Source organism: Rhineura floridana, chromosome 3, assembly GCF_030035675.1.
Source record: "Rhineura floridana isolate rRhiFlo1 chromosome 3, rRhiFlo1.hap2, whole genome shotgun sequence".
Classification (NCBI taxonomy): Eukaryota; Metazoa; Chordata; class Lepidosauria; order Squamata; family Rhineuridae; genus Rhineura; species Rhineura floridana.
Genome location: NC_084482.1, coordinates 126,280,847 through 126,425,025, shown reverse-complemented (window position 1 = coordinate 126,425,025; position 144,179 = coordinate 126,280,847). Strand labels below are relative to the sequence as shown.

Here is a 144,179-nt window from a genome sequence, read left to right as displayed (position 1 = left end):
CCATCCTCTGGGTTCCAGTCTCTGGAGACCTAGCCGTTCCTCCATACTGGCCATCCTGAAGTAAAAGCCTCAACTCTTCACTGACTAAAACTCTGAAGGTTTCTAATTTTAGCTTCCTTGATTCAAACACAATAGCTCCTTTAATTGGTCAAATCTCCATTTGCATGGCTGGGCCCATAACCTGTCGGAATTTCTCTCTATTGAGATGCATAGCAGAGTTGTGTAGCGCCGCGGAACGGAGAGTATTGAGCGAGCTGTGTGTGTGTTTGAATCTTTGCTAAGATTCTACCTTCCCTGCAAATTAGTCAGACAGAGACTTTAAGCTTTAAAATAAGAAACAACTACTTTATTCTGGAAGTACATGCTTGATAGGAAATAGTTCTATAACTAGCTACCTAGCTATGCTGGAGCAATGAGCACTGGTCCCAGTACTCACCCTCATCCTGGTTGAGAGGAGAGACAAAAAAAAAAAGATGTCTGCTCCCCTCTCGAGAGAAAGAGAACACAGAGAAAGGCGAGAAGGACCTGAAATCAACATTCCTTTGCTTATCAGCCTAGCAGGAAGGGAAGAGATGGCAGGATCAAAGGGATAAGTATAGCCTCAACCAGCAAGAGGTCTAGATCTCTAGCTACCCTTATTAACCCCATGCAGCCTCAACTGACCAAGTTGGAGTTGAACCTCATACATTCCAACACCTTATCCTGGCATCACTACACAGGTTCCCACTCTCTTAACCCCAGAGGAGAGGGGAGATTAATTTCCTAGATACATTTTATCAAGAGGGAACAGCCAGGTTCTGAAGGTCTAATCTTGCTCGAGTCCTGTTTGGAAACCAAAGGAAAAATCAACATTTTTGTGGCTTCTTCCAGCTGCATCCCCTATACAGTCTGTCTGTTTGAAGAGCTCAGTGCTTGTAGGGATGAGGAGATAGAAGTCTTCGGTTCACACACACACACACACACACGAGAGAGAGAGAGAGAGAGAGAGAGAGAGAGAGGAGTGACAAATTCAGAATTGCAGGGTCACACCACACCCTCTCACATCCATGCCACCTTTTCCACTTTCCATCATTTCCCTTGCTCTCCCTATCTTGCGAGTCCACACTCCACTATAAAAGATGTCCCTAGGAGCCAATGAAAGGGGAGGCTGTGTGTTAGCTACTGGGGAGAGGCTTCTCAGTGACTGACTCACCTCCTTTCACTCTGATTGGCTACAATCCGCATGAAAGGATGAGGACTTTTTCCAGTGGCTAACATGCTCCATTGTGACTCACACACAGGGACCTGGCTGGGACCCTGATCCCCAAAAAGTCCTGGATCTATGACACTCCCCTGCAGCCCTGGATGGCTACATCCCTGCACACACACATACACAGAAGAATGGAAGTGATGTTACAATGATATTATCCTACCAAGTGCTGCTGGTGGCTTCATGTCAGTGGGGCAGTGGAATCTGCTCCAGGTTTTTGTCCAGACTTTCAAGGGGCTGTCCAAGATGCTTGTGGCCCCCCCAAGATAGTACCTTAGACAGCTCCTTGAAAGTTTGGACTAAAACCTGGAGCGGATTCCACTGCCCGACTGACATGGAGCCACCACTGATCCTACCCCAGCTCCCTGGAAGTAACAGAGCATCCAGGTAAGGAAGCATCAAGCCAGCAAGGGTTTTAGGAATCAGTAGGAGATGAACCAATCAGGAGAGATCAATGGGCCTTTTCCTAGAAAGCCCTGCTTGATGTGTGGTGTTGCTGTTCTGTGCTCCACCTTTTTCTTTCCCTCAGAAACATTGTCAAGAAATCGTAACAGATGGAAGCGGGTTTGATGTTTCCCCTCCTTCATCCTGCTCGGCTGTCAGCTCCAATTTCTGGCTAAGTACAGGTGCCAGCCATGCTCTGCCACTAATTACAGTCCTGGCTCTCTTTACCAGCTTTGTGTTCTGGGGTCTTTTTGTTCTGACATCCAGAAAGGCAGGAGTGCATTTGGAGGGACTCCCTGTGGATCTCGACTGCTTGCAGACTACTGCCCTTTTCTGTGTATATCTTTGTCATTCACAATCTTTTTTTTCTGTTTTTGAAAAATGAGAACCTCCTGTTCCCCTCCCCCTCCATTTGCATTCTCCCATCTTGGCCTCTCTGAGCTTATGTAACTACCTCACTCAGTTTTGTAAGACGCCATGAATGGCTATGTTGTGAGTATCCATCTAGTCTGCGCTGTGTCAAGGAGGCAGAGCAAACTGGTCTGTTTCATTATTCTTCCTCTTCATGTGACAGGTTATTTGAAGCACCGCATGACAGAGCTTGGTCCCCTGGAAAGAAAAGGAGTGCAAAGCTGACACGGTGAGGGACATTTTATTAGGTTAAGGTTCCTTCAATACAACACACACACCCCTACTCACACATACACACATACCCTAGCAGCCTATAGTTGTTTTATGCTGAGTCAGACCACTGGTCTGTCTAGTTCAGTATTGTCTACACTGACTGGCAGCAGTCCTACAGGGCTTCAGATGGGAGTTTCTGCCAGCCCTATATGGGGACACCAGGGATTGAACCTGGATCCTTTTGCATGCAAAACAGATGTTCTACCCCTGAGCCACGACCCTTCCCAGCTATGGCCCTTTCCATCTTGAAGTCTTCCTTAGACCCAGGAGCACACATGCAAGATTGGAGTGACAGCAGTGCTCTCCGGATAATGGTAGCATTGCTGCAGGCCAGCTTTGGGATGAGGTGATTGAGGGTGAAGTCAAGGGAGCTCCCGGTTGGCAGCAGCCTCACAGCTGCACACATACATGCGAGCTGCTGCCATCAAGTCAAAGCTCTCATGACCTTGCCCCCACCTTGCCCATCCTTGTCCTGCCAAATGCAGTGCCACCACTGGGAAGGCACTGTGCCACTCCACTCCCTCACATGCCACTGGCCAGAGCGGGCTTCCCTTTGCTTCTGCTGTTGGAGAGCAAACTGCAGCTGTTTGACAGGGACAGTGTGTGTGTGGGGGGGGCAAGATCCCTGCAGCTTTTCCTTCTCTGACCAATGGGGGCCAGGCTGAACTTCTCCTTGCTATGATGTTCTCCCTCAAAGGCAAAGGGTGTAGTCTCCCAATGGCCCTCAGTCCCCTGACCAGTAAATGGGCCCATGGTGAGCTCCCCTTCAGCTCGGCAGGTTCAGGGCAACTGGCCGTTCGAGCCAAACTCCAGCAGGTAGTACAGCCCTATGAGGAGAGACTGAAAGAACTGGACATGTTTAGCCTAGAGAAGAGAAGAGAAGACTGAGGGGAGATATGACAGCCACTCTTCAAGTACATGAAAGGTTGCCACACAGAGGAGGGCCAGGATCTCTTCTCGATCGTCCCAGAGTGCAGGGCACAGAATAATGGGCTTAAGCTGCAGGAAGTCAGATTTCGGCTGAACAGCAGGAAAAACTTCCTAACTGTTAGAGCAGTATGGCAATGGAAGCAATTACCTAGGGAGGTGGTGGGCTCTCAAACACTGGAAGCCTTCAGAGGGCAGCTGGAGAGCCACCTGTCAGGTATACTTTAAGTTGGATTCCTGCATTGAGCAGTGGGTTGGACTTGATGGTCTTATAGGTCCCTTCCAACTCCACTATTCTCTGATTCTACAGGAGTGAGCTTCCTGCAGCTGCTGCTTCTTCGGTTAGTGAATGGGGCCGGGCTCGACTTCCCATTTGCTGTGGTTTCTCCCTAAAACCCAGCCTTTGGCTCTTGTCTGAGTGAAGGCAAACTTTATTGTACCAATCCAGGTTTAGCCCTCTTGCCTTTACGTCTGTGTTAGCCACATGATTATTATAGATCCCTTTCACCGGGTTTCTGTTCAGGATCATTTCCTAGGGCCCAGTGACTCCTGACCTTAACACTTCCCTTGGGCAAATGTGGTAAGGGCCATGGGTTTTCAAAGTAGAGATTCTATTAGCCGGCCCCATAGCTTGTCTGGGGAGGTCTGCTTTCTGCTGCACATTGCCATCACGTAGGTAGTCAGAGGGTGGCATTGCAGTTGCCAGGTCCATATGGGTCAGCTGATACAAGGAGCCAAAAGGTTTAGGGTTTCATTTGGTCGTATAAAGCTGCTGGCTCTCAGTGATGGGTTGCTCAGGAACAGGCTAAGCTACTTGGTCAGACAGCCTGTCACTGGTACCTGTTAGATTCAGGACCACTAGATACAGAAAACCATATAGTACACAGGCATCACTTAAAATTGCCCTGTGGTAACCTCAAAAAAAATTATAACCCCCCCCCATGCTAATTGTAATTTTAGTCTCTGTTAATTGAAAAAAAAAGATGCATGGCAAAATCATATCTCCAAATATCCCTTTCCATTAAAAGCTCCCTGCAGACAGGGAGGTGTTGCTTTCTTTTCTTAATGCAAAGGTTCATCATATTGGTATCCCCCCCCATAATCTGAAGATGTACAGTCCTGTCTCTCAACAACAGTGGATTACAGCCATGAAGCACCCTGGGTGAACTTGGACCAGACATAGTCTCTCAGCCTGATTACCTCGCAGGGTTGGTATAAGGATAAAATGGAAAGGTGGGGAATCATGTGCTCCACCTTCAGCAACTTGGAGGAAAGGTGGGATATAAATGCAATAATAATTAAATAAATAAATGCATTTCTGCTGCAATACCAGGATCCCAGCCAGCCAACCTGCTGAGCTTTTAAAATAATAATAATAATAATAACAATAATAATAATAAAGAAGCAGCAATGTGGTGGTGATGGGGATGCTAGATTGTGCACTGCAGACAACAAGGTAGATATACTGAGGAAGGAAGTTAGTGCTTTTAGGCCTTGGGATGATCATCAGAACTGATGACTTGGTTAGCGTGCACTTGGGGAATGAGAGTGGAGCAGAAGACAGATCAGCGCATGCACATACACCTGCCCCTCCTGCAAGCATCTGCAGGCATGCATGCATTTTGTCATGTGGGAGGCAGGAAACCCTCAACTGCTGCAGCATCTTGGAGAAAGAGATAGGGGGGTGGAGTGTAGGTGGAAGAAACGAAGGACACTGACAAACTTAGCCCCAGAAATGGGAGGCAAGAAAGTCCTGAGCTTCCTCACTGCTTCTTGGCTCTGCATGGGCCAAAGGCGAGATCTGAGCAGCCTCGCAAATAAAGTAATTTTTAAAAGGAGGTGGCAGTGAAGCAGGAGCCAAGAAAGGCAGGCAGGCTAGCTGCCAGGAAGGAAGGGGGAAAGCAGCCTTTCCTTGCAGCCTTGCTTCTTTTTACTTCAAAAAAGCCCTCTCCTCTCATTCTGAGCAAGGGTGTCAGCAGCAGCGGCAGTGAGAGGAGACGGGAGTCGGTGATAGTAATTCCCTCTTCTTCCTGGTAGCTCCACCCTCAGCCTCCTTCAGCGTCTGCCACATGTTTTATATGCAGATGCCTGCCCTCGGCGCACCTGAAAGATGCTCTGGCGTTCCAGCAAAAATCCTCTCCTCTTGTTTGGAGCAAGGGGGAGGTGTTGTCTACAGTGGCAGTGGGGAGCAGATAGTGTCCAGGAAGTGAAGATTGTTTTTAAATAATAATAATAAATCATTCATTTCTTTACTGTTTGCACCCCCCCTGGGGGTCACGGTCCCCAGGTTGGGAACCACCTAAATTTCCCTAAACACAACCAGCATGTAGTTAGAGCTGCCCCTGTTCTAGTCCCTTTGTCAGTGACCAGCATGCGGCTAAGTAATTTTCTGAACTAATCTTTTAACAGTGGTTATAAGAAGGGTGAGGGGAGAAGAGGGGTATATTTCCCGCCCCCCATCCTTTCAGTGGATGTGAATGTGTGGATACTTAACTGGAATAAACAGCTGGGGCATCAGCTGTTATGTTGGATTATTTAAATCAGTTGCATGAAAGCTCCAGCTGGTCTCCTCCCTGCAACTGGTGCTGGAGTGGGGGCAATGCTATCCCACACCCTACAGCAGCAGATACCTGAGACACCTGCCCTGCCGCCCCATGGAATCACCTCAGCTGGTGTGATGAGATGCAGGTTCAGTAAAGTGACTGCATCTCAGCAAATATTTGGCCCTGGGATGCGCTTCTGGGGCTAAATTGCAGAGCTTGAAAGATTACTTTTTAAAAGTAATAAATTACAGTTACAGTTACATGGCCCAAAAAAGTAGTAATTACCGTTACAATTACAATTGCTCTGAAAGTAACTTATTACTTTACTTTTCCTCCAAAGTAATCACTACAGTTACATTTCAGTTACTTTTAAAAAAAGCCTACAAGGTGCTGGCCTTGGCTGATGCACATCTACGTAGACTAAAACAAAATTAAAAATAAACACACACATACAGAGGTAATAGAATAATTATTTTTATTCATAAGATAGCAATGGTGGTCTCTCTGCTGGTAAGGGTGGTGGGGAGGGAGGCTGAGGCCACTACTCAGCTCTTTGCCTGTCAAACCAAGTGCAACCCCCCCTCAGCCAGCCAGCATAACGTCTCTCACTTAACCACCTCCCAGACCCTGCCCTGCCACCAACTAAGGGACACTCACTCAAGCAAACATTTTCCCCTGAGATGCAAAAAGTTAAAATACTGCAAATGCAGCACAGTAGCCAGAGAGGGTGGTGGAGGCCACTTTGTGTGCCAAGTGCAAACACAGTATTCTCACACATACACACTCTCTCTCACTCTCTCACTCACACACACACACACACACACACACACACACACACACACACACACACACACACACACACACACACAGAGTCATCTTTCACCTCCACAGTTATTTATCTCCATTCTGCTGCTGCCTCCTTCTCCTCCTTTATTTATTTATTGCACTTGTATACTGCCCCATAGCTGAAGCTCTCTGGGCAGTTTACAGCAATGTTCTTGACCTCCGGATCCTTTTCCCCTCCACTCCATTCTTCACTACTACTACCCATTTTTTAAAATAATTGTTTTCTCCACTCCACCCCGTCTCACTCTCCGCCTCCTCCCTTGTCACCTCCTACCCATCCACAGAGCATGAGGAAAGAGCGACACTGCACAGAAGCCCAGTTTGAGGCACATGATTTTCATCCACAAATCAGAGGAGCAGAAGAATCCCCCTGCTCCCCCCCAAGTAATGCCCAAAAGTAATTCTGGAACCATTACAATTACTCCACAAAAGTAGTAAAATTACTCCTAGTTCTATTACAATCAAAATGTAAAGGAATTACCCACTCGTTTCTCAAAAAAGTAATGAATTACAAGTAATTCGTTACTTGTAGCTAGTTACTTCCAAGCTCTGCTAAATTGATAAGCAAGGGCAGTCTAAGCAAGAACTGTGGTTGAACGGGTCCACTGCTGTGTGAGTGAATAAATCAGAGAAAAGAGAAAATATGAATCTGGATGTTTTTGCTTCTTCCCTTGCTCAGGCAATTCTGATTTGTTTTGGGAGTGTGTGATCTTCCTGCTTCCAAGGACATTGTGCCTCACATGATCATTGCTATCAAAACACCCACAATGAATGGCAGACAAATTCAGGGAAATTGTTAATTAAGAGCTTTTATCTGGGTGCATATGGAGTTAGTAGTTGGACCAGATATGCTCAAGTTTCAATCGTCAGATGGTGATTCTGGTGGAGCAGAAATAGTTTGTGGTGGGGACCCCTCCCCCCTCATAGTCACAATTTTTAAATCCTGTTACCGTTGGCTCATCATACTTTGCCAGCATTTTCTCCTGGTTGCTTTCTCTTTATTCTTTGTGGATTAGCCACATAGATAGTCCCAGCCAGGAAGGGACATGCAGTGAACCAGATGATATCATTGTGCTGTACAGCCAATCAGATTTGGCTGAGTGATGACATGATTTGCTAGCAAATGATGAAGTCCAGAGAGAGAGAGAGAGAGAGAGCAATGAGGGGCAAGCTAAACAAATGTGGATATTTTTACAAAATGTGAAAGTTAGACTCCAAAAAGGAAGGCATTTTGCTGATGAAAATATTGTGAAAACATGTGAATACTTTAGATTCATCTCTGTAGTGGATATGGTCATTTTTCTTTCAATGAGCAAGGCATTTTGCTGCCTGAGGCAAAGCACAAGATGGCCTTTCTTCTCCATTTCATGAACAGAAGCCAACTGGACTGGCATTGGAATCCTCCTTCAACTGATGATAGAACAACCAGGGATATAGCCATCCAGGGTCTCTGGGTTTTTTAGGCCCCTTACATTTTGGGGAGTTAGGGTCTCAGAAGGGTCCCTATGTCTCCAGCATCCTGTGAGCCAATCAGCATGAAAGAGGAGTGTGTTAGTCACTGAGAAGAGCCTTCTAACATGCTCCCTTGGCCTTTCCTGCTGTTTGGAGCCAATCAGAGTGAAAGGAGATGAGTCAGCCACTGAGAAGACTCTTCTCAGTAGCTAACACTCCTCTTTCATTCTTACTGGCTCCTAGGGATGTCTGTTGTTATGGGAGAAGGCATTAACAAGGATCTCATTCTCAACCCTGCAGCAAAAAAGGGGAAGTGGGCATGGCTGTGACTAACATGAAGAGACCCTGCACGTCTGAATCTGCCACTACACTTATGGGAACAACATTCTCCACTGCACCTGAGGGCAGCAGGCTAACTTAAGGGTTGTAGCACAGGCCATGTGGCACAGCCAGCTCTGTCCTCCAGTAGTGGCAGCAGAGCTGAGGAGGAGCAGTGGCTGCTGCCATTGCCTGTGCACACACTCCAGATTCTGCTGTCTGAGTCATCTGCCTAATGGTGGGGCTGTATCTTTCCATTACTAAAGCTGAGATAAACAGAAATAGCCTTTCTCCAGTGGCTACAATGCTTTGGTTGCCCCTCAGTCCTCTTACCAGAAAGGGGGTGGAATCTGGAAAATTTGAAATAGCAGTGACAGAAAATAGGAACGTATCTGAGTGACAGCATTGGTGAGTGTATTCCTCTTACTCTGACCTGTAGGTGTGCATCCTCAAACCATTATTTCCAGTATTGTGGAATATACCCCCGAAGAATGGATACACTGCAAAGCTTTCCTAAGGGCTTTTCCAGACAGTGTAGGTTCAATAAATGCACAGTTGTGTTTCCCTGGACAGTTTAGCTGTGTCATGTAGGGATAGGATCCATTGGAAGATGCTAGTTCAAAAGCATTCTGTTGACCTAACAGGCTGATATCAATTTGAGTTCATCCTTTGACTGCTAGTCGCTGCTTTTACTGATCCGTTTTTCCCCTCACAAAAAATATTGATGTTAATATTGATATTTTTTAAGGAATGTTGTTTTTTACAGGAAATATCACTAAAATTATTGTTCTTAACATTGATATTTTAGAGGCAGATTTTTAAAAAACAAAACCCCATTTTTGAAAATAATTGCAGAAAATCACTACATAAAAATCCAATCCTCAAGAATAGACGGTAAGCAAATTAATGGAAAGTTCAGTACCAAATCTGAATTGGGCAGAATTCTAGCACATCCCTAGCATTCTCTCCCTCTCTGTGTCTGTGTGTGTACATCTATGGGCATATGCACAAAGCCAGAATGTTATGAACCCATTTTTGGAACTCATTAGCCTAATGAGTTTCTGTTGTTCCAGTTTGGGGCAAATAAATGCCAAGGTAATCTCTACAATTTTTAACAGGTTTCCTCCAGGATCTAAGATTACCTTTCTCCTTGTTAGTCATTCTTGTGAGGTTCTATATCTGCATGGAGGCTTGGCGATGTACTGCTCAGATAAAGTGAAACCCTTTCAGACTGGTTTGTAGCATTTTGCTTCTGGCTTCTGTGAAACTAATTGATTGAGAACTTCCAGGAACCAATGGATGAAACACACTGTGTTCTGTGTACAAGGATCATGCCTTCTTTTCTGCACCATTACCATTGCAACCCTTGTTTTGAAACATCAAAATGTGGTGGTGATTATTATACACACATCCTCATTACATGGCATTTGGCCACATTTTCAACATTGCAAATGGTGCTCAAGGGCAAATCCAGCATATGCCCAGCTTGAGCACCAACAACTACAGCTCCCCACAGCCAGTCCCTATTTTTCAGACTAGAAAGTAATGGCAGTTTCAGGCAGGCACTCACCATGCCAAATGCCATTTTTGGTATGTGTGACACACCTCATCATGGGTACAGGCGCATGACCAAAGCAATTACTTCTGGTATCATGCTTGAAGAAACATGTCACGGATAACACCTTACTAACGTTGATAATGCATCACTATGTAAGGACTAAACTTTACTTACCGAAGTATTTTAAGTAAACTGTTGATTGAATAATGGGCATTTTCAAACATCAGCCTTCGAACTGATAGTTGTAACTCTACCTATCCCAGCACACAGGATATACAACCATACATTGTGCCGGTTCTGTTTTTCTAAGACAGAGATGAGGAACCTGTGACCCTCCAGATGTTGCGGAACTCCCACTCCCATCACTTTATTTATTTTTTATATTTGTATCCCGCCCTTCCTGCCAGAAGGAGCCATGCTGGCTGAGGCTGATGGGAGTAGGAGTTCCACAATGTCTGGAAGGCCACAGTTTCTCCGTGCCTGGTCTTCGAATATGCTAGCTGTAAAATAAATGATCAAGGACATTTCAGCTTCTACAGTAAATTTTGAAATACAGAGATAGTCTTCACAAAAACTGAGCCCTTCTTGCTGTCCTCCTATGGCCTGCCCAAAATAAAATTTGTGGCATTCTTCTTGATATAGAACTACCCCCCTCCATCTTCTCTTCTTTGCTTTGATGAGAGGTGACAAATACAGACATCTCAAAGATTGTGGCATTTGAGTGATGGAACTAATCAAAGGGTTTACTCCTTGGAGATACTGCTTGAAGCTTGGCATGACATTGACATATCAATTACATTCACTTTTTATTGAGAAAGGATTATCTTTCTGCTCGTTTGACAACTAAAGTGATTTCTAATAGTGCTCAACAGAAAACACTTCTTTCTAATACTGCACACCTGAGTCTCATTTAGTCAGCTAAGATGCATTAGGAAAACCATTCACCAAATCACTGTGCTTGGCTATACTGTTGATCACAACTACTGTAGCTGCTAGGCAATAACAACATTATCTTTGACCAAGAATAAAACTCCTAGAATCCTCATAGCTACCATTTTGCATTGACAAATACAGTATAAAGAGAAGCATGCTAGGGGGAAACACTATAAAGTGTATTTCTATAGATTAGCTTTATAACATGGCTTCCTTCAAAGGATCCTGGGAACTGTGGTTTCGCAAGGTTGGGCTCCTACTGGGAGGAAGGGCGGGATATTAATCAAATAATAAATAAATAAATAAGGTGCAAAGAATTCTCTCTTGGTAGGTACAAGGGCTGGGAATGTCATTTATACCTACCCCTATGTGCTTATGATTTGGAAGGGCATTGTATTCCAAATGGCAAGACTGCAGCTCTTTAGTTTACTTGGGACAAAAACAGCTGCCACTTTCCCTGCTGTCAGACACATGAGCAATTCTACCTAGATAATAGGGGATGGTTTGCTCTGACAACCCATGAGTTAGTGTAGCAGAGGAATCATCTGCCCTCTGGTTATTATTGGCTTAACTGTTCTGACATCACAGAGGAGCTAAACTGGCCCAAGATGTTTTGCTGCCTTAGGTAAAGCAGCATATTGCGTCCCCCTCCTCAAATCAAGGTGCATAGTACAGTGGTTTCCAAACTGTGATCCGTGGACCAGTGTTCTGGGAGCTTCATTCAGGTGGTCCACAGTATATTTGTGGATTTGTGGTTGAAGATGGAAGATAGTGCATCAATTGCATTGAATATTCATATTAATTTTGCATTGTATTTTATTGCTTGTTTTATTTCTTAAGTTGCATTTTATGGTGTTACAGTTTGAATTCTATGGAATAACAATTGCTACAACAGGCAGAAAAATCATTAAGTGGTCCACCAAGACCCTCAGCAATTTTCAGGAGGTTCATTGGGAAGTAAAATATGGCAATATTAAATTAAGTAACTAACATTTTGCTGTCCTTTCATGGCACTCAAAACTGGCTGCTGAGGCAGCTGCATCACACTGCCAAATATACCACACTTCCTTCAATATCCTCAAAAAGGGGTTGGCCATATGTGAGATTGTAAAGCCTGAGGATGTGGACAGGATTCTGGGAGAATCGAGGGCCACTACTTGTTCTCTTGACCCTTGCCCAACCTGGTTAATAAAATCTGCCAGAGTGGGGGTGGTTGACTGGTTGGCATATTTAATTAACACCTCCCTAAGAGAAGGTTCTATGCAAAAATTGTTGAAGGAGGCTGTGATAAGACCTTTGTTAAAAAAAGCCTTCATTACATCCTGCAGATGTTAACAACTTCCGCCCAGTCTCTAATCTCCCCTTTTTGGGCAAGGTGATTGAGAAGGTGGTGGCTACTCAGCTCCAAGTTTTCCTGGATGAATCAAACTACCTATACCCTTTTCAGTAAGGCTTCAGGCCTGGTCATGGGACAGAGACTGCCTTGGTCGCCCTGCTTGATGACTTACGCTGGGCATCAGACAGGAGGAGTGCATCCCTGTTGGTGCTGCTAGACCTCTTGGCAGCCTTCAATACCATTGACCATGGTTTCCTTCTGGGCTGTCTAGCTGACTTGGGTTTGGGAGGCACTGTTTTACAGTGGCTCCGGTCCTGCCTAATGGACAGGACCCAGAAAGTGATGCTGGGAGACTACTGCTCGACCCCCTGGCTGGTGGCCTCCGGGGTACTGCAGGGTTCCATTCTGTCTCCCATGCTCTTTAACATTTATATGAAACTGCTGGGAGAAGTCATCTGGAGATTTGGAGTACAATGTCATCAATATGCTGATGACACTCAGCTCTTATCTCTCCCTACCATCTAATTGCAGGGAGGGAGTGCTCATCCTAAACCGGTGCCTGGGGGCTGTGAAGGGCTAGATCTGGGCTAACAAACTGAAACTTACTCCAGACAAGATAGAAGTGTTGCTGGTGAAGGGGAAAACTGCGCCAGGGATAGGATTGCAACCTATTGTGGATGGGGTTGCACTCCCCTTGAAGGAGCAGGTCCGCAGTTCGGAAGTCCTTCCAGATCCTGCCCTGCTGCTTGAATATCAGGTGGCTGCTGTAGCTAGGAGTGCTTTTGTCCAACTCAAACTAGTCTACCTGCTGTGTCCGTTTCTGGAAGCAGTTGACTTGGCCATAGTGACACATGCATTGGTGACTTCGAGGCTTGACTACTGTAACACACTTTATGTGGGGCTGCCTTTGAAAACGGATCAGAAATTACAGTTGGTTCAAAATGCAGCAGCCAGAATGTCAACTGGAGCACAGCGCAGGGAGCATATCACCCCTGTGCTTTATCAACTCCAATTTGTTTCCGGGCCCAATTTAAAGTCCTGGTTTTGATCTTTAAAGCCCTAAATGGCTTTGGACCAATGTACCTCAGAGACCGCTTACACCCATATGTACCTGCCCGGGATTTAAGATCATCTGGCTCTGGTCTCCCCTATGTGCCTGGAATGAAAGATGTTAGACTGACAGGCACGTGGGAGAGAGCCTTTTCAGCTGTGGTCCCCAAGCTTTGGAATACCCTACCCCAAGAAGCCCACTTTATTCCCTCCTGGAGGGTTTTCTGGAGACTTTTGAAAACTATCTTGTTCCAGAGAGCCTTTGGAAGGGACTGACGGGAGAGCCTAAGACTGTTTTTATGCCTTTTATTTTAATTTTTACCTTTTTAGTCCCTTTGGTACCTGTGTGTGTGTATTATATTTTATGTATTTTAATTGTATTTTATGCATTTTAATTTATTTTAATGTTTTTGTGTTCTTTATTGTGTACAATTTTATTATGAATGTGTGCGATTTTATTGTAAGCTGCCCTGTGTGCCGTATTATAGGGTAGAAGGGTGGGATAGAAATATTTTAAATAAATAAAATATTCAAATATAATTGATCAGTTAATTGCACATTACATAGTACGGCTCCTCAGTGAATTGCATCTATGTTTTACATGGCCTGAATCTATGTATAGCATGCAATTTTATTCCCCACTAGGAAAAATTAGGAATATTTATTGGCTTCTCAGAGTGAACATATCATTAAGGTAGTACCAATATTCACTAACAGGAGAAGAACCCTTGCAGTTTAAGCACATTCCTATAGCCAACAGATATTTCTATCAAACTTTAAAAAGCAGGGAAATTGGGCAGCTATAGTGAATGCACCAGGGGAGCAGGAGATCTGACTTCCTCTCTGAGATATTGGACTGCCCTACAAATTTGAAAAAATGCAAACACCATTTGGGTTGGTCTTCCACAGTCCAATCCACTTCATCTGTAGCTTGGAAGTATTTGGTAACATGTGCGTCTGAGCATATGGGGAGTGTAGGCAACATTGCAATCAGCCCAAATAACAGAAACAAGACATGTACTGTGCTGAACCTGCAAGGGTTTTTTTGCATATTCATCCGGGACATAACCAATTCTAACCAATAGAGATGATTTGGTGGATGAAGTGGCAGTTACGGGAACTCTGGGGGAAAGTGACCACACCATACTTGAATTCTTGATTTTAACAGAAGCAAAAGCTGAGAATAGCCATATGCGCACCGTGGACTTCAGAAAAGCTGATTTTAATAAACTCAGAACAATTGTAAGTACGGTTCCATGGCAAGCGACCCTAATGAGAAAAGGAGTCCAAGACGGGTGGGAGTTTGTAAAAAAGGAAATTCTAAAAGTACAGTGGCAAGCAATTCGAACAAGGAAAAAAGGGGGGAAACAACAGAAGAAGCCAATGTGGCTTCACAAAAAGCTTAGAGATGGCCTGAAAACAAAAAAGGACACATACAGGAAGTGGAAAGAAGGCCAGGCCACAAAGGAAGAGTACAGGCAGGTATCACGGAATTGCAGAGATGGTGTCAGAAAGGCTAAACCTGAGAATGAGCTGAGGTTGGCGAGGGATGCTAAAAGCAACAAAAAAGCTTGCTTCAGGTATGTCCATAGTAAAAGACAGAGAAAAGAAACAGTGGTACAGCTACTCAGTGAGGATGGCAAAATGATAACTGATGACAAAGAAAAGGCAGAAGTGCTCAATTCCTACTTTGGCTCAGTCTTCTCCCAAAAAAGGGTGTGTTACCCTCTCTGGAAACATGAAGTAGAAGGAGCAGGATTGGAGCTTGAGATTGATAGACAAATGGTCAAGGAATACCTAATCACTTTGAATGAGTTCAAACCAGCAGGGCCCGATAAACTGCATCCTAGAGTATTGAAGGAACTGGCTGAAGAACTCTCAGAACCGTTCTATTATCTTTGGGAAATCATGGAGTACTGGTGAAGGGCCAGATGACTGGAGGAGAGCTGATGTTGTCCCTATCTTCAAAAAGGGCAAAAAGGAGGAACTGGGGAACTACAGACCAGTCAGCCTAACATCAATCCCTGGGAAAACTCTGGAGCAGATTATAAAGCAGTCAATCTTTAAGCACCTTGAAAACAAAGCAGTGATTACTAGGAGCCAACATGGATTTATGAAGAACAAATCCTGCCAAACTAATCTTATCTCATTTTTTGATCGGGTAACCTCCCTTGTAGACTGTGGGAATGCTGTAGACATAATATATCTTGACTTCAGCAAAGCTTTTGACAAAGTGCCCCATGATATTCTGATTAGCATGGGCTGGATGGAACAACTATCAGGTGGATCCACAGTTGGCTCCAGAATCGTACTCGAAGAATTCTTATCAATGGTTCCTTCTCAAACTGGCCGTAAGTAATGAGTGGGGTACCACAGGGCTCGGTCCTGGGCCCAGTGCTCTTCAACATTTTTATTAATGACTTGGAGGAGGAGGTACAGAGCATGCTTATCAAATTTGCAGATGATATAAAATTGGGGGGCATAGCTAATACCGTGGAAGACAGAAACAAAGTTCAAAGGGACCTTGATAGGCTGGTGCATTGGGCTGAAAACAACAGAATGAAATTCAACAGGGATAAATGCAAAGTTCTACACTTAGGAAAAAGAAACCAAATGCACAGTTATAAGATGGGGGATAATTGGCTCAGCAGTACAGCATGTGAGAAGGATCTTGGAATTGTCATTGATCACAAGCTGAATATGAGCCAACAGTGTGATGTGGCTGCAAAAAAGGAAATGCTATATTAGGCTGCATTAACAGAAGTATAGTTTCCAGATTGTGTGAAGTATTAGTTCCCCTCTATTCAGCACTGGTTAGGCCTCATCTTGAATACTGCATCAAGTTCTGGTCTCTGCACTTCAAGAAGGATGCAGACAAACTGGAACAGGTTCAGAGGAGGGCAACAAGGATGATCAGGGGACTGGAAACAAAGTCCTATGAGGAGAGACTGAAAGAACTGGGCATGTTTAGCCTGGAGAAGAAAAGAGTGAGGGGAGATATGATAGCACTCTTCAAGTACATGAAAGGTTGTCACATAGAGGATGGCCAGGATCTCTTCTCGATCGTCCCAGAGTGCAGGACACGGGATAATGAGCTCAAGTTGCAGGAAGCCAGATTTTGGCTGGACATCAGGAAAGCCTTCCTAACTGTTAGAGCCATACAACAATGGAACCAATTCCCTAGAGAGGTAGTGGGCTCTCCGACACTGGAGGCATTCAAGAGGCAGCTGGACAGCCATCTGTCAGGACTACTTTGATTTGGATTCCTGCATTGCGCAGGGGGTTGGACTTGATGGCCTTATAGGCCCCTTCCAACTCTGCTATTCTATGATTCTATGAAAAGGGATCATGTGCAAGTTTACTGAGAATGGATTGATCATTTGCATGCTTATTGAGTTCAATGGGACATACTCCCCTGCAATCAGTTCAGTTTGCATCTGTGTTGGAATTGCTTTTTAATATGTTCTCAAACTTCCATTTTTAAAATGTTTTTAATCTTAGATGTTTTAATAGCTTTTTTAAAGTAACATTTTTGAAGATGTTTTGTTTCAATGTGTTTTAAAGTTTGTTTTTATGATGTTTTAATGTTTTTAGTGCTTTTGTTTGCCACTGTGGGCTCCTGCTGGGAGAAAGGGCGGGATATAAATCAAATCATCATCATCACGCTTAGGATAGGTGAAACTGACCACAGGGGGGAGGGGAGGAGAAGGAAGGACAGAGGGGAGGAGGGGGATGAAAGCAGGCTGGTGGGGGAGGGGAGGAGGAGGGCAGGTTTGATCATTTGCATGCTTATTGAGTTCAGCCATGCAATCATGCTTAGGATAGGTGAAACTGACCATGGGGGAGGAGGACAAGGGGGAGGGAGGGACGGCTGATGTGAGCAGGGGAGGAGGAAGAAGAGACGGGAGGAAGGGGAAAGGGGGAGGAGACGGAGAAGAAGAAGGGGAGGGGGAGGGGAAAGGCAGGTCTGATTAATCATGCTTATTGAGTTCAATGGGATTTACCCCTGTGCAATCATGCTTAGAATAGGTAAAACTGGCCATAGAGGAGGAGGGGGAGAGGGAAGGGACAGGAGAAGGAAGGACAGGGGAGGGGATTGGAAGGGGGGAGCAAAAGGGAGGGGATAGGAAGGGGGAGGAGAGGAGGGCAGGTTTGATCATTTGTGTGCTTTTTTTAGTTCAATGGGATTTACTCCTGTACAATCATGCTTAGGACAGGTGAAACTGACCTGGGGGAGAGGCAAGGAGGGGGTAGGGGGGAAGGGGCAGGGGAGGGGAAGAGATTGGGTGGGTGGGCACTGGGCAGAGGGAAAGCCCCTTTCCTTTCCAAAAGGAAAACACTGTGAACAGTATCATTGTTTTTCAGGGTTTCCCCATCTTTTTACTCCACAGCAGGCACATGTAGTCTCCCACCCAAATTTAAACCAAAGCTGTCCCTGGCCACATCCACACCAGGCCTTTATTTCACTTTAGATACTAATGGCTTTCCCCAAAGAATCCTGGGAAATGTAGTTTGTGAATGATGCTGAGAGTTTCTAGGAGAGGCCCTATTTCCCTCACAGATCTACAATCACCAGAAGAGGGGCTGACTGTTAAACCACTTTTCCCACCAGAGCTCTGTTAAACATCTGCTTTTATATAGGCTCACATGTTTCTAATAAGATGTAAAGATTTAATTTTATTTGTGCTAGATTCTAGAACATTCCTATTTTGGTGGTATTTTTACAGTAAGATGTGTGAAATATGTTCCGTTATATTGTCTTCTCGGGGGCGGTTTCCCATTTGTGGAATGCCCTGCCTGGTGAGGTATGTCTATCTTCCTCATTATTAACTTTGAGGGGGAACATTCCTGTTTACCCAGGCATTTAACGGCTGAAAGATACTGGCCATAGCAACCTTGAAATTACTAGCTGTGAGGGTATGTGATTATTTTTTATTTGTTTTTCCACTGTAAAAAATTAAAATGTTTTAAATATGTTTAGTTTTTAATCATTTTAACATTTTGACGTTAAAACAATTAAAAATACATTTGGGAGGAAGGGTGGGATGTAACCATCATAATCATCCCAACCCCCCCCTCAAAATGTTGGCAAGAGGCGTGGAGAGGCACTCATGTCTTACCCTACTGACCAAAATAAGCAAATGCTGGTCCACATCAACACCACAATGTGAGGATGGGCAAAGAAAGTAAAGCATAGGATCATTGGACAATCTTCTGTGAAGCAGAAATGGCAATATTCGCTCCCAAACAAAAGTTGCTGCATACCAAAAGTAAAGACCCAAGGTGTAGAGTTTACAGTAGACTGACAAGGTGATTGCCCGATATGTAGCAGTTGCCATTCCCGATGGCCAATGTCTAGAAAAGCAGGCAAAATATGCTGCAGTTCCTAGAAATAGTAGCAACAAAGTGCACTGGACTGGATGTTGTCAGTACTTGCCTCACCAACCTTTTAGAATTCTCGGACAGTGTCAACAAACATCTAGATAGGGATGATATACATCCCTTGGACTTCGGGAAAGCTTTAGGCAAAGTCCCTTCATCACTGTCAACTCAGGTACACTGCCAGGTTTGAGGGGAGGGGCTGAGCAAGATGCCCTCTGTGAGCTCCCCCCACTGTTGCACCACTTTCCCCCTTTCATCTCCACTTAACTGTCCTGGTAACAAAGGGGCATGAAAATGGGTTCCTTTTTGTAAAATTAGAAAGAAAAAGAGAACAGTTTTTTCTTCCCTTATCCCCCAATGGTCCTGGCATGAAATGGAAGAAGAACGAATCCAATTCACCCCCTGGTAAGATGGAGGGGGCAGAGAGGGAACCGGTCTCTTTTTCTTTCACTCAGTGTACAGTGGCTTGAGCAAAGCAATGAACAGTTGCTCTCACCCCTTTCAGTTCTCAGAGTGTCTCTGCACCCACTAGGCCCACAAGCACTCTGGGGAATTAAAGATGGCAGGCATGATTGTTTGGAGATTGGCTCTTAATCTCTCTAAAAACTTTTTTTTGTAAAACAATTTAGCTGAGGTGACTGCCAGCTGTTGTGGAACCATTGTTGGGGGCCTCCAGGGTCTGTGGGGTCCCAGACTTGTGCCTGATGGTCTAGCCCTAGCGGCACCACCTGCCTAAACGTATAAGACATTTTATTTATTCATTCATTTATTTAAGTGTTTCAGAAAACTATGTCAAGATGGAATACAACATACAAAAGTATAATAATATCAGTAAAAGCATTCATTAAAAACATCATTAAAAATATCAATAAGTAATTGGTTGAAAAGAGAAATTCTTATTATGAAGGCCCATCTGAACAACAAAATTTTCAGAAGGCATCTAAAAGAAAACAGAGACAATTCCTCCCAAAATATATTGGTAGGGAGTTTCCCAGGGCTGGGCCTGCCACACTAAAGTCTCTGGGGTCACCTACACTGTGGTTTACTGTGTTTGGTGCTACTCACATCTCCTTTAAATTTGCATGGCTCACATGACATTACCAGCAAACAGAAGCTATCATGCCGTTTCCCCCCTGTAAATCCGTACTAACCCAATCCACTGATAATATGAAAAGGGAAGAAAAAAGTCTTCACTCCCTTTCTCTAGTGCTTGCAGATGCTTTGCTCCAATGCTTTTGGGTGGATGTGTCAATCTTTCCCCTCTCCACGCCCACTCCCTCCTCCTCCCTTTGTTTATTTTATTTCCTGTGGCTAACAAGCAACTTCTGATTGCTCTCCTCCATTCTGCTGGCCTTTTTTTATGTTGCTGCAAATGAGTGCTTTATTTTCTTTTCCTCCTAACTTGTATGCAAAAGCATAACACTGCTCAAACAAATCATTGTATTTCAGCTGTATCCTACCAGGAAAAACACAGATATTCGCACTTCTGGATTTTTTTTAAAGGAACCTACTGCAACTGGTAGAACAGACTGAGCATGCTTGGTCACCTTAGCTAACAGATGGAATGGAAATGTTTAATTAAAGGGTGGGGCCGCAAGGAAAAAGTGAGATTAATCCTCCCCAGGAGAATGCCTGCTTGTGTGAATGGGAAAAAGCGATTGGCAAGCAACATTGAGCAGGAACTGCAGATGATGAAAATGAAAAGTGAAGATAAAAGAAGTGTATTTCCTACAAAGAAATGCTCCCATGTAGATGAGCCCTCAGTCCCTAGTGAAGGCTAACCGAACCTCAGGGCTGTGGGGAGCTACCAAAAGTGACCCATCATCAGATCTTATGAGTTAAGAATATGGGACTTTTATAGCAGCAGTGGGAAATCTCTAGCCTAATTAATAGGGCTGTGCACAGTTCTCCCTATCTGCCTCATACCCCCAATCTGTTGGCCCTGAGAAGGGCCAATCTGCCGTATCCTAAACATGGGACTACCCACTCTGCCCCAGATCCATCCCTGAATTTATTCAGGGGGCAGGGCTAAGGGTTTTAAAAAAAATTAAATATGGTCAGAAGGGGGGAAGAAGGAGATGCTACATGTTCTTCCTGACTGAGAGAAGGCAGGTGCAGTCAGAGCTGGATGGAATAGTTTTGCTTACCAGCTGGCATAAAACACAATACCATTCTGAACGTTGCTGGTCACTGCTGCTTTGCAAACAGTTTCTCTGCGTGCAAAGAAGCCACCTGCGAATGAGCAGTGACCAGCATCACACAGAATGAATCCTCCCATTATCATCTGATAAGCAAGAGGATTCCCAATTGCGGGGTGCTACTCCTTTGCAAGAGGAGGGTGTAGTGCCAAATATATCTGGAAGACATCTTGACATGAGGGCCAAGGAGATAGTATGGCATGCCCCATTCCCCCGTCCCATAATTCTTGCCTTGGGACCCCTGATTTATGGGGTGCTTATTGCTTTTGCACACGGTCATTGCATAGTATTGGAGTCTGGAGAGCTCAAAGCACAGGCTTTCTGACACTGTCTATAGTAAGCTGAGAAAGAAGGTTTTTCACTCCACCTATGTTCAAAAACAGAGCTTGGGAAAAGTTGTTCAATTAAGCAAAACAATCAAGATGAGGTCATCTCACACTCCCTACTCACCCAGGTGGGCTTGTTTATGGCTTTCCCAAGCTGAGAAGGGACAGTGAGCTTAATTGGTTTGCAAATATTCTCACCCTGCTTATGTAAACTAGAGTCAGAGGGAGCCTCTTGTTAGTCAAAATAAAGCAGCTGTGCCCATGGAGGGAGGGCACGGACAAGAGATGGGAATGAATGTCACAGCGGTATTCCCAGCCCAGATTGTAGCAAATACAGGGTCAGAAGAGATAAACAAAAGTCACCTGTGTGAGAACCCAGCAACCTGGGTGCTGGGAAGACAATGACCTCATAGGTATAAGGTGCCCCCTCCCAGAGGTCTTTTAGGTATAAATACAGCACCCTTGATCTGGGCAGATAAGCCTCAGTACCAGCTTGCAAGGATACGCAGCTTGATGTAAAACTGGGCCAGCAGGGGCATCACTACGCAGGTGTGGGGGTTGTGGACCACACCCAGGTGACACCGAGAGGGGGTGACACCCAGAGCCGCCCCTAGCTCTCCTTTTGCTGGCGGTGCCCACCACCAAGGCTGGTTTTAAAGGACAGCCAGGGCACTGGCCCGAGGGCCCCGGAGCTACAGGAGCCCCTGAGGAGCCCTCTGCTCCCCTTCCATGATCCGTGCACCCCCCTGCACCCCCGCACGGCCCCCCTACCTGTCTACAGTAGTCTTTACCATTGCCCTTAATTAAGATGGTGGCCGCAGTTTCCCTAAGGTACTGAAGCCACTGCCGCCCTTAGTTGATGGCAGAGATGTGCGTGTGTAGCACGCACGTGTGCCATCAACAAAGATGGCGGCGGAGGCTTCATTCCCCTTAGGGAAACTGTGGCCGCCATCTTAATTAAGGGCAATGGTAAAGACTACTGTAGAGAGGTAAGGGGGCCGCGCGGGGGTCACACGTTTGCTCACGCGTGCACACACACACACCCGCCAGGGCAAGCTGATGCCCAAAGGCCCCCGCATGCCTGGAGCCAGCCCTGGGTGACACCATGAGTTTTCACACCGGGTGACACCAACCCTAGTGACGCCACTGTGGGCCAAAGGGATCCCTCTGCCTGCTGCTGCTAATGAAGTTTCCAGCAGGGAGAAACGGAGGCAAAGGTAAGATCAAAGCTGTCATCATCAGCTGCTCAAGTGTAAGAGATTAGAGCCTGGTTATTAGGATTCACAGCTTGTTAGATTGTACAGCTTGCTTCAATAAAATCACTACATTTTCCTTCCTCATCAGTGTGTTTCATGGTCATTCAGATCTCAAACCATTTGCCTCAGGAAAGGGCAAAATCCTTTGGCAAAACAGAGGGGATTGGGTGTATGGGGATTGAGGAGACCTGGAAGAAAGGAGGAGAGACTGGGTGGAAAAGGCAGTGCTCTGTGAAGAGGTGCCTTTCGCCATCCGACCTTCTTGCTGTCTACATCTGCCTCTACTTCCTGCACTATGCCGTCCCCTGAGAGCCCCAGATCACTCTGTACCTGACCCATAGCGATCAGAGGTTACCTTAACCCAACTCAGTTGAGGCCCAAATGCCTCCAAAGAGGCTCGGTTAGGCTTAGGCCTCAGCCGAATATGGATTACAGCCCTACTAATTAGGTTCCCTAAGCCTCCCTAGCGTTGGCCTGCAAGGCTGTTTCAGCCAAGCCATGGCCATCTGTCCTATACCTGACAATATATAAATATCAGGTGTGGAGCAGTTAAAGGCACAGCTGGGTTGAAAGGCAATCTGCAGGCACCACTGATCAGCTAATCTGCAAGTACTGGAAAGCCCTGTGCACCTCTTTCTGCGAGCACCAATGATCAGCTGTAAGTCTTACAGATTAGTAACTGGTAAAATATTAGGAAACTGAAGGTGGGAATAAACCGACTCTTCTCACAGTAGATGAAAGTAAGTCATGGGGTCCTTTCTGGATCTGTATTGTTGAGATCAATGATGATGATGATTGTATGCAGGCCTGCACCATGATTGCAACACAATTCAATTATTTATTGAATTTATATTGTGCCCTTGCCTATCAATTAAATACCACAGGTCTCATCAGTGCGGATCCCTGGAGGACTCCACCACTTACTTGGCTGCACTGTGAGCTTGACACTTTATATACCTAGCAATAAATCTGGTGTAAAGTGATGGTAGCTCCCCTGAGCAAGATTGGTTCACCTGCTCCTACTCTTGTATGTGAAAAGTCACCCGCATACTTGGTCTGCGCTTAGCTGGATTAGTCAAGGGATCTGTGATACAAACATAACCCATTCATTATGTTGAAATTCTCTCAGGTGCAGCCAGTGATGGTTATGTTGTCACATTCAGTATAGTTTATCTATTCAGTGTCCCTGTGTATCAGGCTTCAGAAGGGATGTGTTGATTTCTTTATGCCTGATTAATTCTTCTGCTGCCTTAATAAGAATCAAAGCCTACAGAATCTCCCCTCTCTCCTCATAGTATCCTATATTACACTACATAATTTATCATTAGGAAACTGTTCTTTTCATTGTGGCTTTAGCTATGGTCTCCAAATGGTTAATCTCTCTTCTGGCACCTTTGGTTTACTTAAAACTGTGTCTTGCACAACTGGACACAAGCAAGGTCTGTGACTCAGCTGTTAGCATGCAACCTACCTTGAACTTGCAAAAGGCTTGGACCAGCTTGATATTTAGGTATTCTGGATAGTGCCAGTTTGATTGCTACCACATTATGCTGCTATTAGAAATTAACAGTTGGTGCACATATTTTGCCAAAGACACACAAAACAAGAGCAGGAGTAACACGAGACAGTGCTAGTGTAGGGCAGAGGAGCACAAGGGCAGATCTTGTGACTACAACTTATTGAATATTTAACATCTTAAGTCTGTGGGGTACTATTGCGGAGGTGCTGGTTGTAGCTGTATAGTTTTTTTTTAAGTTAAGTATTTCTTTTGCAGGAGGGGTGCATCTCCAAAGGAAGAAAGGAAAATGTCCTTGCCAAAACTGCAGCACACTCTTTTGAGTACAGAATGGTTTTTTGGAGAATTTACAAAAACACATCGATCTGAAGCAAGTCTGCTGGATTTTAGTGAGACTTAGTTTAAAGTATATAGGAAGTACTGTGATACATCTATTCAGCTAACCAAACACAAATTTAAAATATGGCTTTACATTTTTTTAAAAAAATCATTTACTGTTAGAATTTAGTCACCTCCTGTCATCTCAAGAATCTGCTCTCTAGCAAAACTAAGCAAAGATGTGAACTGTGAGATATTTTGTTATGCCAGGTAGTCTTACGAATCGTATGCAAGATTGCACCATGATTGCAACGCAAATTAATCAGTCCAGAATTTATACTACTTCCTCATGTGTATTTCTTATAATATATGCATTTCCCCCAAATATAATGAATTTTGTATATTATTTGTAATAATATACTTATTTTTGGGCACACATTTAACACACACCTTTTGGTTCGAGAATTGTATCACAAAATTTGGAGAAGTGTGAATTTTGGAATATAGCTGTAATTTGATTCATTTATTAGTTCAGGAAGTGCAAATTAGTACATTTGCATTACAATTTCTCCCCATCTAAACACATTCCCCCTCCCCCTCCCTGGTTGGACTTGGCCAGGGAGGACCCAGGTTCAGATCCTCACTCAGCCATAAAGCCCACTGGGTGATCTTGGGTCAGTTACCACCTCTTAGCCTCACCTATCTCATAGGGCTGTGAGTTAAAAATGTGCATTTGTGGGAGTGTACTTCCCCCCAAACTCTGTGAAAAGTAGGATATTAATGTAATTATAATTGCATACTTTCTTGGGGGTAATACACATTGAAGTCAGTGAGACTTTATTTATTCATTTATTTAAAATGGGTGGGGAACCTGTGGCCCTCCAGACATTGCTGGACTGCAACTCCCACCATGCTGGTTAGGGGCTGATGGGAGTTGAGTTCAATGACATCTGGAGGTTCTCCAGCCTTCATTTAAATATTTTTGTACTGCGGTGCAGCAAAGCTTCTAGGGTAGTAGATATAAAAAAGGTTTTAAAAAATCAGAAACATTTTTATAAAAAAGATACCCCCCCAAAGGTAGCAATGCCCATTCATCAAAAAAAATTGTCCCACCAAATAATGGGACATCTGCACCAGATTTCATATGACTTTAAATTATCTGAGCACAACACTGTACACTGGCAATATATTGAGAACTAAGAACCAGTTCCAGTTGTATATTTGGCACTAAATGCAATGAAGAAGCACCATGTGAAATGGCCATAAAGCATTCTATTTATTTGAATGCCTCATAGACATCTCAGATGTTCAGATAATCCACCAATTGATAAATGGAATTACATTACTCATTAACTACTTAAGTTGCAGGGTCACACTGAGACCTTGAATTTAGATAACACTGATTTTCTGATTAAGGGGAGTTGAGAACCTAGGCTTACCCCATAACATATTGTGTACAATACAAACAACTGTATTTGAATGGCTGATGTAGGAGCTCAGTGAAAAAGATTAAGTTATATAAGACTACTGTTACTTATAATTTCACCACCTGCCCAACAATACTTCAAGACATAGTTTAGCCTCTTCCTGAATTAAAAATTAAAATAAAGCTTTAATTACTGTTTTTCAAAAAGAAAATCAGAATGATAAAGACACTGTGCAAGCAATGTTGTAATTTCCCAGAGTGATTAAATTTGATCAAGCCCCAAACTGTGTTTGTCAGGAATGGGGCCCGTTGTTTTGGCCACATTGCAGATTGCTGCATTCCACTGCCTTATTTGCATTTTTCTTTACAATGAATCTGTAGATTGATCTAGCCTTTTAGGACTTTCTAGACATTCCTCCCATGTGTATAGCAGATGTGTAGATGGGGGAGCAGGACCTGGCCTGCTGAAGCAAGTCTCAACACTGCTGTACCCTGCACTCTCTAACCCCAACGCTCTGCTCTGCATGTTAACCAGAAAGCCTGAAAGGGGCACATACAATTGTACATCATTAGGACACTCCATCTGATTTGTACATGTCAAGATTCCAAATCACACAAAGTGCCTTTTGGAGTCCAAAATTTAGGCTTTCTGGTTAACATAAGGAGGTCTTGGGGCACAGGTGAACATGTGGAAGGAACAATTGAACAGAACTTTCGGCTTGTTATAAGAAGCCTTCCCAGGGCTTGCTCAAGATATTTTGGCAGGCGAAATGCTGATGTGAATGGTAAAAACACATTAACATCAGACCAGAGCTTTCTCATTCCATCTGTCCTGTGAAAGAGTTTATTTCATGAGTGAGAGCTATGTGGTGGAAAGTATGTAGAATTATTGTACTTCTAAATATTAGGAATGGACAGCAGGAAATTTCTTACTGATTTTTTAAGACTTCCTCTGCAGACCAGGACCCTAGCTCAGTAGCAGAGCACAAATAAGTAACAAGTGGAACCATGTTATACACTCTTTTAGCAGAGGGTCCACAGAAATAACAGGGCCTCCTCTATTGTTGCACCAAAGCTATGAAATAACCTCCCAGAGATCCACCTAGCTGCTTCAATTATTTTGAATTTGAAAATTGGGATAACAATGCCAGAAATAAATGCCAGTCTCTACTGCCACCCATTGTTCATTTGAGACTCTGCCATTTCATGCTGGCTGCTTAGTCATGGTGATCATCGATTACCTACAGTATCAGAGGTAGCCTCTCCAGTTGTTGTGGGTCATGAATGGGAGTGTTCTTGCACTCATCTCCTGCTTGTGATGCCCACCAGGGCTGTGGAGTCGGTACACCAAACCTTCGACTCCGACTCCTCTATTTTTCTACTGACTCCGACTCCACCCAAAATTGCTTCCAACTCTTTTTAAGAGTCTTTTTAATGTCTTTTTAAATTGGAAGCTCTCATAGGAGCATTTTTATCGCTGCCTGAATACGCGCTGATCTTGGCATCACAGCATTTGTCTTCATCTGGGTCCTGTGTCATACACTGACACACAAAATGTTTTCCATCTTGAGTTATGGTGAAATGCTCAACTACAGCTGACTTCATGGGAAGCTTCTTTTAACATTTTGAATTTATATTTTAAAAATTTGTCAATCAAAATTTATTTTGAAGCTGGAGTCAGTACATTTATACCGATTCTGACTCCACCCAAAATTGCTTCCGACTCCGACTCTACAACTCCAACTCCACAGCCCTGATGTCCACATAGGCATCTGTAGAACAAAATGCCTTTGGCCTAATCCAGTAAGTCTCTTCTTATTTTCTTACTGTGAAATGCTGTGTGAGTTTCTCTTTAAGATACTATGTCAAAAGCATTAGAAGTTGATGTGCACGTCATGCCCTCCTCTGCTTACTGCCACTTAACTGAAATCATTGTCATTTACTACACAAACATAAAACTGAGTTGAGTTCCCCTTTATTGGTTTTAGCCAATACAAAGCAAGACATAAAACAGAAACCACAATACTACAATCATAATATAAAACCCAATACCAGAGATAGTTTACAATCTACATCATGAACATCATAGTATCATTTGTAGCATTTTGCTGCCAGCATAGCAAAAAAGAAAAAAAAGGGGGGGGGAGCTGCATTCAATGTTACCACTTTACTTCTGTGTCAGGTAAATAATCTAATTTTTGCAAATTGGACTAATAAGTGAATTAGTAACCACAAGCACAGTTCTTAGTATTTGACTCCATGTTGCTTGAGCTCTTTCATCATAATAAATTTCTGGATGGAACTGCAAATTGTGTGGACTGTAAAGAGAGTCCACTGGGAAAGTCTGAGAGATCTGACACAACACACCCAAAGGAGTGCGGTGCCAGAGCCAATCAGAGAGAGCACTACATGGGCTAGTGGGCTGCCTCTCACATTCCCTGCTTGCCTTTTGCTGCCCTCTCCAGCCACAGTTCCCCACCCCATGCAGATTTACCTGATTACCACATGTTATTGCCCTAGCAGGCCTGATTATGCCAAGCCATCAATACAACAGTGCTCAGACAGCTTGTGAGATGTTAAGGCAGTGTCCCTTTGCCCTTGCTAGAGCTCACATGGCCAGAGGAAGGTGGGGATATTACAGACCCTGAATCCTAGTAGGAAGAAAGCCAACTGAGATGAGCAAGGGGGTGGAAGGTATCCGTATCTACTAATCCCCCTTGGCAAAGGCAAAAAACCCTGGCTGTGACAACAAAGTGTTAGCTTTTATTGAATTGCATCGGAGATGGTGTGGGATGTAGAAGCAATCAGATGAGTGGGGCTGCAGTACCAAACCATCTTGCCCAACCATAGGCCCTGTGCTTTTAAGTCGCTTGACTGACAGCAGAGTGGCAGGTGTGATGGGTCTCCCTGCTCCTTCTCCATACTGGGCTTATTGATCAGAAATAACAAAACCTCAGAATATGGGAGATATCTGATTGTCCACTGTAGGAACTTTTGGGCCAATGCAGAAGAGATCCTGTATTTTTTTGTTTTTACCTGATAATGCCCCCCCCCGAATGATTTTGTCTAATTTGGAAAAGATTTCTTTGCTGGATGATGTCCATTCGCCATCCCACCCCATTTTTCAAACAGCCGACATATGAAACTCTTGTAGCACAGATACAGGATTTCCAACCTGAGATTTGCAATAGAATGATGGGTTGTGCCCCAAAAGGTTCTGTTATACACAAGAGCATGACATGTGCACTTAAGTGTATGTAACTATGCAAAGGTTCTGTTATACACAAGAGCATGGAATGTGCACTTAAGTGTATGTAACTATGCAATGGCATGTGGCATTTGTATGTAACATCCTATGTGGACTACTCTCAGAAACAGGATACCTGCATGGATATTCTGATGCAGGAGGGCTGCTTTTAAGGCACAGCAGGCAGCTTTTGTCTGGACAGAGGCAAACTGCTCCACTTTCTGCCTCTGGATTTTCAGCTTCTCCTATTGCCAGTGCCACCTGGAAGCAAGGTGAGAAGCAAGTTCGCAGCACCCAAACTGCAGCTCCCTTCATCCTCCCAGTGCTTGTTGTGCCCTTACCTACTTAACTAGTTATTTAATACTCTTACTTATAATTTGTGTACATTGCACCTAAGCCAACGTACAAAATTAGTGCAAAGCTGGACATAAAAAAAGCAATGTCCAGAAAACAGTGGCACAAGGTTGCAGTTTTGTGCTGCAACATCATCACACAAAGATTACTGCTTCTCTAATGCCATAAATATTTAGGATTTAAAATAACAAAACAAAATAATTCCACGTGGTCTTTAAAATATTCCGTGTGTTTTGTGTCAAATCACACTTCTTTGGGCTAACCTTTTAAAAGTCTTTTTTGCTTTTTCCTGGCTCAAAACAGGTTATTCTCTGCTACCCACACTAACCCCACATATTCCGTGGTCAACTGTTTGGACTAGCAGGGATCAGCACTATTCTTCTATGGCTTATGTAGGCAAAGTATTTGACCAGCACACTTGACATTCAGGAACATCTGCAAGTTCCCACAAGGGCACTTCATACATTGCAGGTACAATCCAGCCAAACCTAAAACATTTTCAGGTCTCACTGATTTCAGTTGGAGATTTAAACCACATACTTAGTCCTTCTATTGAAATCAGTTGGACGTAAAAGTGCTTGTAATTCTAACATGCAATTTTATTATGTATATTTATTTTAATCTGCTGATTTTACATATATGTGGATAAATTTTATGTCAACATGTTTTTGATTTTATTGGTATTTTTAATGAATATTTCATATTTTTATGTAAACCACAAAGAGTTTTTTTTTTAATGAAACTATATAAATCATGTAAAAATTAACTTTGGCTGAATTGTGTATTATATTTTTAGCTTGTGCCAGCATTTATGTGCTAAGTATAAAGATAGTGTGGTGTTTACATTTCTTCCTTTGTATGAGTAAGTGCGGCCATATACAAAAAGCTCATCCTTGTTTTGGCTGAGATAAGTTAAGCGGTGTGTGCGCGCGAAAGAGAGTTTGTGAGTTTGTGACGGTATTTTCTTTTAGGCGCCAGGTTAAGACCTGGCTATACTCCCAGGCATTTTAATGTTTAATGTTCATGTGAATGTTTTAAATTCTCCTGTTATTTGAAATGGATTTTATTGTAACACTGTATTTTAACTCTGTTTTGTACACCGCCCAGAGAGCTACTAGCTATGGGCGGTTTAAAAAATGAAATAAATAAATAAATAAATAAAATGATAAATTCTTCTGTTCTGCCATCTTAAATACACCTTATTAGATGTATTCATACTATTCAAATTATGTCTTAACTTCCGACAACAAGAATAGCACTGCATCCAGGGGAAGCAAATGCCCTTCCCATCTGAGGCTGCAATCCTGTGCATACAATGCCCTGGGATTTCTGAGGAAACATGATACCCTGTTGCACAAGTCTATTTCTGCAAATCCTTGTTTGCTGAGCTAAACATGTTTTCTCAACGGCCCTCCTAGATTCAATGGACTTGCTTCTTAATGTATTTAGGATTGGATGCAGTGTGCACAGGCCACATCCACACCATACACTGAAAGCATGCTGCTGCCCTCCGAAAATCCTTGGAGCTGTAGTTTGTTAAGGGTGCTAGCAATGGTATCTCTGTCAAAAGTAAACTACATTTCCCACAATTCTTTGGAAGCCATGTTTTAAATATATGGTAACAATTCTGTTTGAAGCCTATAGCAGTAGCGCTGCTTCCACGGATCTGATTTCCAGGTAGTTCAACCGCCAAGACCATACTGCTATGCCCAAGGGAATCCAGCTCTGGTTTCTCCCACTAAATTTAGATGGCCAACCAAGATCAGAACATCCAAAATAGGCCTGTGTCATTTTAAACCAGACTCTTTTTCGGGAGGCAAATTGTCGGGTTTAATTAATTGAATACCTTTAATGTCCAGAGGAGAAATGCCTATAAATCGAACGATTTGTGTATTAGAATTAAAGACGCACAACTCGCCACACCGATGATGAGTTTATTCCCGGAGCCTAAGAGAGTTACTCGGAAGGAAAGCCCACGCTTCTCGACGACTCTTCGTAATGCTGCAATCTCTGACACACTCGCTTGGAAGTTACGTGTTAAGAATGGATGTGGCGATGGTAAAAAAGAAGATCTGGACCTACTGTTGTGGGGAAGACCTGAAACGAAAGGATCAGTCTTTGGGTTATCATCCATAACCACGTGCTCCAAGAAAACCTGTAAACTGCCGAGTACCTTTGCAACTCGTCCGGGATGGGCCTGAGGCTATCCAAACAGAGATGTTAAATAAACACACTCGCTTGGAACTCAGTCCCATCCTAACAGCCCCGAGGCGGGGAACTTTCGGCCGAGAAGCGGCACTGGTGCGACCCACTTACTCCAGAGCAGTCGTACAGAGCTCTATTCCTCCGGAGTCAAAGCCTTCAGGATCGCGGTCGAGTTTGCCAGAGTTCCTTCGGGCCTCAGCGCCTGACCGAGAGCAGCACGCGGCCCTCTCCCAAAGGAGCGCCATTGCGCACTGCCCTCCCCTCTCGCCTTGTGCGCCTGTGCCCGACTCCCTCTGATGCGTTGGCTCCGGCGGCATCCCCTCCCTGTCTCCCCCCTCGTGCCCCATCTGGGGTGGAGGGGGGCGCATGACGCTTCTCCGGCAGCCGCGGAGATTGGAGGCTGAGGTGGGGGCGGGCCTGGTTGGCATTAATCTTCTCCTCCATTGGGGATTATTGGCTAACACTGTAATCCGCGAGCCGGAGGGACGGACTGACGGGCCCAGTGAGAGCCGAGGAGGGCGCCGCGGGATTGCCGAGCAAGCGCTGGAGACGGACAAGTTTTGCCAGCGCGGGACAGAGAGTGCAGCCGCCGGGGACGGGGTACAGGGTGAAGAACAGGTACGTAAATTACACCGCCGAGTTTGCGCCTCGGAAGGGACGAGACGGACCGAGCCACAGATGCAACAGCCTGTACATTGCTATTTATAAAGCCGCTATTCGGGGAGGGAGGGCGCCTCGACAGTGCCTGTGCAAAGCGCCCAATGCACATGATCGCCCCAGCTTTATTTTGCCGGTTGCTTTGCGCGTTTCCTTACCGCCAGCCCCTCAAATCTCCTCTGCCAAGCTTTGCAGTAGCGTTTCATCCTCGCTTTATTTTACTACTACTACGGCTAATACTTGCGTGGGTTGGGCTTACCGTGTCTTTAACGTACTTGCAGGGGTTCAGCGATAGAACGAACCGAAAAGTCTTTCTGGACCGGACGGGTGACAAATGAATACGAAGGGGGATAAATCTTGCCATCAACTCACACTTTCTTCCGACCGGTTCAGAAGAATAGGGATTAATTTGTCTCGAAGTTCTCCTAGTTGGGCAGAGGCTGGACTCCCTTGGTAACCTTCTTTTGCTAATTTCCACACCAGTTAATTTTATTTCTCGAGGACTTAAAAATATATGTATGTGTTTGTATACCTCCTTTCATATGGTATCCCAAGGCAGTGTAGGACAAAGGAGGGGGGGAAGTACACTTTATTTCTTCCAAAACTTTTTAGAATTACTTTTACCTCCTCAATCTTGTGTTGTCAGCATGACAGATTTAGGCTAAGAAGTGCCTAACTTCCCTTTCTGAGAAAAAGGGGCAGTGATAACTCTAGCTTCATACCCCCAATTCCATAGTTAACAACGCTGTTAATATATTTCTGAGGAGTCTAATATGTTTCTGAGATGCTAGTTTACAGTAACCTTACAGCATCTTGTCTCTCAAAAACTTAGAAAAGGAAGATGGAAAGAGCTGGGCTTCTTTAATCTCTAGTGATGAAATTTGATAACCTAGATCTGGGACAACTGGCAAGGACCCAAGATTGAAAAGTAACAATGCTTTGTTCTCTGGTAAGGTTTTCCTCTTGCACTGTGGATACTTTATGAATTAGACCAGGGATGTGTGGCCTGGCTTGGGACAATCCTGCACTAACACCATTCCTGACATTGGGCATGATCACATCCATCTGCAGCCAAATCATGTGGGTTGGTAGCATATTAGTGCGCCTCTGATGTGCAGCTTGTTCTGGTTTAACCATTGGCACTGTGTTTTTGTACCAATCCCCCTGATGACTGATACGTTGTTTCCAGTTGTTGTGATGCTCCAGTCTAAAGGAACAGAAGAATGTCTCAGGGTTCCCATTTTTAAATATTACTTCTTGGCCTCAAACGTTTTCAAATCTGTGTAATCTCTAAAAAATATAAAAACAAGCTTGTCCTTTGGGCACAGAGGGCAGAATGGCCAGTGATGGAATTGAGGATATTTTCAGTATGGTTTCTGCTTATGGTGTGAAGCAGTACTGGGCTTTACTAGTATTAAAGTCACTGGGTAGCCTCTGGCATAGGAGACCTGACCCCTTACCTTTTCCGGTATCCACCTTAGCTACTGTTTTTACAAGGCTAAAGGAGGATTTGGCTAAAACTGGAAGGAGTCGGGGTGAATTCATTAAGGACCTCCCTACCTTTCTGTTACCAATATATGTATATGTATATATATGTATATATGCATGCACATTTTCTTTTCATAATGTCCACCAAGGTCTGTAAATCTGTGAATTGTCCTAAATGCAACAGGACATGCTGATCTCATTACTGAGACTGTTTTATCCATATCTGAACACAGTGCACTGCTTACGGCAAAATCTTGGAAAGTATTGTCTACTGAGTGGCTGGATTATTCAGGAAGATAAGAACTTGTCTGGTATTTGCTGTATCCTGTTCATAAAAAAACCCTCCATATTTTCCAGCTTTAATTTTTAATTGGGCAGGGGAGTGACATGTTTCCTAGCTCTGGAAACTGTTGCAGCATAGATCAAGTATCAGGACTTTCTGATATAGGCTTGATCTGGGCTGAGCCATGTGGATCCAACATAGTTTGGTATTTTACATCTCTGTGCAGCTTGTGTGTTTGGATGTAAGATCCACTGGCCCATGCACACTTTGTTTTGTTTGAGAGTATGGAAAGTCTAGGGTTTCAGCTTCATGTCATTTGTGGCACAGTCTTACCACTGGAATGTGAGACCATAGCTCTCACTTTGGCTGTACGCTGTTGGCCATGTGGTCTGTTTCTGTGAAAGGTGTGTGTGAGAGAGAGAGGGGGGGGGAGAGAGAGAAGTCCTGCAGGAGAGAAGGCTGACTAGAGAGATCAGTTGTGGTAAGCAGTAGGACATGCCCATAGGAGAGTATTTATAGAGCTTGGCTTATTGGTGCATTTTTGTCACTGCAGCAAGCACACTGCATTCTCTGGTGGGCTCCTCACTCCCACTCTCGGCTAATTTTGTCATCCATGTACCCAGAATAAAGGTGTATCTAGATCTATGTATGTAGAGTAAACAGTTAGCTACTCTGTGTGGTCAGAGCCAGGGAGGGCAGAGAAGGGCCATAAAAATCACATCCAGAAGAGATTCATCTCTCAAATTGACACACATCGTGGAAACCATGCAGTCTTTTCTCTTGCATTCTGAAGGGCTAGAAACTTACTCTTCAAATTAAAATCTGCCATTTTCTCTCTCTCTCCCTCTCTATGTGTGTGTTATATGTACAGCACTGGGGGAGTAGTGGAGATGATGGTATTCTGACAGCTTTGAGTACAGGGTCAAAATTATTGGCTAAGGCTTTGAATCAGAGCAAAACCATATTTTTAGCAAGTGAGCTGTTGCAAAGCCATTCTAGAAGCTGCCTGTTCTATACATATGTGTATGTGTCCACATTTTAAAGAGGCTTGGAGCAACTCCTCCTCTGCTGAACCAGGTGTAAAGAAGCTGGTTGCTTATGCTATTTCCTGGTGCTGAGACTGGAACAACTAAAATATATGTCTGAAGTGGTCTAGTGAACCTGAGGATGCCCACAAAATAGTGTGAATGGTATGGAACCAAAATAGTGTGCATGATATGGATGTTTTTTTCTGTCTGGGACAGAGTTATTCAAATAATTCGTTTAAAAGTAAATCTAGGTTGTACTGGGTGGAAAGGTCTGGTGTGCACAGGATACAGAGTAAGAAAAACAAGACAGCCGTCATGTATTTCATGGGTTCCTAAACCTTGAGTGTAATGGAAGCTATTAATACCAAGTCTGATGATGATAATGATAATAATTTATTAAAATTATATCCTGCCCTTTTTTCTAAAGGAGTCCAAGGAGGCAATCATGTCAGTTCATTGTGTGACTTCAGACCTAGAGGTTAATGTAAGATGACCATGTTTTTCTTGCAGGGTTTCTGTTCCTTTGATGAATGTATAACAGGCAGAAATTCAGTGGATGCCACTTCTCCTGGGACAGAGATGGTAACCTGTTGAATTTCTGCCTTTCATTCAGCTGTTTAAGTCACAGGAGCCCTATCAAATCTAATGATGGTATTCCCAGAATAAACAGGAATTACATTATTTCAAAAAGAAGCTCCATCTGCTGACCTGGGCTGAAGGTATTGATTTACAACTTCTTTCAAATTACACCAGTAAGCAGTGGATTTGTCCCAGGAAAACAAGCTCCCAGTGCTTCCCCATGCCTCACACTGATGGTCTGAGGATTGCTGTTAACAGGAAGTGCTGCATTAACACTAACATGGGACCAAGGTGCTCTTAATCTTGTCCATACTAGCATGGATATTTGTCTATTCTGTGTCCAAACAAGGGCACAGTTGTTTGTGGTTGGGAACAATCAAAGGCTCGTGCTGGAAGATAGGACAGTTATTAGTAATTTCAAATGGCTCTTCCTGTGGCTGTTGTCATCTGCCCATCTCAAAGAGCCTTGCGCTCACTCATTCACTCTCACGTCATCCCTGCAGGCATTGTTCCACATCCCCATTTCACTGGCAGGTACTGTGGTGTGGTGTGACGGAAACAAGCTAGGCAATGGTACAGGCAGGGCAAGGACCTAGGCATCCTTGCCACTTTAAATGTCGTATTCTCTTAATCACAATGAGAAAAATGAAGGCCTTTGAGACGGGACTTTCTGCACAGTTTAGTTTATGGCAGAATAAATAAACATTTGTTTCTCATTAGTTGCACACAGTTCACATGATTTCCCTCAAGGTTACACATGGGTTGGGGAGAATATGCCACAATATTTTGGACCTCAGAAAATGCAGTGCCCCCCTTCCTGGACGGTACATTGGTTGCTGCTGTGATTCCTTTATCAAGTATGTTTGTGTGAGGATCATGGGCACATATTTTTGTGAACCTGCTCCATTTTGTGAACTTTCTTCTCTTACTATGTTAATTTTTGGAGGCTGTGTGTCCCTTTGTCATATAACCGCAGCACTGGAGCACTTATCCAGTAGCTGTAGCAGCAAACATCACCAACAAGTCTATTCCCTTATCTCCTGTGGTTGCAAGTATTGCATAGTATTTTGTGAACCCTTTCCATGTTTTTGGATGTGGTGTACTTCACCTCTCTAGCAGGAGAGTGCATGCATAGCCAGATAGTTTAAAAATGTGTGGTGGGTGGGTGGTGGGCGAAATAACTTTTCCAATCTAATATGTGTACAAGTAAAACTGTAATTAAAAAAGAAATTTTGAGAGTATCATATTAAGACAAAAATCTGGTTGGAATTTATTTTTTCATACATCTGTAATATATTTATACATGTTTCCATAGACATTAATGAGAACTTCCTGAGAGTACAGTAGGGCCCGCTCATACGGCAGGTTCCGTTCTGGACCACCGCTGTAAAGCGAAATCCGCCGTAAAGTGGAACGCATTGACTAACATTGTCTAAAATGGCGCCCAATGCCTGAAAAACGCCGTAAAAGTGGAACAAGCGCAGTAGGAGCGGGGCCTTTCTGCAATTGACAACTGCCGTATCGGTGGAACGCTGCAAAGCTGAGCGCCACAGAGCGGGGCCCTACTGTATAAGCTGTTGAATCAGTGGAACAGATTGCATTGAGGAATCATGAACTCTCCTTCATTTTGAGGTTTGTAAGCAAAGGGTGGATGCCCACCTGTCAAGAATGCAGGGGATTTCCTGCATTGACAGGGAGTTTGACTAGATGTCCTTTGAGGTCTCTTCCAACTATGTGATTCTTTATTGTACTGTTACATTTGTAAATGTTTTTAAAAAATGTGGCTGGGGCTTGCTTTGACTGATTTGTGAAAAGGCCCCTTTATTCATTTTATTTTTTAGTGAGATTTATATACCACTTACTCAAAAGAATCTCTAAGTAACTTATATAAAATATTATAAAATGTTCATAAGAAAATTATAAAAGCAACTGAGTTTAAAAAGAAGTAGACACAATAAAATTATCAAAATACAGATGACATCAACAGTTTTCAATGCTGTTCTCATCACTAAACTCCACTCCTCATCCACAGCTTGGTCAAAGCCAAGATGTTTAGATGCACAATTTATTGCACTGGAAGTGATTGCTCTTAATTTCCCTTTCATAGCTGCCAAAAGAATTCAGGACCCAAGTGTGCATATTTCATAGCGCATCATGGTACCTACTGTGGGGCAGGCTGATCCTATGATCTTCCCATGTTGGTGCTACTACACCAGAGCTAATGCCAGCATGATGTAATCAAAGTAAAAATCGCAATAATAGCTGCAGAAAGAAGAGACAACTTAGTGATACCAAAAGACACTCCCACAGTATCTCTGGCAACTCTGCTGCCACCCACCAGTCTCAATGTTGCATGCATTAGCCTCCATATTAACCACGCATAGAAGGAACCAATCAAGGTCCGCCAATAGCATGAATGTTCCAATGGCATCACCCTGCACAGTCCACACCTCTCCTACATACAATGCACAAGCACACTATCAAGATGAACCCAGAACACTTCCCTTGTCAGAGGTCCCTAGAGGTAAGTTAACAACTGATGTCTGTAGCCACAAGCACCAATGCTCCTCTCAGACAAAGGAAGCAAGACTAACAGCACTTTTGCCAGGAAAAAGCCTGGACTAGAGAGGAACGAATAGGTTGCTGTTCCAATCACAAGAGCCAGCCAAGTAATCTCCATTGCCCAGTGGACAGAAGGAGGCCCACATATGAAAGCCAATAGTCTACAGGCTTCACGGGAGAACATTAAAAGAGTCCTGATGAGTCAGACCAAAGTGTCCTACCCAAACCAGTCAACGACAGATGCAGACATGTGGTTGTGCTTTTCTTTAATAGATTTAATAGAAAGTTTCAGTTCAGAGCACTTCATGAATCATCTTACAGATTACACAGGATTCAGCATCATTACTAGGAATAGCGACACACAACTACACTGCACTAAGACATTGTTGCAGCAATTAGACTTGCCTCCTTACCAGCCTTAAGTAAGGATGGGTAGGCTCCCTACTTGCGTGAGGAAAGTGTCACTGTTGGGAGCACGCCCAGAGTGGGAACTCTTTGGGCCTGCTAGTGCTACAGCTTAAGTGTCCAAGGTGAGGGCTGTTGGACTACCCCAGCAAGGTCCTCCTCAGGAGGGGGGCTGCATGGTGGTGGTGTGAACCAGAAGGTGGAGGTGAAGGGAAGGTGAAGAGGCAACTTCCTGACTGTGCAGTGCCTCCTCAGTAGTAACTGGATATACAGGGGCAGAGCTGCCACTGTCAATGGAGCTGGAGCCTTCAAGCTCAACTACGTCTGAAGGCACATTCCTAGTGCCTTCCCCCAAGTCCAAGTCTGGCTCCTCCTCCTCCTCACTCCATGCCCATTCCACAGGGCTCATGACACAAAGGTCCATCTAATTCAGCATCCGGCTTCCCATAGAAGCCAGTCATATGCCTTTGGTAAGCCCTTAAGAAGGGCAGGAAGAGAGTAGCTCCCCCCCGCAATTGCTCCCCTGCAACTAGCATTCATTGGCATAACTCTGAAATCAGGAGGTTTCATTTCTGCTGAAAATTGCCCTCACCTGAAGCTTGTACTTTAGTAGAAGTGATCATTGGGCTCTTGTTTCAGAGTTTACTTGTAAGGTGTAGTTGGAGAATGGGGAAATTTTGCCCAAACCCATCAGCTACCCATCCCTGCCATCTCTAGCTTTCGAGCATCCATGTCAAAAGTTGCTCCAGACACCAAATAGATTAATTTACCCTGTGCTATCTGGGTGAAAAATGAACTGGTCAGATGGCAACCAAACTTCCTTTGCTTTGCCCTAGCTCAGTTGAGATTTATTTTGCTTTTTCTGCCTCAACACCCTGGGAAGCCCTGTCAGCCTATCAGGAGATTTGTTTGTTTTCTTACACGATCTCATTGTTTTGCTCATTGCAAATACTCATGGAATTGTTTGGTTGTCGGCACAGAAGTAAACAATGCATTTGGATCACACTTGAGTGACATCTTTAACAGGAGGCCTTGTGTGGAAGGAGCATACACTGAGCACCCATGCAAGTCCTTAAAGTTGAGGGCTGAGTTTGCATGGCAGAAAGGCCAGATCATATTACCAGCAGCATCCAGAATACTACAGCTGGAGGTACATAAGCTACGAAGCAAACAAACCAGTTCCCATTTGGACTATTTTTTTTGGCGGATGCATAATAAGTAAACCTCTTAGCTCACAGGATTGGTTTGTTTTCTCAGGGCATTGTTTTCAAAGCTGTATTATCCCTGGCAGGATAGTGAAGCAATGCATTGGACAGGAATTGGTGGCTGTATGCACATATGCCCCCTGTTGCTACCCGTTGATTTCTTACCCAGATATTTATTTCCTGTCACCTCCATTTCTTTCACCTCATTTTCTCTGTGAGAGCTGAGTGGGCAATCCAGTCAAAGTACATCTTCAGAGAAAACAATTTTTAAGGCACTTAAAAAAATTATTCTTTAGGTCATCTGAAAGTGCAGTGTTCATGTTTTGTTTTTAGCAAATCATCGAATGCTTCCTGCAAGCTCTGCTCCACGAAGCTATCCCCATTGGCATTGAGAGCCATATGCACAGGAAGAGTTCACTTTCCAAAGAAGGCGGCACCGTTTTAAAAACACTACCCGCTGGGAGGGGAAGCTGACACACAGAGGCGAACAGGACATGCAGCAAAGCTGTTGTGAATCCGGGACTGGGGTAAAAGATTACTTCTGTGTTTCAGCTGGGGCTGGGACCTCCTTGCAGTAGGCAACTTTGGGGTATCATGTGAAACCCCTTACATCAGATGTGTGGTTCCTGGGGTGAGTGAGTGTGGATTAGGGATGGGGGAGAAATTCGATTCAGTTTGTATTTAAAACTGAATTTATCCACTTTGCACTTTCTGAAACAATATGAAATCCAAAACACAGCCATCCTTCAAAATGAGCACTTACATAAATTTTGTGATGTGGATCTCCAGCTAATTAATGTTTGCAAAAAGGAATATATATTAGTGATATCTGTATCTATATCTAATCTATTATATGTATGTATATATGTATTCAAATGCTAAATTTTCATGAGGATTTTTTTAAAAAAATGGAAATTATTGCAGAAATATGGAGAACTGAATTTAAGATTAGAAAAATTAGAAACTGAGAGAACAGAAATTGACATATCATTCCAGTCCTGAGGTGGATAGGTGTAGATGATCATAAGAACATACGAAGAACCTGCTGGATCAAGACAGTGGGGCATCTCGTTTAACATCCTGTTCTTACACAGTGGCCAGCCAGATGCCTATGGGAAGCCCAAAAGCAGGACCCAAGGGCAGCAGCACTCCCCCTACTTGTGATTCCTAGCAACTGGCATTTAGAGGCATACTGCCTCCGAGAGTGGAGGTAGAACATAGCCATTGGCTAGTAACCATTTATTACTCGTTATTCAAGGCAGGAGGATAGAGACAACCAGCTTTCCAAGGAACTACTAGGTGTCGCTTTTATCCATGCTGTTGAAATAAAGCATAGCTGACACTTGTGTTTGCATTATCCCTAGCTGGTCAATAAATGCTGGTGTCATCTTGTTGTAGACAGCGATAGGCCATTCTCTTGGGTGCTTCCGCTGGGTGTTTACTGTGGAATTGCCATACTTTTAGTCACTAATAAATGATTTAAATGAATAAACAATAAAAAGTGACTAAAAATCACCTATCATCCTAGATCTTGATTTACTACCAAGTAACATAGATCATGAATAAAGCAGAGTATTAAGAGTGACCAGATAATTAACATGCCTAAAACACTTGCTGGAACGAGGTTTTCATGGCATACCAAAATCTGTACAATACCGACATTTGCCTCACCTTCAATGGGAGAGTGTTGCATCATGCAGGAGCTACTCTGCTGAATGCTGTCATCCTAGTATAGAAAAATTTGATTTTGGGAGGATGAGGCACTTCTGAGTTGTACTATACTGATACCCAAACCTTGAACCTGGTCTAGTGGCATACAAGCAGCTAGTGTAGTTCCTGCAGTACAGGTGTTATAAGCTGTTGGAAGATTACTCCTATAAGTAATTGAGCCATCATGTTCTGCACCAGCTGAAGCTTCCAGACTGGACCCAAGGGTGGCCCCACATAGAGTGCATTGCAGTAATCAAGTCCTGAGACTACCAATGCATGGATTACTGTGTGTAAGCTATCCTAGTCCAGAAATAGTTGTAGCTGTATCACCAGCCAAAGCTAGTAAAAGGCACTCCTAACCACTGAAGACCTTTGTGCGTCTAGTGACCGTGCTAAATCTAGGAACATCCCCGAACTATGAACTTGCTCTTTTGGAGGGAGTGCAACCCTTCTAGAGCAAATAATTGACCAGTCTCCTGGACCCAGGAACCGCTTGCCCACTGTGCCTTCATTTTGCCAGAATTCAAGCTCAGCTTATTAGCCTTCTTCTAACTTAGCACAGAGTCCAGGCACTGATCCAGAGTTTACACAGACTCTCCCGATTCAGATACTGCCGAGAAATAGAGCTTCAAATTGCCTAATGACCGCTGCCAACAGCATCATATAGAATCCCATTGCAGCTGATCAGCGTTGTCAGTGAGCCCCGCTTGCCAAGGAACAAGTGGGAGCGCATTTTAAGCTGCTGACTGATCCTTTGCAGCCATGTTTTACGTGCCCTACACCTGATAACACATATGACATCAGGTGTGAGGCAGGTGGGCAAGTGTTGGGGACCCATGCCTAATTAGGCCCATGGGCCAGAGAATCCCCACTGTTGATACAGATGTTGAATTGCATTGGGGACAGAATAGCACCCTGTGGCACTCCACAGCACAAGCACCAGGGGACTAAAGAGCAGTTACCCAATGCTACTGTCTGAAACTGATCCCTGAGATCGGAACAGAGGCACTGTAAAACAATGCCGCCAATTCCCATCCGCAGAGTCAGTTCAGTAAGATATTGTAGTTAGTGGTACTGAAAGCTGCTGAGAGATTGAGGAGATGCAACAGGGTCGCACTCCCCCTGTTCCTCCTGATACAGATCATCCACTGAGATGACCAAGGCTGATTCAGTCCTGTAAGCAGGCGTGAACCCAGACTGGAATGGATCTAGGTAATCAGTGTCCTCCAAGAATGATTGTAACTGCTCTGTCAGCACTCTTTTAACCACCTTTCCCAAGAAAACTTTGATGAGCGATAGTTATTACATACAATACTGGAAGCTCCAGAGTGGGCTATTTTAGGAGTGGTCAAACCACTGCTTCTTTTAAGGCACCGGGGATCACACTAACCTGCAATGAAGCATTGATCATACCCTTCACCCTTCCAGGGAAATATTCTCAGCTAACTTTAAGAAGAGGTGAGGGGGCATGTGACAAGAAGGCACATGGTAAGGTGCACTGATGCAATCGCCTTGTTCATGTTAAGGTTGCAGAAGCTGAAATTGATCCCACAAGACAGGGCAAGTGGTTGCTTGATACTGCAATAATGGCATTGTTCAACTCTACTTGGAGCTGGTAGGTGCCGCCACACTAAAGGTCTGTTTCCTATGTTGTGCAGAACGGACATCCTGATAAGTATCTGTAGGAGGCCCTCACCTGCAGAATGCAGCGATCAACTAGGTATATAAGGGATAAGACGGTTTTTCAGGTATGCTGATTCCAAGCTGTATAGGGCTTTGTACACCAAGACTAGAACCTTGAATTTGGCCCAGTAGCAAATGGGCAGCCAGTGCAATTCTTTCAGCAGCAGGGTGACATGTTGGCGATACCCTGCCCCAGTGAGCAGTCTCGCCATTGCATTTTGCACCAGCTGCAGCTTCCGGACCAAACTCAAGGGCAGCCCAACAAAGAGCACATTACAGTAATTGAGCCTAGAGGTTGCCACTGCATGGGCAACAGTGGTCAGGCTATCCCAGTCCAGAAACGGCCACAGCTGTCTTATCAGTCGAAGCTGGTAAAAGGCACTCCTAGCCACGGAGGTCACCTGGGCCTCTAATGACAAAGATGGATCCAGGAGCACCCCAGACTATGGACCTGCTCTTTCAGAGGGAGTACGACCCCATTCAAAGCAGGGAACTGACCAATCTGAACTTGGGAACCACCAACCCACAGCTCCTCCATCTTGCTGGGATTCAGACTCAGTTTATTGGCCCTCATCCAGCCCACCACCAAGTCCAGGCAGCGGTCCAGGACTTGCACGGCCTCTCCTGATTCCAATGTTACAGAGAAATAGAGCTGGGTATCATCAGCATACTGCTGACACCTCACCCCAAATCTGATGACCACTCCCAAGGGCTTCATATAGATGTTATACATCATGGGATACAAGATGTACCCTGCGGCACCTCACAGTTCTGGCAATGGTCATCTTGGAAGAGAAGCATGTGTATGCTTCTCACTCCTTCAAGCTTAATGGAGAATATGCAAAAAGGATCAATATCAAAGAAGGAGGAAGAGAAGGTAAATAACCCCACCCTTTAGGAAGTTACATCATGGTAAACAAGCATAGAGATGTCCTCCAATTCTAGCTAGACGGGACTTCTCCCTATCAAAGGGGGTATGCAAGCTTGCTTAAACCCAATAACGCAATGGCACAGAGTCATTAGAAGGGGAGGAACTCTGCTGTGGGACTGGGAGTCAGTGGTGCAGGCCAAGACCTAATTGCATATTGCTTTCATTGTCAACTGAACACTGAAAAGTTGAATGGTGAAAGAAAGCATTTTGGAATATAAGCCTTCAGAATAAAACCAGCTGAGGTATTGAAATATAGTGCTCAGAGCAATGATACTGGAGAGTTGAGACACTGGAAAAAGAGGGGTAGGAAGACTTACTATGTGGGAGTTCATCTGACAGTTTCCAGATGGTTTGAAAAATCATAAATGATCCCTCCTCCTTTCTACCATCAACATTTTCTTAAAGCATGCATGCATGTATGTATGTATGTATGTATCTGTACACACATAATACATGTATGTGTAAATATAAAGCATTTTATTTGCTATATGATGCTGTTTTCCTTATCTTCCGGGTGGCTAGCTGGATGCTTACAGTTTCATCATGTATAGTCTTAAGAATACATTTTAGCATTAGAAACATTTAAATAAAGCTATAAGAGCCACTCTGGTTTCCATTGAGCCTTTATGCGCACAACCCAAAATTGGGGGGGGGATTGTTTCCATTGTTTATGATCAAGGCTCCATTGAAATTTTTGTTTGTTTCCTCTTATCCTGTACCTCTGCTCTGTATGTAATTCTTGCTGTTGTTTCCTTTTGTTTCTGTGGAGATCCACAGGCACTTTCACTCAGGTTGCCAACACCTTTTCCAAAGGAGAACTGTGGGCTTCTGTGGCAGGAGGCTCTTATTGGGTGTGGCTTCTCCATTGCAACCCTGCAATGATGGAAGAAACTACACCTGCCGAATTACACCTACCCCCAGCCCTCCCTGCTAGCTATAAACAGGTCATAATCAACACCAAGTGCTAGCAGTCCTATCAGGGCACCTTTGCTCTACCTGAAGTCTTGCTTCAAGCACATACAAAGAGCCCAGCTGGCTCAGACCAAAGGCTCATCTTGTCCACTGTTTCCCACAGGGCCAACCAGGTGCACAAATAGGACATGAGGGCAATAGCGTTTGGAGGTATCCAAATCTGCTCCAAATCATCCTCCCAAGCTGCTTTCCCTCCCCCCATCAAGCAGGTTCGAAATGTGTGTGTGTCACTCCAAATCCACGTGTTAAACTTGGAGGTGTAAAACAGCTTGGAAGGTAGTTTTAGAGTGGACAATGTCGTTTTTGTTTCACAGTGTCCCTTCTTGAAGCTGCTTGTGCCTTGGGCGACTGTTACATGCTTATGCATAAAATATGTAGTCCTGTCCTAAAATGAAGATCTGAAGAGATGTGTGATTTTTTCTTTCATACCTCTCAATGGCTCCATGTTGAGGCAAATCATTATATCCACAGCAGGCCAAGTGACCTCTGCTTTGAGATCAGGTGGCTGCCCATAAGTTTGTATGCCAAGTCACTGAATAAATCAACAAAGAAGGAAAACATTGTCTTAATAATTTCCTTATTTGAGAGCAGGCTCATTCAACAATCGTTCATTCTTGACTTCCACCTCACTTCCACTGAGAGTCTTTGAGAACATGCCAAGACCCCTGATTTCTGTGATTTTTTTTCTTTCTTGGCACCTACTGCTGTCAGTTTTATGCTTATCCAGCAAGTGAGAAGCAAAGGCCTCTGCATCAAGAAATACGCCATCCAAATCACATCTGAGATGCTGACAGACAATGGGAGCTGAACAGTCCATAAAGATGGGCAAAAGAGTGTCTTATCCATAGAGCACTGGACCAACAGGGCAAATGGACTTTGGAGTCCATTTCCTTTTCCGCAAAAGATGCATGGCAGGTCACTTACCCTGTCTAGCTCCTCCCATTTATATAATGGGGATTGTACAACACCTCATTTCCCACCGGGGCCTACTGAGATCTTAAGAATTGTATCCTCCTCAGAGCAGACTCACTAAAATGAATGAAACTAGGTTAGTCAATTAGTTTCAATGGGCCTACTCTGAGTAGGACTAGCATTGAACACCCCCCAAAGGTCCTTGATAGACAGTGGACTGATTGCTTCTCACTACGTGACTGTTGAGTTTCCAGTCCTGGTCTGGTCTGGTTCCTGATGGGAACGTTGATACTACTTTCAATAGTAATATCAACGTCGATATTACTTATCAATAGTAAGCCGCTGGAGACCAATTCTGAGCATGACATCACTAGCAATAACTTCTCCTGCTATGTCCCGTTTTCTGTTATGCTCCTTATTGGCAATACGTCCTAGGGGCCATATCGTGGCTTACTGTAACTTAGCCCTTCTGTTTTTTCCATCCTAGGCCCCAGTCCTTATTCATAATAGCTGAAGAGAGTGTCTGTGAGTTCTTTTCTCTTGTCACTGAGTAAGCACAGCTAGCCTTCACCTGCTTGGAATTAAGGGAAAGGGCTTCCAGGCCCGAGTGTATGATTTGTTCAGCTGAATCCTAACTATTCAGAAGAACGTCATATGCTTTTCATGGAAACTTACTACAAAGCGAGAATTCTTAGGATTGTATCTGTAGGCAGGCTAGAACACCACCAACTTGCCCCTTCCGTTTTAGAAATTAAACATTGACACTCAAACCTTCATGCAAGTACCATTTGCCATCTACCACCACTAGGGTATGGGAATCTTTCCCACCATCAGACATTGGTATGTATACCTTGCATTAAAGGCTGCTTCTCCTTTTACAATTTCATAAAGGTATGCTTCTGTGTGAAGAATTTTGTGATGTGATAATAGACATACAGACATGTTTTTCCAACCTATCAGGGACCCTGTCCTTCTGTGTATAATTGTAGTGTGAGAGTCAGCCCATAATGTCAACTGTTTGTCAGGCATGAATTGAAAAGAGAAAAAGCCACAAAGGACAAAGTGCTGAACACAACCTAAAAGTTGAGAGGCAAAGCCTGCAATCCTGCACCCCCGTTCAGTGTTGAGTATACAAGCAAAGGACTGGGCTATATCCGAGCAGCCAGAGTTTTACAAGGGCAGTGACAGATAGTGGGAATGCACTGGGACAGGCATTGTAGAAGCCATTGCAGTGGACAGACAAATACTAGGTCCAAAGGTCCCACATATCTCATCTCCTTTCCTTAAAACTGGAAACATCACTCCCAAAATATCAGTCAATAAAACGTTGGTGCAGCCTACTCTTTCGTCTACCTTACCACTCGCAATTAAACCTTAAGACAGTGATAGACTAATTGCAGGGTGCAGCAAGCATACAGCTGGAAGGAAGGGCAAAGGGACAGTGTAATTGCAGGGACCTTGGCCATGGAGATCTAATTGGTAGGATATGTCTAGATGACTTGAGGAAGCTAGCCATGCGGCCCACATGCTGTGTGTATGAGAAGTAGTTGTACAGCACATAGACATTATGCCTCCATTCTTGATGCAAAATGTTTTTTCTTAAATGGTCAGAGGGACTTCCGATTGATAGATAGACCTTAGAGCCTTAGAGTAGCTGAGTTTGGGGCCCTTGCAAAGTGGAAACAATAGGAAATTCGGCAGTACTGGGCGGAAATAATGAAATGGTTGTTAGTGCACTGCATAGAGGGGTCAGACAAAGGAATGAAAAGGTATTAGGTAGTCTCAAATATACAGCTGTGTCTGCTTGCCCAGTGCTGTACAAGAGATAAATATGAGTAAAGAGCTAGCCCAAAACCTAGGAGCAGTTAAGTTTCAATACCAAAAACTTGGTGTGTGGAGGAGGAAAGTATTCTATGAGCTGCTTTGCGGTGGGAAGGTTAGAAACTCAGGAAATGTGTCTGTTGCTTGGTTTTCTATGTATTTATCCTTAAGGGAACTGCACTTTCAGCACAGGAGAAGAGCATGAGATAGCAGCATCTCCTCTCCCTCCAGATGGAACTTTTGTGCTATCCTAGCTATATTTTCTAATGGATTCCAAATTCCACTGAAGTACCAGAGTAAATATGACCCTTTTGAGAAGGTATGAGGTTTCAAGGGCTGATTATCTAAATAACTCCCTGTAGATTTGTATAGTGATGCCAGATACCTGGAGTTGAGGCAGAAACAAGAAAAACGTTTATTTCCTTGTAGCAAAAGTTGTTTCTGAAACATTTTGTACAGAGGATGAAGGATCAGGCTAAAAACCAGTGCAGTGCACTTGATGAAATGCTAGATCTTGACATGAGCTGTTCAAATTCCTGTTCATCATGAACTCAGTAGGAGGCTGTGCAGGAAAGCTACCCTTTGGCCTCACTTCTTCATCTGTAAAAAGGGAATATTGTTGATGTCTGCCTTGCAGTGCTGTATGTACTGTGTGTTAAAACAAATAAAATAAGAATTCTGTAATGTGTTTAAGGCCCCATCTGCACTGTAGATTTAAAGCAGTATCATACCACTTTGAACAGCCATGGCTTCCCCCAAAGAATCGTGGGAGCTGTAGTTTATTAAGGGTGCTGAGAGTTGTTAGAAGACACCTGCTCCATTGACAGAGCTGCAGTTGCCAGAGTTCCTTGGGAAGAAGGATTGATTGTTAAAGCACTCTGAAAATGGTAGCACTGTGAGGGGAATAGGGGTCCCCTAATCGCTCTCCTAATAATTCAAATGTGCCCATGAGCTTAAAAGGGGAGAGAGCCAGTACAATGTAGTGATTAGAGTGCCATACTAGAGGTAGAAACATACTCACTGTTCTGCTGGTCCCGGTGTGTCTCCACACACTGGGCGCATTTCCACCCAATTCAGCGTCAAAGAGATTTTGCAACTGATCAGGAGATCAACCTGTCCCCCCCCCCGGGTGTGGCTAATGGAAATGCTTCAATTTGGCAACTGGTGTATTCACAGCCTAGGAATGAGGAGCCCCAATTTCAAAGCTCAGTCATGTAGCTCACAAAGTGACATTGGACCTTTCAGCCTCATCTACCTCACAGGATTGTTTTTTGGAGAAGAACGATGTATATTGTTTCAAACTCTTTGGAGGAAAGGCAGGATATGTATGTAATACATAATAATCAAAGTTAAACCTATACTTCTTAAGTTTAAAATGTAAACATCCATTTCCCTGCTGAAATGACCTGAAATCGTATGTTACCATTTGGGAGAAAATGGCATTGATGAATAGGATTGTCAGCTCTATTCCCAGGTATGATTCTGGTAAAAAATCTGCACAGAAGGCAGCTAACTTACACTGAGTAGGACCGTTGGTGTATCTGGCGCCGTACTGTCTGTGCTGAGTAGCAGCTGCTCTCCAGGATTTCAGGCAGGGTTCTTTCCCTATCTGGAGATGTCAGGTCTTGAACCTGAGACCTTCTGCATGCAAGGCAGATGTCCTGCCACTGAGCTATTGCCCTCTGCCATCTAAAAGGTAGAAAAGGACACTTGACATAGAGCAGGTGGGAGAAGACACAGCTTTCTGCAATGATGTATTTTATTATCGGTAACAACCAGGAAGTGGAGCTCTATCCAAAGCAGAAATGAAGCTTTCATGGAATAAAAGGAGATACTCCCTTATTATCAGGGTTTATTCTGTGAGAAGAACGTGTAACGTATTTGCGGTCTAAATGTTCAGTATTCAATTGATTTAGATATTGCTATTCCCACTAATATAATTAAAATGTGGTGCCTTCCGGATGTTTTGGACTCCAATTGGCTGGGGCTGATGGGAAATGTAGTCCAAAACATTTGGAACGCACCATGTTGGGGAAGGTTGCGTTAAAAGATCAACGTTTACAGCCACTGTTCCTGAGCCTTTGTTAGCATGATGAAATGAGAGAGCAACAAAAATCCTTATCACTGGTAGGTAGAGTTGCCAGGCTGTAACCCAGAGAATGTGCATGCAGGTTAAATTTCCCAGTGCCCCAGGAGAAGAGTAGGCTTGTCTTCTTGCCTGCTTTTTCTCCAGCTTTATTGGCCGCACTTCTCCTTGCTTGCTGAAATGTACAAGACCCCAGGAGTGCCACACAGCTTGTGGAAAACTGGCTCAGGGGAGAAACGGAAAGCTGCAATTGCCTACCTCCTGCTGCTTCACTGGGGGAATTTAAACCTGCTGCATACAGAAAATGTAGCCCAGCAACCTTGCTGGTAGTTAAAGGGCTTTTAGGACAGGGCTCCTCTGCTTTTCACAGCTGCATGCCAGGCAGACATTCAGCCGTTGCTGCTTACCTTGATAGGGAGAGGAAGTGAACTGGAATGGCTTTGCGTGTTGAATACTGGCAGTTTTACAATGGTCAAAGGCACAATAGCCTTGACAAAAAAAAAAGTATTTTTCCTGGTAGAGTTCAGGTGGACCCCAAGATTTGTGTTGTCTTGGTAGTGTCCATGGTTTTGAGAATTGACTTCACCCAACAGAAATATTTTTTAAAGCTATTGTATTAGTTAGCTACTTAGTACAGTTATTTATATTCCACCTTGCAGGATATAAATCTGTCCAAGATGGTTTACAATTAAAGTCCATATCATTAGAACACACTAAAAATGTTCTACATATTGAAAACACATCTAGATCCTTCCTACAGGGTAGTTGATGGGGAGAAGGGTCCAACTGGAACAGGTCTTCAGGTGGATTTCACCTGCCTCCCCCTCTCTCCTGCAATCTTCTCCACAGGATGGGTGATAGTAGATGGGGAGAGGAGTTTATAAACAACCCCCCCTTTAAAGGTGTGTTTGTTATCTCTTGCTTCTTGCATGGATGGACCATTCTGGGGACTCACCTGATAGACACTTACTTAGCTTCAGCAGTGCTGCAGCATTGGGTACTCCTGGTCCATTGAGTCCCATTTATGAGTATCTTCAGCTTCATCCCAAAGCAATACCTTTCCCATCGTCATGCCAAGCTGCAGGAAAATCCATGGTTGGCAACAAATGGGTGTGCCTTCACAAGTGCATGCAGTGATTGTACTATCTTTGAATAGTGTTGCTTATTATTTACCTCAGATCCCAAGGGAGCCCTTAAAGTGACTGTAACAAAGGCATACTGTTCCCTCTACTGGCAGCAGCTCGTCCTTTCAAACTGGATTTGTAACAGTGCATGTGGATAGTGCAATATAAGCTACAGACCTTCACTAGGTGAATGGCCTTTATAACCTTCCAGTTAGGTTTTTTGCTTTGTCCTATAGTAGAAAGAAGTGGATTACAGTGATAGGGCTCCTACTGGGAGGAAGAGTGGGATATAAAATAAATAAAGTATAATCTAGCATCCTAGTTGGGACACTGGCTAGCAATGGTTGTTGAAATTAGATGAGCAGAAGTGTGAAGCAATGCTCTGCTGGCTAGTTATGGAATATCTTCTCATGTGCTGATGAGTTGTGGCTCCAAAAATATCCTTGATGTAGCTGTAATGAAGCCCAGAGTGTTTCTCTCTTTTTACACTGAGGTAGCCCTCAGCCTCAGTACTTGGTGCCCCAGTGTTTTGCCTCCACAGCTGGTAGGGCTTGTATCAAATGAGAGATTCTCTGTCAGAATCCACACGATCATGGTGCATGTGGGAGTTTCACTCATATGACATTCATAGTGTTTAGCGGGGCTCTACTAAGAAGAGACTTTCCAGTCTCTCACATGTCTTTCATTTCCCTTATTTATTTATTTATTTATTTATTTATTTATTTATTTATTTATTTATATACCATCCCATAGCCGAAGCTCTCTGGGCAGTTTACAACAATGAAAAACATTAAAAACAAATATACAATTTTTTAAAACCACATTTTTAAAAAGCAATTTAAAAACACATGGTAAAATGCTAATTCCCCCGTCCCCCCTTGTACTGCCTATTGTAGCACCCTCACTATTCTCCTTGTGCCCCATTTCCCACATGCACTCAAAACTCCCTCACAAACACACATGGCCTCCAAACCAATCTGTGGCTCATTGGCCAACCTGCCAACCAACTCTTATGCTTTCCTTCCCTGGTGAGCCCTTTCATAAACAATTAATTCCTAAACTTCACCCAAGACCCTGATCCCTTATGGAGCTTTCCTCCCCCATTGCCCACTTTACTCAGTCACTTTTGGGACAGAAGACATGTCTACGTGTGAATCACCATCAAGCCAATCCAGGCATGCTTAATTCTCTAACAAGGCAGTCATTAAGTACAGTAATAGAGGTGTTAGCAGCTCAGTAGCCAGCCTCTTGGGAAAAGCAGACACATGCAATTCTTTGGGGAGAAGGAAGGCAGCTTTGTTGCATGGAATGGGTTCTTTCTTGCCCTCTGGGCTGGAATAGGGGGGAGGCAATGGAAAGAATCCACTAAGTAGGACTGATGTGTGGATGATTAACGTAAGGGATGACCAGCCCGTAAGGTTGAGAAACACCACTATAGAGACAGGGAGCACCTATTGGCTTATTAGAGGTTATTATGAACCTGTTTACAATGTTGTTCAGCTTCCCTCCCCACTTCAAATGTGGCATGTCTTATAATGACCAGTAATAGAGCAATTTCATTTCATATTCAGGGTTCCTACACCAGGCAGAGAAATTGATGGCCAGAACAAGAGGCCTGGGGAGGGGGAAAGCAATAGGCCCACATTTCAGTTATTCTGTTAGATAATGGCAGAGTGGGTGCTCTATATGCTTGCAGTTGTACAACTGGAGGGCCACCCTAAGGTGCATGAATCCTAGTCCTAGTGATACAGAGTGGGAGAGGCAGAGATAGGAGTCACTGCCTCAGTTCTCTGCACCGCCTAGATAGCAGCTGGCATAACTGACTGTAGGCATTTAACCAGCACGTGATGCTAAAGCTGGAGTACTATAGTTACTAGTGTTCCTTCCAGACTGGGACAACTGCTGCATTTCGGGACAACTGCTACATTGGGAAAGGTGGGCAATTGTTTGTCCCTTTCAGGCAGTATTCATATCAGTGGAATTTGACCAGGGGGGACTAGATATAGTCTTAAGGACTGGCCCAAATGACCCCTTGCTTAAGTTTGATATAGACAACGTTTTTTACCCTTTTTGCCGGTGTACTGTAATGTAGGAACATAGGAAGCTACCTTTTACTGAGTCAGTCTTTTGGTCCATCTATCTCAGTATTGTTTACACTGACAGGCAGCAGCTCTCCTGGGGTTTAGGCAGGGGGCACTCCCAGGGCTGCCGGTGGATGGCAGGAACTGAACTTGGAACCTTTTGCATGCAAAGCAGATGCTCTTTCACTGAGCTATGACCCTTCCGCAAAGTGTCTTACAGTGTGAACTGTGAGTCAGGAGGAGCCTTTTCAAATCTTGCCTCCACTGTGAAATCATTTGGTGGCCTCGGGCAAGCCCCCCCCCCATCAGCCCCAGCTCCCCTGCCACCTACAATACAGGGAAAATAAGACTGACCCTCCTTGTACAGCAGTTGCAAAAAATACCAAGACAATGTTCAAGGATATTCCCATACAGAGTAGGATGTCTTTTGGCTAGGAGGAGGGATATACCTGTAAGAATAGGCCCCTTGATGACCAGAGGCTGAAGGTTCTCTTCACTTCTCTGAGTTCCTGTTTTCATTTCTAACCACTCAGGCTTTGCATAACAATGAAATGTTTTAAATTACACTGTTGTTCAGAGCCCACCTTTGCTGGTTGTCACTGGCAAATCAGTCACTGAAGGGTAAGATGGGTTATAGCTGCCTGTCCCTCCCTGTCACCATCCCACATGAAAGAGTAATAAGTTTTCTTCATTATTTGTTTATTAAAAATATTTCTATCCCGCCCTTCTACCCTGCAGTAGGGCACTCAGGGCAGCACACAGTAAGATCATGCACAGTCAAAAGTACACAAAAAATTAAAATAGATAAAAATACATAAAATGCAGTTGAGAACTTGAGAGGAGTGATATTAAAGGGGACAGAACTGTTAGGGTTGGTTTGTTTGTTCAGTTAGTTTGCCAATCAGCAGGTTCTCTCCTTCCTAGTCTAGCATTCAGGAGATGCTGGAGGTGAGGGAAGAGAGAGTTCCTATTTCCTTTTCTGTGGCCAAAGGGGAAAACACCAGCTCTTCCCGCCTGCCTGCAGGCTTGGGCTTTGAGTTCCTGGTTCTTTGCCAGAACTCTGGAGAGTGAAGGGTGAGCCAGGAGGCTTTTATCTGGGACCCTTTCTTGTAATGTGAGCTGCTGGGAAACCCTGGAATGAGAATCACTTGATGAAAACCTGGTTTTGTAAGGTAAAGCAAATTATTTTAGGCAACCGAATTCATCTAGGAAAACTCCTTAGTGGTGTTTACTGGGCGAGTGGAATTAGGGTATCTTTTTCCCCCTAACTCTTTGAACGCATTTAGATTTTTGTAGATGCTGACAGTTCTTCCTTTTTCATTTTTTTTGTATAGTTTTGGCTAGCTATTGTATGCCTGGGCCGGTACATAATGTGTGTATAGTCCACTGGGAAACCCTCCTTCCTGCAAAATCCCCATTGCAAGGAATAGGAGCTGCATAATTCCCATTTGTATCAATTCAATGGGGCTTGTTCCAAAGAACATCTCAGTGGATTGTGTTCTATGTCTCTGAAGGCTGAATGACAGTTACTTGTCATTATGGGTGAGCCGAAAGACTTCCCCTTTGCATAGCTTTAAGGAAAAAAAGGGAAACAACAGTGTTTCTGCAGCAGGAATGTGGCCATGCCTGGTACCTTTACCAGGATCCTCTGCTTGCCATTCCAGAATGAACATATTTACAGATTGGATTGACTGCTGCTACCTACAGTGCTATGTCCCCCCCCCCAGCTCTTGCTCTGTGTAGGAACAGTAACATCACATAGCCAATCAGTTTTGTCTATGTAATGACATCATTGAGAGCAAGTGAAGCTTATTCAGAGTAAAGGCAATACCCTAACTAAAATATCACTATTCTTAGAACAAGATCTGTTTGGGGGAGGCAGTAGCACTGAAGCAACTGATCTGGGCCGTGAACAGCGTTAATTAGTACAAAAAAGATATGCTTGGAGAGTGGCTGCGGTTAACAGTTCAGGTCACTTTCACACCAAAATATTCTCACCCAAAATTCAGCACAGCCCTACTTGTCTTACCCACCCATTTCTTAATCCTAGCTACCATCTGGAGAAGGGACAGATCAGGCCGGCGGGAAGCCATTATTATTTATCAGCTCGCACAGTAAATCCTCTCTTTGGATTTTGCTGCTTTCCTCTGGCTTGGGAGGCAATTACACTGATCCTTGCCTTGTGCCATTAAATTCAAAAGCCCATTGCAGCTTCTGTGGTATTGTAGACAGAAAAATATTCTTTTTGCAGGATAAGCAATCCGCACAGAGATGGCCCAAGAACTGGGGTAGGGTTTTGTATATAGAGAGCTATTAGGTAGCATTGGCCTAACACAGATTTGATTTAGCATAGTTTTTTGGAGAAATGATGAGGTTTTATCTAGGAAAAATGGCATTCAGTGTTTCAGTGCACTGTAAATGCCTATGTACAGTCCATCAGAGAAAATGTGTAAGGCCTGCACCCAATGTTGGCTAGTAAATTGCAATGCAGAAGTCCTTCCTTCTGCCATCTATCTACTGAATCAGCTGAAATAAGAATATAAAAGAGCATGCTGGATCAGGCCAATCCAGGTCTTATCCAGCATGCAATTCTCGTAGCCAACTAGATGTCCATGGGAAGACGGCAAGAAGGACCTGAGCACAAGAGCATTCTTCCCTCCTGTGGTTTCCAGCAATTGGTATTCAGAAGCATACTGCCTCCAACTATGGATGCAGAGCATAGTCATCATGGCTAGTAGCCATTGATAGCCCTATCATTCATGAATTTGTCTAATCCTCTTTTAAAGCCATCCAAGTTGGTGGCCATCGCTGCCTCTTCTGGGAGTGAATTCCATAGTTTAACTATGCGCTGTCTCAAGAAGTACATTCTTTTGTCTGTCCTGAATCTTCCAACATACAGCTTCAAGAGTTCTAGTGTTGTGGGAGAGGGTGAAAAACATTTCTCTGTACACTTCCTCCATGCCATGCATAATTTATACACTTCTGCCATGTCACCTCTTACTTGCCTTTCATCTAAACTAAAAAGCCCCAAATGCTGCAGTCTTTTCTCATAGGAGAGTCACTCCATTCCCTTGATTGTTTGGTTGCCCTTTTCTGAAACTTTTCCAACTCTACAATATTCTTTCTGAGGTGAGCTGAACTGCGCACAGTATTCCAAGAGTGGTTGCACCATAGATTTATATAATGGCATTATATCAGCAGTTTTACTTTTAAATCCTTTCCTAATTATCCCTACCACAGAATTTGCCTTTTTCACAGCTGCTGCATGCTGTGTCAGCATCTTCATCAAGCTGTCGACTGCAAGGTCTCGTTCCTGGTCTGTCACTGCCAGTTCAGACCCTGTGAGCATATATGTGAAATTAAGATAGTTCTGCCCCAGCATGCATCATTTTACACTTGTTTACATAGAATTGCATTTGCCATTTTACCACCCATTCACTCAGCTTGGAGAGGTCTTTTTGGAGCTCTTTTACAAGGAAGAAGGTAGAAAGCCTGGCTGGCTGGGCAGAAGGTCCTGTCTGTGGTCACCAGCGCCAGGTGTGAGGGCTCTGAAAGTACAAGGCCCAGAGTGCTTGTTTCTATTCACCCTTCCTCCGGCAGCCTTCTTCTTCCATCCATCCAAACCTGTTCCAGATGCATGCTCCTTCTCTCCATCTCCTCTCCTCTTTCTCTCATTCCTGTGTGTCTCCCTTATATATATTCTTTCTCACCCTCTTCCCTGACATACGTGCTGTCTGTGGCAAGGTTCAGTTCACCACCACAAGGACAATACAGTGGAGATTTTACTAAGGTTTCTTTCTCTGCATGAAACAGTTCTATTTCTAGATGGGAAGACTGAGCCATAGAAATAGATTAGGCAACTTCCTTTACGAGGGTTTTGCAGTAATGCAGAGTGTGAGCAAGGAGTCTCAGCATGCTACTAGCTTCCCTATGTCAATGTTTGGTCTCAAGCTTTCTTCTTTTCAGGGGTGGGGAACCATTGGCCCTAAATTTGTTGTTGGACTCCCACTTTCATCTTCCCTGACCATTCGCCATGCTGGCTGGGACTGTTATGAATTGGAGCCAACAATATCTGGAGAGCCACAGCTTTCCCACCCCTGAAGAGAAGAAAGTTTGAGACCAAGCATTTGGTCTCAGCATACATGGATACATGGCTTTTGTACCCAGGATAATGAAGCCATGGCTAATCCATGCAACTAGACCTGCTTCAGTTGGCAAGGAATAAGGCACCAAGCAACTGGAACACAGCAGCTGGTATTTTAGTACAAATGAGAAACTTAAATAACCCTGCTCTGCTCTAATTGCAGGTTAGCCTACATTAGTCATGGTTTACAGAAGGAGAAACAAGCACAGCAGAGGTTTGCATTGAATGTGCAGATCTGTTGATATTTGACATCTAGCTGAAGGTCAGAAAGAAAGACCATGACACTAATGAGAGTTTTGCATTTATTGGCCAGATGCTTTAGTGACTACTACATTTTGGTAATGTGACTACTAAAGTTTGGTAGAGGGATATATATGAGAGAGAGAGAGAGAATATGCTAAGAGAATTTCTAGATCAGAGAACAAAACAATTTTTAGAAAGCATAGGAATCTAGCAGCTCAGTTCTAATGTGTTTTGCCCTCACATGCCATTTCAGTAATATATTTGTTCCTATAGCCATGAAAAAAGAAGAGCAATGGTGCTACAGTGGTCGGTAGATTCGTAGGTGTGTTATTGTTTCCAGAGTGACATGAATTAGTTACATCTGTTACCCTATTTCCATAATGGTATTATCATTAACTACAAGATTATTCTATTTTTATATTAGACTGTATGCAGTCCTACTCAGTTATGTCCATGCGCTGTCAGGATTTAAGCTAGAGAAAACCATAAGACCATAATATAACATAATTTGTTCAAGTGACCTACATTGAAAAACAGAGTTCTGAGAATTTATGTAGGCTTGGTTAATAGTAATGGAGCTTGCTTCAAAAAAAGCTTCGAAACTGTTCAGGAGGTTACACTTCCAAATTTTGTTCATACCAGGCAGTTTCTGCTGACTTATTCAGTGTCTTTAAGGAAATTGACAGAATACTGGAAAACTTGCAGACTATGCTGAATATAGAACATCCTTGATTTCTTGTGATGCCTAGAAGCAGGGGGTGTAGTGTGGGTGTGTTTTCCGGGTTGTTCTCTGTCTAGCATCAGACAACTCCATATAGCAAAGGGGAGCAGTTTCCACGAGTAGGCAAAGCAATTACTTTGTGTACACTTTCTCCTTCTCCGCCCCCTGCGAGCGTTGTTCAAAACTCTGCTAGCACTAGCATTGACACACTCAGAGCAGAACCCATAGGAAGCTGCTTTACTCTTTCCTGAGAATGCACCTGTGGACAACCACAGTCACTTAGGAAAACATGCTTCTTGGAAAAATCTTAACAAGGCTGGCATGGGGTATGTGATCACCCAGAGTTAAGATGGCCATTTCCCCCCCCCCCCCTGCAGCTCTCCACCACTATCCCTGGCTGTTTTTTACCTACAGTAAGACTTGGTTAAGTCTTGGATCCTGCCTGAGGAGAAATGATTTTTAAAAACCCAAACAGCTGCTTGCAAGAAAGACTTGGGAAGGGTTAAAATGTCCCCTGGCCCCCTGCATAAGCGTTTTGAGACAAACACAGGGCTGGGATCCCTGTAGTTTGCCCCTACCTCCAGCTCCCTTTACATATTTTGGAAGGGATGGTCTTGTACACATTAGATTCCTCCCTTTTACTTATTTCTCCAGCTCTTTAACTACTGTCACCATGTATCTAAATACCTACCCCAGGTTATCCACCAGTAACTGTAGATAAGCGTAGTACAAAACAGCACACACTCCACTTTAAAATTAAAAACAATGTAAATTATACTTCATTTGAAATAATGATTAAAATAAACAGATAGCCATGTTAGCTTGTATGGTTACTAGGTATTGAATTTTACTTGATAACTGTTTCTTTCAGTATAACTCATCATCATCATCATCATCATCATTTTATTGTATTTGACTAAAAGCCATCACAACCCGAAAGAATATATATATATATATACACAAAAACAAAGTACAAACAAATTCAATTTAACGAGTCCCCTGTACAATCCACTGCGATTGCGTTCACGATATTTGCCTGAATATGTTTTTGCTGCCTTAGCAAACAGAGCTGTTTTATATGTAACATACGGGTCGCAATCTGACAGTAACCAAAAAACTTTCACATAAGGAGTCTCGTCCTGTAAAGCTGTCAAAATCTGTCCCAGGCATCTCTCTCTAGGGGTCTGATATAGGTGGCAAAATAGTAGGTAGTGAGGGATATCCTCTACTCAAAATAGTTATACTACAAGGTTTCTGTTTCTTTAAGATGACACTGAGAGATTCAGTTCTTCTCCTTATTTAAGCCTATAGCCAGTTTCCCTTAAACCACTCCAGCTTTGGGTAGAAACACATTTACTGTTCTGCTGGTTCCAGTGCATCTCCACCTCTCTCTTCTGGAAGTGGGGGCACACAACACTAGTCAAACCCTGCCCCTTTTTACTGTAAAACCTGGTGGGATCAGCATGAGTGTTTTTTGTAAAAAAAAAAATCAGCTTCAAAGAGATTTTGCAATTGATTGGCAGATCAACTATTCCCCTTCCAGGTGTGGCTAATAGAAACACAGTGAGTGTGTTCACAGCCCCCAGTTAACACTCATCCATCTAGGCACTGAGGACTATGCCTACTGTCTTCACTCAGTACCACAACCTCTTCCATCTGGAGTATCCCAGATTTCTATCAGTCTTCACCTAGGTCCAGCACTCTCTGCTATCTTAGGCACTCAGCAGCTCCCTGACTGTTAGCTTCAGAGAGCTCTCAAAGACTGCCTCTAGCCATTCTAGGTTTGTTGTTGTTGTTGTGCCTTCAAGTCGATTACGACTTATGGCGACCCTATGAATCAGTGACCTCCAAGAGCATCTGTCATGAACCACCCTGTTCAGATCTTGTAAGTTCAGGTCTGTGGCTTCCTTTATGGAATCAATCCATCTCTTGTTTGGCCTTCCTCTTTTTCTATCTCCTTTCTGTTTTTCCCAGCATTATTGTCTTTTATTTATTATTATTTATTTATTTTATTCAATTTTTATACCGCCCGAAGCCAGAGGCTCTCTGGGCGGTGCACAGCATAGCATAAATACGATACAATAAAAATACATTAAAATGACAATAGTAACACTAAGCATATATGTTAAACAATTAACAGCTCACTTTCCCCACAGACCTCCTCAGCAGCAGCCAATGATTTCAGGTCTTGGCTTCTCTCCAAGCCTCTTGCCTTGCCTAGATGTCCTCTACCTGGCTCCAAGCGTCCAGTGCTGTTGCTTCTTCAGTTTTCTTCTTAACACCCTTACTGACTTTTCTAGTGAATCATGTCTTTTCATTATGTGTCCAAAGTAGGATAACCTCAGTTTCATCATTTTAGCTTCTAGTGATAGTTCTGGTTTAATTTGTTCTAACACCCAATTATTTGCCTTTTTCGCAGTCCATGGTATGCACAAAGTTCTGCTCCAGTACCACATTTCAAATGAGTTGATTTTTCTCTTACCCGCCTTTTTCACTGTCCAACTTTCACATCCATACATAGAGATCGGGAATACCATGGTCTGAACGATCCTGACTTTGGTGTTCAGTGATACATCTTTGCATTTGAGGACCTTTTCTAGTTCTCTCATAGCTGCTCTCCCCAGTCCTAGCCTTCTTCTGATTTCTTGACTATTGTCTCCAGTTTGGTTGATGACTGTGCTGAGGTATTGATAATCCTTGACAAGTTCAATGTCCTCATTGTCAACTTTAAAGTTACATAAATCTTCTGTTGTCATTACTTTAGTTTTTTGACGAGCCATTCTAGATGGCTCCTAAAAATTCCTTGTGTATTGCTTTTCATGGACTTGAAAGCAGGGCTGTGGAGTCGGAGTCGGAAGCAATTTTGGGTGGAGTCGGAGTCAGTAGAAATGTACCGACTCCGACTTCAAAATAAATTTTGATTGACAAATTTTTTTAAATATAAATTCAAAATGTCGAAGAAGCTTCCATGAAGTCAGCTGTAGTTGAGCATTCCACCATAACTCAAGATGGAAAACATTTTGTGTGTCAGTGTATGACAAAGGACCCAGATGAAGACAAATGCTGTGATGCCAAGATCAGTGCGTATTCAGGCAGCGATAAAAATGCTCCTGTGAGAGCTTCCAATGTAAAAAGACATTTACAGCCCTTTCCAGGGCTGTGGAGTTGGAAGCAATTTTGGGTGGAGTCGGAGTCGGCTAGTAGAAAAATAGAGGAGTCGGAGTCGAAGGTTTGGCGTACCTACTGCACAGCCCAGCTTGAAAGTGATATTACATTGGTGATGATAAAGTTTTAATAGGTGCAAAATGTAGGTAACCATCCATGTTCATTGGATTTAATAGGGTACTTAGATTTCTTTTTTAAAATTTTCCTTAATATTTTATTTTATTTATTTTAAATCAATTTTAGATTGAATGTGATTCATTGTGATTGTTTTCTTTGGTGGATTTTTAATTATAAGTGTATAAATTACTTGTTGAATATTGTAAATTGAAATTAATGCTGAGATACTTGTATACTGTAAAAATGTGATGAAATTTGCAAAAACAAAACAAAACACCTGCCTTTGGGACACTCACTTTCCTCACAGACCTCCTCAGCAGCAGCCAATGATTTCAGGTCTTGGCTTCTCTCCAAGCCTCTTGCCTTGCCTAGATGTCCTCTACCTGGCTGCAAGCTTCCAGCGCTGTTGCTTCTTCAGTTTTCTTCTTAACACCCTTACTGACTTCTTCTGACCAACCTCTCTTCAGCCATTCATTTCAAATTTGGGTAGAATTCTTCACCCATCAAGCCACTACTCTGGTCTGATGGAATGAGGCGGAATGTCCACTGACTTGACCAATCATATTCCACCAATTTTAAATCCCTATGTCTGTATACAAAGACAGAATCTCACTGGCAGGGGCTACTCTGATTTGAGACATTGTAATGTGACAGTTAAACAGTCAATCAGTCAGCTGTTGATCTCTTATGGATTCCTTGTATATAAAAGTCAAGACAATGTATATACAGTTAGCCCTTTATATTCAGTTATGTGAATTCCCCTATACATTCCTTTAAAACAGTGGTTCCCAAATTCTTTTCTGCCCAGACCACTTGAAAATTGCTGAGGGTCTCAGTGGACCACTTAATGGCTTTCCTGCCTGTTGTAGCAATTGTAATGCACTCTGCTAGATGCTGTATGATTTTAATTGTCTTTATTGCTTCTTGTATTTCTTATATATTGTACTTTATTGCATTACCATTGGAATTCCATAGAATCAAGATAAATATGTAATGCGATGGATGTGCAGTCTTCTGTCTTCAACCACAAATCCATAGATATGCTGTGGCCCACCTAAATTAAACTCAACCACAGTTTGAGAACCCTGCTGTAAAACAATACTTTTCCTCAGAACTAGAATTAAAAATTGATTTCTCCACATAAGATATAGCTCTGCCACAATAAAGCACTTCGTTTAAGCCGGGGGCTGCTGGGGCTTAACTCCCCGTTCTATTTTCACAGATAGGCTGAGCTCCAGAAACTCTTTTAGTTTAATTACTAGATTCCAAGTCAGATTTATACAGTTGGAGATATTAGAAACATCCTAATAACTTACCCTTTCTTGTATGGTATATAATTTGAACTCTGCCCAGATGATCAGTGAATGTGTGCCATAATCTTGCAGAGCTTGGAAAAGTTACTTTTTTGAACTACAACTCCCATCAGTCCCAGCCAGCATGGCCATTGGATTGGGCTGATGGGAGCTGTAGTTCAAAAAAGTAACTTTTCCAAGCTCTGATCTTTTGTGTGATAAGCCCTTCATCTCCATTCAAAGTGTGTTATATCCATCTCATGCATTATGGAAGTGTACCACAGGCACTCCACTTAAGAAAGCCATTTTTGGACAAAGGAACTTTGAAGGGAGATTACAGAGGAAAGTCACTGAATTACAATTTATCAAAAAGTTCAAATCTATAACTTGTGACCTGAATCTGGATAATGACTATTTAATTATGCTACATGTGTTAAATCATGTACCAGTGTAGTAGTAGTAGTAGTAGTAGTAGTAGTAGTAGTAGTAGTAGTAGTAGTAGTAGTAATAATAATAATAATAATAATAATAATAATAAGAAGAAGAAGAAGAAGAAGAAGAAGAAGAAGAAGAAGAAGAAGAAGAAGAAGAGATGATGATGATGATGATGATGATGATGATGATGATTTGTATCCAGCCCTTTCTCCCGAAGGAGCTCAAAGTGGCTCAGCATACTAAAAACATTTAAAAACATTCCAGAACAAAATTACAGTTAAAAACATTCTAAAACACAGTTAAAAGTATACTAAAACACAGTTTAAAACATTCTTTCATCAGTGATCTTTGAGTTGCCAAGGACAGAATGTTTATATTAGCATCCACACTGCTTTGTGAATAATCACTGATAATAACATACTTGTCACTGTCTGTACTTTTTTGCATTTCATTTCCCTCTGACCTCAGAATTCCTACCCCCCAACAACATGTGTGTGTACTGTATATCAGGGGTGGGGAACCTGTTTTCTTCAGCTGGCCAGATCTGTATCAGCCCTACCCCTTGTGGGTCAAATTTGCAAGGTGGTCATGGCCACACACCTGTCAGTCACCTGATGTAATGACATCAGGTGATAAGCCTCTTTAAAGGTGGGCTCCCAGAACATCTTCAAGGGAGCTTGCTCCAGCAGCAGGAAGCTGTTTCCATTGAAACCGATGCTAAAATGGAGGGTTTTTTCCTTCATTTTCGCAGCATTTTTAATGCAAACCTCTTCCTGCTTCTGGAGCAAGACACACTCTCGATGTGTCTTGCATCTTGATGTGTCTGGAGCATCTTGCTCCAGGAATAGAAAACAGTTTGCATTGAAACTGCTGCTAAAATTGAGATTTTTCCTTTTGCTTTTGCTGGTGATGAAGTGGAATAGGGAGATCACTAGGGCAATAGACCAGGTGGCACCAAAACGTCCTCTCCTCCTGAATAGAACTCAGACTGCACCCTGGTACACACCACGGTTACGCAGTCTGAGACAGGAAGTGAGACGACTAGAACGCCGATGGCGGAAATCCTGCGCTGAAGGTGATCGGACACTGGTTAGAGCGGCAATAGCGGCCTACCAGCGGGCAACAAAGGCAGCAAAGAGGCAATTCTTTGCTGCCTCTATTGCGTCGGCAGAATGTTGTCCCAGGAGGTTGTTACAGGTGGTCCGAAGCCTGGTCGGTCCAGTTGCGCAGGAACCTATGGAACAATCAAAAGCCTCCTGTGACATATTTGTTAAACACTTTGCCGATAAAATCGAGCGCCTAAAGGGCAGGATTCCGTGTGTTGTGGTTACAAGTAGTGGTCCAGAGGCGGCCAGTTGCAATCCAGTCTGTTGGGATCGGTTTCAGCCTCTTCTCTCTGATGAAGTGGACAAGGTGCTCTCTACTGTGAAACCAACCACTTGCTTGCTTGATCCTTGCCCTTCATGGCTCGTCATGAGCTGTAAAGAGAGTCTGGGCAAAGGGATCCAGGCAATGGTAAATGCATCCTTGGAGGAGGGTGCAATGCCATTAGCCCTCAAGGAGGCTGTGATAAAACCTATTTTGAAAAAGCCCTCCTTGGATCCCCAAGATTTAAACAACTTTCGCCCAGTCTCCAATTTACCATTCTTGGGCAAGGTGATTGAGCGTGTGGTGGTAAAGCAGCTACAGACACACTTGGAGGAAGCAGATTATTTAGATCCTTTCCAGTCGGGCTTCAGGACTGGACACGGAACTGAAACAGCCTTGGTCGCTCTGGTGGATGATATGAGGAGGGCGTTGGATAGGGGAGAACATACCTTCCTCGTCCTCCTGGACCTCTCAGCGGCTTTCGATACCATCAACCACGGTATCCTGTTGAATCGCCTGGAGGGATTGGGAATAGGAGGCACTGTTTTACAGTGGTTCCGTTCCTATCTCTCTGGTAGATATCAACGGGTAGTGTTGGGGGACGAGGTTTCAGACCCTTGGCCCCTCAACTGTGGTGTGCCACAGGGTTCTATCCTCTCCCCCATGCTATTTAACATTTATATGAAACCGCTGGGAGCCATCATCAGGAGTTTTGGGCTGCAGTGCCATCAATATGCGGATGACACGCAGCTCTATCTCTCATTTAAATCCTCACCAGAGTTGGCTGTGGATACCTTGTCCAAGTGCCTGGAGTCCGTAAGTGGATGGATGGGAGAGAACAGGCTGAAGCTGAACCCCGATAAGACCGAGGTGTTACTGGTGGGGGACAAGAGAAGGTTGGGTGATTTTGACCTGATACTTAATGGGGTAAGTTTGCCCCTGAAGGACCAGGTCCGCAGTCTCGGGGTCATCTTGGACTCCCAGCTGTCTATGGAGGCTCAGGTCTCTGCAGTGAGCCGGGCAGCCTGGTACCAGCTTCATCTGGTACAGAGACTGCGACCCTATCTTCCCATACATCTGCTCCCACGAGTGATACATGCCCTGATCTCCTCTCGATTAGACTACTGTAATGCGCTCTACGTGGGGTTACCCTTGAAGACGGTCCGGAAACTCCAGCTGGTACAAAATGCAGCGGCGCGCTTAATAAAGCAGACCCGCCGCCGCGATCATATCACCCCAGTGTTGATTGAATTACACTGGTTGCCAGTTGTATACCGGGCCCAATTCAAGGTGTTGGTTTTAACCTTTAAAACCCTATACGGTTCCGGCCCAGTTTATCTGAAGGAACGCCTCCAGTATCACAAAATATGCCGCCAAACAAGATCAGCCTCACAGGACCTTCTCTCGGTCCCACCGACAAAGACAGCTAGGTTGGTGCGGACCAGGGAGAGGGCTTTTTCGATCGTGGCCCCCACCCTCTGGAACTTACTTCCCTTTGACCTCCGGCATACCCCCTCCCTGTTGACTTTTCGCCGAGCCTTGAAGACCTGGCTCTTTAGGCAGGCCTATGGGATCTCTGGGGTGGGCTAGATTTTATACTGTATTAGCGTAGGATGGTCTGTTAGATGAGATGTTATGATATTAATATTATGATGATTATGTATATGTAGAGATTGTATTTTGTATTGTACGTCACCCAGAGTGTCCATTCGGTCGGACAGATGGGCGTCTGATAAATAAAAATTTTATTAATACAAACTGCTTTCTCCTCAGCAAAGGAGACACTCCTGGGTGTTGAGATCAGCAGAAGGTGCTCTTTTGGTAGTTCTGCTACCCTTGAAAGCTCAGGATGGTGGTGGCCTAGGAGAGGGCATTCTCCCTGGTGGCCGCTAAGTTGTGGAACTCCCTTTTTAATTGTTTTTAATGCTATATTTTAAAATTGTTGAAACCCGTCCTGTAACCTTTGGGTGAAGGGCTGGTAATAAATGTTAATAATAATTTGTAATAATTAGTAATAACAATTGGGAGCTCACTTTAAGCTGCTCCAGATTGTTCCTTTGAATTCATGTGTCCCATATCTGATGTCACTCATGATATGAGGTGTGGAGCAAGTGGGTGTGGTTTGTCAGGAAAGGCCTCGTAGGCCAAACTGAGACCACTGCCAGGCCAAATTTGGCTCATGGGCTGGAGTTTTCCCTTCCCTGGTGTATATAATACACACACATGTGAAAACTTAAGATAATACTTCACACATCTGATGAAGTGGATGGTAGCCCACAAAAGTTTCTGCAGTAATAAATGTGTTAGTCTTTAAGGTGTTGCAAGGCTTTGTTGTTTTTGCAGTTTGCTGTTTCTTGGGATTTTGTGTGTGTGTGTGTGTGTGTGTCTTTGTTGTTTTGGCTGTGTGCCTATATATGTTAAATCAGGGTGGATGTGTACTCTGGTCTTAAGAAGAGGCAGCAAAGAGCCTTCAAAGAACTGAATCAGTAATAATTTTCTAGAAATTTACAAATGCTGTGGAATTGCTCCTTAGAGGCTTTAGGGATGGGGAGGGTACTGTTGCTGATATCATCTAACCAAAATGTAAATTATCTGTTATTTTAATTAACTGTTATCTTAACAGCTGTAAATAAAGTGTGCAGTTATTGCACTTGATTCTGCTTGCATGGAAGGCCTTTTCTTTTATGTTGTACTTCTCTGGACATTTTGTAAGGATTACTAGCAGTAACAAACAAAAGGGGATTATATAGTATGGTATGGAACTGTACAACTAGAGACTGCAGGTGGGGGAATCTCGTGACTGAATGCTCTTCCAGTGATTTTATTTAAGCAAATGCTCCCTGAACATAGAACTAACATGTCAGGAGGATGCATGTTCTTTCTGACATGCTAATTTTGAATGTGTAAGGTTTTTCTGTATAGTTAATTTTCTGTAAAATTAAGCACATAATATTCAGCCATGTAACTCTACCAGCAGTCCTCAGGACTATAGTCCAATAACAGTTTTACCATATGATCTGCTGCTTATGTCAGTCTCTTCCTATCTCCTCTCCTGCCTATTATAGTGAGACACAACTTTGGCCCACAGGAGGCTGAAGATAAGTGGGCAAAGAGACCAGGAGAGCAGCAGAAAGGGAGATGTGGTGGCTGCAGCCTCCTTCAGTGACATGAAGCTTTAAAGGAAACTGGCATGATCTCCAGGTTGAGACCCAGAAACTCTTGTGGAACCAGCCTTCCATTACGACAGGAACATGCACAAGTGGTAGGAGCAGGACTTTTGGGGGGACAGTACTCACCAGTACAGATTACCAGCACCTCCTTTTTTGCTGCCCATTTTGTGTTGGCACCCATGACACTTTTATCAAGATATGAGTACAGGCAGCTCATTTTTTACAAAAAAAAAACCCTGAGTAGGAGAGTAGCTCATTTTAAAAGTCTGAATCCATGGTTATGAAATATATATATATATATATATATATATATATATATACACACACACACACACACACACACACACACACACACACACGACGGCTTCTAGTCTGATCTCATCACACAACATGTAAAACAAGGAGTGTTTGTATTTGAACTCTTGGAATTTTTACAGTAAATTTTATTATGATCTGAGCAAATAAATCTTGGGGCCAAACTAGACGTGACTTTTACCATGTAGTTTGACGGTGGATACCTTTTGGGTTTTTTGTTTTTTAAAAACCCTAAAGCTGTCATGGAGGCCATGATTGTGGCATAGGGATAGAGGGGCTTTAACTGTTTCCTCCCCTGCTGCTAGTCCGTCCTGAACCTGGGCTCTGCGCCTACTATTAGCATTGGGGAAAATATCAATTCGTTCCAATGTGACTTTTTTCCACAATGGACATAGCAGGCACTGGGGGCTAAATCCAAATTAGGACTTCAGTGAAAGAGGCAAAGGGGTTTAAGTTTCCTTCCCCCACACCTCAGTCCCAATCCGGCTCATTGCCCCCTCTCCCCGTGCCAAACTACATAGTAAAATCAAGTCTAGTTTGACCTGAGCAACAAGATTTAATGGTGCAATCCTAAACATGTCTATTCAAAAGCAAGTCCCTTGAATTTAGTGCAGCTTGCTCTGAGGTAAGTGAATACAGAATTGTAGCCTAAGAGACTTGGACCTCACTTCAGGCTTGAGCAGGTGAATTTGCATCTCTGTTTTCAACAGGCAGCATAAAATTGATATTATAGAAACAGCATTCATCATGTCTGTCTCTGTTTTAAATACTCTTTGAAGAATGAGAGAGAGAGAAAACACTCACATACACTATCTCAGGGTTCCTACAGGATCATACTACCAGTACTGGCTTTTCCTGAAGCCTGGAAAACCTACCCCTGCCCCAGTGGAGGCCCAGAATCTTTTGTTGACATCACTTTGGAATCACATTTAAGCTACTAATTGTGCATGCCTTGATTGCCGTCCTGGGCTCCTACTGGGAAGAATGGCGGGATATAAATCTAATTATTAATAATACATACATACATACTCTTGGAAGTTTAGGAGCACCAGAGCTCCTGGGGGTTTCAGAAAAAAAATGGGCTGGCTCGAGTTTGTTTTTTGTTTTTTTTAAGAAAAGGTAAGAAAACAATGCTTCTGGAAAGTTCAGGTAGTATCTAAAGGGCCCTGGGTCCCCTTAAATGTGCCAAATACACCTTATTTTACAGGGCTGCTGGTTTTTACTCCATACTGTTATGCCACATCCATTGCATTGCAGGTCTTCTTGGAAGGCCCGTAGCATGGGGGTGGTGATGGCTAGGAGATCCATCCCCCTAAAATTCCCCCTCTACTTCCGCCCCCCCCCAAAAAAAATTAGGCTGGCTATGGGCCTGCTTCTCTCCCTTCTCCATTGTCCTTCACAAAGAAGATCCAGCAGTTTCAGAATCTTCCTTATTTTGGGTTGATGCTTCCTGATTTAAAGCTTTCTGGAGTTACCTGCTGAAGGTAAAATCAGAAGAGTTCCAGCAGCAGAAATAGCAGGGGCTGATGGAATTGGAGATCCTGCCTGCACACAGTAGAATAAAGAGAGAGTTTCATTCAGTTCAATTACAGTTAAAATCCTGTTGGGTTTATCTGATTGGGAACAGGTAGCATAGCTAATTCAAAAAGCAAGAGATTTTTCTCTGGCCTGATCTAGCATCTGCTGTGATCTCACGAGGAAGGACAGTATGAGAGAAAGAGGGAGCAGACTGAAGGCCTCTACTAGCTAGGCTGCCAGATCAAAGAACTATGGAGCTTGGATCTGTGTTGTGGAGGGGGGGGGGAGGGAAGGAATGTTCCATTGGCAATAACAAGTGACCCTGTAAAATAAGGGACTTCTGGCAACAGCAGCACAGTGGGAACAAACAGCAAGAGACCCAAGCACTTGGATTAATAAGAGTTTAAGCAACAGGCTACTGGGGATTATCTCCTTGCTACACACCACAACAAACGGTGTGTTCCATAGCTCAGCAGAGGTGGAAGGCAGTCAGAATGCTTGGGTTCTATTTGTGGCTCCAGCTATGTGTGTGTCCTGGGACTGTCCCAAAAGCTGAATGATTCAGATCCTCCAGTTCTCAATAAGGATAATAATACAGTTCTGTCTTGTGAAGGGGAAGGGCTATGGGAGGTAAGATTCTGCAAAGGTGCTTTGAGAGTGCTAGATGACAGACAATGCTGTAGTAAAATGACCAGTGGGTATGTATTTGTCTTCTAGGAGGTAGAATTTCCCAGTGATGAGGATCTGCTGTTGTTAGAGGGATAGCAAAAAGAGCTGTAGCTCATAGCAAGGTAACTTTCTTGACAATAAAAGGAATTCCACAAAATTTCAAGCTACTGGCAGCTTTCTCGAATTGTAAAAAAAGAAGAAAGGTTATGACTACCTCCAGCCAAGATAAACACATCTTGTTGTCAAGAATCTGCTCTAACTTGTTGGCCTGCCTATCCCTTTGGGCATGCTTACATGAAGAGGTAACTCATAGTTGTTACTAATAACGTTATTTAACACTGGCTAGTGCCCAAAACAAAGGGATTTTCCCTTCATATAGAAAGCCCAAGAGCCAATTATCTGAAGCATGATGCTAGAGGTATTTAACCTTTCTATTTTTCTTGGATACTTTTTTTCCTTACTAAAATTAAAATAAAGGAAGGGGATCTTACGTTTTCATCCCAGGAATCAAGAGCATGAACAGAAAATGCCTTGCCATAGAGTGCCAAAGTGGTGCCTGTGGGCACACGTGTGTCCACATATGCTTTTCCTGGTGCTTGCAGGCTCCCATTCCCATGCTGAAATCAAGCTTAAAAGAATCCTTTTGTTGTAGACGAAAGGCTTTTCTATAAGCCTACTAGCTGGCGAGGGCAGGGGGAGGGAGAGCAAGTCTGCATGGTTGCAGTGTGTGCATGGTGCCCACAAGAGTTTCTCCAGTTTGCAAATGTGCCCGTGGGCCCCCAAAGGCTGGCACACTCTGTCTTAAATAGGCCATTTTTAAAAGGGAATCTACACAAACAATAAAAAGACCCCTGCTTTGTGTTTCACACTTCATCTCTCAAGTTTTTAGTCTTCATGATACTTCAGAACAGAACTAAGAGTTAATATTTCTTCCTATATAAAGAAGTTAGGTTGGTGTGTGTGCGAGAGCTGTACTAGGTGATCTTTAGAGACTCCTGGTACATTAAATAGCCAATTAATATTGATCTCAGTCAGTCACACACAAACACACATGCCCAAAGTTTTTCAGTGGTGGGCATGCATCCTTCATTCCCACACCCACCTCACCAAGGATATATTACTTTTATAGATGTTAACACAGTTAGTTCATCTAGTTTCTCAGGTTGTCTTCTTCCTATTTAATGTGGATATAATCAAGGTACTAGAACAAATTCCTTGATCCTAATATAACTGGTCTCTGATGGCAGTCACTTCATTTAGCATCCTATTAGAATCAGGGTAGAACTGAAGCCATTAAATTGTTCTGATCAACTCAGAGCTCAGCATGCTGGGAGAACAGAATCCCCACCCTCTCTGTAAAAAGTGAGGGAGGGCATTGAATAGCCCATGCAGGAATGTACCAACCCCCTGCTCTTTGGTCTCTCCTCCCCTAATCAAACAATCAAAACCTACTTTGCTTTGGACATGAAAGGGACAGGGAGGGGTTATGTTTACCAAAGCCAGCCATCAGTGGCACAGGGCCCTGGGAGAATAATGGTGTACAGAATCTCCCTAGGAACGTCTTGTACTGCTGGAGCAAATAGCCCCCATAACAAATCAGGTACACTGGGACTAAAAACATTGTTGTGTACCCTACCACATACTATAGGCCAAACTAAATGTGACGGGGCAGCTATGCTTGTTTATTCATTGGTCTGGCCCATTCATATCTAAAGAGGGGGTGCGAGGTTGGGTAAGAGGGCCTACTTTTTGCAACTAAAGGTATGTGTGGTATCTTACCTACCCTCACTCCTCCCATCTTGAATTACTTTTGCATCACAGTTTGGCTGGGGAGAAAAATGCCTACAGTGATGGAGGGTGGAGATGTAAGGGACTCCCCTTACACATGTATACCTTCTGTTGGAAAAAGTGGATCCCCCCACAACCCATTTTATATGGGAGGGGCAGGCATGTGAACAACAAACATGGTTGCTCCCATTATGTCTAGTTTGGCCCTGCCTGCAAGATTTGAAGCTACTTGTTGGGACTGCTTCCTATATGAGGAAATCAATTTATTTGATTTGTTGTGTCTTTGGACAAATACTAACAAAAATGGAACACTCTACAGTTCCCATGAGAATTAATAATTGTGCCAAAATTAGCAATTGCATGGTTTATCATACAACTTTGTCTGGCTTAAAATGCTTGGCAGTTTTATGAATTGAGTGCTATTTCCTCCAGAAGTCCTTCCCTGGCTTGGAATATTAATCAGGGTTCTATGCATGCATGGCCAGTGTTTAGTTGACCATGCACCAAAAGCCAGCTGCATTTGTAGGTTCATGCTCATAACTTCTTTAATTTATTTATTTAATTTGTATCCTGCCCTTCCTCCCAGCAGGAGCCCAGGGCAGCAAACAAAGCACCAAAACACTTTAAAGCATCATAAAAACAGAGCTTAAAATACATTAAAACAAAACAGCATTAAAAACATTTTAAAAAACAACCTTAAAAAAGGGCTAAAAACATTATTAAAAAAAATTAAACAATTCTGACACAGATGCAGACTGGGATAATTCTCAATTTAAAAGGCTTGTTGAAAGTCTTCAAAACGTGCTGAAAAGATAGCAGAGACGGAGCCTGCCTAATATTCAAAGGGAGGGAATTCCACAGGGTAGGTGCTGCCACACTAAACGTCCGTTTCTTATATTGTGCGGAACGAACCTCCTGATAAGATGGTATCTGCAGGAGGCCCTCACTGGCAGAGCGCAGTGATCAACTGGGCATATAAGGGGTAAGACGGTCTTTCAGGTATCCTGGTCCTAGGCTGTATAGAGCTTTGTATACCAAAACCAGAACCTTGAACTTGGCCCGATAGCAAATGGGCAGCCAGTGCAATTCTTTCAGCAGCGGGGTGACATGTTGGGAATACCCTGCCCAATGAGCAGTCTCGCTGCTGCATTTTGCACCAGCTGCAGCTTCTGGACCAACCTCAAGGGCAGCCCCACATACAGCGCATTACAGTAATCCAGCCTAGAGGTTGCCAGTGCGTGGACAACAGTGGTCAGGCTATCCTGGTCCAGAAACGGCCGCAGCTGTCTCACCATCCGAAGCTGGTAAAAAGCACTCCTAGCCACTGAGGTCACCTGGGCCTCTAGCAACAAAGATGGATCCAGGAGCACCCCCAGATTACGGACCTGTTCTTTCAGAGGGAGTACGACACCATCCAAAGCAGGCAACTGACCAATTATCCGAACTCGGGAACCACCAACCCACAGTGCCTCCGTCTTGCTAGGATTCAGACTCAGTTTATTGGCCCTCATCCAGCCCACCACTGAGCCCACGCAGCGGTCCAGGGCTTGCACAGCCTCTCCCGATTCAGATGTTGCGGAGAAATAGAGCTGGGTATCATCAGCGTACTGCTGACACCTCACCCCAAATCTGATGACCACTCCCAAGGGCTTCATATAGATGTTAAACAGCATGGGGGGACAACATAGTACCCTGCGGCACCCCACAGCACAGCTGCCAGGGGGCCGAAAGACAGTCACCTAATGCTATTTTCTGAGAACGACCCTGGAGATAGGATCGGAACCACTGTAAAACAGTGCCTCCAATACCCGTCTCACCAAGTTGGCCCAGAAGGATACCATGGTCAATGGTATAAAAAGCTGCTGAGAGATCAAGTAAGAATAACAGGGTGCACTCCCCCTGTCCTTCTTCCAATAAAGGTCATCCATCAGGGCGACCAAGGCCAATTCAGTCCCATAACCAGGCCTGAACCCAGACTGGGATGGGTCAAGATAATCTGTTTCATCCACGAGTACTTGCAGTTGCTGCACCACAACCCTCTCAATCACCTTCCCTAAGAAGGGGGTAATATTAAGCCCTTACTCTCAGTGGAGTTCTCATTGCCATGAACTATGTGATTACCTGCAGAACTTTTCTTTTGTGCGAATCTTCCTCTCTGTTTCAGTCCATTCTTTTGACTGATTCTTGCAAATATTTTATGTGCATGTTGTCTCTCATTTATAACCAAAATGCTTTCATGTTCCTGAGTGTGTTGGGGAGACTCTCCAAGGGGTTTGTATTATGCTGTGAGATCTGGGCAGATGAAATCATTCTGTTGTTCTCAGGGGGCAACGCAATATTGTGCGTGCATGCAGGACCATCAGCGCATGTGCACCAACATCACAAGCAAGGAAAGAACTGTTGGAAAACAAATGGTCTCCCCACATTCTTACGTAGAGAGCTGATAAATGCCAAGCCAATTCCAAGTTGAGCTGAGGGATGTTGGTTCATCACTTGATGAGAACTAGAAGTTTTTCAGAATTTGCTCCTCTGTCTTGTACATAGGCCATATTCAAGTATGGCCTCTTTGGAGACAACAGGTAGGACTCTTGTCCCACCCACTGTTTAATGGCATATGTATATCATAGATGTAAATTCAAAACTGACCCATTGACTGCTGGGGTTGAACTGGGGAGAGGGATTGGTCAGGTGGCAAGAGAAAACCAGTTTATTACTGCTCAGCAGCAGGTCCCAGGGAGGCATTATTTACAAAGAGTACTAGCTGTCATATGTGATGTTAGAATGCAACATATATCTTGGTTGTTAAAAATGAGACTAAAGTGTGAAAGCAGAATTTATGTGGATTAGTAGGGCATGGAAGGACCAACTTAGAATAAAGGTCTCTGTAGGAACGGGGCTGAGGTGCATTGGGTGGAACAGCTTGAGTGGTGCTGGTATCTGTAGCTGGTTTTATGTTAGGGCTGTATATTGATTGATTGATTGATTGATTGATTGCACTTGTATACTGCCCCATAGCCGAAGCTCTCTGGGCGGTTTACAGCAATCAAAAACATTAAAACAAATATACAATTTAAAACACATATTTTAAAAACAATGTAAAACACAATTTTAAAATTTAAAACAATATAAAAACAATTTAAAACACATGCTAAAATGCCTGGGAGAAGAGGAAAGTCTTGACCTGGCGCCGAAAAGATAACAGTATATGCTGTTGGAAAGAGATTGGGGCCCTATTCATTCTTCAAAACCTTCTATAAAGTTCTTACCCCAAACACTGGGTCTTTTGTCCTCATATTGCTCTTGGACCAGACATTTTTGAACCACCCAGTTGCTCCCATCCACTAAGCACACCAGTATGCCAACATTTAGTGTGTGGAATATTTTGTTTGACATCTGCTACAATATAATTTGTTTCAGGTGTGGACATTTCAAGTTGACTACCAGCACAACAGAGAGGGAGAAAATAGAGAGAGGATGAGCATAGAACACAAAGGTACACAAAGAGATGAAACAGATGAGAAGCCCCATTCAGTCTACTTGTTGCTGGGCTTCAGGTGGGGAACTGAAAGGTTGGATGGTCAATTGCATGGGGTGGTCTCTTAACGTACAAAGCCTGGCATGTCGGGGAAAAGATTAATTTAGAACTTTCTCTGTGATTTTATTTTAGTGTGTGCATCTTTTTAGCACTGTATTTTATTCATATATTTTATGTTCATCACCCTAGGCCCTTTTGAGGAAGGGAAATTAATACCCACCACACACAGATGTGCTCCTGAACACATGCACTCTGTTCAGGCCAATACTTATCTAACACACGCTACACACATTATTGCTCATGTACACTCAAGAATAATCCATCTGCTCCTCCAGATCGGTCCATAAATCTCCCTTTACAAGCAAATATAGACTCAGAGTACAGCCATACAAGCACAAAAATACACAGCAGAGTCTTTGCAGAGAAATGTGCAGTAAGTTTCCACATAAAATAAATGCTTATATGAAATGCAAACCTACAGATACTGTATTGAGGCATACACATGCCCCTTTGCACACAAGGTTACTTTTATTTGTTGTTCTGCAAGACTTTATCTCTGAGCAAAGCAGATAGTTTCAGGGAGGGCCTGCCTTCCCATTCTATCGATTTTATTTAGCTCTCCCCATTTCCCACTGTCAGCTCATTAAAATACTTTTCAAATAAGTGTTTAAAAACCATTAGCATCTTGTGTGACCACCTCATTTCTCCATTAATTTTGCCAGTCAGGTGCCTAGTTGAATTGCATTCTGGGAAAAATGCCAGCTAAGGAACAAAATGTTATTCGTGCCAGACACTGCCAGCTGTCAGCAGAGGTCTGCTCAATCTGTGGATTTCACACAGAGTGAGGATGGAGGCAGAAACCTTTTCTGTGCATTAAATTAACTAAAGAGCAATGAAAATCAGCCTTAACCTCTGCACTTGCCATTCAGAAACAGGTTTTCTCAAGTACCTGAGCTGCATATGGGGAAAATGCTGATCACATTGCTTCTGAGCCACAGACCAAAAGGAGGGATTTTCAGTTCCCATGGGGAAACATCTTCAGTACCAGTAACACTTGATAATACCAAATATTATAGGGAGGGAGGGATTGCTCCGCCTCACAGACACTGCTGTCCCCACTGAGGTTTTAATGGCCTTGTGTAACCCTTATGTAGCTTTCTTGCCACAATGGTTATGTTTTCTCTCCACTGCAGTATGCCCTCTGAATATTAGTTGCTGGGTGGGGGGATACCAGTTGCTGGGAACCGCAAGAGGGGAGGGTGCTGTTTGCACTCAGATCTTGCTTGTGGGCTTCCAATAAGCAGCCAGTTGGCCACTGTGAAAACAGGATCCTGGACTAGATAGGCTGCTGGCCTGATCTGGCAGGGCTCTTATGCTTTTACTTAGCAGATGTTACAGGTCCCTTGGCACTATTAGTTTATCATGTGCTAAATTCCCAGTGGGATGAAATAAGACCTTTAATTATTTATCTGCTAAGGTGACAGAAAGTGAGAATAAAATTCTTGATCTTATGTGTCTAAGTCTCAAAATGTATGTTGCACATATATCCAGTTCTGCAAGTATCTCAGGGGCAGGTTCTCTCTCTCTCTCTCTCTCTCCCTGCCCTTGCCCCAGTTTAAGAGGAGAAAAGCAAACAAAAATAAGGTTTGAAGTTCCATTTGCCAAATGCAACCTGCTGGGGATTTTCATCAGAGCTCTCTGTGTTGTAGAGCTTCAGAACATGGACTCTGCACTTTTCTGCAAGGCCATGCCAGTTTGAGGCATTTTTAATGTGCATCTGACCTGCCTCATCATTGTCCAGTTATATCTGTAGTGTAATTCACACCTGATGTGCACCTAGATAATCAGACCTGGCAATTTATGGCAATCCAAATTGTAACAGATAACATTTTATAACTAAGGAAGGGATAGAATGATACCACCAAAAAAAAATTATATGCAATTTCATAGTAGTAAAGTAAATAAAAAGTTCTTATCAGTATGGGTGGTAGACTTGCTATCACTTGCTCTTTTTAAAATTACAAGTTATTATCCTTCCAAGGAAACTCCTTTGATCCGGCAAGACTCCAGCATACTGTAAATTGAGGAAATCAAGACAATGGTTGTTTCTCACATTAAAATTTCATGATGATAAACTAGACCGTTTGTTTCTTCCAGTTTGTGTGTAGGGTAATTTTGGGACAAATACATGTTTATGTGTTCTAAAGAAATAGCTAGTCTACGATTTGTGGGATTGTCTGTATTACAGATCAGTGCTGTCATGTAATATCTTTACTGGTAACCTCTGAATATTGGTGAAGGTGCCATTGAAAGGGTTTTCATGACCCGTCACCCCTGTTGTGGTAGCAAATTTTGCCTGTTTGACTTGATAAAACAAATGACCTCATACCAAGCAAGCAAGGTTTTTCATCTGGGTTGAGAAGGCAGCAATGATGAGAAAGAACCCACTTTGGGTAAACACAGGGTCTGCTTATACTAATGACAAGCTATATAAATCAGACCCCAGGCCAATTTGAAACTAGAGTAAGGTGGGGTACATGTACTCCCAGCAACTAAAAGTCCTTGCTGACATGTCCAAATGAGTAATTGTTTTTGTTGGGCCAATAAATTTTCTTCAGCCTGAAACATACACTTCTTATTATTCATCTCAGTTGTACCCTTGCTCTCAGAAACCAGAAGGTAGACTCTCAAAACCAGAATTCTGGGTTCTTTTGTTTCCCTCTCTGCCCTTAGAGCTTCACAAGAAACTTTTACAGGCTGTGTTGAACCTCCAGTAAGGGCTAGGAGCAATTTGGTTTGAATGAATGCTGATATTTCTTTATAATAAATAGTATGACTTCAGGAGTTGGGACTTAGAAAAAGCACATAAGTTTTAGGTTGGCAGTAAACTTGCAACTTGCCTTCACCATTTTTCATGTGCGTTCTGGATTTCTAAACAATCAAACATATGCAGATAGTGGTTTCTAAGATGTAACAGTTTTGACTCAAAGCATACCAGAGCCTTGGATTACCACAGAATGCTATTAGGAAACCTGTCTAAATCCTGCTCAGTTTCTGCAATCCCACAAGACCACCCTTGAGAAAGCAATTATGGTATTAAGTAAGATTTTCTGGATACTGAACTTGGGTTCATGAACTTGTCATTTGAGTTGTTTTAGCACGTCTGGCTCTTGTTTAGTAGTAGTAGTAGTAGTAGTAGTAAATGATGAAAGACCAGGTGCAGTGTTGGAAACCTGGTGGGAAAACTCTTCCTTGATATTACCTGTAGCATCAAGATGGACATCTCTCTTAATTCTTGTTGTTCTATATTATTTATTTATTTATATATTATTTATTTATTTAGTGTAGGGGTCACTAACCTGTCACCCTTGGGAGCCATGGCATCCATGAAGGCCTTCTGTGGCACTCCCAGCAGATAGCCCAGACTCTGAGCTTTCATTTTTTTTAAAGTAAATCTCTAGCACTCATAGAAAGAAAGTAATGGAGCAAAATCTGCAGGAACCCTTCTAAGCAATTTCTGTGAATCAGCCTGGCTGCCACTGTCAGTGTTTTTAGCCAAGAGTGAAGTCAGAGCTGTGATTGATAAGTGAGTTGTTTGGACACCAGGGCAATAGGGATACTTGGGGTCTAAAGAGCTGCTGTTTTTCCCTCTCTTTTTAGTGCACTTTTCTTGCTTCTGTCCCTTTGTTTGTTTGCTATAATTTGCCCTTCCTTTTACCCTAGCAACCAAAATGCACCTTTCCTGTGGTGTGTTCGCCTGAGAAAAGGTAGGGTCTCTCCCCAAAAGGCAAATGTGAAAACTTTGCAAAGAGGCTTAAGCATATCTCCTGTTTTTCAGGAGCTAGAAACCAGGGACTCATTAAGGATTCACTGTATAGTTAACTTACAGTACAATGGTATTCATTAAACACTAAGTTGTGTTTAATGGGGCTTAATTCCAGGTAAGTGCGTACAGGATGGCAGCCTAGACTTTGCTTTAGGATTGGCATTGGGGAAAAACAGGGTTCTTGTGCCTTTAACAGCTATATGTCAGGCAGAAACTCAACAGGTAAAGCATTTTCTAGTATGGAAATATAATTATGAGAAAAGCTTCAACATGATTACTTTCTAATTTGTGTTATGCCATGCCACCATAGCAAAATATAAACAGTAACAAGGCCTAAAAGTATAAGACAAGGTTCTGTATTGAACTCAATGTAGATATGCCAAAAAACTCTGCAACTGTATAACTATGAAACAACAGAAAGTAATAACAGTCCAAATTAAAATACAGCGCACCTGTAGAACAATCCATTTTGACTGCTTTTCATCTTCAGTCTTGTATATTAATTTCCTCAACTGTCCTTGAGTGGAATGATAACAATTCTCTCTTGATGAAATAAATCCCATGGCAGCCATTTTGTGACTGTTACCCCCAGATCTTTCTCAAAATTTGAAATGTGCCCTCTGGTCCAAAAAGGTTGGCGACCTTGATTTAGTGCATGTCTTTCTTTGATGGAACACCATGTGGCATGCATGCCTAGGCTTTCCAGGTAATCTCCCACTCAGGCACTGACCAGATCCAAACTTGCTCAGCTTCAACATAGTTGCTAGTTTAACATCATCTGCTTTCAAATCATGTCCTACCCTCTGCTCTTTAAACTGTTAGCACTGCTCTTCCCATGTCTTACTCAATAAATAAATTAATAAATGCTATCAGGAATTTCAAAGTATATTCCATCTCCAAAGCAAAAGAATTGGATATCCTTCCCACTAAGTGGGAGACAGATATAGTTGACTTTACTTGATTGGGTTCAGATATTTAAAGAAATTATTATTTGTTCAGAATAAATTGCACAACTATTCCTAATCTGCGTAAAATATGTTATAGTAATTGTTTTTCTAGAAAGAATTGAGGACTTGAGGAAGCAGGATAGGACTTTATAGTAGCTGGGATATGAGATGTCCTGTTTTTTCTGATGTCTGAGCTGTTAACAGATACAACACAGATATAATGTTCATGCTTTCTCTTACAACCATGAGGGCTAGAAGTCTACTTTTATTTAATGGATTACAATGTTTTTAGGATTCCACAGTTCTAGATTCTGGACTACCTGACAAGATAAGTCAGTGAATGTAAGAATTTCAAAAGTGACAGGTGTTGAGAACTCTTGTCTCTGTCTCCAATAATATGACCTGTCAAAACAGCAAAGAGTCTTGTGGCACCTTCAAGACTAACAAATTTAGTCTGGCATATTGATATGACTGCAGTCCATCAGATTTATGAAGAGTTATCCTGAGTTATAGGTTATACACAAGGCTGTAGCAATATGTGGGTGTCTTCCTTGCTACATAAGCTCTAGCCCTGATTCAAGTAGTCCAGCTGTTTGTTCAGGCATCCTCATCCCTGAAGGAGGAAAGTGCTGATGGCACAGAAGAAATATTCCAGAGGAAAGGTGACATGGTAGGTAGCTGGCAGCCTGGAACCTGGGATTATTATACTGCCACAGGAGTGGCTGTATACTATAGCGAGCATGGATTTTTCACATTCCGCAATGTTAAATTGAAAATACCCCCATGCCATTCTGATGCTTCCTATAAGTTCATTTCAAAACAAAACCTTACAAAACTTATAGTCCTGAACTCAGAAACGCTTGCTTAACAACCCTCTAAATTTTCATGGCAATACACAAAACAGTCAGAGAGAATCGAGAGTTCAACCTGTAAAAAGAGAGAGAGAAAACCCAGAGCCCTTTTGGACTTTTTTCTGTCAGAGTTCTCATAATTTGTTGAAATTAATTAAAAATCAACCACAGAGCACCTGTAATCCTATTACTGACCTTGCCCTTTTAATTAATTTAAGAAAATTAGCATTGAAGTCAATAATAAGCACGGACATGCTCAGTAAGAACTAACTGTCAGTGTTCTAAAAGCCAGACTCACAGCTGCTGGTCTTGCCTAATCAGGGAGCCACACCCACACCAGACCTTTATTTCACTTTAAACAGTCATGGCTTCCCCCAAAGAATCCTGGGAAATGTAGTTTGTGAAGGGTGCTGAGAAGAGACTCCTGTTCCCCAGATGGAGCGATTTAAGAGGACAACTAATGTTGTCCCTACCTTCAAAAAGGGCAAAAAGGAGGAACCGGGGAACTACAGACCAGTCAGCCTAACATTAATCCCTGGAAAAACTCTGGAGCAGATTATAATGCAGTCAATCTGTAAGCACCTTGAAAATAATGCAGTGATTACTAGGATCCAACATGGATTTATGAAGAACAAATCCTGCCAAACTAATCTTATCTCATTTTTTGATTGGGTAAGCTCCCTTGCAGACTGTGGGAATGCTGTGAACATAATATATTGACTTCAGCAAAGCTTTTAACAAAGTGCCCCATGATATTCTGATTAGCAAACTAGCTAAATGTGGGCTGCATGGAACTATCAGGAGGATCCAGAATTGGCTCCAGAAGCGTACTCAGAGAGTGCTTATTGATGGTTCCTTCTCAAACTGGCCGGAAGTAATGAGTGGGATACCACACGGCTTGGTCCTGGCCCCAGTGCTCTTTAACATTTTTATTAACGACTTGGATGAGGAGCTACAGAGCATGCTTATCAAATTTGCAGATGATACAAAATTGGGGTGCACAACTAATACCGTGGAAGACAGGAACAAAATTCAAAGGGACCTTGATAGGCTGGTGCATTGGGCTGAAAACAACAGAATGAAATTCAACAGGGATAAATGCAAAGTTCTACACTTAGGAAAAAGAAACCAAATGCACAGTTATAAGATGCGGGATAGTTGGCTCAGCAATATGACATGTGAGAAGAATCTTGGAATTGGGGTTGATCACAAGCTGAATATGAGCCAACAGTGTGATGTGGCTGCAAAAAAGGCAAATGTTATATTAGGCTGCATTAACAGAAGTATAGTTTCCAAATCACGTGAAGTATTAGTTCCCCTCTATTCAGCACTGGTTAGGCCTCATCTTGAGTACTGCGTCCAGTTCTGGTCTCCACACTTCAAGAAGGATGCAGACAAACTGGAACAGGTTCAGAGGAGGGCAACAAGGATGATCAGGGCATTGGAAACAAAGTCCTATGAGGAGAGACTGAAAGAACTGGGCATGTTTAGCCTGGAGAAGAAAAGAGTGAGGGGAGATATGATAGCACTCTTCAAGTACATGAAAGGTTGTCACACAGAGGAGGGCCGGGATCTCTTCTCGATCATCCCAGAGTGCAGGACATGGAATAATGGGCTCAAATTGCAGGAAGCCAGATTTCGACTGAACATCAGGAAAAACTTCCTAACTGTCAGATCCATACGACAATGGAACCAATTACCTAGAAAGGTAATGGACTCTCTGACACTGGAGGCATTCAAGAGGCAGCTGGACAGCCATCTGTCAGGAATACTTCAATTTGGATTCCTGCATTGCGCAGGGGGTTGGACTTGATAGCCTTATAGGCCCCTTCCAACTCTACTAGGAAAAAAACAGTCAGTCACTCTACTGGAGATTATAGCTCTGTGAGGGGAATAGGGCATCTCCTAGCAACTCTCAGCAACCCTTCCCAAACTACACTTCCCAGAATTCTTTGGGAGAAGCTATGACTGTCTCAAGTGGAATAAAGGTCTGATGTGGATGTGGCCAGGGACAGCTTTGGTTTACTGAGTACCTGTAATCCTATTACTGGCCTTGCCCCATACTCTGACCTTCATCTTCTGCAGTTTAAACATTTAAAAAAATGCCTGGGTGGTTTTTAATAAATTTAAGAAATTTTACATTGAACTCAATGATAACGTCGGGCATGCTCAGTAAGAACCAGCTGGCAGTGTGTTCTAAAAGCCAGACTCATAGCTGCTTGGCTTGGCTAACCAGACCTTTATTTCACTTGACAGAGTCAGGCTTTTCCAAACATATTTAAAATGACTATCTGAACTATATCCACTGTATCTTAATACAGTATTGTTGCTTTCTCCCTGCTAAAACAAGATCAGCACAGCACGTGTCTTGTTTCTATTGTTCGGACTGATTGCAGGTGTTGCCACCACTCTCCATATGCTCAGAGGCACATGTTACCAGATTCTTCCAAGCTACACAGCAAGTGGATTGGACTGTGGAAGACCAACCCAAACTGTGTTTGCATTTTGACAAATTTGTAGGGCAGAACTATATCTCAGAGAGGAAGTCAGTTCTCCTGCTCCCCTGGTGCATTCACTATAGCTGCCCAATTTCCCTGCTTTTAAAAGTTTGATAGAAATATGTGTTGGCTATAGGTACATTCTTAAACTGCAAGGTTTTTTGCCTATTAGTGAATACATTTATATTTGGATTTACTCTGATGTAATCATGATTAGGATAGGTAAAACTGACCGGGGGGGGAGAGGGAGGGAGAAAGGGAAGGAGCATATTGGAGGGGGGCAAAGGAAGGGGGAGGGGAGGGCAGGATTGATCATTTGCATGCTTATAGAGTTCAATGATATCATTGGCTTCAAGCCAAAATTTCTTAAATTAATTAACAAAATCAGCCAGGCATTTTTTAAACTTTTAAACTGCAGAAGATGGGGCAAGGTCAGTATTAGGATTACAGGTACTCTGTGACCATGGCTGATTTTTAATGAATTTCAATAGATTATGAGAACTCTGAGAGAAAAAAGTCCAAAAGGGCTCTGGGGTTTCTCTCTCTCTTTTTAGACTTTGAACTCTCGATTCTCTCTGACTGTTTTGTGTATCGCCATGAAAATTGACAGGTTTGTAAAGCAAGCATTTCTGAGTTCAGGACTGTAAATTTGGTAAGGTTTTATTTTGAAATGAGCTTATGGGAAGCATCAGAATGGCATGGGGGGTATTTTCAATTTAACGTTGCGGAATGTGAAAACTCCACACTGGCTATAGTATACAGGTTGTATACTATAGCCAGCATGGATTTTTCACATTCACAGAGAGAGAGAGAGAGACACCTCTGGCTTTTGTGTGGCTGGAATGTAGCCTCCTGTAAAGAAAAGTGAGAGTCACAGCTGTTGCCTTGCCCACTCTTGCTTCTGGCTCTACTCACTTTTGCCTGGAAAGTTGCCCATGAGGGAATGAAAAAGATTTCCTAGCCCTGCCTTAGAGACACTGAGTCCCTTTTTGCCAGCTGGAATTTCTACATTTTGTATCAAGTGCAGGAAGAAAGCCAGAGAGAATTCTTGTCTGCATTGCCCAGGAACTCTGAGCAACCTATCAATAGTTGCGGAGTCTGTAGCAAAGATGGGGAGCTGAACTCCATTTCTTTTGCACATGAGTCCTAGACTTTCACCTCAGTGTTCTTATCCTCATCCTGGCACATGCAGTGGCCCTTACATTGTTCCAATAGCAACATTGTTTTTGAAGCAGCACAGCAAACTCTCAAGAGCTGTGGGTGGCGGAATGGAGGAAAGAAAGTCGGTGGGGAGGTGAGGCTTGGGGAGGAGAGGGGGGAGGCCCTCCTCATTGCTTTGGGCATGACCTGCCTATAAAGATGCTCTGTCTTTGGAAGCCACTTCCCAGCTATCAGCAGGCAAGAGCTATGCGCCCAAACAGAAGACACTTTGTGCTGACTGCCAACACATCCGGCATTCAATGCTTTCACAGCCTGGCAAGCTTCCCCTGCCGGGGACTTGCTTCTAGTCTCTCTGGCTCCCCTCAAACGTCCATGTGCTCATGCGCCGGCTGGCACTGAAGGCTGCCAGTCCTAGGTGGGCAGAACTTTTGTTCCCCAGAGAATGTGTGGCACAAGAACAGCCAGGCAAAGTATTTGTTGATCCTAAGGAGGAGATCTTCTCATCTGGCCTACTGAGGAGGTGGGGTGCGTTATTTTCTCACTCAACCCACAATCATTGTACTTCCTTTTTTTTTTCTTTCTTGGTTAGCCTCATTATCCTGTGAGTCAGAAGAACCATATGCCAAGCTCCTTATAGAACTTAGGCCTTTCCAGATGAACTGTTGTTAGTGCAATGCAGTTGTTATCATCATTGCTGTGGGCAGGGAGATGTCATTCCTGAAGAGTATGAAGATGTTAAGTACTTAGATCACAATATTTTGCACCTGGGGTAAGAGCATTTGGGCTGTTCAAGATGTTGAACAATCTTTAAAGGATGTTGAAGAAGGATTTAAAGGAGAGGGTGGATAACCCACCATCTTTAGGGGGGATTGTTAAGTTCTGATCATTCTTGTGTGGGTAGATGAATTTTGACTTGGTTACTCTTTTTTTAGACCCCCTCCTGTTCTAGAATTCTGCACATCTCACAGATTTCCCAATAGCTTATTTATGCTTGAGGATGATTTGTAAAAAGACACAATAAGCAAACAGAAGAAGCTTTCCAGAGGTCTCACACCAGTATAGAAGGCATGGTTGGAGAAAGAACCCACCTCTGTCTTGGGGATTATGTTTCTTATGTTCTGTACTGTGAGACATAAGATGTGACTCGAAAAAAGATGTAATCATTTATGGCAAGGACCACAGTTCAGTAGTAGAGCATCTGCTTGGCATGCAGAAGGTCCCAGGTTCAATCCCTGGCATCTCCAGGTACAACTGGGAGAGGCCCCTGTCTGAAACCCTGGAGAACTGCTGCTAGTCAGTGTGGGCAGTACTGAACTAGATGGACCAATGGTCTGACTTGGCATAAAGCAGCGTGTTGCTATATTCCTAAGACAGGCTAGGTAATATCAAAGCATTTGGGCTAGCAAATTATGTCCCAACAAGAGGCAATCAGACTGTTCTATTTTCATGCCGTGCTGGGAAAGAAATCACAGTGGCTGAATTTTTCATTCAGTTTTTAAAGACATAGGGATCTCCCTAGGCTGGCATTGGCAATTGTCCAAAGTATGATTATTACAGCAAGGCAACATGAAATACAGTGGGTTGAATCCAAAGCAGCGCAGGGCTCATCCAAACGGAGCGGGATAATCCACGTTTTCTATATCCGGTTCCTCATCTGACAGTCCTCACTTTGCCTGTTTGTTTGCTCTTTCCCAATAAAAAACCCCGCTTTTTTTGTGCCCACACACGCAGCGAGAGGACCCATACTTCTCGCTTTTTCCCAGCTCCGCCCATAACACTCCCCCCATCAGCCAGTTGGTCCGCAAAAATATGACGTATGTGTGATGTTCATGTATTAGTGTATATATGGTAAGTGCTGTTTGTATAGGAGATACATGGTAAGTGGAATGAAAGAGGAGGGGGGAGTGAATGGGCAGTAGAATGCTGGATGATTGGCTGAGTGTTTAGAATGGCTGAGGGTATAAATGGAAGGATGACAGTTAAATCTGGGTGGACGGTGAACGTGAGTGGGTTGTTTTGGTGGGTTTTTGAGAGGAGATTGGGTGGAGAGTTGGTGGATGAGAGTGTGGAGTTTGGATTAATACTAAAACCAGTACCTCAGGAATAGATGAAATCATATGCTTAAGTGCCTTTATAAAGTAATCTTGTTATCTCTGTTATTTAATAAATATATTTGGTTTACCAAAGGCCTGATCCTTGGCTGGGGTTCCACAGACCAGAAGGGAGGGTAAGGTAAATACCAAGGCTGAAGGGTAACAAATGGTGGCAGCGGTGAAGAGAATAACACCACAAGTATTCAGAGCAAACCAGGATTATCTGCATTGATACAAAGGGATTGGGACAGCTTAAGCACGCAGTCACAGAGGTAACCTGATAGAGAGACTCAGGCAGAGTCTCTGGGAATACGGGTTATAGGACGTGACTGGTGGTGCTGCCTAGCAGGGGGATCTGGTGAGGTCTATGCTAGAGCGGGGAGAGAAACCATAAAAAAGGACAGTCCAGACTGGTGGAGTCCCTGGTGGTGCCTAGTGACAGGCAGTAACCACGAGCAGGTCGGAACCTGACAGGGAGAGCCAGGGAAGGGCGTCACAGTATGCTTCTCTCCCCCTTTGCAATAAAGCACAACAAGGCGCATGCGCTTGAACGTATGAGCATGAAAGTTTGAATTTCCTGATGGTTTGATAGTACTGGCTGTAATGGAGTTCCTTGTCGCTCACCACTCTGGAGCAGCGCTGGCCGGGGTGTGTGTCTCCAGGTGCCCCTGACCATCCAGGGGGATTGTGGGCAGTGCACGGGATCAGTGCTTGTAATCGCCGGGCGAATCCCCCCGTATCCCTTGGGCTCATTCACTGCAGGGTTCAGCCCCGGACCGTTATGTGGCTCGGCGGCAGGAATGCTGTCCCTGAGGGAAGCAAACAGCCCCCCCCATGGGTGGCCGCTCTTGGCTCGGGCAGGGAATGCGAGCAAACAGCCCCGCGTGCTGCTGTGTCAATCTGCGCTGAAGCAACCAGCACAGGCTTTGCGTGTTCCCTCTGATAAAAGAAACATGCAAACCACTTATATGCCTATAATTCCTGTATTTTTGTTTGTTTGTATTTGCAATATTTTGCAAAACCGACTATGCTTTTCTACCTTTAACGTTTCTGGAGATACACATGATTGCAATTCCACTTATTTCTCCAGAACAGCAAGTAACGATGTGTGATGTCTAGGAAGGTAGACCACCAGTCTCTATGGTTGTGGGTGGCTGAGACGCTCTAGCAAACCACTTATATGCCAATAATTCCTGTGGGGTTTTTGCTTGTATTTGCCATATTTTGCAAAAGCCACTGTATGTTTTTCAGCTCAGCTGGGCTGAGGAGAACCTGCAGGCTGTGGTTGAAATTGACAAGACTCAGAGTAGCCTTGCAGGCAGGAAAGTGAAATTCACTAAGGGTGAGGGAGTGTCTGTAATCCAAGAAGAAAGCCTCTTTTTCTCTTCTCTCCCCCCCCCCTCGACTCTGGATTCCTGGAAGCAAAGACCAATAGTTCAAGAAGGGCATTTGATGCAGGGGGTGAGGGGTGGGAGGTGGAGGTTAGGCAAAGATAAATATTTTCTCCCTTGAAAAAGTTTACAAACAACCAGAATTGCAGTTGCCCAGTTTGCAGGCTGGCTAAAAATTAACTGCTGTTGCTGCTTCTGTGCAAATGCGCTTTTTTGCATCTGTGCAGTAGAAGTTGCAGGGGGGGGCCCCCAACACCACACCATTGCTCTGATAGGTTCCTTTTTCCTGGGCTTTCCCCAGACATTTGCACACATGTGCAACAGTGGAAATACGTGATTGGCTGAGAATGAGGGAAGGGATATGGGGAACCGCCCAAGAACCGCCCATCAAACGCCCACCTGTAAATTCCGCGGTATTGCATCCGAGCGCCTGAAGGTACAGCGGATGATTCCCGGTTTAAAAAAGCAAATTGCATGATTTGCAGTATTGCAGGAGCGGATTTAACTGTGCGAAAATGTGCAAAAGCGCTCGGTGTCCTATGGAAGACCGAAAAAAAATGAAAACACAAAGCGATCATGTCACACATTTTACAGTCGTCTGGATGAGCCCTAAGTCACAGTCCCATCAGTGCAAGTATTTCTGCTAGTGCAGTGGGACTTCCCCCCCCCACATGCCTCCCTAAATCTGTTCTAGGGGTTCCCCAACCCTCTGGAGCAGTTTTGGGGAGGGCATGAAGTGCATGCCGGGGGGGGTGAGGCCTGTTGTGCAAGTGGAAGTCCTTGCACTGACGGACACATGAGTTGGATGCTGCCAAATATTTTTGTTGTAGGAAAGAGCCAAGTAGGAAAGCTTTGGGCTCTGTGCATACTTGTCTTCATCTCTCGATTTTCATTCAAAGAGGCTGATAGTGCCATTTTCCATTCTTGTGGAGGGGCCTGTAATTCTTGGGGTTTTGTGTGTGTACGGTGATCACCTGTAGAGATAGGATTTGCTTCCAAATCATTGCTTGTTTCTTGCTTAACATACTTCTGCCCGTATTCTGCACCATTCTGCAATGTTGAACCTGCCAGGCTTCCACTGACAGGCTTCTCCTGCTGCCTCTGTCTTCACCCTTTCTAGCTGTTGCATACCTTTCCCTTATTTCTGCTTCAAGCAGAGGAATGGAGATATTGCCTATACATCAGGCCAAGTGCTTTTGCCAGTTTGAGTTTAGTTGCCACTGTGAACTTCCAAGGGTTGAGGCCTGCTCCACTCACAGGGAGAGATTTAAGGAGCTCAGTCTGTTTAACATCTAAAAGGAAGGTTAACAGGTAATTTGGTTATGGTGAATGAGAAAGTGCTAATGAATATTGATGGAAAAACTACAATAGCAACACCAAACGACTGGAAGTGAAATCTGCACAAAGCGAGCATGACCTTAGCATTGACGCAGATTGTCAATTAATGCAGTTTCCATTAAATCCCCATTGGACGTAGGATCCTCCTAGGTTTATTGGCTTTATCCGAGGTGCATTGGGGTTAGGCAATGCTGCCATATTCCTGCCTAGATGCAGTTGCATGACAGTAACAGCTGTCAGATTCTCTACTGCAGTGCCATGTTCTTCCAACCTATGCCATCATAATTCAAATCTAACTCAGACTCATGAAAAATACACCAAGCACCTGAGGTTCATATCTGTAACGGGGCTTGTTTGTAAAGGTTGGTACAGTTGAAAGAAGCCCAGGGAATGTGTGAGTTCCTGAAAATGCCACTGAGTTTATGTGTAAATAGGAATGTTGGCAACAAAGGGTCTGCTCGGAAACCAATCTTATAGAGTTATGTTATCAGGAGCATACAATTTTAGCAGTATGGGAGCATGATCTGTCCTCAAAATCCCTTGTTGCCCCTATAGGGAGGAATGTTCCCAGCTACCTGGAGTAATGAAGCCTGTCTGTAATTGAGGCAGCCAGGTAAACACCTTCTTTACCATGACAGTGCTGCTGCATAGGGAGCTGGAAGCAGAAAACTGGATGCCCTGCAGAGAATGGAGACCTGTTTCTGAAGAAACAAGAGCCTGATATCAGCGTCAAAATGCTTTTTTCATTTCTCCCTTCTGCTAAAACTAGGATGATTTCTGCCTTAAAGAAAGCTCAAAAGTTATTTCATTTACATTATTAGAGCGGGTGTATGCATATTTTAGGAATCCATATCAATCACGGTCACAGTTGAGATTGACTTTTTTGTTATCTGTGGGTAGGAAAACATTCTGCAGGTAGGATTTCTCCAGTGACTAAAGCAGATTAGCAGTGCAATCCTATATGTGTCTCCTCAGAATTAAGCCTTACTGAGTTATTCCCAGGTAAGTGTATGTAGGATTGCAGGCTAGGGGTTGTATTCAACTAAGAGTAGATTTATTGAAATTAATGGACCTAAGTTAGTCATGTTCATTAATTTCAGTGGGTTTACTCTGAGTAAGATGTAGTTGAATACAACCCTAGACCTCTAGCAGGAATATCCTTAATGTTACACTGATACTTTATTCAGGTATTCCATAATGTTTTCCGGTATTGGCTTGTTCCCTTTCATGTTTACCTCTCTGTCTCTGCTCTTATCTGCTGATGTTGTACTCTAAAAAAGTCAAAGAAAAGGATGTGCCTGGGAATTCAAACTTGTCACCCAGCTGGTTTCCAAGTACAATGGACTGAATCATGAACTTGCAGGCTTCTTGAAAAGATGGGATTGGTATTTTGCTGCTGAAACTATTGTTAGCATCCTTTTGATATGTTAAAAGGAGGTTGCAATTAGGACATCTGAAATGAGTAACTGGCAGTGCTGAATTGCAAAACAAGCTCAGATTTGTTTAGATTTATTTTTGCATTCTGTTCCACTGGCTGACAAACAAAACTGTGAGGCTTGGGGGGTTGTGTGTGTGTGTGTGTGTGTGTGTGCATGTATGTGCATGCAATGCCTGTGTTTTGGCCAGCAGAAGGTCCAGTAGCACTTGTCACCTTACCCATTCATGCTTTGTTTTTGCCTTTTTTCTGGTACTGATGCTCCTAAAGGAGTGGAGAGAGTGTGTGTGAGTGAGTGAGTGAGTGAGTGAGAGAGAGAGAGAGAGAGAGAGAGAGAGACTTTGGAGCAAGAGATAAAACAGTTTGACAGCTTGAGATATTTCTGTAGAGCTGTTACTGTGCCTCTTGCAGAGTTTGCTCAAATGCTACTGATTTTTATTTTTTGATCACCAGGAGATCAGACAAAATTCCCTGAGTCAATATGCTGTGCTTTCTGCACTCTAAAATGCCATATTCAGCAACAGAGAAATCAATTTTGCCCAACAGAAAAGTTTTGTTTGCACAATTCTGGCAAGAGTCATCGTCCGGCGTAACTGTATCTGATGAAGGCTAAGACCTAAGTTCAGATCCCTGCTTAGCCATGAAGCTCACTGGATGACCTTGGGCCATTTGCTATTTCACACTCTAACCCTACCTCACACGGTTGTTGTGGAAATAAAAGGGTAGAGGTGATGGAGAATGATGTTTGCCACCCTGAGCTCCTTGGAAGAAGAGTGGGATATGAATATAAAACAACACATGACCTTATTACAATTTTTTAAAAAGAAAAAAAAATAGGCTGGCATTTCATGGGAATCATTTGGCAACAGAGGGAAGAAAAATGGAATACCCTGGGGGTGCTGCGGGAAGGACTGGCAATTTTCAATGAGGAATCGCCAGGGACTAGGCCTACCACGTGTTTTTTATCAGTAATAAGAATTTGAATTTGAATTTATTCTTGCGGTCATAGACCAGTACACAATATAAAACATCATATAAAACTGGTTAAAAATCATACATTTGCTAACTATAATCATGGCTGTGTAGGCAGTTGGGCTAACAATGTTCTGGAATGGATGATTGGCATAGCACAGAATCTTGCAACACTACACGTGATTTGAGTATATTGATCCGATAGAAGATAGGTGGTGTAAAAGCAAAGGTCCCGGCCAGGAATCAAGTTGATTATTGGAGTTATATGTAGGAGACGGAGATCATGATAAAAAGGGCAGATTAAGAGTACATGGGTTACTGTTTCAAGTTGTCCCATCCCACAAGGGCATAATCGCTTTGTACGGGGGACTCCCCGATATCTGCCCTCTAAAAGAGCAGATGGGAGCACGTCGAACTTCGCCAATGTAAATGCTTTTCTGTATCTCACATTAGGGAGCGAGCTGAAGTAATGCGGGAGCGCAAAGCCCCTGGTGTGGGAAAGGGAATCATCCTTGAATGTCATCATGACTTTGTAATTCTGCATCCATGATTCGTTGTGATATAGCCAGCCATGCTTTAGAGTAGCCCAGCATGGAAATCGCGGGAGGAGAAAAGCCAAGGTTTGCAAGTTTCTCAATCAAAGACTTATGCCATTTAGATCGATAAGAGTCAGAAAGTACCAGCGGGGCCAAGGCCACGGGGCAGAACCGCAGTTTTAACCATAACCTTATTCTTAATTTCCAAATGCAGGCCTCAATTGTAGGGAGACCAGCTTCCAGTCTTAGAATATTTCAGTAATAAGAGAACATTGCAGCCATGTACAGTCTGCTTTCCTTTGAACTCTGGTTAACTACACCTCCACATATCTAGGTTTAGAGAGTTACCTAGCTCAGGGGGCATGACTTCCGAAGTACCACTCATTCCACAGATTAAACACCACGCATATTTCCTGCTTCTAAGCTTGGTCAGGCGTATTGCTGCAGTCTGATAGGAAATTGCCAGGAGAGTTTCTAAGATGACATTTAGAACTGTGTTTCATTCCATGGGCACAGAGGTAGCTTGTGAAAGGGCCATTCAGGCAGGCGGAGGTCAATTTCCTGTGAGAACAAGCACGGAGAGGGGAGGAACAGGAGCAGCTCATCGATGCAAGGATGGAGAGTGAGGCAGGGAGCAAACCAAGCTCGGGAAAGGTTGCAGCATCAGTGAACAACACAAAAGGTGTTCTTTGTACAAACGGGGATGTGATATGGGGTGCAAGCAGGACGAGGATGTTATAGGGAATGGGTATGAGCAGTGACCAAACAAGGGCAGTGTTGGCTCCACAGTTTGTGGGGCCCTTGGGCAAAATGTCCTGAGTGCCCCCCTCTTCATGCTAGCATCATCCACTGCCAGTTTGCTTGCCCTCTCCCTCTGGGCCCAATCTTCATCATTGCTGAGAAGGAGAGGGCAAGGCAAGTGGAGGCTGGTACTCCTTTGCCTTGCTTTTGTCACTACTTTTGCATACTTGGATATGGTAGGTGAATAGACAGAAAAGCAAAGAGGAGGAGAAGGGCCAGGGGGTTCTGGGGATCAGCAGTGGGGCCCCTGCTGGTGTATGGGCCTTGGCAGGTGCGCTGTAATGCTGACCTCTGATGCTGGCCCTGACCAAGCGTGTTTGAGTCCAGGGAAGCATATGGCTGACAAGGAAAAGCAGTGAAAGAGAACTCCAGGGAGGGAATGAGGTTTCTTGTGGCAGGAGGTCCTGCACTCTTACAGTGTCAGGCTACATGCAGCACAGGTTATTTCAATGGGGAATTGTGAAAGCAACTTACACACTACAGATCTTAGCATTCTTGGGCTGTTTGGTGCTCAGGCTTGACTCTGGGTCCTGCTGCCCTTCTCTACACTGTGACTGGTGGAAATACGAAAAGTCCATGTGAATGATTGCACTGTTGCGATTAGCAGTTGCTGAGGTGTGATTCCAAGTAGACAACACTTGGACAATGACTGATAATTAGGAATGGAATAATTCTCATTCATAATCTTCTAGCTGAGGTTTGTGAAATTTTATGTACATGTGTACCATCCTTGAATGTGTACAGCAGTGCCTACTTTTTTCTCCTAGGCTGGGCATCTCCAACTCCCCTGTGCTAGGCCTTTAATATCTCTGTTTCATCAGGGCAAATATCTGATTGATTGGTGTTTCTTTGCAGACACAGCACCACTAAGGAGGCCACCATTAGCAGATTCCGTCTCCACACTGTAGCCTGCTGCTTCTCTGAAAGCTCACTGCCGGGGAAGAAGGGAAGGCACTCACTTCAGAGTGCAGAGATGAACTCCACGGCGATCCCCATCCAGACAGAGATGGTAGAACTGGTGCCGAATGGGAAACACTCAGCGTTAAATGCCTCATCTGTCCCCTCTGTGGGGAATGACAGGTGAGCCAGCACTGACATAGCAACCTTGGCCTATCTGACTTAAAAGAGTGAGATTGCTGGACTGAAGATAATACAACCTTACTTGATACTTCAGTATTTCAAGATGATGTGGGTTACATTTGCATTTCCATTCAAGGCTGGAGAGGTTTGTTCAATGGAGTCTTTTTCCCAGTTGTAGTAGCAATTGTAATGCACTGTGCTAGATGTCTGATTTTTCGTATTTTTATTGCTTCTTTAATTTCCTGTGTTGTATTTTATTGCATTGCAATTTGCATTTCATAGAATTCAAATTGTAATACAATAAAATACAATATAAGACATAAAAGAAGCAATAAAAATACAATGAAAAATCAATGTGAATATTTAGTGTGGTCATGCCGTGGACCACCTGAATGAAGTTCATGTGCCACTGGTGGTCCACGGACCACAGTTTGGGAACCCGTGCCCTAAACAACTCAAGGCTGGATACGCAGCTGACCATTTTGCCTGTTATACACCCAGTCAAACTTTTAAGATTTCTCAAAAGCATCATTGTAGTAGCATTGACCTTCCGGAATACCATCCCTCTTGCAATATGGGAGACACAAAATGTGATGAGCTTCAAACAGCAATTGAACACACATCTGTTGTGGCAGGCTTTCCCTCTTAAGATGTTTTCAGAGTGTGCCGCTATGTTCTTGCCTTCCTAAAATTGTATTGTATTGTATTGTATTATTGTATTTAAGATGAGCTATGTTTATGGATTAATTGTTTGCCCTGTATTCTCTTCATAATTTTTTTTATTAACTCACTTAAGCAGTATATAAACATATGAAATAAATAAATAATGAGTGTACTCTGCAAAGGCTAAAATATAATTGGGGTCACATTTTGACTGATTACATGGAAAGACTGTTGAAGATTCTAACATCTGTCCAGTGTGGCTAAGCAAACACACATCAGGGATACAAGAGGACCTTCTACAAGCCTACTCATCCCATGTTCTCATCCAGTGTTCCAGAGCTCTGAGTAGGGAAACATTCCAGAGGAGGCTGATTAATTTAATATGGGTTGTCCTTTCCCACTGTCTTATTCCAGATTTGATGAGAACCAGCCAGAGATGGAGGAGTTCCTTCCACATGGTGCTGAAAAGAAACAGACCCATTTCACAGATGTAAGTTTTGAAGCATTGATCTGGGCAGCTGGCTGCAATTTATACATTTTCATCCAGAAATCTCTGCACAGTGCAGAGGCTTGGGCCTCTTAATTGCTAAGGTGTCAGAGCAGTGCAGTATGCAAAGCCACTGTATATTATGCAAATAGGTTAGACAATATTTGTTCCAAAAAGTAATCCATTATCAGTTGCTACCCACCAGTAGAGGAATACCAGTAGAGGAATAGGTGATCTCTGAGCTAAATCCAACCTTCACAGGGAGCCATTTGGCCCTGTAGATTTCAATTCAAGAGGCAAGGGGGTTGGGAAGGTAGCTATGTCTGTGGCAGTGGAACCTGCCTGCAGACCACAGAGGGGTCGGGAAGGAAATAAGACAGTAGCACCCACTCCTTCCCAGCAGACTCATTCTTTATCTCTCTCTTTTACTTCCCTTGCAGTTTGAAGGAAAGACCTCTTTTGGGATGTCCGTTTTCAACCTCAGCAATGCTATCATGGGCAGTGGGATCCTTGGTCTAGCATATGCTATGGCCAACACTGGCATCCTCCTCTTTCTGTAAGTGCCACTCCCAACATCAGAAGAGCTAAGAATATATCTGTACTGTCCCCTATATATCACAAATAGCTTGCACAGTGCACTCTTTTCCTGCTCTAAATGCTCTCCTTCTGGATTATTTTGAACATATTGCCTCATGAATTAAGTATTAATGTTACTGCTGTGATGCACCTTCAGTAAAGATTTCACCAACCATCCCTTTCCTACTAACCAGTTTCCTGCCCTTTCTCCTCTATTTCTTTTGTTTGAGCTGGTTTTGCATGTGGCAGTGGCTGCATAGAAGCTCTTGCGATGGGAGCAAGTCATGTAGCAAATGGCTTTATATGCTACTAGCAGCCTTGTACCCAGTATTGCTCGGGAAATCTACAAAACAAAAAAATCAGGGCAGTTTTCAACGGTTCGTTCTGCCATCTTTATTCGAAATGGTATCTGGTTGTATCTAAGGAAGCATAGACAAAAACCTACTCCTTGATCTCGGGAACCATCGTGCAAAATTTGTTTTATGGTATCTTAAGAGGTGTCCAAATGCCTAGCGAACAGAGAAACAAACAGTTTTCCAAAAGATATAGTGAATAACCACCATGCCCCAGGGTATGGCCTGAAAGCACATGAGGCCACCACCTTACTGAAGCTATGCAGGTCTGGGTATGGTCAGTGCCAGGATGGGAAGCTGCCTGGAATCACACATATGCCACCTTGGGTTCCATGACAGAAGAAAGGTAAGATATCATTGTAATTAAAATAAAATGAAATGTGGAGAAGTGCCACATGTAGATTAAACCCAGCAGCACCCACATGTAGAGATGGACACATCTGTCAATTTCAGTTTCTCCCAGATTTTCATTTTTCCAATCTTAAGTTCAGTTCTCCATAGCAGTTTGTGATACATATTTTTAAAAGTCCTCATGAAGTTTCGCCAGCGTTTTAATGCATATTTCTCCTAGGTACATTTTTGAAAGCCATTTTCCCTAATATAATGTATTTTTATATGTTATTTTCACCAATATACGCATAGTTATGTCCCTCTGTATATATGTTTTTGCGCACATTATTTGGCTGGAGAACGCATTGCAAAATTTGGAGAAACATGAATTTTGAATGATAGCTGAGTTTCACTTCTCGGATGGTTGCAGGAACTGCAAATTAGGCAGGTTTGCATTAAAATATGACCTGACCTGACTTTCTTCCCCATCTCTACCCATATGTGTCAGTCATTAACATTCTATTCAGTCCTTCATCTAGAGAAGGAAAAATCGATATCTGGCCAAGACACTTAACTTCTTTGGAACTATGGTAACTTACTTCTCTAGTGACAGGTAGTTGTTACTTTTACTCAGTGAACAAACACTGTATGTCACACGCAAATTGCCCATCTTGATGTCTTTGTTTTTTTTTTTTAGTGGAACTATCCCAAATTTTGTACATAGATAATGGACCTTGTTCAACTTAACCATCTTGGGCCAATGAGGCATGGTTTATCAGCCTGAGAACAAGGCTGTGAACTCACTGGTCTTGTATTTTCCATTAGCCACAGCTGGAGGGGGAATGGGTTGATCTGCTGATCAGTTGCAAAATCTCTTTATGCACTCAAGCTGATCCCACCAGGTTTTACAGTAAAAAGGGGCAGCATTTGACTAGCATTGTGTGTCTCCTGTTTTCAGAAGAGAGAGTGGGGTCGCACTGGAACTGGCAGAACAGGGAGTGTGTTTCTACCCCAAGTCATGTGTCTGTACGCTGTCTCCTTACCTTTCCTTGCATGTTTGGCTTCGGCACTGACGTTGTGGCTTGTTTAAATGACAGTTTCCCATTACATCCAAATCAGGAAACTGTGGCTTACTTCCTGCTTATTAAACAGAATATGAAACCAGGACCCACAGTTTCTTGGTTTGGCTTTGGATGTAATGGGAGCTGTAATTTAAACAAGCCACAATGTCAGCACCAAAGCCCAACGTGCAAGAGGAGAGGCACAAGAGTGCATAAGCCTTGTTCTTGGACTGACAAACCATGTTTTATTGGCCTGAAATTGCTATGTCTGTACCAGGCCACAGTCTCATGAGTCTGGTAGTTGCGAACTGATCCAAAAGCATTTTATCTACATTTCAAATTGCGCAAAGCGTTCACCCAGGAGAGAAACTTTTAAAGAAATCAGTGTAACATATACAGTTGATCCTATCAGGGAGGCAGGAGGGGGAATTAGGAGGAATCCCTCTGAATCCTGTCTGCATGCATCCTAGGGCAATGCTTGTATCACAGCAAGCTTCACTTTTCAATGTAGTAGGCCTGGCATTATAATAAGAGGATGGCCTTTGGTCAAGAAAGCTTACAAGATTAATATACACAGAGAACATATGTTTTCCCCACAGGGTAGGTTAAAGAACTATTTTCCCTTAAATTAAGTGCCAGGAAGTGGAATGGTGTGAACCTTCTGCCAGTCAACACTATACTGGGAGGATAACTTATAATTGCCATTCCTTAGCACATCTGTGTATTTGATGATGGGGAAGAAATGGCAACTCAGAATTGGGGATGAGTGGGAAGCAAATAGTAGTCCTCTTATACAGAAACAATTACACTAATAAACGCATTGAAGATCTTGAAGAATCCTGATAAATGGTTACAGTTCAATCATTTCTGCTCCATTTTTAAGACTAAAACTACAGGGTTTTTTTAATTGCGGAGCTTTCTTTCTAAATGAAAGTCTTTGGGATTTACACCGTACAAATCTGTGTGAACAGTGTGAAAATCTGGATATTTTGGGAGCTGAAAAAAGAAGAAATGCACAGTTTCTTATGCAGCTTAACAGTTTTGCTATAGTAAAACTGGAGGGCATTCATTTGCATTGTCCTATAGATGAGGTACATATATTGTGCTTCTTAGCATGATGAGAAACTGCAACGCTAAGGAGTGAGGTGCAGTTGGATGCTCAGTGAGGTGGGGGACTCTGAGCTCAAATCCTCTGAATAGAAAAGTTGAGTGTTCCTTCATTGTTTGACCCCAAGCTAAGGTCATCGGCAAGGCTGCTCCACGAGCTAGAGGGAGCCCCAGCTGACGAAGCGTCAAGGCGAGTTAAGCAGCAGAGCAAGTTCGGCAGCAGGGCGAGGAGGCCAGGGCCCCCCACTCTGCCCATCTGTTCCCTGACCTCAACTAAACCGCCGTCTCCAACCCATTGACGTAATGAACCTTAAACAAAACTATGCAGGTAAGAAGCCAGCAGGGGTGTGGGGGCTTTCCAGTGTTTTGCACCACCTGCAGCATGTACGACTATCTGCCTGTTGGACAGAAGTCGTGGGTATGCTCTCGGTGCAATGAGCTCCTGGCTCTCCGGGAACGACTTCATTTCCTTGAGGCCAAGGTGGCGGACCTGGAAAAGCTGAGAGAGGCAGAGAGGTGTGTGGAGGAGGCCTTCAGGGACGTTATAGCTGTGTCCCACTCCAACGATGATAGCTCTCCTGCTATCATGGACAACGATGGTCTCGGGGAAGGAGAGCATCCAGCTGAGGAAGAGGAAAACGATCCCTTAGAAGGGACCCATTCCTTGGGGGATGAGCAGCTATCCTCTCGTGCCGAGGATATATCTCCAGGGGATGGAAGGATCCTTGTAGTGGGTGATTCGATCATTAGGAACATAGACAGTGGGGTGTGTGATGGGCTTGTAGACCGCAAGGTGTTTTGCCTGCCTGGTGCGAAGGTTGCGGATATCGCCCGTCGTTTAGATAGTTTGGTAGACAGTGCTGGGAAGGAGTCAGTGGTCGTGGTGCACGTTGGCACCAATGACATGGGGAAATGCAGCCATGAGGTCCTGGAAGCAAAATTTAGGTTGCTAGGTAGGATGCTGAAAGCCAGGACCTCCAAGGTGGCTTTCTCTGAAATGCTACCAGTTCCACGCGCAGGACCAGCCAGACAGGCCCAGCTTCGCAGTCTCAATGCGTGGATGAGACAATGGTGTCGGGTGGAAGGGTTTGTTTGTTATTTGTTAGGCACTGGGGAACTTTTTGGGACAAGCCGGGCCTGTACAAAAGGGACGGGCTCCACTTGAACCAGAATGGAACCAGACTGCTGGCACTTAAAATTAAAAAGGTGGCAGAGCAGCTTTTAAACTGACTGAGGGGGGAAACCCGACAGGAGCTGAGAAAGGTCCGGTTCAGAATAAACCTCCCCCCTGGGATAAAAACCAAAGAAATGATGAAATTTTAAAAGGGGTAGGCCTAGAAGTAGGCATTGTGAGAGCAGGGGCACAGGATATAAATTCAGAAGAGCAAAATTACCACAGGCCTAACCACAAGTGCCAAAGACACTTGAAGAGAGACACTGCTTACAAGTGCCTGTACGCTAATGCTAGGAGCCTGCGAACCAAGATGGGAGAACTGGAGTGCTTGGTCTTAGAGGAGAGCATTGATATAGTGAGCATAACGGAGACCTGGTGGAATGGAGAAAACCAGTGGGATACGGTTATCCCTGGATATAAACTATATCGGAAGGACAGGGAAGGACGTATTGGTGGCGGAGTCGCTCTATACGTGAAAGAAGGCATTGAATCCAGCAAGCTCGAAACCCCAAAAGAGGCAGACTCCTCCACAGAATCGTTGTGGGTGGTGATACCATGCCCCAGGAGGGACTTAATACTGGGAACGATCTATCGTCCCCCTGATCAAAACGTTCAGGGAGACCTTGAGATGAGATATGAAATTGAGGAAGCATCCAAACTAGGAAATGTGGTAGTAATGGGTGACTTCAACTACCCGCACATAGACTGGCTGCATATGTGTTCCAGTCATGACAAAGAAGCAAAGTTTCTAGATATTCTAAATGACTATTCCCTAGACCAGTTGGTCATGGAACCGACCAGAGGGACGGCAACCCTGGACTTAATCCTCAGTGGGGACCGGGACCTGGTGCGAGATGTAAGTGTTGTTGAACCGATTGGGAGCAGTGACCACTGTGCTATTAAATTAAACATACATGTAACTGGCCAATTGCCAAGAAAATCCAACACGGTCACATTTGACTTCAAAAGAGGAAACTTCACAAAAATGAGGGGATTGGTAAAAAGAAAGCTGAAAAACAAAGTCCAGAGGGTCACATCACTCGAAAATGCTTGGAAGTTGTTTAAAAACACTATATTAGAAGCTCAACTGGAGTGCATACCGCAGATCAGAAAAGGTACCGCCAGGGCCAAGAAGATGCCAGCAAGGTTAACGAGCAAAGTCAAGGAAGCTCTTAGAGGCAAAAAGCCTTCCTTCAAAAAATGGGAGTCTTGTCCAAATGAAGAAAATAAAAAAGAACACAAACTCTGGCAAAAGAAATGCAAGAAGACAATAAGGGATGCTAAAAAAGAATTTGAGGAGCACATTGCTAAGAACATAAAAACCAACAACAAAAAATTCTATAAATACATTCAAAGCAGGAGACCATCTAGGGAGACAATTGGACCCTTGGATGATAAGGGAGTCAAAGGTGTACTAAAGAACGATAAGGAGATTGCAGAGAAGCTAAATGAATTCTTTACATCTGTCTTCACAGTGGAAGATATAGGGCAGATCCCTGAACCTGAACAAACATTTGCAGGAAGGGATTCTGAGGAACTGAGACAAATAGTGGTAACGAGAGAGGAAGTTCTAAGCTTAATGGACAATATAAAAACTGACAAATCACCGGGCCCGGATGGCATCCACCCGAGAGTTCTCAAAGAACTCAAATGTGAAATTGCTGATCTGCTAACTAAAATATGTAACTTGTCCCTTGGGTCCTCCTCCGTGCCTGAGGACTGGAAAGTGGCAAATGTAACGCCAATCTTCAAAAAGGGATCCAGAGGGGATCCCGGAAATTACAGGCCAGTTAGCTTAACTTCTGTCCCTGGAAAACTGGTAGAAAGTATGATTAAAGCTAGATTAACTAAGCACATAGAAGAACAAGCCTTGCTGAAGCAGAGCCAGCATGGCTTCTGCAAGGGAAAGTCCTGTCTCAGTAACCTATTAGAATTCTTTGAGAGTGTCAACAAGCATATAGATAGAGGTGATCCAGTGGACATAGTGTACTTAGACTTTCAAAAAGCGTTTGACAAGGTACCTCACCAAAGGCTTCTGAGGAAGCTTAGCAGTCATGGAATAAGAGGAGAGGTCCTCTTGTGCATAAGAAATTGGTTAAGAAGCAGAAAGCAGAGAGTAGGAATCAACGGACAGTTCTCCCAATGGAGGGCTGTAGAAAGTGGAGTCCCTCAAGGATCGGTATTGGGACCTGTACTTTTCAACTTGTTCATTAATGACCTAGAATTAGGAGTGAGCAGTGAAGTGGCCAAGTTTGCTGATGACACTAAATTGTTCAGGGTTGTTAAAACAAAAAGGAATTGCGAAGAGCTCCAAAAAGACCTCTCCAAACTGAGTGAATGGGCAGAAAAATGGCAAATGCAATTCAATATAAACAAGTGTAAAATTATGCATATTGGAGCAAAAAATCTTAATTTCACATATACGCTCATGGGGTCTGAACTGGCGGTGACCGACCAGGAGAGAGACCTCGGGGTTGTAGTGGACAGCACGATGAAAATGTCGACCCAGTGTGCGGCAGCTGTGAAAAAGGCAAATTCCATGCTAGCGATAATTAGGAAAGGTATTGAAAATAAAACAGCCGATATCATAATGCCATTGTATAAATCTATGGTGCGGCCGCATTTGGAATACTGTGTACAGTTCTGGTCGCCTCATCTCAAAAAGGATATTATAGAGTTGGAAAAGGTTCAGAAGAGGGCAACCAGAATGATCAAGGGGATGGAGCGACTCCCTTACGAGGAAAGGTTGCAGCATTTGGGGCTTTTTAGTTTAGAGAAAAGGCGGGTCAGAGGAGACATGATAGAAGTGTATAAAATTATGCATGGCATTGAGAAAGTGGATAGAGAAAAGTTCTTCTCCCTCTCTCATAATACTGGAACTCGTGGACATTCAAAGAAGCTGAATGTTGGAAGATTCAGGACAGACAAAAGGAAGTACTTCTTTACTCAGCGCATAGTTAAACTATGGAATTTGCTCCCACAAGATGCAGTAATGGCCACCAGCTTGGACGGCTTTAAAAGAAGATTAGACAAATTCATGGAGGACAGGGCTATCAATGGCTACTAGCCATGATGGCTGTGCTCTGCCACCCTCGTCAGAGGCAGCATGCTTCTGAAAACCAGTTGCCGGAAGCCTCAGGAGGGGAGAGTGTTCTTGCACTCGGGTCCTGCTTGCGGGCTTCCCCCAGGCACCTGGTTGGCCACTGTGAGAACAGGATGCTGGACTAGATGGGCCACTGGCCTGATCCAGCAGGCTCTTCTTATGTTCTTATGTTCTTATGGTGGTTCCTGAATCAGAAAACAGCTGGGCTGTGTGCATTGCAGGCTTTGGGAAGGAGGCTTGTTAGGCTTGTACTATGGGGGCAGCGGCAGGTGGGCTGGATCAGGTTAGGGCCTCCTGCCTAGGGGCAAGCACAAGACTGTAGCCTATTGATGATTTGGAAAGGGGAGGGTTTGATGCTGAGGCAGTCAGGCTCCCCAGTGTGGGCTACTGCAGTGGTTCCCATGCTCCATCCTTCCTTTTTTCTACTGCCTCAAAGCCAGGAGGGACTGAGCCCAGAGAACAGCACAGAATGTACCTCTTCGATGCAGAGAGCCAAGGATGGAGAAAGGAATGACAGCAAACTGAGACTCCAAAGATGGTCATAGTGGTGGGAACAGAGGGTAGAGGCCAAAGGACTTCTCACTTTTGCACAGGGCCTAGAATGCTGTTGGTGTGAAACAAAGATTTTGTAGGGGGCAGTAGTCATTCTAGGCCCATTAAAAATGCTCTCAAACAGGAGACGGGTGATGCCTGCAAACTGGAAAGAACCTCAGGCAGAAGTACGCAGATCTGAGACAGGGCCCTTGGAGGTGGCTCTGTCAGCCTTCTTGCTGAGTGTATGCATAGACACACTACCTCTCTTTCTTGCCAGTGCCCTACAGAAAAGGGGAAGATCACACGACAACACAGCCTTGCTGAGCACTCTTCCCCTGGCTCGCTTGGGGCTCAGTACACGGTGTTGCTACCTGGGGCTTGAAAAGCTAATGAGATGGAGGGCAGGGCCAACTCCTGGCTGCCCAGGAGGCCTCTTGCTAGGTCAATTAAACCTTTCGTTCTGCTGTTTGAGAACTCTAAGAGCACTGCAGCCATCCACAGGTGTTGGCTTTCCCCTCATTTGTTATCAATTTCCCTTTCTCCTCCGCTTTCTGGGATGTCGCCACCACTCAACTATGCAAGGAAAGCAGCAGACAGAGGCAGCTGCCTCCAGCCAGGGGCTAAGAGGAAAGGACCTGCTCTTCTGCATCATAAGCTATATCTGGGGGGGGGAGGTCGGGGGGGGAACTATCCGTAGCCACTGGGAATAGAGTGGTCAGTCGTAGCATGTCAGCAATCCAGCATCCTTGGAGAGGCACAACATCTTCAGCTTAGACACTCTGTACATACAAATTATAAGGAGAATCCATGGAAACTGAGGTCCCTTTCTCATGTAATGCTGGTGGCATGAGATTGTTTTGGTCTGGCTCCTTCCCACATTGTCAGGTAATAGCAGCTGATGCCTCCAAATAGTGGTGGTGCTACTAATGCAAAGTTTAATCTTTCCTCAGCTCCATCTACCCAAAGCATGTTCTGCCTGCTCTGCCCATGGAAGCCCCTCCTATCAGCCATGATATCCAAATAGAACTTCCATGTTTAGAAGCAGTGTACCTCTGAATAACTGATACTGGAGACAAACAACATGACTAGAATGCCTTTTCAGATTTTCAGAGGCTTCTGCATGTTAGACTATGTGGAGGCATGCAAAACGCAAGACCACAAACTGAGTACAAGGCAGAGGTGGAGTCTGAGCCCCAAACACAGAATCAACACCCACCTACCCAGAAATCCCTTTCCAAAAATTCCTGCTCCTTTGACTCAACATGATGCAACATCATGTTATGCCAAATTCAGAAAGCCTCGTAATAATGCTACAAAAATTTCCTCTTCATACAGTGCAGTTTTTAACAGAATTCAATGCACCGAGGCTCGGTGACAGCCACTAGCCTAGATGCCTTTAAAAAGAATGAGATAAATTCATGGCTGTTAGCCATGTAGCTTGATGGCTACATGAACCTCCGTGTTCAGGGGCACTATGCATCTGATTGCCAGATGCTGGGGACAAACAAATAGGAGGAGGCTTTCCCCTTCATGTCCTACTTGAGAACTTTCACAGGTACCTGGAGGATTGATCTTTGAAGTGGAAAGCTCAACTAGACGGAGCCTTGGTCTGATTCAGAAGGGCTCTTCTTTATGTTCTTATGTAACAAGCAAACCCAATTACCACTCTTCTGCTCCAGTCATGTTTTTGTTATTTTCTCTTCACAACTTTCCTTCTCAAATTTCCCTTCCCTGCAATAGTGTATAGGCAATGACCTCATGAACAGGTTTTCCCTGTCATTTTTGGGACCTTCGCATGTCCCCTAGTTCAGCTCTTGATGGCAGTGGAGGGTGGTGCCCATTGAGACTGGGAGGGTGGAAAACAGGGACGCTGGCAGTTGGTGGAGCCAGAGCCAACTAATTCTGGCTTTGCCTCCATCCTCCTCCCAGGTGAATTCTTCAAATGCAACACTGAGACTGAGGAGGAGGTGGCTGACAGCCAGGGCCACCCCCTGGACTGGTTGTAAGGAAGGAGGCAGGCAGGTGGGGACTGGCGGAGGGCAGAATGAGGTTGGTGAGATGGTGCCCCATTTGCTGTAATGGACCAGCCTCCACTGAGCCTTGTTCGCGTTGATTCCCAGCCAGGTCAGCCTTAATAAGGTGGCTGTGCATCCCCTGCCACATAATCAGATTTAGCTTTGGATATGTCACTGTGAACACTAGAATGAAATGAATGAGATACACACAGGTTATATGGGGAAACGTTGAGGCCAAGTGGCCTTAGGATTTGCAGTGTGCTTCTAGTGACAACCACATCAGGAAGTGGATCACTGCATTCTGCACTCAGGGTTGCAGCCCCTAACAATAGCAAACTTTGGAGGCAGCCCCCAACAGCACCAGAGTAAGCCTATCCAGAGATCCTTGGGAAGGACAGGAGATAAATAGAATGTCAGGCTTCCTCTCCTCTCACAAATGAAGTTTCACATTTCATTTCCCATCCTGCCTTGTTCCCCAAAAGCTCCCAAAGCAACGTACAAATAAAATGAAACTATTCAAGTGGCAACAAATGGAATAAAACCAGATCATCAGTAACAGCCCAGTAAAACCAGTCCATAGCATCCTTAGCAATGCAACTAAGCAGCAAGTGCCAGTTTAGGAAGTCAAGTTGTAACCAACTCCCAAAAGCTCAGTAATGATGACATTTTGGGACTTCCTTGGGGAGTGGATTCCAGAACAAGGGAGTAACCATCAATTAGACCTTTTATCTCAAAGCCACCTCTCTCACCTCAGAAAATGGGGGCACTTTGAGCTGGGCTCTCTTGGATGATCTTAGAAAATGGGGTGGGATTTATATATGTGGTTCAAAATCCCATGGAAGACCCATAATTGAGGGCACAATTATGAACAAAAGCCTAAAAAACTTTCCTTCCTTTTCAATGGGATTTGTACAGGAGCAGTGTTGTGTTGGTTGAATTCCTTGTTTTGTTTTATGTGAACACTGAGATTCATGGAATTCTGTAACTGCTGCTTGATTCAGCATCAGGCCACTGGATTTTGTACTGCACTCTACTTATGTCTTGATAGGAGTGTGATCTTCTATTTTGCCCTCTACCAAGTTCTTTAAGCTACTCCATCTGTCTAATCTGCATATTCATAAGGGTAAAACAATAATGCTGAAGCTTGGTGGTGTTTGGAGATGGTGCTTTTGCTGAAGTGATCTGTCTTGTGCTTCAGAAGTTGTGTAGGGCTGACACACTGAGCTCACACATACAGAATGAGCAACTTGGTTGTCAGGGCAAAGCTTGGGCTTGTGCAGCCTTCCCAAAGCCTAGGGAGCAATTCAATGCTCAGCTGCCCTGGAGAGTTTCTGTTTTGTTGCTTGACTGCGTTCAGCAAAGTTCAGGCAGGGACAGTACTGAGGCAGCCAATCTGTCTGTCCCCAATTGTCAAGCCACTGTTTCTTTAGCCAGGGCACAGGATGTCTCATTCCAAACAAAAACTAACATGGCACTGTTTCTGAGGCCTCCTGCTAGAGAATAACCACCTGATGTTACCTGTTTTGAGGTTTTGTTTATAATATTGGTATTCATTGGCGATCACTTGTGGCCGAGTAAGATTGTCTTCCAAGATAAGATCTTTAACAGTGGGTCCGTAAGTGACTGTGGAGGCCAATTCTGGATCCACACAGCCTCCCACAGTGAGGACATAGGTTTCCAGATGGAAGATGGTCGCGATGAGGATTTGTTTGATGTGCCTTCTGCTTAGCTTGTTTGTCCTGTTTGCCCTGTATTCGTGCTTCTTCAAAGTCCATAGCATCTTTGATAATAGCCGACCTCCATTTGGGACTTTCATGGGCCAAGACTTCCCAGTTCTCAGTGCTCATGTTACATTTTTTTAGATTAGCTTTAAGAACATATTTAAACCTCTTTTGCTGTCCACCGATATTCCATTTTCCATCTTTAAGTTGGAAGTAAAGTAGCTGCTTCGGAAGACGGTGATTAGGCATTCAAACAACATGGCCAGTCCAGCGAAGTTGATGTTGAAGGATCATTGTTTCAACACTGGTAGTCTTTGCTTCTTCCAAAACGCTAACATTAGTCCATCTGTCTTCCCAAGTAATTTGCAGAATTTTCCGGAGGCAGCGTTGGTGGAATCTTTCAAGAAGTTGGGAGTAGCTTTTATAAATGGTCCATGTTTCACAGGCATACAGTAAGGTTGGTAGTACAATGGCTTTGTAAATAAGCATTTTGTTCTCCCTGCGAATATCCTGATCCTTAAACACTCTACTTCATTCAGGAGAATGTGGCACTCGCAGAGCTCAGATGATGTTGAATTACAGCATCGATGTCAGCTTTTACAGAGAGTTGGCTGCCAAGATAGGGGAAGTGATCAACGTTCTCCAGCGTCACACCATTAAGCTGGATTGATGGTGCTACAGAGGGACTAGTTCGCACCTGTTGATGAAGCACTTTGGTTTTTTTAATATTAAGTGAGAGCCCAAGCTTTCCATATGCTTCTGCGAAGACATTTAGGATCGTTTGAAGATCTTTCTCTGAATGCGTGGAGACTACATTATCATTGGCATATTGAAGTTCTGTGATAGAGATTCACATTACCTTTTTGCTTTAAGCCTACTGAGATTAAAAAGCTTTCCATCTGTTTGATATGTGATTTCCACACCAGTAGGAAGTTTCCCCTCAATAAGGTGTAGAATCATAGTAATGAAGATAGCAAATAAGGTAGGAGCAATGACACATCCGTTTGATGCCTGATCCGACTCTGAATGGATTGCTCTGAAAGCCATTGTTACCCAAAATTGTCACTGTCATGTTGTCATGAAGGAGTCACAAAATATTCACAAATTTATGAGGGCATCCAGTTTTCAGAAGGATGGTCCAGAGAGTGGTTCGATTCACAGGATCAGAGGCCTTAGTCAGATCAATAAACGCCATATATAAAGGTTGATTCTACACCCTGCATTTTTCTTGAAGCTGTCATGCAGTGAATATCACGTCCACTGTCCCCCTGGAAGGGCAGAAAACATTTTGAGATTCGGGGAGGACATCCTCTGAGATTGGTAGGAGGCGATTTGTGAGGATCCTTGCAAGGATTTTACCTGCGGTAGCAAGAAGAGAAATATATACAACCATTCCTTCAACTTGATGGAAGTCCCTTGTTTAAGCATGTTCCTTGAATGGATTACCTAGGAGCAGACTGATGTTTTAGAGCAAGGGTTTTTTGGAGGGGTAGGGTGTCCTGTGGTCCTCCAAATCTTGTTGGGCTACAACTTCCATCATCCCTGCCCATTGGCTGTGCTGGCTAGGGCTGATGGGAGTTGGAGTCAAACAACATCTGAAGAGCTACAGGTTCTCCATCTCTGTTTTTTACCTAAACCCAGAAGTAAGTAACTTTTCCTAGTGTGAGAACATTGCATCAAGACCGTGCCTAAGCTCCTGCTTTGAGCAAAGAAGTCTGCCTCTTCCTATTAAAGCATGATTCTGTCCGTGTGTGTGTGTGTGTGGTGATTAATGCTTCACTGAATATGATGAGGATGGTAAGTGTGTATATGTGTGTGCATGCACAATTCTTTGTATTGTCCTGGCGTCCATCCCAATACTTTATCCTCCGGACAGAATTACTCACCTTTAACAAATGAATTGTTACATAACAAAAGGGTATTGCTGCCATGCTAGTGATTAACAAGAGCCTCTTCAGTATATGTGCATCTTCAGGGGAGCCAGTGCATGGTGCTTGCCAGTAGGTTAATGCTCTTACTGAGCTGCGCCTTCCACTCCTGTCTCCTGCCTCTCTCCACCCCACTCTATGAGCTTAGCTTTAGCAGCTGGGAGTAAACACCGTAACTGAATGACAAAGCTGCAAAGTATTGCAGGGCTTTTACTTAGACTTTTTAAATGCACATTTTCTCATTTGTTCTGCACAACCAAAGTTGTGCTTCTGTTGTGGAGATATGCCATTTCCCAGGCACGAAGAGAGGAATATTTTGTTCTTGGGGAAAATATTATTCTTCCTCTGAACAGTGGATTTATTACAGCAACATTTGCTGTTTGAATTGTGATTGTGCAAGTATCATGGGCACCCACTGGATATGGCTTATGATGAGATTGACAGTAAGCGACACAAATCCCCTGTCATTATTATTATTATTATTATTATCTGTTGATATCCTGCTTTTTAGCCTAAAAGGCCTCCAAAGCAGCGAGCAACATATTAACACAAGAAAAGATGCAATAAAAGTACAATAAAATACAAGAAGTCATCAGAACAACAATACGCTGGTACTATGTTGGAAATCCTTTTTTTAGCTTAACTTCTCACATAAATGTGCAAAATTTTCAAACACTACAGGTAACTTAATTCTTTGGAGGGTGGGCATTCTTCTGCAGCCATCTAGCCATTTCAAAACAAAACATAGCAGCATAAATATCCCCTTGCAAGAAGGATGTCTTACATACACACACCCCCTCTAATTCATGTGGATGGGATGGGATTGAGTGCTTTTGGAATTGTGGGACTGTTGCCCAAAGGCTCGGATGTAGTTGGGACGTGCTTCAGCTGCTCCTGCAGAAAGCCCAAGAAAGCCTTGGGTCCTTCTGGAGCTATCCAGATGCTGCAGTGGAAAGATTCAAGGTTCCCGACCCAGTCTGTCTTTCTTTTCCCAGCTGACCACCTCTTTGGCCATGCAATTTAGGTGTCACTGCTTTCCTCTTCTAGATTCCTTTTGACTGCTGTAGCTCTGCTGTCCAGCTACTCTATCCATTTGCTGCTCAAATCCTCAGGGATTGTTGGTAAGTACTACAAACCTGCAGTAAAGCCACACAGTGAGCTGAAACTCGGCCCCATCTCACATTTGTTACATTTCCTCTGTGTCGCTCCATCTCTGGCCCTCATTCAGTTTCCAGAGTTTGCCGAGTAGAAGAGCGATCCCTACCTGAAACCCTGGAGAGGCGCTGCCTGCCAGTGTGGACAATGCTGAGCTAGATGAACCAATAGTCTGACTCGGTATAAGGAGCTTCCTATGTTTCAGCCCAAAGATTTATTGTGCTGCCAACCATTACTTTTGATGAATGCCTTCACTGTCCCTCCGCTCAAGCAATATATGAAGCAGAGGGAAGCAGAAGCCTTCCCTGGAATAAAATTCTATGAAGGCAGAAGGATGACATAAGCAGGGATGTGCAGTTTTCAAACATGCTTTTGTTTAGACACATAATTTGTATAGTTGGGTTTGTACAAAAAAATAGTGATGTTTTCATTCCAGTTCCTTTTGTTGTGGAGCAGGGCTGAGAGAAGAGGAAAGTATTAGAATTTATAGAGCTTTAAAGGACACCAAGCAAATGGAGAAGCAGAACATGAGAAATACACAGGTTGAGCATTGGCAGAGACACAACTTAAATGCTCCAACAACCACCCATGGGTTGCTGCTCCCACATTATATCTCTAGGGAGACAGCCAGCACCCTAAGATACTTGGAGAGTGCAAACTCAGCTCTCGGTGTCTCTCCCAGTCTCTGTCTCAACTATAGTCTTCTTTTCTCACACAGAGATCTTGTTCCCTCCCCCTGGCTGGGAGGGGGCAGGGAATCCAGGCAAGTCATCTTCAACCATCACTTGGCCTTCTTGGGCCATCTTAGCTCCCATAGAGACACATCACTTGGAAATTTCCAGCTAGCAACACTCTCTTGTCAAGTCCAGGTATTGCCTCAGGGCAACCTTCCCTAGTAGTCACAGAAATCTGATAAGAAACCCATAACAATGCACAAAAATAGATCTTGTGGTACCTTTGTGCAGAGGGTTCCTGCTATATTATTCAATGATAGGAATGTCGTGGTGATTCCATATGTTATTGGGGCTAATTATACCATTAGTGTATGGTTGCAGTTTGTACAGTTTGAGTACTTGGGGCTTTGTAAAATCAGTTTAAGACCTGTTGTGTTGGTCTTAAGGCTCAGTTTTCCCAATAGTTGGGTGTCTCATACAGATGAAAGTCATTTTCTCTCACTTTGTCCTTTCATTTTTGGTGTCCTCTAGGAATCCGAGCCTATGAACAGCTGGGCTACAGGGCCTTTGGCACTCCAGGGAAATTGGCAGCTGCCATCGCTATAACACTTCAGAATATTGGAGGTAAAGAGGACATGGAGATGACATAGCTACTGCAATTCCATTCTCCCGTTCCCATTTCCATCCCGGGAAGGCTTTGCAGAAGAAAGCATTGGATAGGGAGGAGTGGAGCAGGTCAAGATGGTGTTCCCACGTATCTTTTCCCCCTATAGTTCTGAATGGGACTTAGGGCCCTGGTAACTTCTGTCTCTCTCCCTAGCCATGTCAAGCTACCTGTACATTGTGAAGTCCGAATTGCCTCTGGTCATCCAGACCTTTCTCAACTTGGAAGGTGAAACAACGTAAGTGTCCTCCAGCTAGCTCCTGCCTTTGTGTCTCTGAAAATCTCAGAACCTGCCGTGGGCCATAGTGTCACATGGCTATGCTCAGTACTGTGGTTATGGGGTGGATTTCTGTCTGTACTCTCAGCTGCACATACAGGTTGGGATGAGATGGAGATGTTTGCTATTCCTGCTCCATCTGCCTTGTTTTCCCCTTGCCCTTTTCCCCAATGTGTGACACAAAGAGCCCCCAAGGAAGAGCAAGAGGGATGCAGCTGTGTCGATGAGGGAGTGGGGGACCCCTGAAGAGCCACAAGGCTTAGCCCCCTCTCCCTCCCTCCCTCCTTTTTTATTTTTTTACCTAATTCTCACCCAGGTGGCTGGTCTCCTGCCTTTTTGGGGGGTTGAGAGCTAAGAACTCCCCTAGGGCCCTTGCTGCTTCACATGCCATGGCAGTGGCAAATGCACATATTCCACATCATATATACAAGGAGCCTGGTAGCCAAATCCAGTTCTGTGGCGCATATACTCCTATCACACCTGCTGTTGGAGAAGGTCCGTAGCTCAGTGGTAGAGCATCTGCTTGGCATGCAGAAAGTCCCAGGGTTAGTCCCTGGCAGCATTTCAGGTAAGGCTAGGAATGTCCCTGTCTGAAACCCTGGAGAGCCATTGCCAGTCAGAGTATGATTTATTTGTTTGTTTGATTGATTTCTGTCCCGCCCTTCCTCCCGCTAGGAGCCCAGGGCGGCAAACGAAAGCACTAAAAATACTTTAAAACATCAGAAGAACAGACTTCAAAATATATTAAAACACAACAACCATGAAAAACATAATAAAACAAAACATCTTTAAAAACCTTTTTTTAAAAAAAGCTTTAAAAGCATTAAAAAAGAAGGTTTAAAAATATATTAAAGAGCAATTCCAACGCAGACGCAGACTGATAGTGTAGACAATATTGAATTAGATAGATCAACAGACTGACTCAGCAAAAGGCAGGTTCCTATGTCCCTATTTATTTTGTATTATTACATACATATGTGTTAGTGTGTGTTAGGTGTATACTTTGAAACAGTAACCTGGGAAGCTGCCCAGAGTTATCACAGAATGCTTTTTAAATGCAGGAAAAGAAAAGTTTTGAAGATCATCTAGTCCAGCCCTTTCCACAAGCAGGATCATGTGTTCCCATCACCTCCTAACAGATCAAACTATAGCTATGAGATTGTACAGCAGGAGTTCCTGCATTGAGCAGGGGGTTGGACTTGATGGCCTTAAAGGCCCCTTCCAACTCTACTATTCTATGATTCTATGAGTCAGGCAGTGATAGTGCAGACGCTGCTGAGGGACAAGGCTGTGGTAGCTGGTCATGGTCAATCGAACTGTGTTGTGTTTTGCTTCTTGGCAAGTGGTCTGAGAAATCTCTGGTTGTGGCTGCTGGAGAAGCTGGCCAGAAGGCAGCTGCAAGGCAAGCAAGTTTTCTTTCTATTATCAGCCCAGCACTGGACCAGCAGGGGAACGGAATTGTGGGCTAATGCAGGGCCTGATAGCAATGTACAGACTGCCCCTTACTAAGGCCACTTCCTACATCCGTTTGGCCATCCTCTCCTCTCTAGTGGCCATCTACCCCTGCCTTTATTCATTATCCCCCGCTCCTTGTGGCTCAGCTCTAGTTAACTCCTCTCTGCCGTAGCAGAGGGATTTGTCTCCTGCTGAGCAGCCTGTCCTGGGGATTTCACAGCATTAAGCCACCACTATTTTTGATTGACGCCAGCGCTGAATAAACCCTCAGCATGGGATTAAACCAGAGTGAATTTCCAATCCTTTCACGATGCATCACTTCCTCCTTGGTCCTTGCCCTGGATGCAGCAGCCAGAGTCATGCTCCTGCTAATCGGCTGGCTGGACTCCAGCACACCTTTCGTCGTACAGCATTTTAGTCTACACGCAAGACACCAACCTCCTCTGATTGTTTGTTGAGGGACTAATGTGGTGAATTGGTACAGGTGGTAGGCCACGAAAGAGTCTCCGGACATGGTTTGACAGTATGTGAGGCAGCCACTTTGCTGAAGCTCTGCAGGTCTGGGTCTGGCCATTGCCTGGATGAGAGATCACCTGGGAATCCCAGGTACACTACCTTGAATTCTATGACAGAAGAAAAGAGGGGTATAAATGTAGTAAATAAATGTGCTGGTCTGCAATCAGTCGTCGGGTAAAGTATCACCCAGGTGTCCTTTACACTCACCTGAGGCATGGCAAGTGTTGAACCACAGCATCCTTCCTTCCCTCAGTGTGATGCACGCTCTAGTTAGTTCTTAGGGTGGTTTTATGCTCAAACTGGCCATGGCTACTTTAGCTGCTAGCTAAGAAGGGATAACCTGTTCATTAGATTAGTAGCCCCTGAGCCTTGGTGTTCAATTCCTAGTGCCAAGTCCTGGAAATGTGCATGGCCAGGGAGCTCAGAATATAGCAGGGGCTGTGGAACCTGTGGCCCTCCAGATGCTGTTGGACTCCAACTCCCATCAGGCTTGACAGCCAGCATGACCCAGGGTCAGTTATGCTGGGGTTGTAGACCAGCACCACCCGGAGGGCCACAGGTTCCCTGGCTGTGCAATATAGCATCTAATAGGGAAACTATTCTCATTTAAATAAAATGTACGCATCTAGTCCACTTATTTGCAGAGAAAAAATCTGGATGGGGGGGCGGAATGTTGCTAATTTAGCAAAGTTTTGGCTGAGGGTTCTGGTGGTTAGGTGGTGTCACTCTGCGGGTCTCATCCTTGGCCAGATTGAGATTGCTTTAAATTGTAGAGGCAAGATCCCAGCAGCTCAACAGAGGTGCCAGTATGCAGCTGAAAAAAGGTCATTTCAAACTCTCTGTTCCACCTGACCTTTAACTAGAGCCAGCAGAGGGAACTGAAGAACAGGCTGAAAGCCAAACAGAGTAGGACAGCAAGGATAGGCAAGGTAGATGGACAGCTGGTAGCAAGTCAAGCTGGGGTGTACTGGCTTTCAGGTTTACATGACAAGTTTCTCAGATTAAAACTGACTGGGTTGTGAGGCAGAATATACAAGCAGGAAAGGTTCTGCCAGGGAGAAGGAACCGGGGGGGGGGATATCGGCTCTCCAGACCTCTCTATCTGGCCTGTGGTACTCTGCCCAGGCCATGCTCCCACCCTAAGTCAGACCTATTGGCAGCCCTGCTTCACACTCTCCTTGAGTGCTGTTGCCTGTCAGGCATGTGTTCTTGAACTGTGATAAAGCCTCTTGTTTGCTTGGATGGATGGATGTTCGAGGGGTCTGACCAAATGTAGCCTATTGTACGACGTAAGAGCCACATCTGATGCTCTGCCCACTTTTGCCTCTGGCCTTCCCACTGCAGGTATGCAGCCTTTGGGAGGCTGCCCACTGCAGGAATGCAGCCTTGGGCCTGAAAAAGATTCTCCACCCCTGTAGTAAAGGTGAAGGTGTCCCCGCACTTATAGTGCGAGTCGTTTCTGACTCTTAGGGTGACGTCTTGCGACGTTTACTAGGCAGACATATGGGGTGGGATTGCCAGTTCCTTCCCCGGCCTTTCTTTACCCCCCAGCATATGCCGGGTACTCATTTTACCGACCACGGATGGATGGAAGGCTGAGTGGACCCCGACCCCTTTTACCGGAGATTCGACTTCCTCCTTCCATTGGAATCGAACTCCAGCCCCTGTAGTAGGCCCTGCTTTATCCATTGACCTCCTGCCGTGTGAAACCCCCTTGTGGGTAGCTTTGCACAAGACTGAAGTGGCTGCAGTCCTGCCCTCCAATTCTACCAGTTCAGTAGGGCAAAAAAATTACATGGCCGGGTGGTTGTTCTCTAGGTGCACTGTATCTTGAGACTCACAGTGTGTGGCAGGAAGTAGGATTTCTTTCCCCAATGCCATTATAAGTGGTTCGTCATGCCCTGCCACCACACTTATGTCTCTTCCTCTCTTTGCTGTAAAGTTCTCTCGTGCCATTTTGAATTTCCACAAAGCTCCCTTCTGTAGTTATACAGATGGGCCTACCTTGGAATAATTTATTTCAATTGTACACTTTATATGGGACAGGGCAGAATCCTAGATCCCCTGCTTAAAACCTCCTCTGTATCTTCCCTTTCTGCCTCACTGAAAGACTTGTGAGAGATCAAAATGCCATAGAGCATGCCCACTGACAAGTAAAAGAGGCAGAAGGAAGGGGGGGGGAGATCAAAGACCCAAACCAGCCTGCCATGGAGCCAGAAGCAATGCCAGCATCTTGCCTTACTTGAAGCTCATCTGACTTTATGCTCTCTGACAGGGCAAACAGCTATTATAGGGCCCTGTCTTTCACAGGGAAAGGTTCAGCAGGATGGGAGGAAGTCAGTGGGGCAGGCTACATCCAGAGAGGATGACATGGTTAAATTTTATGTGCACAACCACAGCTGTCCCCTGAGGGTCACTGCAAAGAGCAGCATTATTTGTTCTTGAGCTAGGCAGGATGGGGTTGCCTTTACCGAGATGCAGGGGAACTCCAAGCTTGACGCTGGCTCTCCAGAGAGTCTCAGTGTCCAATGTACAGGGTCTCTGTTGTCTCTTCTGCAGGCTCTGGTGAGTTCAGTTTGACCAATAATCACTGATGTGAGTGGGAGGCTAGGACAATACCACAATACTTTGTTTACATTTACACCCCCCTGTAACTGTATTGCCCTCCTTAAAGCTCCCAATTCCGTGTACCATTAATTTTGAACTTATTATTCTGATTGTATTGTATGTTTATATTTTATATTGTTTACTGCTTTGGGGTTTTTTGTGACAAGCAGTATACAGACTTGAATGAATAAAGACATAAATGAAATAAAGTATTGCACCACCTTCCCTCTGTCATTACTTGTGGTTCTCAGGTAGTCTCCCAGCCAGGTACTGGCCTAGACCGAAGCCTTCTGCTGGCATCCTGTGCTTTCAGACCAGACCCTGATCCAGCAGCCTCTTCTTATAGTCTTATGTGCTGAAGCTAAGCAGGTTCTGGGTCTAGTCAGGGCCTGGATGGGAGACCATCTAGGACACCCATGTCTTGAATTACATGATGGTATAAATGTACTAAATACAAATATTTTAGAGTTTTCTCTTCCAAAGACCTACAGAGGGTATAACTTTTGTCTTTGTCCTTCTAGGGACTGGTACATGAATGGCAACTATCTGGTCATCATGGTTTCTATCAGTATCATCCTCCCTCTGGCCCTCATGAAACAACTTGGTAAGTCTCCCTGTGCAGCAGATGGAAATGACAAGCATAAACCCAGGATTTTCCTTGCCTGTCATTTATGGAGGGTTACCGGCAGCTGCTTCAGTGGGTATGTCATGAGAGAGGGTGCCCATCATGTGGGAGAGATCCACACTATTGTGACACCTACACAGTTTTGGTATAAACACAATTCCTTAGCAGCCTGAGGGAAATGGCCCCCATGCTGCAAGGTATGGGGTGGGTGGGGAAGCGGGCCTTGGTTCTGCCTAGTCCTGCCAAAAAGTATGCAGAATCACCTGTTCCTCCATAGACACTGAAGAAGTATCCCTCTCCAGCTCGATTGTGCCTCTGGGCCAATGGGGACAGGGTGCTGGAGAAACTTAGTTTGGTACTGGAGAACCATCAGCTGGGTTTGTGAAGGGAACAACACAGGCCAGGCTGTTCCGTGATAGCAGAATACTTTTTACCACTTTCAGAATTGTGTATCTCAAACCTTCATGGATCAGGGATGGAGAATCTGTGGCCTTCTCTATGTTGCTGGATTCTAACCCCCATCAACCTCAGGCAGCATGGCCAATGGTCAGGGATGATGGGAGTTACAACCCAACAACATCTGGAAGGGAAAAGGGCATCCCTGTCGTAGATGAAAGAGAGAAGGTGGTTCATGAACCCAGAAATCCACCTTTTACTTACAGCAATTCCTACAACCTAGGATTCTGTCCCTGAACTCTGACTAAGGTTACGGTACCGAACACCTGAGGGAGTGGAGAGTAGCACTTTCCAGAAACATTTTAAATCCTGTGCACCTTTCTGTTTTCTCTGTTTCCAGGTTATCTCGGCTATGCCAGTGGTTTTTCCCTCAGTTGCATGGTCTTCTTCCTTATTTCGGTGAGTCATTGAATTGTCAGCAACTACATATGTAGCAAAGGTCCTCAGTAATTTTTAGCTATTTATTTCTTTATAGAGCAATCCTGTGCATATGTACTCAGACATAAGTCTCTTACGCTCATTAAGTGAGTATAAGATTGCAGCCTAGTTATTAACTAATGACATTTTTATTCTGCCCTACTTCCAAGGAGTTTAATGCAGCGTATATAGGGGCCCTACTCACAACATCACTTTTTTCCTCACAACAACCCTGTGATGTAGATTTGGCTGAGAGCTGGTGGTTGCCCAGTGAGCTTCATGGCTGACTGGAAATCTGAGCCCAAGTCTCTCCAATCCCAATCCAGCACCATGTCAGTTTGACAGCCAATTTTAGGCCTTTGTGGTTGTTTCTGTCAGCTTCCTCTTTGACATTTAGTTGTGTGGAGATCCAACTAAAAGTCTTTTAGAGGAGAAAATGCTCCTGAAGAACCTTGAAGGGAAGTGGGACAAAACAAAGCTAATGTTTTTGGTTTTGAATGACATGTTCACTTTAGGAGAAGAGAGTTTGATGTAGTAATGGAGTGTCATACTAGGATCAGGAAGACCCAGATTCAAATGCCCAGTCAGCCATGAAGCTCATTGGGTGGCCTTGGGCTCATCACCATCTCTCAGCCCAGCCCACCTCACAGGACTGTTGTGATGGTAGGGGAAAACAGAAGCTTGCCTGCTGTCCTGAGCTATTCCAAAGAAGGAGGCCAAGATAAAAATGGGATAAAACAAAATAAATAGAAGGAAGATCCCAGCTGCCAGGATTTTGCACTCAGGTTCCATGGGAACAAACCTTCAGAGCCTGGCCCTTGCTGCAAACCCTTCCTCGCCTACAAGCAACTTTCCCTTGCTACAACCCAGCAGCCTTAATTGAGCCAGGTACAGCCAGCCCTTGCAGCTGGTCTTGTAATGTCTCCTTTTCTGGGCGACCCTCGCGCCAGCAGGCTGGCCAAAGAGCAGAGTGTTGTATCTCCTGCTAAGCTTGGGTGGCTCCAGTTTTGCAAGTGCTGCTGGGCTGTCACTGCAAATAGCAAGCAGGCTGCCCTCGGCCATTTCAGCAGCCAGAGGGAAGTGTCACTGCGGTTTTGCTTCCTTGTCAGCAACACTGATCTATTTCTGGGTGAAGAAGAGGCCTCATGCCAGTGCGTGGGGAGACGGGAGGAGGCTGAGACGTAGCTGTCCCTGCTAAGTCAGTCCCACCCTCCCAGATGGCACACGCTGTTCACTGGGAAGGGGATGCAAGCAGATGGTGGGGTTTTGTGTACCTATTACCTTTTACACCCTTTTGCGCTGTTCTAAGCCTCCGAGAAAGGGCAAGTTTTAAACTGAAAACAGTCAATTAAATCGCACACAGTATTTCAGTTTGAAAAATCCGTCGCTGGAAATATTCATAGCGGATGAAATCACATCCTTTCCTGTGGCTCCTCATCAGGACGGTACCCTAAGGGACCTGATATGGTGGGAAAATCTTGCTTTTCCTAACACCCCAGTTCTATAAATATGTGTAGCTGTGATATCTTGCAGAATGTAGCTACAATGTGATTCCCGTAGGGCAAGTCCATCCTGCTGTGCTATTTGTACATCCCATTATAATAGGTTACGACCAAACTTTGGGCTGACGTAGCTAGCTAGCACTGTGATGACCAAAATACCTCTATAACACCCTCTGTGGGAGCCTTCTCCATTCCCTCCCCCCACACCATCCCCTTCATCTGGCAGTGGGTGCCTTGCAGGCATGATGTCCTAGGTGGACATGTTTTGCCAGCCTTTTCTGTTTTGTCCCCCACTCCCAGTCATGGAACTCACACCCTAGAGAGGTTTGGCTGACCCCCCTCTCTCTTAAGTTTCAGGCAAGCTGCTAGGACCTTCCAAGGCAAGTCTGGCAAGGGCTGGAGGTGAACTGAGGCATTTTGAGCCACCTCTCCCGGGCTGTACCCCCTTTGTTGGAGTGCTAGAGTCTCTTAAAGGGCCAACCCTCTGGCCTGAAGATGAGCACTTCTCTTCCAATCTGTGGCCTCCCAGCTGGTGCACTCCCTGTGCTATTGGGCTGGCCAGGTAGCGTAAGAGGCACTCTGCTCCTTGGGCCCAGGGGAAGGTGCCTGTGCAGGTCCTGGCACTGGTTCTATGGAGCCTGGTGCTGTGGGATCCAGTTCAGTGGCATCCTGCCTGCCAGCCCCAGTTTCAGTGGGGCCCTGATCACCAGCATCGAGCTCAGCGCCTGCAAGCTACCCCAGCTTCTCAGCCAGTGGCAATTCAGCCGCTGTCTCTGCTGGACTTTAGGGGGTCATGACACTTTCGCTGGCTCTGTCCTGCTGTCTGCTCACTGCCTAGTTCTACCTCATCTGTGTTTGGACAATCAGAAACATTTTCACCCTAATTCCCTAGGGATCTCAAAACAGAAATGTATTGTGTACTGTTGAGGCCCATCTAAGGCAAAATAAGACCAGTCTAAGCAAAAGAAAGCAAGCAAGTGGCAACCCTGGGCCCGATACTTTGGTACCACTGCACAATCATTCATAACAGGCTAGAGAACTGCACTGATGGTTTCTTGTCTCCACCTCAGGTCATTTACAAAAAGTTCCAGATTCCCTGTCCACTTTCTGACCAAGGCAACATCACAGTCAACAGCACGGGCAACTATCAGGATGACCAGGCAACAGAGGAACACATTTGCTCTTCAAGCTTGTTCACACTCAACTCTCAGGTCAGATGAGTGGATTCATCATCCACGCTGCAGGAAAAGCAAATACATAAATATTTACTAACCCATATAACAGATTTGTATCAAATCTGCTCAAGTGTATCTGGTTGAATCTGATTCTGCCGTTGTAGGACCAACACTGAGGCCTGCCGCTGCACAGACAGTAGACATGACACGGTCGTGTGCCATAAACCATTGGCAAAACCGTATGTGATGGGAGTAGAGGGGACTGAAAGAGCTATAGTGAGAATGGGTTAGGTGCAGTGCAGATAAGGGGGAGGATATGATGGTTCACTGGAAAGACTTTGCCAAAAGTGGGTTTTGAGCAGGGATTTAAGGAGGGAGAGGGAAGCAGGCAGCCTGGCAGATAGAGACAGGGAAGCTGTTTGAAGCAGAAGGAGCAACATGGCCAAAGGACTAAAAGCAGCCATGGGGGACTGGAAACAGATGAGCTTGTGCAGGGCTGGGAGAGCAAGAAGATATGGGAAAATCTAACATGGTGCCAATGTGAGCTTTTTCCCTAAGGCAAAATGCAACATGGTGGGGGGGATTTTCATTGGGAACGTGGCCGAGAGGGGGAAAGCTGAAACTCCCCTTCTCATGTGCTGTGTGTCCAATGAAAATCCCCCCAACCCCAGGTCTAGGATTAAAAAAATTTTAAACCCTGACATGGCTACTAGCCACATAATTAATGTAATGTGTGCAGCTTGACCCTTTCTGAAGGTTGCTGTAGGGCTATGACAGCAAAGATCTTGGGGTTAGGAGCTTGCCCAGGAGCCTGCTGACATCCTTTCTGTCTCTTCCCTCTGTCTTCTTTGCAGACAGCCTATACCATCCCCATCATGGCATTTGCTTTTGTGTGTCATCCTGAGGTCCTGCCTATCTACACTGAGCTGAAAGAGTGAGTCTTGATTCATTGCTTTGGCATGATACTGGTGTGGCTGAAACTCCCAGGTGGGTGAAGCTGAGATGTTGCAGGGTCCAGTCTGAAGACACCACTCTGTGCACACAATCACATGTACAGTGTGTGCACATTGTACAGTGTGTGCACATTGCATACACTGTACATCGAGGAAAATTCTCAGTGGCTTTCCTCTGCACAGTAGGCTAAGCATACAGCCCCAAGCTACTATAGAGGCCAGCAATTGGCTTGTTTGGTTCAATTTAGTAAAGGAGCAAACATGTCCTTTGTATAACTCCATTGATAAGGCTCCATTGTTTTCTGTTGCCTGCATATCAGTTCCAGGTGCTCAAAGGAACTGTTACCTGCTAAGGAAATGCATCTGGTGCCTGGTAGACAGATGACAAACATGTCATCAGATCTGCTTTTGCCTTTTATAGTTGGAATTTTCAGGACGAGTTAGGACCTTCTCTGATCTTGGTCCTTTCATTTGCTGCCCAGGGCTCCTACTGGGAGGAAAGGCGGGATATAAATCTAATAAATAAATATATAAATATAGCTGGGTGCTTCTTGTCTTTAAGGAGATCTGTAAAGAAGCAACTGGGATCAGGAAGGAGGTGTCAGTAAGCAAGGGGATTGTGCCTTTCAATGGTTAGGAATCCTTCTCCTCATGCTGTGTTTCTGGATGTCTTCTAGCCCATCCAAGAAGAAGATGCAGTGTATTTCAAACATCTCCATCGCTGTCATGTATATCATGTACTTCCTGGCTGCGCTTTTTGGCTACCTCACTTTCTATGGTAAGTCCCTTCCACTCTACCCCAATGGTGAAGGGGAGGGAGGCACTGGGGTAATGACAACAACTTTCCTGAGTATATACATCTCCTCAGGGGAATGAGTGGATAATCTCCTTGGAGGCCGAACACTCCACTGATATGAAGTTGTTAGCAGCCTCTGCATAGTCTTCTGATGCCCAAATCGTTGATCGGAATGACAAGTGCAGAACTCTTTCCACATTTTATGCAGCCTTCCTAGTAGCCAGTCCTCGTGCCAGTTTGGCCTCTGCTAGAGAACTGAATAATAAAAATGTCCTTTGAGTCCTTCTATTGCAAACACACTAAGTTGTAATAATATCCCCGCTGTGTTTTGTTATTTTAATGTTGTGCAACACAATTCTGTGTATTTGCTTGGAAGTAAGTAGGATTTGCACGTTAGCCTGCATAGATTGGGGCAGAAACAGCTAACACCCACTCAGCCTTCCTTTCTCAGAAGCAGTATTGTTGTGCCCAAACCAAGAACCTGGGATGCCAACAAACTCCTTCCTATGTATGAGGCCTGATCTATAATGATGTGCTGTGCTTGGTTGTCCCCTGTAGGCCAGGTAGAAACAGAGCTGCTCCACACCTACAACAGAGTAGATTCATTTGACGTGCTGATCTTGTGCGTACGGGTGGCTGTGCTGACTGCTGTGACACTGACGGTACCCATTGTTCTCTTCCCGGTGAGTCCCTTTTTCATCAGACTGGTGAATGAAGATGGAGGGGTTTGTGTCTCTGTGTGTTCCTTTGCCACATACCATAAACCAGTCTAATACCGAATGCTACTTCTTAGACTGCCTTGTCATCCTTGTCTGTAATTGGTCACTGAACCAGAGAATAAATAGCAAGGCAGCCAAGTCTGCAAGTCAGCGTCTCTGTGGGTGAAAGCAAGAGAGTAATAGTCAAGATCTAAGCATATGTAGAAAATCAAGGGAGGGAGAAAGAGCATTAATGATTGCTGTGGTGGAACTAAGTGTCAATGTATATGTTATCCCACTGGCATGTTTATTGCTAGGGATCTGGAGAACTTGGGCATCATTCTGCAAGTTTAGCCGTTTCTATGAAATAGTGCCCATGTGACTTAGGCTAAATATAACCACACAAGCAAACCTCTGAAAATGGGAGGTTTCAGCCTGATTCATCCAGCTTTTGCTTAACACAGTGAGCTAACTGCAAAGAGTGGGATCTTTGCAGAGCAAGTTCCCAGCAGCTGGGAGAAAAAACATACAGTATGTAGCTTCAGTAGTGGATGGTATGGTGATGCAGAGCCATCTTTCTGGCACCACTGTTGCTACAGCTTACCTGGAAGGGCTGGACTGGGGCAAGGCAGCAGTGAGATTGGGGCTGTGCAGATGCACTGGCAGAGCCAATCTTGTACTCCTGCTGGTGCATCCACCAACCCCGACCTCATCGCCACCCTCTCCCAGCCCTGTGTAAGTAAGCTGCAGCAATGCTGATGCTGGACAGGCAGCCCTTCCCCACTAGATTGGCCACTTCTGTTAGCATCCATTTAAATCAAGGGCCTGGATTGTCTGTGATTGATTTGGAGTTGGAGGATTGGCTGGAATATGGACATAAACAGCCAGAGCCCACGAAAAGGAAGGTCACAAACAGGCACTGAATCTAAAATCAGAACAGAATATTGCTGCTCAGTAATTTGGGTAGCTGTGCAGATAGGGAAGGTGTTTTCAAGATAGTTCTTAATCTGTGTGGTGAATAACTCTGAGTTATTTCAAAAGAGGGGACTCTGATAATACCACCTTCTGCCCTCCAGGTACGCCGTGCAATTCAACAAATGCTGTTTCAAGACAAGGAATTCTGCTGGATTCGGCACATTATAATTGCTGTTGTGCTGCTGACGTCTATTAACTTGCTTGTCATTTTTGCTCCCTCCATCTTGGGCATCTTTGGACTGATTGGTGAGTCTTACATTCAAGGGATCTCTTTGTTCCTGGCCTCAGCTCCCTTTGCTTGCCATCTTATTTATTTATTTGTTGGTTGGTTTGTTTATTATTTAATTTGTATCCCGCCCTTCCTCCCAACAGGAGCCCAGGGTGGCAAACAAAGCGCTAAAAACACTTTAAAACATCATAAAAACAGTTCTTAAAATACATTAAAACAAAACAGCATTAAAAACATTTAAAAAAAAAACAACTTTAAAAAAGGGTTAAAAACATTATTAAAAAACATATTAAGCAATTCTAACGCAGACTGGAATAGATCTCAACCTAAAAAGCTTGTTGAAAGAGGAAAGTCTTCAAAAGGCGCCGAAAAGATAGCAGAGATGGCGCCTGTCTAATATTCAAAGGGAGGGAATTCCACAGGGTAGGTGCCACCACACTAAAGGTCCATTTCCTATATTGTGCAGAACGAACCTCCTGTTAAGATGGTATCTGCAGGAGACCCTCATCTGCAGAGCGCAGTGATCGGCTGAATATCTTCCACACTCTGCCTGAACCTTCTCCACTTACATACCCAGCTGGTTTTGGAGAAGTCGTGCACAAGCCTACCTAAATTCTCGAGATTTCATGTATCACACAGTTCCTTCCAAATATTTACCAACATGGATTTACATTGACTAAGACTGGGGATGGGGGATTGATGCAAATATGACTGTTACAGATATACAAAAATATAAATTTTGAAAACTTTTGGAAAAATATTTGGGGAGAAGATATGTGGCTGTGTACACCCCTTCCTTTAAAGCACATTCCTCCTTCCCGCCAAAGAATCCTGGGAACTGTAGTTTGTTAAGGGTGCTGGGAATTGTAGCTTTGTGAAGGGTAAACTACAGTTCCCAGGATTCTGGGAGGCGGAATATGCTTTAAATGTATGAGGTGTACACAGCCTGTGTCCTGAAGTTTTCTTTCTTTCTGTTCCTGTGTTCTGGGTTCTGGTAGCTTTTATTTTTTAAAAAGTAATTAGGGAAGTTCAACAAGCTAAACCCTTTGCGTTTTCTAAAGGAAGCACTGCATGGCTCATCCTTGCACATTAATACTGTACAGTTGAATAGGAGCCCACTTTTATCTTTAAATTGTCCTCCATACTATTAAGTCATAGTATTCCCATTATATTCCCATTATACAGTTTGGACCATGGAGAGGAGGAGAGACAAACGTGCTCTTTGGTCTATAGGAGAGCAGGGAGCTCATTCGGCTTTGTCCCCACTGTGGCCAAGCTTCAGTGTACTTCAGGAAAGCACAAAATCCTTCATGGAGGATAACTTCTCCATGGTCAAGAGGACCAACTCCAGTATCATGTTTTTACTTCCATGTAAAACAGATGTTGCGTTCTGGCATAATGTTTGTTGTGGCTATTGGTCTACAGGTAGAGGGAATCATCCCTCAGGCAGCTCCGATGCTCACTGTAGAGGGAAAGCAATTCATCTTCCAAGCTCTTTCCTGATTAAATAACCTCCAGATCAGACAGATGATGGAAACTGCCTTGGGGAGAATAATTTCTTCCCACTTTCTTGAGATCATTGGTGGAACTGCCCAGCTCAGTTCTCCAGTTCTGCTGCCTGTACGTTTTGTTTTCTAAGGATCAAGGCTACCGTCAGCAACATGTTTGTTTGCTGTGCAGCTTCAAAGAGCCTTCCGTTTTGTTTACAGCCACCCAACCACTATTTGAAGAGAGTAATATATCACCATAGGTAAAGGGGAAATCAATAGCTTGTCTGGCGTCTGCCAAGGATGTGGGGCAAGGGCCAGGGGTCTCACCAGCACAGCAAGTTTTGATTTCTCCTGGGAGAAACACGTGAGGAGGTGTGGGCGGGTAAGGGGCTGGCTAGCTTGGTATTCTCCCTTTCTGGAGTTTATTTCTGCCGCCAGAACCCATTCTCCTCTGGTCTCTCCTAGGTGCCACATCGGCTCCCTGCCTGATATTCATCTTCCCAGCAATATTCTACATCCAGATTGTGCCTAAGGACAAGGAGCCGACAAAATCCCCTCCCAAGATTCTGGTATGTACTGCTTAGGAACCCAGCCTGGCCACAAAGACCCCTGAGGGGGGAGTTAGGTGGGCTATCTTTAGGGCTCTGTGAGGTGTGGGCCTGGAAGCAGCACCTCGTGTTGACTGCCTCTCCCTCTTTTATACTATCCACCTAAGACTGACATCCTGTCAGGAATTTCCAGAGGCACTGCCACATCCCTAGGCGCTAACGGCAGAAACTGCATCTGCTCTTGGACTGCACTCTTAATGTGGGCAGTTGTGGGGATGCTTCCCATTTGGGGAACTGCTAATTGTCTATGGATGCCATCCACCACCCTGATCTCTAGCTCATAGATTGTAATATCAGCAGCCAGAAAATCAGTGGGGCTAGCCTTTTGTATATCTTCATCGGGTTCCCTCTTGCCTCTTAATAGGAGAGAGATAATTCTAGCGGTGGGAAAGAAATTTGATTCAGTTTGCATTTAAAAGCGAATGTACCTAATTTGTACTCTTTGAAGCAATAAGAGAACTGAAACGCAGCCATCCTTTGAAATTCGCACTTCTCTGAATTTTGCAATGCACTCCTCCAGCCAAGTAATGTCTACAAAAGTGCATATACTGGCGTAAAGGGTGCATAAAAATGCATATATTAATGAAAATAACATACAAAACTACATTATATTAGGGAAATTGTTTTGCAAAAAATGTTAATATGAGACAAAAGTGCATACAGATGTGTATACTGGGAGAAATGCACACTAAAATACTGATGAATTTTCATGAGGACTTCTTTTTAATTGCAAACTGAGTTGGAAATGTGGAGAAGTGAACTTAAGACTGGAAAAATGAGAAACTGAAAGGAACCAATAGAGACAGATTCACCCATCCCTCTTGGAAAGAAATATGTAGCTGCAGTTTCAGGACACAACGTTCTTGCATGGTAGTGGTTGTCAGAGTGATGAACAAGGTTGTGAAGGTGATAACTTGCTCTAGACGAGGGAAGGCCAACTTCCAAATTCTCAAGGATCGCTCTGTCCTACAGACAAGGGTCTAGGGGGCAGAAATGAATTTTGCTGCACAAACCACAGGTGTCTGAACTAAGTAACGTTGGTCCTACCTAGCAGCCAGGATTTCAGTTTTGAGGCACATGCTGTTGGCATACCTGGGGCTTCAGAGATGAAACCCATATGAGAAGTGAAACGTTGAAGTCTGAGATATCTCTGTCTCCTACAGCTTTTGGAGATCTCTTTCTTTCATGACCAAAATATCTGCACATGTTTTTACTGAGCCAGAAATGGATAGGATTGCCAGGAAGCAGTCAAACTTGCTTTGAGAGCTAAATCTGGGCTGTGAGTTGCAAGTTAGCAATCCTTGCTCTCAGTGATGGGAAAGAGAAGAGCAGGGCTGAAGACCTGGGGCAAAAATTCCCTCTTCCTGGGTGTTTCTGGGTGTTTCTGTGAGTGATCCTCTCTTTCTTCCCCCTGCAGGCAGCCCTCTTTGCGTGCCTTGGTGTGCTGTTCATGATCATGAGTCTCAGCTTCATCATCATTGACTGGGCATCAGGTAGCGGGCAGAGTGGAGGCAGCCACTAGACGAAGCCCGGAGCCTTGTGACTGCGGATCAATGCCTTGGGAGACTAAGCTGGCTTTGATACTTTTCCTGCCCCCTACCTCTGCTAGTACTGTGCCGTAATTTAGTCCACAGCTCCACTCTGAGCCAAAGGGGCGCTGTTCCATTCCTCAGTCCCCACACCCAACCACATTGAGCTAGGGGGCGCTGCTGGCTAGACCAGACCAGACGCCAGTTCCTAACTCTTTGAGCACTTGTTTTTATCTCAGTCTAGGATGGGCCAGACCAATGGCACCTAAGGAACACGCAAACGAGGAAAATAGGCCAATTCAAAAGGGTGGGAGGGCTGTTAATGGTATTATGTGCAGTATGTCCAGCCCACCCTGAGGGAGCTGGAAAGTCAGGAGCATGAACAGAAGGAAAAGGGGGGGCTGTGGCTAAAGAACACGGGAGTAGAGTTCTTACCTGAGATTCACTGCTCACTAGGGGAACTAGGGGCAGGCTTTCCCAAAGAATTACAGCATTGGGGCTAGAAATTGTAAGTAAATGCGTTTGGGCAGGAAGAGAGAGGTATGCAGCAAAGAATATTCCTGTTTGGTTTTTTTTAAAAAAAAGTCTTAATAGCCACAGCCCCCACCCATTCATAGGGCTTTTGTCCTTCTCAGATATTGCTTCTTGGCCCTTATTTCTTGGTGGGGTTTCCTCCCTCAACTTTGTCCTGTTCCCTCTGCTAGGGTGGGAGCCTCGTGATGAGCCTCATGATCAATGCTCCTTTCTCAGGACAATTGGATGCTCAGTGCAGAGGCCACCTGGGCCTTGCTGCTTCCCATCTCTGCGCAGCTGTCTGTTATACACAGAGCGAGAGAGTTAAGAAAGCCACAGGTCTTGGAATGGGATGACTGGTCATGGGAGAAGATTTGGAGATGCCAGCCCTTAGGGGCTGTCAGCTGGGATGGGATGCAGGTTTTGGCTGTTTTGCAAGGATTTGTTGCGCATGCTTGAGTGTCACTTAGGTGAAGCAGAGAATGTTGGCATTTGGGAACAGGTTTATGAGGGGCATAGCTCTTCCTCCTCTGGACAAAGCTGAGCTTGACTTTGGGAGGGGAGGGGTAGTCCTATGTGTCAGGGATATCAAATCCATGTTTCCTAATGCCATTGGGCAATGCAAGGAGTAATCACAATGTCTTTTAAGGTTCTGTTGTGGTGAGGCTTCTTTGCCCAAGCCTCCTGAGTCCTGAAAGGGTCCATCACCTGAGGCTGTGTAAATAGGTCTGTGACCAGATCCTTCCATGCTAGAGACCATTCCCTCCCCATTAACACATCACAGTGGCCTCTCTTCCTTTTCACTGGCAGTTGCCATACAACCCTACCACCAAGCTGGCCCACCAGCCTAACTGGTCACTAGGACTTGATTGCTGCTAATTTCAGTAGGCTACGAGAGTTTGCATTCATTTATTTTGTACATATTGATGTTGCTTTCCTCATGAGTAGTGGGAGTGAGATTCCAATGGAATTGTATTTATATAGCTGCTTTCCCAAATTGGCAAGGATATGCCCTCCATCGACTCCCTTAGCACAATTTATATATGATCAGTTTGATATTCAGTGTGTCCCCTGAATTAGGAGATGAGGCCTTGTGTAGTAGCAGATATATTCATCATGGCTTCTCCCTAAATCAGAGATGGCTAACCCGATAGTTTCCAATAGTACATTTATTTGTCATGTAGGAAGCTGCCTTATACTAGGTCCTTGTACTCTAGGCTGTCTATTCCATGGATGTGGACCTGTGGCTCTCCAGATGTTGTGCTGGACTCCACCTCCCATCAGCCCCAGCCAGGGGCCAAGGATGATGGACATCATAGTCTAACAACATTTGGAGGGCCACAGGTTCCTTACTGCTGGTCTCATCTGACTGCTGTCCAGGGTCTCCAGCAGAAGTCTTTCCTGTTCCTCCTGTTACCTTTCCTGTTATTGGATCATTTTAACTAGAGATGCAAAGGGCTGCAGCCGGCCAGGGGACTGAATGTGGGTCCTTGTGTAGGTCAAGCATGGGCTCCCTCACTCAGCTACAGTCCTTCCACAGACAAAGGGCCTTTAGCTCTCACCTCATGGGGAGGGGGAAAGTATGGCTGATGCAATCATAGGAATGACCTTTGGGTTGTACAAGCTGCAGAAATGGAGAATGATCACTAGTACAAAGGGTCAGATTGATAATTGGTAATGACAACTTCAGGTCGCATCTTGAAAGTGAATCAGAAAGTGAAGCGGAAATGGGTATATTGCATCCAAGGAGAAAAAGACTGCTGCATAGTTGGTGGCGGAGTCTTTATTTTTTTAGCAAGTGGTGCTTGTAGCTCTGCATTTCACATAGGGTTTTCAGCCCGCCCCTGTAGTTATACCATTGACACCAGCTTGATGTGTAAAAATTACCACCAAGTTTTTCAAGGCATGGAGGTAGAAGTTACCACTTGCTAATTGTTTCAGATCAAGGCCGTCTTAAAGGCTTAGGCTGCAGTTCTAGCCCCCCTTAACTGGGAGTAAGCCCCATTTAATTCAATAAGACTTACTTCTGAGTAGACATGGATAGGCTTGCACTGTGAGCTGCAGTGGCAGGTTGAAAGTTGGCAACCCACATCTCGCCTCTGGAACAGAGGGAGCAGTGGACTTCTTTGTGGGCTTTTCTCTCATGTTGACATAGGGTGTGATCAGCATGGGGCACTTCTCCCAAAACTGATGAAGATTTGATCTTCTGTGTTGAGTGGATGGCTGCTGACAATAGCCTAGGAAATAAATGAGGGCAGGAATGGTGAACTTGCAGACCTCCTGCTGTGTCTGAACTACAACTCCCATCATACCTGATCACTGGCCATGCTGTCTGCTGAGGCTGATGGGAGTTAGTCCAAAAAGGGCCATCGGTTCCCCACTCCTGATGCACAGGTTCCATGTCTAATTTGGGGCATGGAGTTCATGGAGACCTGAATTGAAGGTTGTGTGTAAATGAGTGATAGGAGTCAAAGGGTAGCATGCAGGACTCCATGGATCTGGGCTGATTCCAGAATGAACAAACCACAGGGGGCTGTATGGTAAAATTCAGCACCTCTGAACTGCTCTCATATTCCTGTAACTTAAAAGTCTTCCAAGGCTAGGAGAAACCAGTCAAGCTTTTCCTCCCCTGTAATTAATATCTTGTGTGCAGAGTTTCCACTAGAGAATGAAATATATAACTGTTTCTTATTGAGAAAGGCCTAAAAGTGCGGGATCATGGGGCTAGTTGATGAATGGCAATACTCTTTTGCTGTGTTAGGACAGTGGTTTTCATTGAGGAATCCCAAGATGCTTCCAGGGAACCTTAGGGTCCCCACCTATACTGAAAATACTTTCTTTCCTTTTGTATAATCGTTTATTTGCTGTTGAGCTTTTCCCATTGTAATTATCACTGGGAAGCTGATGGCACTTGTAAAAATCCCCCCCCTTTTCTCCCATAATGTTGAGGAACCTCAGTATTTGTGATTGTAACTTGTTTTAAATTGTTTTTAAGGATGCATTTTAAATGGTTGTTACACTCCCTGGGACCTCAGGGTGAAGGTTAGGTAATACTGTAAATTAATAACAATAATAACAATAACAACCTTTCCCAGACCTTCCAACATTCATCTGATGAAAGTGGGTCCAGGAGTTATACAGGAAATGGAATAGCAGCTCTTCATGAGGGGGCACCGAATAAGTGAAATGGACGAGCAGCTTCTGTATGGCCCTGTGGCTGATACACCATGTCAGAGATTTTGGGAGACTTCAAAGTGCACTTCACCTTACAGATTACAAAAGCATATTTATAGACTTGAAGGTAGTAATCCTGTAAACTCTTCAACATGTTGAACAGCATCACATGCTGGAACTTTCAGTATTTCAGAACTTGGTGTATACCAGCAAAATTGCTCAAATTTGATCCATAATGCCAGTGGAGACTTGTGGCTCCGCTGTGAGATGGGCAGTGAATCCACTCCAGGTTTTAGTCTGAACTTGCAAGGAGCCGTCCGAGGTGCTGAACCTATTCTCAGAATTGGTTTAAACACCTTGGACAGCTCCTTGAAAGTTTGGACTAAAACCTGGAGCAGATTCACTGCTCCACTGACATCGGAGCCCCCAGTCTCCACTGCATAATGTAGCAAGAAACTGGCATTCTAGAAGCAACCGAGTACATTTTCAGAATGCATGCCCTTTCTTGTTGTTATGTGCCTCCAAGTCAACTATGACTTATGGCGACCCTATGAATCGGTGACCTCCAAGAGCATCTGTTATAAACCACTCTGTTCAGATCTTGTAAGTTCAGGTCTGTGGCTTCCTTTATGGAATCAATCCATCTCTTGTTTGGCCTTCCTCTTTTTCTCCTCCCTGCTGTTTTCCCCAGCATTATTGTCTTTTCTAGTGAATCATGTCTTTTCATTATGTGTCCAAATTATAACCTCAGTTTCATCGTTTTCACATTAGGAAAAATAAAATAAGCTTGGAATACTATCTTTAAAGCACTAGATTTCAAATTATTGTTATGTGCCTTCAAGTTGATTATGACTTAAGGCAAGCCTATGAATCACTGACCTCCAAGAGCATCTGTCATGAACCACCCTGTTCAGAGCTTGTAAGTTCAGGTCTGTGGCTTCCTTTATGGAATCAATCCATCTCTTGTTTGGCCTTCCTCTTTTTCTACTTCCTTCTGTTTTTCCAAGCATTATTATCTTTTCTAATGAATCAGGTCTTCTCATGATGTGTCCAAAGTATGATAACCTCAGTTTCATCATTTTAGCTTCTAGTGATAATGCCTTTTCTTAATAGGTACAAATTCAGTGCTCACTAACAACTGGGATTACATAGGTGCTGTAACTATTAAATGGGTACAGGTGGAGTGTGGCCTTCCTCCTATTCAGCACCAGGCCAGGTGTTTCTACCCCCTACTCATTCCATGTCTGATAAAAAGCAGAGTCCTCAAGTGAGCTGATGTGGTGAACCAGCAATTTTTCTGGAAATCTCAGCAGGAAGGAGGTGCCTACTATATGGGAGTGCTTGAGGTGAAAGACACTGGATTCCCTCTCTTGTATCACTGCTGTACTCCCTTCTGCATTCACAGATGGGCAGCTTTGCTCTGCCATTCACATGGGATTGTTGTCCAGGCACAGCAGCATCCCATGTAGTTTATGGGCATGAAAGGAAAAGCAGTGGAACCTCTCATTTTCCACTCAAAACAGTGTGCAAAACAGCTATTCTGTGCATGTAGCATCCCTGCAGGGTGTGACAGTTATGTGTAACAATGGTTTTAAAATGTAGCATGCTAGCCAATTTATGGGATATATATTGAAACAGGCTGTAAGCTGTAAGCAACTACCACCACTTGACATTCATTCAGGGTGCTAGTCAGTAGTAGGCTCTACACCATGAAGCTACTCTGCCCCCTGCTGTTGTTTGTGGTTATTGCTGCTTCCAGTAATTTGCACCTTAAAAGGCTACTGTGGCTTTACTTTGATTTTTTTTAATCGCACCTAGTGGGCATTTCTGTACAGAAATCATGCAAGAGGGATGCATTCAAAATAGTTTGAAGGATGCAGTTAAGGAAGTTACATCCCTGCAAATGAGTAGCTGCTACTAGTGTTAGGAATGAACCACATTTGCACTCTCCTGCCCAATACTCATTGAAGCCATGGACAGCAATTCCTCCCCTATTCCACCTCCCCCTGCCCATTCCTAGGCAAGTTTCATTGAACTTAATAGCAGTTTAGAAGATAGTGGAACATGGACACACTATAACAGGTGTGGAGAACCTTTAGCCATCCAGTGGCCATCTTCCATCATTCTTGGCCATTGGCTATGTTGGCTGGGGCTGATGGGAGCTGTGGTTCAGCAACATCTGGAAGGCCAAAGATTCCCCACCCCTGCACTAAAGCATTCTGCTTTGGTACTGTATGATTTTTTAAAAAGCAGATTGACGTAGTCTGTGATCCTAAACCATTGTTGTTGGAGTAAATTTCCTTTAAATGAATGAGACTTACTTTCAAGTAAATGGTCTTAGGAATTTGGGCTGAAAAAGACAGTGGGGGAGAATCATTCCCTCTTCATTTGCACAATAGGAGCTAGCCTAGCCCAACTTGTAGCCAATAAAACTTTCATAACCTTTCCCCATTATTATGTTTGTCGTCTTCTGTGTTTAATATCCCCTCTTGCCAAAAGCCATAAGGAAATTTTCTTTCTTTCATTAATAAAATGCACCTTGTGAATTTCAGCACTCAGAAAGGGTGGGGTGGGGGGTTAGGAAGCAAACCAAGATGAATATTTTTACAGCACTGTTGTTACAAAAATAATTTTAAAGTCCATAAGTAATTATTTCTAGGGTTTATTAATATAATGGGCATAAATAAAGAGACATATTTTTGTATAGGGGTGGTGGCTGGTCAAATTGCTTTTTATAAATACTGTATATAAGAGTAGATCTTTTTAATGTATTTGTTGTTGTGCTCAGTAACTCTGTATAGTGTATATATTTTATGTCCTCAGTGAAGAGGGAATGGATACCAGAACACCTGCCTGAACTATGGAGAAAACTTACTGCCAGCTGTGAAATTCAGGATAATTGGACTCTTTCTACAGCCTGGTGTCTAGTTGGAAGAGAAACAGAGAGGGGAGAATGCATTTGCCATTAAAATTTGGCCCAGGGTATCTAAAAATGACTCTCGCCACCCTAGCATGTTGGAGGTCAGTTGGGACCTTCCAGCTGATTGAAATATCAGCCAAGGACATGGTCCAGAACTCACCTGCATTCCAGTGATGTACCTCTCATCAAGCAGTAGCACAGGCAACCAAGCCCAACCAGAAACAAAGCATGCCTCTGCTGTGGAAACGGCATGTCTCATAGACCATGACATCAGCACTGGAGCTTGCTTGTGAGAGCAACCACAACAGCTCCCAGCCAAGAACAAGGGGCATGGGCTTGTAGTTTCAGGCTGTGAGCTGTTTCTGCTACTATTTACCACAGAATTGGACTGCCTTTGGGTCATAGTCTCTGGCTTCTTAAGGGGCAAACCACAATAGCTGCATAGCAATATGTTTAAATGCAGGGGTGTTTTTTTTTTAAAAAAAATACCCATGGGGTGTGTTAGGGGGCTTTAACCATTCCCTCCCCCCATGATTGTAATCCACATTGGGCTCATAACGCTTGCAAACTGCAAAATAAGCAAAAGGGAGGCTTTTTCCCCAATGCTAATTGCAAGTACAGGTGGTTTGGATCAGGACCACAAAGGGGGGAAAGGGTTAAAAGCCTTCCTACACCTCTCCCCAAACATTAGGGTCCTGAATACAAAAGCTGGCAATTTGTATTTAAATACACAGACACACACACATCTGTAGGTAGTTTGGGTCAAAGAAAGGAGTGGGTGAGAGGAAGGTGGCAGTGTGGCACAACAGGTCTGTGGGTTGCAGCCCAGGCTCAGAGCAGGAAATATGAAAGGCAGGAGAGAAAGGAACGTTGGCACAGCAACCACTTACCTTTACAAGAGACCATTCTTGCAGCATGACCAGTGCCACCTAAAATGCTACCTTCCTGGTCCTTTTTGCCCCTTAGGCTCAGAGCAGGTTTACAATCTTTTTAATAATGATTTTTTCTGTAACTTAGGCTGCAGGCTGGAGAACTATTTTGGCACCCAGCCACCCACTTGCTTGCAACCAGATGCAGTCTTGGTTGTTTAGGGTGCCTGCACCTGTAAATGATAATTAGGTCCTCTGTTGCTGAGAGAGGGGGTGGAGAGGGACAGAAAGTGAGCAGATAAATGCTAAAGGGGCATGGTGGTAGCGGAAAGCACTTGTGCATCATTTCAGGACCAGCTAGGGTCCTTTGAGCAAGCCTCTCCTCTGTCCTGTTCTTTTCCATGGCAGTTCCTAGTGGGTGGCAAATGTCTTCCCTTTCTGTTTCCGTACAGCAGGCAGGCTGCGCTGCGGGGCTCAAAGCACATTAGATGTCAATGTCTCCTTCAAACCTTTGTAAAGAAACTCAGGTGGATGTGTCATAGGAATGTATTCTGGAGGAAGAAAGTTTATTTCTTTTGGGCTTCCTCCCCTCCCCACCCCCTTTGTCTGGGACCCTTCCACTTTCCTCAAGGGATCTGGGGGGGGGATATGTGCATGAATTCCACCCTATCTGTCGTTGTGTCCCAAGTCAATCTCTGGAAGGAAGGGAAGAGCCTGTTTGGAGGAGTCCTGTTTCTGTAACGTACTAGGGGTCTGTTTTAAATTATATGCTGAGATTATATCTATATTTGGAAAAGAAACAAATCTTTTTAAAATAACAATAAAGAACATGTGAAACCTTAGACAGTACTGTGCCTGTGTCAGTCTGTGCCTGTCCGTCTGACTTGAAAATCCAAGATTTGTAAGCCAGGGTGAGATTGGCCATTTATTTGGCCAACCAATTAAATGAAAGTGGGCAGCTTTAAAGCCTGAACTGAGTGCAATGTACATCCTCATCATATGGAGTTCTTTTATCTGAGGTAAGGCCCACAGAGGTGAATTAAGACTTGCTTTTTGGGTTACTTGTACTTAGGATTGCAGCCAAAATTTCATAGCTGGATCCCCATAATAAAATTTCTGACAAGCTTTTCGCTTTCTGCCACAGAGAGCACACTTCAGATAATTATGTTCAATCAATAACAAACTGGCATTACAGTTTTTAAAAAACTCAGACATTTAGGTTGATTTGAGAAACTAAACAAAAATATTAAAAAGTGCTAAACATCACATGGATCTAAATAACTGCTATTAAAGAGACCACAGTTACTGTTAACTGTATGCAGCTGGGAAAATGTCTTGTGCCCAGTTGTTGCTGTCACCTGTATCAACAGAGTGTTGCATGCTGAAGACTGTGGTTTTCACATATTTAGGTGAACGCCAGAGATATAAAAACAAGTCACAGGCTCGCTACACATAAAGGAAGTGTTCGGTATTATAAAAATACACACAGAAATAGGAATTAATTTGGTTGGTTCTATTTCTTAGCAGAGTTGTAAAAATACAAGCAGCAGAATGAGAATATAAACCAGCCCCACCTTTCTCTATAGAAATAACAACAGACACAATCCTTTAGGTAAAAGAAAAGAATGTTTACTCATAACCTCTTCACATGTTCAGAAGGCTCTAGCTTAGAAGAAAATAAAATATAGACGTCTCAGTCCATCTTGGTGTTTGTAATTGATGCTCTTAAAGAGAGCATCATGCCGTGCGGCCTCTCTCAAAGGTAGGAAGATCAGCAATGGAGAATATTCAAAAAGCCCCCAGGACAAAGGAGGAGGAAGTCATGTAACTAAATCCCACCCATTAGGAAGTTACATCATGGTAAACAGGTACATGGGATATTTCCCAAATGTCCCTTAAAGTGACCATGCAATATTTGTTAAACAGGAAGAAGAGTTAAAGAGTAAGAATGTATCATGGGTGAGGGGACTTGAGGCCCTCCAGATGACCTAGACTACAACTCCCCATCATGCCTGAGGCTGATGGAAGCTGGAGTCCAAGAACATCTGGAGGACCAGGAGTTCCCCACACCCTTGCTCTTGCTCTTTGCTTCAAAGCAAAAGTGCGTAGCCCTGGGAGCACAGGCTTCCTGCTAAATCTAAATGTACAGGTTGATGGAGCTTAATTCTCATTACATGTTTGGTGTCCCATAGTGGGCACAATGCTAAAAGCTTTTTTTCTTCTTGATATGAAGGATGCCTGGCAAAGAGGATGATCAATCAACTGAAGGAGAGCATTATGAGAGGAAGACATTTTTTAGCAGAGAGGATCAGCTACTAACCAGACTTCAGCCAGCCAATAGCAACAAATGACTTGCCACTTTTTGCATTTGTGCTAGCCCAACCCTGCTTTTCTTAGCTCATGTGAATTTACCAATACAGATGAGCCTGCAGTTTCTACGTGTGTGGAAGAACTTCGAAACCCAAAGCAGAAAAGCACACAGTCTTAACATTACGTCAAGTGCAAATTTCAAATATACCTGGCAGATAGCCTCCTCAGTCATGCTACAGCATTGACAAATATGCCCTGATAAAAATAATAAATCTTAAACTAAATCCATTGATGGCTTCGATATGTTGCTTTAACCCTGCCCAAGTAAGACTGCTGTGTTCTTGATAATCATATTAATAGTACTGATTATTTATAAAGCACTTAAAAATCTAGGTGCTGTACAGGGGCTATATTAAAATGAAGAAAACATTGCAGTGTTTTTTAAAATAACCTAAGATGTTTCAGCATCCCACAGTTGTAACTAAGGATTATTGGATCCTGGGACTTTTATATAACAGAGCTGAAACCTTACTGGGCAAATGCTCTACCCCAAACAGGAAAATCCCATGATTATTTGACAGTTAATTATTATAACTACATAATATTAATCACACGTAAATCTAAATGCTGTGAATATTCTTGTGGGTAAACAAGCCACCCAGTGTGTCCATTTCAATCACTCTCCATGGCTAGTGCATAATCAGACTGATCCTGCAATTGAGATCCATGCATGAGGAAGACTTAGGCATGCCCAGCCCATTTGAATGCAGATGTGCATTATGATGCTCACACTGAAATGGCTGGGTATGTTTTGCTGATGCTGATGTGAATGGGTATATCTCCAACCAAGTCCAGTAGTGTTATTGGCCATATGTGACTGAAGCAGGATTTGGGCTAAGGTTTCTAACTGCTTCTTGCCACAGCTTGACCTTTTCTGCACTTTCCGTTTTTGGTTACCATTTACTGTCTCTTGCCCCCAACTTCTTCATTGGGTGCTACTGTGTTTCCAGTTCTATGCATTGGACTTATTATCTCTCTTGTGGTGTTTCCACTGTGCAGAAGGTTGCACATGCAAAAGAGAGATGGCACATTAATATTTGCTTTTTTATTGAACACGTTTGTAACTCACATTTCCGGGTAGCTAATCTCACAAGGCAGTTCACAGCCTCAAACTTCATAATCAAGCAATAAATATGCTAAAATTCCAAATGATTAGAATAACATTATATATAAAATTAAAAAACATTAGCTACAGATAAAATCATTTATTAAAACATAGAGCCATAAAATTGCCCAAATGCAGGGTGGAATAAAAAAGTATTTACAGTTCTAAAGGCCAATGAAGTAGGGGACATATGTATTTACACAGAGGCGGGATATTCTTTGTATGGGGCCACTACAGAAAAGGCCCTGTCCCTGGTATTCACTAATATGATAGCTCTTGCTGGTGGATCAAAGAATGGTGCTTCAGATGCCCATCTTAAAGACTGGGCAGCTTCATATGGATGGAGGCAGTCCTTCAGATAACCTTTAAAGCTGTAAATCGGGTCCCAGTGGTCTGTGGCATGTGTGTAAAATACAATTAAAAATGATACAGCATCTAGCACACTGCATTACAATTGCTATACAGTAACAGGCAGCAAAAAAATTAAGTGGTCCACCAAGACTCTTAGCCATTTTCAAGTGATCTGTGTGTGGGGGGGAAGTATTGGAACCACTGCTCTAAATACTTTGGAACCAGGTTAATAAAGCACCTTACACTGAGTCCAGAAACAGGCAACCAATGTAACTGGTGCAGAGTAGATCTAATTCCTACAAGTGTTCTAACAGCCGCATCCTATGTCCTTTGAAGTTTCCAGATGGTTTTTAAGGGCAGCTTCACAGAGAGTACATTGCAGGAATCTAGCCTGGACATAACCAAAGCATGTCATACTGAGGCAAGATTAACCTTCTCTAAATAAGGTGAAACTGGTAAAAAGCCACCTCCATAGAGAGTGCTGAGTCCCGCAGTACTCCCAAACTAAATGCCTGGCCTTTTAGAGGGAGCAGAACCCTTCCAGAAGCAGTTTCAGACCTCCATCCAAATGGTAGATAGCAAAGAGTGCCTTTCAGCTTGTTTGCCAGCAGCAAACCTCCCAGACATTTTAGGATTAGAAGATGGAAAAGAGAGATAGAGCAATCTACCTCTTGTTCACAATGCCTGCTAAAAAGCAGCCCACTGTTTTGAAAAGCAGGAGCAGTGGTTGACAGAGAAGGCCAGTCAAGTTCAAAGAAGTTTGGACCAGCACACAGATACAAACAGCTGATGTAGGGGCATAGAAAGTTAATTTATACCAAGCCAGACCATGTAGCTCAATATTGTGCACATTTTCTGGATGTAACTCTCCAGGCTTTTTGACAGGAGCCTTTTCCCAGCCCTGCCTAGAGATGCCACAGATTCAACCTGGGACTTTGTACACGCGACACATATATTCTACCACCGAGTTACAGCTCTTTCTTAATGTTTTGGTCCAAAACAACATGATAGCAGGAAGGGAGATTACAGTTAGAAGCCAATGTCCATAACAGCAAGACTGGCATCAGGATGAGCACTTTAGTATTTCCAGGGTCTAGATTCTAAAGAATAGCCAGTAATTCTTTTGCAACCCACCCCTGAGCATGGTTTCTCCAGTCAAACATTGGGAAGGAGCCAGAAGCAAGCAGCAGCCCATGCGATCCTTTTAGCTCGATTCTAATTTAGGCTTCAAATTAAGAATTTTTTTTCAAAGGAGCTGAGCTACCAGCAGCTTTTGCAGCATGTTCCCTTCTGAGAAGATGTGCAGACAGGCCAGCAGACTCAGAAAAGCAAGACCCTGACTTCCTCTTTTTTAAAATCCGACATCTCTTTGGAAATCTGCCCCTAAAAGCAAGCTTATTAAAAATGTTTGGAAACTGTTTGAAATGTTTGAAAAATTTGGAAACTGGCCTGTAGGTGGCACCAACACTTCATTCCATCCCAAATGCTTGGCTTTGGCCCAAATGAAATCTGCCACCAGGTGCAGAGGAAACAGCAATGCACAAAGTTGGATGAATGGACTGGGAGAGCTGCAGAAGCTAAGAACATCCGTTTAGATGGTGGGGCAGAAGGGGGGGACAGTTACTTCAGGTTTCACTATCTGACAAAAATAGAAAGCAAGCAACCAAGCTTACCCTGTGGGGTATCCCCACATTTTTCTTCAAAGTGTTTATTTATTTATTTATTACATTTATATACTGCCCCTTAGCTGAAGCTCTCTGGGCGGTTTACAGCAATTAAAAACAATAAAAACAAATATACAAATTTTAAAACACAAAAACAATTAAAAAATTTTTTTTTAATTTAAATTTCAGATTTTTATTTTTACAAAGGAAATTATTTATTTATTTATTAGATTCATTAGTCACCCATCTGGCTGGTTGTCCAGCCACTCTGGGTGACGTACAAAATAAAAACATACAAATACATTAAAATATTAAAATCTCAACAGTAGTAATAAATTCTTAAACATTTATGTTCCATTTATTTCATTGAAATCTAGCTTTAAAACATTTTATAATGAACAGGTTATTTCCTCCCCCCAAAAAGTTACATTAACATTTATTGGGTGGTCCAGGAATGATAAGCAAGTTAAGTTGAAAGAAGGGCAGTTGCTCCCTTTGCTCTTAGGGGCTGTGAATCAACTGGGTGAGTTCTTCTCCCGTACTGCTTGGGAAACTTTGCCATCTCAATTCCAGTAATTGGCTTACTGGAAAATCATTGTGCCTGCACACCTCTGGACAGGACTGCTGAACCAAAGGGTTTGCAAATGCTGGAACAGAATAAGGGGGAAGAACTGCATACTTCTGCAGGATGCAGGTGGGGAACTGCATTTCTGGAAGCCCCTTTTTGTTAAATCAAACACATACCCACACATCTTCCTTGTAAGAAGAAAACTGGCACAACGGAGATGGCTGTGCAAGGATCTTTCTCCCTGATGTGTTAGGTTATCTAAGGTATGGAACTTTTACTCTGTTGTTTGCATTTGACTTTTCTTTGTGACATTTTTAGCATGTTGTAAATCGCTCAGATGTTTTCTTTTGAAATATAAATTAGCAGGATATAACTTAGCTAAAAAGCAGTAATGATTTGCAGGTAGTCCTTACTTGGAGGAAGAGCATTCCAACATGGTATCTCTGACCTACAGTCTGAAGTGGTCCAGTCTTTTCTCTACCCCTTCATTCTGCTCCAGGCCAGACAAGCATGGCATGGCACCCATTTTTGCATGCAGTTGGGAATATGATCACAAAGAAGCCTACAAGACACAGAACATCCTACCATTGGGAGGAGGGGAAAAGACAACACTGATTAACATCCAAGTCAAAATCCAGAGTTTTAAGTGGGAATCAGTATAATTGGTTCATTAATGGTACTCATCAATCCTTTCAATTCCATTGTTTATTTACTTTTTGCTTACTTTTGGGGGGAAGGGGTAAAGCATCTTCAGCTCCACAGCAAAAATGCCATCATTTTTTAAAAGAGCTTTCCCCTCTGCAAAGCCTGTTCAGCCTCACAGTCACAGAGTGTCCCTTGTATCTTCCTGAGGAACAGAGCCTCCCTCCCAGAGCTGGCCTGGGCTGACCCTGCTCACTAGCAGAAGTAGAACCATCACACTGCAAATAGAAGGAGAAGCAGCTGCTCTGTGAACACAGAGAGCTGGTGTGGCATGAAACAACCAACCTGGAAGACTCCAGCTGGGAGAAAATAAGCTCTTTCACCTAATCCTCCCCCAACCCCCAAAAGCAATTTCCCCCTTTTTGCCACATCTCCTCACCCCTTTTCCCTTCTCTCTCTCTCTCTCTCTCTCTCTCTCTCTCTCTCTCCCTTTCTCTCCCCCTGCCCCCCCATCAGATATTACTGCTTCATTCATTATTATGTCCCAGTCAAGCTCCATGTTTGATTGAGGCTTAAACTGTCTCTAATTTACTGACCATCTTATTAACTGTGTCAGAGAATTCCAAGCAGAGTCCTTTCCTGTCCCTCTGTCCTCTCTTAGGGTCACTTCTAATAAGATGCTTTCTGCTTTGATCTCCCCAGTCACCCAACTTGGCACAGGTATGCACATTGCCTTTCCAAGGACCAGGAAGTAACAGCTTGATCTTTATCTGTGTGTATTTTGTGAAAGCATACCATAAATGTATACAAGTTTGCCCCTCATAACAGATACATACAATACTACACATGCAATAAATAGCTTGCAGTCAAATATCCTGGATACAAGACGTCTGATAAGAAGCAACCCCTTAATGGGAAGGGAAGTTAACAAGTATGTGAGAGCCCCAATCAGGAAGCATTCACAATAACAGACAAATTCAAAGCATCACCATCATTGTGACCATGTCATCGCCCCACTTACAAACATCAGGGCTCTGTTCTTTGTGTCAGCCTCTGATCACATGTCAGCATTCCCCATTTGTTTTACCTGTCTCAAATATTGCTCTAATCCTGCAGTCATGCTCTGTGTATTATCCCAGTGTGCTCTACACAACTATCCTACTGTTGTAAAGATGATATGCCTAGGAGTCCATTTTGGGAGAATAATGGAGCATACTGAGAAAGCTGTACTGACATTTTACCAGTCTTGTTTCCAGGTTCTGTTGCAATACTGGAGCAGGGAGGGGCATGCACTTCCCTCCCCTTTTTAAAGTTGTGAAATGATAGGGTGCTGCTATGGGGGGGGGAGCAGAGGATAGCTGTGTATGTAACATTCCCGACATACAACAGCCACAATAGTTCTGTTGCTTCCCAAAATCAAGGACTGAGAATTGCATTCGTTCCAAGTCCTGTGGTGCCACAAGTGCTAGTCTATTGCAGCACAAGCTTTCTTGTGAAAGAGCTTCCTTCTTTTAAGTTGCTTGATGCTCATGCTGCTGCAATAAATGGGTTTGTCTCTAAGGCCTAGTACGCTCTCACTGTGTTAGTAAAAAGCTGTGTCTGGGTTGTACTATTTCAGACTGCAACAGTGGGGGTGCTGATGTGAC

General features: G+C 44.0%; 1 protein-coding gene and 1 long non-coding RNA gene across 6 annotated transcripts; one reads left to right on the top strand and one right to left on the bottom strand.

Annotated features, from left to right (window-relative positions):
* Positions 1–31,284: 31,284 nt before the first annotated feature.
* On the bottom strand, positions 31,285–32,180 carry LOC133380475 (uncharacterized). Its single transcript, XR_009761449.1, has 2 exons — positions 31,680–32,180; positions 31,285–31,460 (listed from the first exon to the last, which is right to left on the bottom strand). It is a non-coding gene; the product is annotated as an uncharacterized LOC133380475 (long non-coding RNA).
* SLC38A3 (solute carrier family 38 member 3) lies at positions 31,743–138,431 on the top strand. Of its 5 annotated transcripts, none has more exons than XM_061617808.1 (18): positions 31,743–32,186; positions 75,458–75,533; positions 94,280–94,504; positions 95,582–95,657; positions 96,095–96,210; positions 110,604–110,677; positions 111,917–112,009; positions 112,206–112,287; positions 117,426–117,508; positions 118,326–118,384; positions 120,975–121,115; positions 121,934–122,013; positions 122,710–122,810; positions 123,387–123,511; positions 124,603–124,747; positions 126,686–126,789; positions 128,246–128,321; positions 138,067–138,431. In XM_061617808.1, the coding sequence occupies exons 3-18, from the start codon at positions 94,398–94,400 to the stop codon at positions 138,150–138,152; spliced, it is 1,548 nt and encodes a 515-aa protein (XP_061473792.1). In that variant the 5' UTR covers positions 31,743–32,186; positions 75,458–75,533; positions 94,280–94,397; the 3' UTR covers positions 138,153–138,431. The 5 variants fall into 5 exon arrangements, with proteins under 5 accessions (XP_061473792.1, XP_061473793.1, XP_061473791.1 ...); XM_061617809.1 differs by lacking the exon at positions 75,458–75,533 and adding an exon at positions 32,507–32,678; XM_061617807.1 differs by lacking the exon at positions 75,458–75,533.
* Positions 138,432–144,179: the final 5,748 nt, after the last annotated feature.

Excerpts from the sequence above, each read along its gene's own strand:
- SLC38A3 (XM_061617807.1), top strand. The coding sequence starts at position 94,398 with ATGAACTCCACGGCGATCCCCATCCAGACAGAGATGGTAGAACTGGTG. Across the intron at positions 94,505-95,581 it reads CCCTCTGTGGGGAATGACAG|ATTTGATGAGAACCAGCCAG; the intron begins GTGAGCCAGCAC and ends GTCTTATTCCAG. Across the intron at positions 124,748-126,685 it reads GGGCATCTTTGGACTGATTG|GTGCCACATCGGCTCCCTGC; the intron begins GTGAGTCTTACA and ends GGTCTCTCCTAG.